General features: G+C 39.3%; 6 protein-coding genes and 1 pseudogene across 38 annotated transcripts; 5 read left to right on the plus strand and 2 right to left on the minus strand.

Annotated features, from left to right (window-relative positions):
- The first annotated feature begins 2,598 nt into the window (after positions 1-2,598).
- LOC111587649 (SPRY domain-containing protein 3-like) lies at positions 2,599-20,051 on the plus strand. 4 transcript variants are annotated; one of them, XM_023297694.3, is made up of 12 exons: positions 2,623-2,717; positions 3,555-3,718; positions 4,191-4,337; positions 4,473-4,548; positions 9,304-9,428; positions 10,332-10,464; positions 10,604-10,792; positions 13,834-13,983; positions 15,796-15,853; positions 16,935-17,054; positions 17,136-17,263; positions 17,342-20,051. In XM_023297694.3, exons 3-12 carry the CDS (start codon positions 4,210-4,212, stop codon positions 17,474-17,476), a joined length of 1,242 nt encoding a protein of 413 aa, XP_023153462.2. In that variant the 5' UTR covers positions 2,623-2,717; positions 3,555-3,718; positions 4,191-4,209; the 3' UTR covers positions 17,477-20,051. The 4 variants fall into 4 exon arrangements, with proteins under 4 accessions (XP_023153460.2, XP_035798561.2, XP_023153462.2 ...); XM_023297693.3 differs by having other exon boundaries at positions 2,624-2,717; positions 3,601-3,718; XM_023297692.3 differs by lacking the exon at positions 3,555-3,718 and having other exon boundaries at positions 2,599-2,717.
- Positions 20,052-20,865: 814 nt separating this feature from the next.
- On the minus strand, positions 20,866-36,749 carry LOC111587647 (LIM domain and actin-binding protein 1-like). Of its 2 annotated transcripts, XM_023297691.3 has the most exons (10): positions 36,647-36,749; positions 33,266-33,400; positions 32,717-32,762; positions 29,215-29,649; positions 24,898-24,952; positions 24,706-24,788; positions 23,846-23,924; positions 23,649-23,680; positions 23,420-23,553; positions 20,866-23,295 (listed from the first exon to the last, which is right to left on the minus strand). In XM_023297691.3, exons 2-10 carry the CDS (start codon positions 33,385-33,387, stop codon positions 22,197-22,199), a joined length of 2,085 nt encoding a protein of 694 aa, XP_023153459.2. In that variant the 5' UTR covers positions 33,388-33,400; positions 36,647-36,749; the 3' UTR covers positions 20,866-22,196. The 2 variants fall into 2 exon arrangements, with proteins under 2 accessions (XP_023153459.2, XP_054866626.1); XM_055010651.1 differs by lacking the exons at positions 32,717-32,762; positions 33,266-33,400; positions 36,647-36,749 and adding an exon at positions 32,180-32,292.
- A 2,780-nt stretch (positions 36,750-39,529) lies between these two features.
- Positions 39,530-63,017, plus strand: znf740a (zinc finger protein 740a). Of its 27 annotated transcripts, none has more exons than XM_023297661.3 (21): positions 39,535-39,894; positions 42,600-42,762; positions 42,966-43,148; positions 43,774-43,920; positions 44,618-44,738; positions 44,982-45,065; positions 47,015-47,098; positions 48,749-48,832; positions 49,320-49,403; positions 49,895-49,978; positions 50,361-50,444; positions 51,161-51,244; positions 53,098-53,181; positions 53,564-53,647; positions 54,012-54,095; positions 54,525-54,608; positions 55,345-55,428; positions 55,881-55,964; positions 57,960-58,043; positions 58,447-58,565; positions 59,653-63,017. In XM_023297661.3, the coding sequence occupies exons 2-21, from the start codon at positions 42,718-42,720 to the stop codon at positions 59,824-59,826; spliced, it is 1,965 nt and encodes a 654-aa protein (XP_023153429.2). In that variant the 5' UTR covers positions 39,535-39,894; positions 42,600-42,717; the 3' UTR covers positions 59,827-63,017. The 27 variants fall into 27 exon arrangements, with proteins under 27 accessions (XP_054866465.1, XP_035798551.2, XP_023153436.2 ...); XM_023297662.3 differs by lacking the exon at positions 39,535-39,894 and adding an exon at positions 39,925-40,238; XM_035942658.2 differs by lacking the exon at positions 49,895-49,978 and having other exon boundaries at positions 39,531-39,894.
- Positions 63,018-65,053: 2,036 nt separating this feature from the next.
- On the plus strand, positions 65,054-69,698 carry smug1 (single-strand-selective monofunctional uracil-DNA glycosylase 1). The gene is made up of 2 exons (XM_023297688.3): positions 65,054-65,509; positions 67,799-69,698. The coding sequence occupies exons 1-2, from the start codon at positions 65,192-65,194 to the stop codon at positions 68,327-68,329; spliced, it is 849 nt and encodes a 282-aa protein (XP_023153456.1). The 5' UTR covers positions 65,054-65,191; the 3' UTR covers positions 68,330-69,698.
- A 5,830-nt stretch (positions 69,699-75,528) lies between these two features.
- On the plus strand, positions 75,529-82,678 carry calcoco1b (calcium binding and coiled-coil domain 1b). Its single transcript, XM_023297658.3, has 14 exons — positions 75,529-75,767; positions 76,433-76,581; positions 76,730-76,832; positions 77,914-78,113; positions 78,270-78,482; positions 78,640-78,788; positions 78,864-78,933; positions 79,242-79,496; positions 79,588-79,713; positions 80,005-80,088; positions 80,566-80,653; positions 80,746-80,819; positions 81,534-81,616; positions 81,994-82,678. Exons 2-14 carry the CDS (start codon positions 76,450-76,452, stop codon positions 82,019-82,021), a joined length of 1,605 nt encoding a protein of 534 aa, XP_023153426.2. The 5' UTR covers positions 75,529-75,767; positions 76,433-76,449; the 3' UTR covers positions 82,022-82,678.
- A 148-nt stretch (positions 82,679-82,826) lies between these two features.
- On the minus strand, positions 82,827-121,281 carry LOC111587630 (retinoic acid receptor gamma-A-like). 3 transcript variants are annotated; one of them, XM_035942667.2, is made up of 10 exons: positions 121,098-121,281; positions 119,639-119,691; positions 107,797-108,188; positions 89,123-89,271; positions 87,812-87,953; positions 87,558-87,721; positions 87,241-87,417; positions 86,830-87,034; positions 86,466-86,624; positions 82,827-85,852 (listed from the first exon to the last, which is right to left on the minus strand). In XM_035942667.2, the coding sequence occupies exons 2-10, from the start codon at positions 119,686-119,688 to the stop codon at positions 85,545-85,547; spliced, it is 1,746 nt and encodes a 581-aa protein (XP_035798560.1). In that variant the 5' UTR covers positions 119,689-119,691; positions 121,098-121,281; the 3' UTR covers positions 82,827-85,544. The 3 variants fall into 3 exon arrangements, with proteins under 3 accessions (XP_035798560.1, XP_023153427.1, XP_023153428.1); XM_023297659.3 differs by lacking the exon at positions 119,639-119,691 and having other exon boundaries at positions 121,098-121,277; XM_023297660.3 differs by lacking the exons at positions 107,797-108,188; positions 119,639-119,691; positions 121,098-121,281 and adding an exon at positions 99,865-100,338.
- On the plus strand, positions 88,289-88,394 carry LOC111587650 (U5 spliceosomal RNA; annotated as a pseudogene).
- Positions 121,282-128,866: the final 7,585 nt, after the last annotated feature.

Below are 128,866 nucleotides of genomic sequence, written 5' to 3' on the forward strand. Positions count from 1 at the left end.
GTGTGTGTGTGTGTGTGTGTGTGTGTGTGTGTGTGTGTGTGTGTGTGTGTGTGTGTGTGTGTGTGTGTGTGTGTGTGTGTGTGTGTGTGTGTGTGTGTGTGTGTGTTTACTGAGTCTCTGGCTAAAGATTGAGAGGAGATGGTGGACAGTGAGAAGCTGAAGGAGTGCCACTCAAGGCTACATGACTAAGACATTAATAGCAAAAAGTCCCACCCTGAAAATTCCACATCGCGTGAGTCACAAACACTTTAAATTAGAAGACAGGATCACAAAACCCTGACAGTGTTGTTTTACAGTGATATATCATTAATATACAGTCAGTGACCACCCAATGTCAGATAATGCCAACGAGAATAGAGTCTGGAAAACATGATCTAATTATCAGGGTAAGAGAGAATATGAGATTATGATATGCAGTAAAGCAAAAAAAAAGAATTCAGACCTTTCATATCTCAGCTTCCTGGAACTTGCTGTGTAATTCTGATTTCATGGAGGTGTTTTTTGCATCAGTCTGACAGGGGATCTTTATTTTTCACCAGAACCAAACCCTCCCACCTCTTTTGTTAGTCAGAGCACATTTTCTTATGTTACTTCCTCACAAAAATGTGTTTTATAATAATACAGTATTTGGTAAATTGGCTTGTAAATTGAGTTTTAGGCTGTTGCTTGGAAAAAATGTCAGCTTTTACGGTTCAGGATTTGCTCTGTTGTGCCAGATCAATTTCAGTTCACTTCCCTTGAATTCTACTTTATTTAAACAGAATCCATTCACAGCAAGAAGTCATCTTAAGGCACTTCACATAGTGAAGTGAAGACCTTATGTTATTGTGTTCTAGAGAGAAACTCAACAAATTTTAAGATTCTCTTTGAGCTGCTCTTTGGTGATAGTACAAAGAAAAAAAATCCCTTTTAACAGGAAGAAACCTCCAATAGAACCAGGTTCAGGCAGGGCAGTCATCTGCCTTGACCGGTTTGGGTGAGGGTGAAGTTGAGAGAGACCAAAAAAAAGCAGATAGAAAACAGAGAAAGCCTGATTTAAGCCTGATTTAAAACTAACAAGGGTTTCTGCCTTCCAAACATAATCTGGGAGTCGAGTCCACAGCAGAGCAGCCTGATAGCTGAAGGATCCGACTCTGAGCAAACCAAATAAACCGGCACCACTGGGAGAAATTCGTCCTGTAGCAAGAGGTCACATGTAACTAAATAAAAAGTGAAAACAACAACTGAAACAACACTAAATAACAAATTAATGTAGGAAATGAAAATCTATACCAACAGTTGAGTTTCCTTAAATTTTAGATGCAGCAATGGAAACGGTTTTGCCAGATAGTTTTGTTGTTCTCGTTGTTGATTTAAAAATGTTCTAAGAAAATTCTATAAATTTTTAGAAATGTCTTTAGTAGGAAGTTTGCTCTTCTGAAAGACAGGATAAATGTCTCAAAAACTATTCTTCCTAAAAGATTTTTTGAATTTTGCATCATGCTTCCTTTGCTGTCATGTAACACTGTGAGAAGGTTTTATAATATGTCCCCTCAACCACATAATCAAAGCATCCTCCAGATATTGCAGGCAAAATGTTCTACCTTTGGCAATATACACTGCAATAACATTTTATAAATAAAACATTATGTCATCTGAAGCCTTGATAATATTTTTAAAAAAAACACATTTTTTTGATTGCTGGTTTAAGAACGTTCTTTTTTTGTTATCATGTAACATAGTCTGACAAGATCCTCAAGTCAGTGTCTGAAAGTTGCAACTAAAAAACAATGTGTGAGATAACTTACCTGAAATGAGGTCTTTTAATATTAGTTAAAAAATGTTTTTCATTAAAACATTATTAGAACTTGTAGGTAATGTTAGGCAATGTTGAAGGAACATTTCCTGCTTGCTGGTTTAAGCATGTCTAAGCTAAACAAGTGGCATTAGGATTACTTGTTAAATTAATTTGGTTAAACTGAATTCAGTTGGGGCTGCACCGTGGCTTGGTGGTTAGCACTGTCTCCTTGCAACTAGAACAACACCGGTTTGTGTCCCAGCCTGGGATCTTTCTTTCTTGCTTGGGTTTTCTCAAGGTTCTCCAGCTTCCTCCCACCATATAAAAACATGCTAAGGTTAAGTGGTAACTCTAAATTGTCCTTAGGTGTGAATGTGAGTGTGATTGTCTCTAAGTGTAGCCCTATGACAGACTGGTGACCTGTCCTGGGTGTCCCCTGCCTTCACTCAGCTGGGATAGACTCGAGCCCCCCGTGACCCCTAATGAGGATTAAATGGTGTATAGATAATGGATGGATAGATGGATGGATGGATGGATGGATGGGTGGATGGATTCAATTGCATGTTGTCAATTCAAGCAATTAATTTAAGTTGGTTCAACAAGTTTCTTTTTTCATTGTAGGAAAATGCACATTTTTCATTTTTGTGTACAAAATAAATAAATAAATACAAATTATATTAAGATGGCTCCGATTCTTAACTCCATCTACTACTCCGGAAGAACATTTGAAACAGCGACTGTAAAACCAAAATTTGAAACTCAACAGCGGACAACATGCAGCACTGCAGAGGTTAAAGACTTCACCCTGCATTCATCCTCACCTCTGATTGGTGGAGGAGGCGGGACTTCCGACAGCTCAGGTTGGACGTAAAGTGACAGACTTCACCTCCTTAAAATTGGAAGAAAACCCGAAGGACGACGCGTTACAAGTTGTAAAACAGTAAGGAACCCGTGTAAGACAGAGGGGCTCTGAAATGTGTGTGTATAACCTGAGGAATAATTGTGTTTAGGGCATATAACGAGCCACACAGCGCAGTAGTGTTGTAACGCTGAAAACAGCTAGCCGGCCAACCGAGTCCTGCTGTAGTTTGGGAAATGCGATGCTGCGTTTAGGGACGGCTCGTATGTTTTTTTTTTCCACATTATTTAAACACAGTTAGATCCTGGTATTTTATTCAGTCGTATGTAACTCAAGTGTGGCCGCATTATAAGAAAAGTCGCCTTTAATGTCCGTTCATAGCTCGATTTTACTAGAAGCACACGACACTTTCAGTTTTGTTTTTCAGTTTTTTAAATGAGACAGTTTTACTCCTACTCGTGGCTGTGTAATAATCCACCAGTAGTATTGTGAAAATACAAAATCCACACAGTGAGATACTTTTGTTCTGAATAAACAACAGGCAGAGCAGACTGTTTAAAGGTGCTTTTACCTGAGTCATCCTAGCTGTGATTGCATAACTAAAAAAAAGAATAATGGATTCAGAACTGAGACTATTACCTGATTAGTTGATTGACAGGGGGGTAAAAAAAAAAAAACAGTAATAGTAATTTATGCAGCAAAAAATGTCAAATTTCCTGTAGTTGCTGCATTGTCAAATTTCCAGACTTTCAGTTTAGGTATCGTTCTCTAGTAAAATAGTTTTAGGATTGAAGTGTCGTTTGAGAATAGTAAGCAGTTTGTTATCGCCCTGAGTGCTTTTAGCTATTTTGTCACATTTTTAAGACTATATGGTTACTTGAGTAAATAATATGCTAATTATATTACATTAAATATTAGTATTGAGTGTTTAAGGAATAGATTTCTGGAACCTGGGTGTCTCCAGTACACGGGAATTACCAGAAGAGCCAGACTGTGCATGAGTTCGCACCCAGAGGAGACACCTGACCATCACAGTGCTAACACAGCTGGGGACTCCCGTTCATGCCTGCTGGCAGTACAAGGTCTGTGTCCAGGCCTTTGCTTGTCTTTGGAATGTGGGATTAAAAGTGAATGGAAAAAACAGCTCACAGGAAGGGTTTGGCCTGAGGATCAAGCCCAGGTCCTGCGTGTTGTCAGGCAACCGTGGAAATCATGTTATGATCAAAGTTGTTTGCTGTTTTATGATAAAGACCTGTGCTGCCACTGCATCGCCCCACCTTTCTGCTTATGGCTTTTATGACTGAACAAAATAGTTAATCATCCTACAGTTGTCTGTTATGATTATGGTGATTGAAACTAAAATGTGCGCCAATGAAAGAACACCTGAAGATCAGATTCAGCAGTGTTTGAGTTTACCTGATGTTTTCCCCTTTGCTTTAAATGGAGATGCACCTGTTGTTCACAAAACTGCTTAAGCAACTTCAGATCAATTCAAAGGAACGCTATTATATTGAAACATGTTCTTTTGTCCCAAATGTGCTTTTTGTGTCGTAGATTGTAATGATTTTCAGACATGGACGACATAAACCTTCATTATCGCTTTCGGAACTGGAGGAGACGAATTCGAGAGATCCGTGAGGTGCGAGCAGTGCGTTACCGGGAGCGACTGAAAAGGATGCTGAGAGACGGAGACATACTCAGGTAACAAGTGATGAGCAATTCCACCTTGAGAACTGGAGGTGACGAAACTGATTTAACACATGGTCCTTTGTACTAAGTGTACACTTAGATATAAGTCCATAGTAATATTTCTCTTCCTTTTGCATCTCTTTGTAGGTATCATGGGAACTCAGATGAAGTCGGCTGTTTTGTGGCGTCCAGGCCGTTGTCGAAAAGAAACCGCTATTTTGAAGTAAGAACTAATTATTTCCTCTGAATCCTGCTCATTTAGCTCCAGAGTGATTGTTTTCACAGCCTCGCTTGTTATTTAATGACTTGTTTTTTCATGATTTTAGATCCCTGATTCACAGAAACTGTAGTTTGTGTCCTGACTGATCACACTGCTGTTCATCGTAGTCTATGCATCCGTGAGCATGATGTCTTGGATTGAGTTCCTCTTGAAAATAACATAAAAACTAATATATGATCCGCTTGATGTTTTGATTTGCTAAAGTGACAACTGCTACATTGTTGATTAACTGATACTGCGATGCTCTTTTGTGCACAATGAAGCGTTAGCAGCAAAGTTATCAAATTATCTGCCTCTCACCAATTATAAGCTGGACTGTTCAATTTTCCAGCTGACAAGTTTGACAGCGCAGCACTTTTCCAATCACTTTTAGTTCTTTCAGTTATGAACTATCTGAAACATATGTTTTAATGAAACAGTGTGATATGAGTCCATTCAGGACATGTTTTCTCATCATCCACTTTAGAGCAAAAGGATAAAGAAGTGAAAAGCACTGGGATTTACTGAACTAATTTATACTGTGGTGTGTTTTTACTGTGCACTACTAATAAACAAGCCCATATTTCCACACTACATGTTAATTTTATCTGATTTGATTATGTAAACTGCTTACACTGGAATCTAGATAAGATTTTGTTTAATTAAGGATGCCGATGCACATAAGGAATTTTGAACTGCTACACTGCTCAGATATATTCCCTTAAATATTATATGGTTTATTTAAAACTGTCAATAGTGATTCAAAGTCACTGTGTAACTGGTGAAAAATATGAAGCGCTTTCATTTTTTGTATCTGAACTGTAAAATAATTTACTGTGAAGTTAGTATGTAGTGTTGAAGATGCCCACCAGTGAAAATCAAGTCTTTTTTTTAACTTTGTTAACATGCCCATATAGTGTTTTTTATTTGCTAGAAGACAGATCATGAGTGAAATAGGGCGCTGACACCATTGGTGATCATTTTACACCATGAAATTGCAGTGCATAAATGACAGTCTGAAAAACGAAGAAAAGGGGCTTTGTGTGTCATTTGTTTTCAGATATATTATGTATGGTTGAAGTACTCCAGTATTAAAAGTTGCCATTGTGTAGTGCAGATTAGTTTACCAGTGTTTGAGCAGAGTCATATGTGAGCTGGTGTGCTTGAGTTGTAGCGAGTGGCAGAGGATTGGATGTAGATAGATGCTGGACGTTCATAGATCTGCACATTCCTAAGTGAGCAATGGTGTAGAGTTACATCTGAGCCGTTTCCAGGCAGGAAGAGATTATTTTCATGGAAAAACACATCTAAACATGTAGTTTTAATACACAAAGATGAGTTTGTATTGTTTTAGTCAATAACCAGAGACACATTTTAAGGTAATTGTGTACGTCTATATTATGGATGATGTGATGCGAGGAGACTTGGCAGGCCACTGTGTCTGACTGCTTGGGTTTATGTTCTTGAGTCATAATGAGAAAGAAATCATGAACCCTCCTGGGAGTAGCATGCATTTGAAAAACAAAGATGTTTCAGCTTGAAAACAGATTTTTAGAATTACTTGGCGGGTCATTTTACAATGTGTGCTGGAACTGAGCATACAATAAATGTTCAAGCCAAAGCAGATTCTTCAAGTCATATATGCCAAAATCACAATACAACTTTTCATCTGTATGTCAATCAGGCTTGTCAAACCCACTGTACCCCTTTTCCGGAATGACTTTGATATGTATTGTTTAGTCAATTTGCCAGATTTCACTTCAAGATTAAGAAAATACATCTTGAAATCTTTATATTCACATCTCTTTTTATTACTGTGAAGCATTTGTAATTATAAGGAGGCAAGAATATATTTTCAGAGAGGATCAGAAGAGAATCTTAAGAAGTTTCAAGATATTTAGTCTCAGAAACAGCCTCAGTAAAGTCAGTCTTTGGGATCTCACACATTTTTCTGCAGAGTATTCATGCTACAAACAAAAAGATTCCCTTTATACAGAAGATTTGCAAGACCCACCCTCCGTAGTTACTGTTGCTATGGCTGGTGGGGATATCAGGGCACTATATATAGACGGACGAAGAATTAAAGGAAAAGCCAACAGAACTAGTCGTTGTAAGATGTTGGACATCAGTGCACTTTGACATTGTTTTTTTTAATCAGCTGTGAGCGCTGTATCTTGCAAATCTCTGAACGCAAACATGTTGTTGGGAGTCATCTTCTGTAAGTGAAATAAATAGCTGCGCTTCTTTGGGTGATCACTCAGAACAACTTTGGATTGATTTGTAGTGACCCTTATTCCCCACAGCATAACAGCCACCAGATCTCCTCACTGTAGAGGTCAAGGGTTCAGGTTTTACCTCTGATTTGTTGTCTGTCTTTATATACCATCTACTAAATTACCATTTTCTAAATTAAAAAGCGTGGTAATTCGAAGCAGCCAATTATTGGTTTTGGACAAAGGCTAAGCTTGTGTTTCCAGCTGCTTGCTTCAAAATGTAAATTCTATCAAATGTAGTCTTCAATATGCACTTCGTTCCTACATAAGAACCAGAAGCAGTTCTTAGCTGTTGCCCTGGGGCTAAAATGTACCAGACTTTACTGTTAACACCAGTGTCCTCAGAATCTGACCCTTTATTTGAAAACTGCCTTGAGTAACATCCAGTAAAGCTCATAAGCTGAGTTAGAAGCAACACTGTATTTACAGCTTCTGCACACACAGTTACTGTACAACAGAGTTTCTATGGTGCTTTTGACCTGATGAGTCTGATGACTCAGTTATCTCAGCCCTGACCAATTGATTTCATGTACTCAAATAAGTCTCAGGTCATTTCAGACCATGCACTGTTTGTTTATTTCACTGTTGTCAGTATTGTAGATGCTGTACTGCAGAAACATCCCGAGCCAGGGACTGTTTCAGACTAAACCATGTTCAGACTTGCCTACCACACACATCCTGTTGCCTCTGACGTGTAGTGAAATTCTAACTAACCCTCTCAACCTTTGCACTTACGTGTGCTTTGTCCTTGTGACTCACTTTATGGGAGTCATGTAGGAGGAGGGAGGAGACCATTTGCGTAAACGGGCATATGAGCATGGTAATAAACAATTGTTAAGTGGATGCTGATTGTAGATCTGATCGAAGATTTTAGAGTTTATCTCCACGTTTTACACTGAGACAGAACAAAAGAGAAATATTACTTCTGACTCTCAGGAGACCGGTGCTGAGGTCATGGGAAAGAACTTAAAAGTTTCCTCTCCTCCTTGCCCTGGATTTGCCAGCAGTGCTCCGATTGCATTGCGTCCGCGTATGGCTCCCTGGGGATGATGTCATATGGTCAGTATTCAGTTATGATAACAATGGTGCCGGCCAGCTTTTTACTTAAGGGTTTTCACTTTGAACCATCATGTCAGGTTGTACAAAGAGATACTATATGGTTTCAAGCTGGACTGGAAATTTTCATGAAGTGAAAAGAGAAGCGGTGCCAACATAAAACATATGAAAATCAGAGGTAGATTCTGAAGAAGCAGCTTCTCTTGAAAACAAACCTGCAGCACTGAAGTGAGCTGTTTGAAACATTTCTGTTTGTCTTGTAAGATGTTGCTACCATAAAGTCCATTAAAGTTTTTAACTAGGCACCACAGTCAGGCTAACACTTCGAACAAAATATTCAATATTATTATTATTATTATTATTATTATTATTATTATTATTATTATTATTATTATTATTATTATTATTATTATTATTATTATTAATAAAATGTTTTTATGTGTATATATATATATATATATATATATATATTTCATTATTAATATCTTAAAAACTACTAGATAGATTCCTATGGTCTACTGAGAAGGAATCTTTCTAACTTTGCTGATCTGCTGACTATGCTACCGTTAGCATTCGCATTTTGATACAATTCTTTTATTTATGACTAAATTCCTGTAAAACTAGTGACATTTGCATGAACTTTAGGCTATGTTTTGAGCTAATAAGAGAATATTAGCATGCTGTCATGCTAAACTAAGATGTCACCATCATGGTAGTATATGGTGAGCACATCGCCATGCGAGCATTAGCATTTACCCTAAAGCACTTAATCAAAGCTTGTAGACTTTTCATCTTGTTCATTGAAATATAAAATAGTCCTGGTTGTGCAAACAAGACTGCTTCTCTTGTTTATATTCTGTTTATTTATGAGCATACAAGTACTGTGAATATTTTCAATTTATCGCTATTATTGATTCACTCTTGTCTGGCAACATCCCCCCACAAGACAAGATATATATCTGTGTCTTTCACCCTCACAACTACTCCTACTCTTCTTCTACTGTCTCAACAGTGCTTATACAGTTTCACAACAGTAAAGACTGCCATGTGTGATATGTAATGACTACTTCATGAGCTGTTGTTTCATTGCTGTCTTTTAAATTTTAGGTCAGCGTCATGGATAACAAAAATGACACCTCATGTTAGAAAGAATATTCATCTCTTCAGCTTCTATGTTTTGATGCTCATGTCTTCGTAATATCATGTTGTTAGAACTTTATGTTAATACTGTTTCAATTCAAACACAAATTTGGTCAGATTACTGTTGTAAATTTGAGGAAAAACATTATCTTTAAAAACAAAAAGCTCTAACAAAGTCAAGGAGATTTTTGATTAGAGGGATGTTTTGCATTGTTTTTCTCGATGATAATGGTGCTTGCGGTCTTTTCAGGTGACCATCGTCGATACAGGAGTGAGGGGGATGATTGCTGTTGGTTTGGTGCCTCAGTTGTACAAACTGGACCATCAGCCAGGCTGGCTCCCAGACTCGGTGGCTTTTCATGCTGATGATGGCAAGTATGTGTTGATGATTTTCATATACATACATCACATGAAGATTAATGCACTTCATTATTGCACAATTGCACAGAAAGCTTTTGTCTTTTTACAAAGAGTTCAGTGGAATTAACTTTGGCAGGGCCTGACTGAGCACCCTCATATTGATTGTCTGGCTATTTGAAACGGATACTACTTTTAATGACTAGCTTGGTAGTATGTTTAAGGAACTGGACGAATGTTAGAGGAGCTTCACCTTTGCAGTAGGTCGGACTAGTCCTTCAGATGACCTTGTAGTGATGCAACAAACACCAGGATTTATTGTGCAACTTTGGACATCTACCCAGTGACAGTTTACTCTATGTTTCCTGGTGTTTATGGGAATGTAATGCAAATTGGTGTGAAATCATTTCAACACTATAGCACTTTCCCTAAAAACGGCACACAGTGCTGGGAACTGAAAGGCACCAACAGTACACAAGCACTGGTGACATCATCACAGGGAAGTCAGCAAATTAAAAGTAACTAAACTAAATTATACCAGTTATTTTTAACATACTCAACTCATTGTTTTTGTCTTTAGTAGAGCTTTGACTGTAGAGAGATGAGTAAACTATTGGACTGAGTTGGACATAGTGTTAGACAATCAGCAAAGGTCTCTGGCTGAAACTGAACTGAGGATGTTTCAGTTCATGATACAACAACTTAAATCCCTCGTCACGAGGGTGCTTTATAATTTTATTTACAAAATAGAGACTTACTTGCATACAAGCTATTGACTGTAAATTTTTATTTCTGTTACTCAATGCATTTCCTGAGTATCTTCTTCTGTTTTTCTTAATGAACATCTTCCCAGTGTGATTGAAGGAAGGTATAACACCTGCTGCATTGGGTCACCAACCTCTCTTTCTTTTCTTCTTGCAGGCTGTATAATGGCAACACTGTAGGACAGCAGTTTGGTTCAAAATGCTGCAGAGGTGACAGAATTGGTTGTGGAATATCTCTGGACTCTGAAGATGGACAGTTAACAGTGTTTTTCACCAAAAATGGCAGTGAAGTATGTACCAATTTACTACTGTATTGAGCAAAATGTATTCAACCAATACAAATTTACAGTTGAATTTGTCTTGTTTTATGTAAATCGTAGATCCCTCCTACATTTCCCCAAACAGAACTGTCTCTGAATGTGTTTTCAGGTTGGCAGTGTGGACATCGCAGCGTCTCCTGATACCCTCTACCCTGCCGTTGGGATGCACTCCTTAGGGGAAGAAGTTCTGCTGGACCTGAACGCTGAATGGGGGATGGAGGAGGATGATGGACAGATGATAGTTGACAGCCACGAGGAGGACTGGGCCCGTCTCCATGACGTCAAAGTGACTGGCACGGTGAGCAGTTTCTGTGAGTCCAGATGGAGCCGAGTGAACCCTGATAAATTGCCTAAAGCGAGTTGCTTTACTCAAGGTCAGCTGTGGGTGCAGAATAAAAGTTTGACTATGGAAAAAATTTGGTGGTGTGGAATTTGAAAGAAGTGAGCTCACCAGGCCTCTTAGCTGTTTCTTATCTCTGACTGAGGATAGCAGTTTGAGGCTATGTTTGCCACTACCAGCATAATGTATCCAAATCTTCAACCAAACTTTCAAAGTTTTATTGTGAGTAAAGTAGGCACCAGGTTTTGACAAGGAAAAAAAAAGTATTGAATAAAAAAATCCTGTGTGGCTCTACTGCATCAGTTTTGCCTTTTTAACCAGCTTCTCATAAGTCAGATAGAGTTACTAGAGTGAAATGTTAAGTCAGTGGATTGTGATGAACCCTAAACTATAAATATACATACATACAACATATACAGACACTTACAAATTCTTGGCATAACTCAAATTATGATTAGCTGACAGAACAATTTATCTAAACACCTTATGAGGCAACACTTTCAAGTTCCATATTCAGCATTTATAAGAGTTATTTCTTATCATTTGTCACTCCTTCTTTGGCCACCCATGAGCAGAGACACACAAGATGGTGCAGGAAAATATAGTGATGTTTGACAAATTATCTCTATGTTAGAAGTGATAATTGCTGACAAATTATTACTGCATGGTAATAATTGCTTAAAGTGTCCATTTAGCTGCATACGGCTACATTATAGTGTGTTATAAACCATATAATAAATGTTTTGTCTTCTTTTAAATGCTAAACAGAGGAATCCAAAGTAATGTGTTGCCATATAAGAAATCTGTCCACAATCATCAAACCTTTATGGAATTCGTTGATCTATTTCCACACTGACGTCAGTACAGAAATTGTGATGGTAGTTTTGAATTGATATTAAGAGAAAGATAATTATTATAAAAAATATTTCCCAGAGGGAATTGGCCTCTCTGTCTTTCTCTGTTTGGGTCCCCACCCCTCTCCATGACGGCAGAGCTGCAGTGTTTGTGTCTGACTCAGCCGTTGATACACTGTTACAGAGCAGCTTGTTTGCCACCCGCGCACTTATCTGTCTATTATTTCTATACAAACCTGGCCGTGCCCTGTGCAAGTGGCTTATAGGCTGCTGCATTAACTGCAGCTCAGTAGCACGTGTGCATGTCCTAACGCTACATGTGAGCAGCCAGGATGGAAAAAACAAGACATATCTTTAACGGAAGAGTTCTTATGGCTGAAAGTATTATTTTCAGGTTTATAATAATGCAAACTGGTTGTAGGGATTAGATTTGCGTCAGAATAAATCACCAAAATCTCCCAATAATGAAAAAAATGTGCTTGATAGTGAATAAAATAATTTGAAAAATGGCCTCAAAGACAAAATTTAAATAGTACTACAGAAGTGAGTTGTATTTATTCATAATAATCTTTCACTGATCACTTTGGTCCATTTATTACTTTCATTGTTTTGTCTTTGAGGTTACTTTGGTTTCAAATTATTTTCACTTTCAACTTGTTGATTTATTATTTTGTATGATTTCTCTTTAATTAAAAAAAACATAGATGTTCAGGTTTCTTTTTCTACTTCAACCTCATTTTAACAACATCATGTCATCAAATTCAATATTGTCAACAAATAAACAGAAACTGATGGCTGTTTATAGATTTGTGAGTGATTTACTATCAGCTTTTATCTGAATGAGGTCAGCCGCAGTTACAACATCGGAGAGGCTGTTTACCGCTTGAGGTGATTTTAATATAATGCCAAAAAATAGGAGAAGGAAAACACAACTTCACCAGAAATGAATGAGGCTGTGAATGTGGATGAATCAGGTAAATTAGACACCATGCTGGTATTTAATGCTGAAGGGGCAGTTGTTGAATTTCATGAGAAATCTCATTGAAAAGTCATGCAACCTTTTTCTTAAGAAAAAAGAGGTTAACTGGACAAATTGACATTTTAGTAATGCAATGTTTTGCAGAACTGCTCTGTCTATTTCTTTAACTAGTGTAGTTATCTTCAGATGGTCATATTATAAGTACATGTGTTCATCTACGGCTCTGATGACATTTAGGAAGGTCACTCTGGAAATGGTTTTAGTTTGGTGGTGGTGATTTCCTCCGCTCCAATCATGACCTATTTTTCCCAAAAAAGGAAGAATAGCATGACTTTACAGCCTATTTTTTTGCACATTTTCATCTAACATTGTGGTATTGTGTGAATAAAACATCATCTCCTGTCTGTACCAAACTCAGATGGAGGCAGCAGCCATGCCGGTGCAAAATCAGACTTGTTTTCTCTAGCAGTGAAATGCTTTGCAGTTATCATTTGTTTAAAATCTTCCTCTAGTTTTGTACTATCTAGCTGACACACCTCAGCATACCGTAGATCTAACCAGCTGCTTGGGTAAAAGCAAAGTGTTTCAGGTAATCAGAAAGAAAGTACATTGAATGCCTCATTTAACCTGTGTAAACTGCTTGAGCTTTTCAGAATAAGCTGTAAAAGTGGTGCATTATGGAGGTTAGTAGAACAGAAGCAACCTTGGATATGCAGCAGGACATTAGTTTTTATGTGGCACATGCTGCCACTGTGGGCACAATTGAAATTATAAGACAGGGCCAAATGTAACAGAAGTAAAGAAGGGTCATAAAGTCAGCTCACTGACTCTGTAAATGTTGGGCAAAGCGCTATATATGTAAAGTTAAATAATATAAGTAGCGTAACATTAAAAGCAACACCACTGAGTTTAGCAAGCGGAGAAAGGATGGCAAGTCTTGTTTAAGACTACAGCTGTTTTAATATATAAAGTTACCCTTAAGTTCACAAATATTTGTGAAATAATAATGATTTTTCTCGACTCACATTTGTAAAGGTATAAAATAAAGGCATTGTGCAATAGTTTGACCCCGTTTAAACAAACTGCTTCAGTATTTATTCTATGTTTTACTCTCCTTCTAGGTGTTTTAAATGATCTTAACCAGTATGTATTTTTTGCATCCACAGCTGCTGGAGTATGTAGGAAAAGGGAAAAGCATTGTGGACGTGGGTTTGGCTCAGGCCCGTCGGCCTCTCAACACACGCTTCCACTACTACGAACTGGAGATCACAGATGCTGGAGAGAAGTGTTACATCGCCCTGGGGCTGGCACGCAGGGTGAGAGCCTCCTCCTTTTAGTCATCACCATAATGATCACATGTCACTGACATTGATAGACGCTGAAAATTTCTCTACACACTCTGTGGTTAACTGACAGTAAAGAAAACTTCTCTTTCCGCCTCTCACACCTCGTCATCGGTCTCCCTCATATGCACCGCTGCTCTCACTGTTTCCAGTCTAAGTGATGGATGACCGAAAGAGGAAAAGCTAACAACAGGATAAATATTGTCTCATTTTACCCCCACATCTGGTTTTCCGTAGAAAGCAGGTTGTTCCATTTACATGCTAATCTACTCTGTGAAGTATAGGACGGCAGTCAAGAATGGGAAAATTAGTTATGAGATAAGATGAGAACATCTGAATCTTATATTTGTTTCAATTTCTTCATGCTTCTTCTACGATTTACTTCTTCTTTCCACATAGTCAGTCACTGTACATGTAAATAAATTAAGAGGCAAAGAATGTAGGAGTTCCTCAGGCTAAGTGGTTAAAGGTTTATATCCAGATTAATCTGGCTCAGTTTGGTGGTATTTAATCGTAAATAACGGCAGCAATTGATGGTCCATATTTTGGAAATAAGTTGGGCCTGAGAGGAGACTTGTTGAATGTTTACACATCAGAAATTCAATCAACTGCTTTTGGGTTCAAATGAAATCATCATGAACTCTGTGCACATCCTGTTTAATATAAATAAAACACCATAATAATTGCTGAGGGTGCAGCCAGTGTGCCATTTAAATGACAGATATGAAATGAAGCGTGGCTCAGATATTGTTGTTCTCTGCTGGCATGCTCAAGCTCATCGCTGTCAGTTATTGGATACTAATTGATTGAGCGTCACTCTTCCGAATCACACCGCTACTTTGCCAGCTGGGATAGCGGTCACAGCCTGGGAGGTGATGGATTATTGCTGCAGACACCCTCGACGTTAAGCTCCCCCTGACTCGCCTGCTGTTAGATACTGTGTGTGGGCACGTCGTTGCCTTGGGGTCAGACGGCGTGGAGAATAGAACTCTGTCATTTTGCTGATTGTTTTCCAGGAATTGTTTTTCTCAATGTGTCTGCGGTTTTGGTGGAGTATTATAAATCCATCAAAGGGTCATTCCTGAGGTTTTACTTCCATTCACCGTCATCTCCTGCAAGACGCATCAGTCTGCTGATGGGAAGCATTTCTGCTTGCTACAAAAATCAAAACAAAGGTGTCTCTCTCTCTCTCTCTCTCTCCCTCTCTCGGGGTAATATATGTGTAATAGTTAGTAGTTGCTCAATGGTTGCTCATACTGGATAAAGGAGCAATTGTTATGGTGCATTCCTTTTCTATCGTTGCTTCAGGGAAAAGTCTTATTGTCTCTGTTTTTCACGAACCAGACTCTTTAATTCTGTGGTTTTCCTCCAGCTGAACCTTCTCATGCATTTAGTTTTGCTACCTGTTGCTATACGCAACATGACTTCAGTGTTTAATGGGTTTTGTATTGATAATTCAACCAAAAACTAAACACCTTACTGTAAAATAAACTTTAGATTTGTTTTACTACAGAGTATAGAATCTAATAGTCTCTCACTGCATGCTACAAAAATAAAAAATAGTTTTTCCATCTTCTGAAAAGGTCCATCTCACATCCAGACCTTGATACAGAAAGGAATATTTCTAAGTAATATGTCTACTTAACTTCATAAATCAGAATAATCTTTTCATCTTAGATTATTAAGCACATGAATTGAATGATATGGATGCATGTAGTAGTTTGTTCCATCCCCTGCAGTTTGGTCAAGTGGATGTCATCAATTAATTTCTCTTTCGATTTGCAGGACTATCCAAAAGATAGGCATCCGGGTTGGAGCAGAGGGTCCATAGCTTACCATGCAGGTAAATCATGTCTGACCAGTCTGATCATGATGATACATAAAAATCTGTAGGAGTGTTCAGCCCATATTACAGCATGAATGCAGTAATGCTGCCTCAGTGGGAAGTGTGTGTTTTGTAGCAGATACAGTTATTGTGTCATCAACAATCACACCAGTAACTCTCACCAAATTTGGACACATTTCTAGAATTAGTTAAAATGACCAAATAGCTAGTATTCTATTATCACTGTATGTAACAATGATGTAATATTTAAAAGCATTCTGTTTTCTGCGTAGCTTTCTTCAATTTCCACCAGCTATAAACATCCATAGACTAAGAGTATTATTGTTGTAACTTGAAGGTATAATATATAACATGTTTGCATTCATATGTCTACAAACAGCTAGAAAAATGTTTTGTATTTTGTTGACTTGTGTACTGTCATTATCCCAAATGTTTGCAACGATGTTCGACCCAAGAGAAAAACTTTAATTTTTAAAATTTTATTCAATGGAACAGTGGGTTTAATTTTTCGACACCAGTCAGTTGCGTCATACTCGCTGGCTGGGGAATAATGGGAAACACCAGATGATGTGTCGGACAGTGAGCTAGATAGCTACCCACTTTGTTGTTTTATTTATCGTGTTGTTTGTATTGCTCACTCGTGATTAGTTTGACCCAGGATGACACTGTTGGGCTGCCTCATCTGTGAACTTGATTTCTGCCTGAGTCATGTCAGATAGATTTATTTTGCCGGCAGTGAAGACAACAACTCACATGATCCCATGACTGAGACTGACAGACCCCTAGCGGCAGAAGTTGCACACTGTGTGTTTAATATTTGATGCATGTTCTCCCTTGAGTCTACGTGAGTTTCCTCTGGTTGCTCCCACAGTCTAAATCGTGCTGGAAACTTGTCTGTCTGTATGAGTAAGTGGGAATGTGTCGTAATAGTATCAATGCGTCAGAAAATGGATGAATGAATGTTACTGTTTCTGACAGATGTCTTGTGTTTTGATTGCTGCATCTGTGTCTTGATTGTATCACACTCTCATGCATGTGGCATGAAAAAACTAATCAGCTTCCTTATTGTTCTTCGTAGATGATGGGAAGTTGTTCCACGGCAGCGGCGTCGGGGACCCGTTTGGACCACGCTGCTTCGAAGGGGATGTTATGGGCTGTGGGATCCTGTTTCCACGTGACTTCAACCTTGATGGTGGAGGTGAATGTCTTTAAATTGTTTTCAAATGTTTCAAAGCACCATGCCTCAACATGTGCAGCGTTAAAATTTTTGTTCTTTCAGATGATGCGGATGACTGGGACGTCGACATGGTTCCTAAGCCTAGTGCGGTTCAGAATGATTTGTACGCAAACAATGAAGATGAGGAAGAAGAAGAAGAGGGAGAAGAAGTAGATGGGAGCAAGGTCATGGTGAGTGCAGGATTATAAAACCAGGAATTCTACAACCTTCAGTGATGATAATAATAATATCTCTTTGTGTTTGAACAGGTGTTCTTCACCCGCAATGGAAAGGTGGTGGGTCGGAGGGAAGTGGCTTTACCAGTAGGTGGCTTCTACCCCACCATCGGCATGATGAGCACCGGGGAGAAGGTCAGAGTGGACCTGCACCCCCTCAGCGGCTGAGTTTTGAGGATGAAATATGAGCTGAGTGGTGAGATCAGAGCAAGGACAAATAATGGAGCTCTGGTACATTTTGGAGATTGGACATAAAATAACAACCTCCATGTTAACAAGCTCCAAAATGTTCCTTGAAGGGTCACCCCAGTGTTAGGGTTGACTGTGGCTCCCTCATGCTGTAAGAATGACTTAACATGCTGGCAAAAAGTTTTATCAAAAATTATCAGACTGTATGTGAATATGACATTTGTGCCTAAAAAACAAGCTTTAAAATGAAATCATTTTATACTGTAAGAAACCAATCAGAGGTGTTTAGGGCTACAAACTATTGTTTGACAATTTAATCACACAGTGTTAATAAAATAACATAAACGGCCAAAAAGGGTCTCACCAGAATAATGATGAATGTAAAATCCAGATAGAGAAGGCCTCAGCCAACAAATGGGCCTTATTTGTTATCGGCAGTAATATATGTCAACAAATTCCTAGTTTCACTCCGACAGCCTGCAGCCCTTCTGTGCTCATTAGAAGAGCTCTGCTGTACTTCCTCCTACTGGTGGTGTGTTACTGACACTCAGTGGTGAGACTGATAGTCTGTAAAAAAACATCCTCAGAAAGTCTTCCAAAGACACAGCGGTGCAATGAATCATCAGTGAGTTCATTCTGTGAAGCTAAGTCAGTAAAACCAACTGTTTTATTGCTGTGTGATGGCGGGCGCTCGTTCTGACACTGAGTCATTCCAAAGAGTTATTACAGCATATTTTGTTAAACACTTCAAACCACATGCATAAGGAGTAATGGGGTAATTAAGTGTAATAACAATTTGTTGAAATTGAATTAAAACAATTTTATGGCCTTTAATTGTTTATATTGGAGTAAACACTTTTAAAAAGCAAAAATTCAATTTGGTATGATTTGAACCTAACTTTAAATGCTTTACTGTCATTAAATGCACAGGTTAGAATAACACCAACATTTGGGATGAACATCTGCATCTAAAAGATGTGACACTAAAACCCTGTCAGAGGAAGGAACATTTACTGAGATGACGGTATGAGTCTGTCTTTATGTTTTTTGTTTACTCTCAATATTTCTTTGTCTAAGTGTTTTCCAGGATACAGATGTTTGGTGTCCATGTGTAACTTCATGTTTTCTGAGCTTGTAGTCTACAATTTGCCTTACATCCAAACAAACCAAGAAAATGACTGATATCTGTGTTAGAATTAATGAAAGAAATGCCAAACTCAGCGGAATCTTCTGATGATGAATTGAGATTTCCAGACAAAAAGACGTCATGATGAAGTCATGATAATGAATGTATTTTCTGTGGATCTTGAGGTTTTTTGGGAGTGAATATCAAATCTCTCAAAAGGAAAACTGATTATTAGACCCTGACAGGGCAAACAATTAAAGACTAAACACTGCATAGCAGAGCATTTTTTACTCGTTCAACGTTTGAGTATTTGGCTGAAGATCTGAATGTTGTGAATGTTGAAAACGTAGCCATACTGTAACTATTGCTGCTCTCAGGTATATTTGAAAATCCAAAATAATTGCGTTGTCTCTTTTCTGCAGTGAGGTCATTTTGTGATTTTTGCTGTATGTTGAATTCAGTTATTTGCCACAAGCAGTTCTACATGTCAAGCTTTTTTCCTTATTTTCCACCATAATCTATTACTACTTTGTTTTGATAGTTGTTCCCTCAAATTATTGTGTCAATTGTTAAATTGCGGTAAATAGTAAAAGTTTGCTTTTATTGTGCTGCCAAATTTGACTCACACCTACTGATTAGAGATTTTTGGCGAAGCCGCTGCTTCACTTCTAACAGGCCTATTTTGTGTAAGAGATTGTAAGTTATTCCTAAAAATATGGCACTAGGCTGTAATCACTGGCGACAGCTGCAACATTTAAAGGGTTTTAACTTTTATTCCCTAAGCTACGTACTGATGTTTGTTTTTTATCAGGCACAAAGGCACACTCCACTAATGTAGTAAATACACCTTACAATAAGGACTGGACAGCTTTAAAAACATAGGATCTAATGAGCAAAGTCTGTGTGAAAGCTCCAGTCTGGACCCTTTATAAAATAATGCACTTGCTAATTGGATCCATGTAGGTGTTGGAAATGTTCTACCTGTATGTTGGTTGACGCTGACTGTGGAAGAGATCTAAGAACACTTTATCAAATCCCTGCTGGACCCCAAACTTTGCTGGAATATTCATTTAAATAAGGCTTACTTCTGTGCATAAACTGGTGTAAAGATAAGCCAATATTTTTTAAAACTTTCAGTCATTTGATGCTCAGTTGCTGCTATTTGTGTGTTGAGAAGATGTTTAACATACTGTCACAACAGCCTGTACTATAGGCAAGGCGTGTTCACGTTTTTTTTTTTTCAATTTTCCGTGTCATCATCTAGTTTACAGGAGCTGCTGATGGTCTCCTGCTGTCCTCGGATACACTCTTTCTTGTATATTTTTCTTTAATTTTGACTTTTCTCTGATTCTTTCTGCCTCTTTACACTAAGAGCAATCAGAAAATCATACCAAAAATGTTAATAAAAGCTTATTTAAATTCACTGCACCACTGACTCCACTCGTGTTTTTTTCCTCTTCCCTTCAAGTTTATATGAATAACATTTTGTGCTTAGTAATGACATAAGTGAGATTATAATATAGGTTTTCTTAATACAGAGCACAAATGATGTATTATAAATATTATGTGTTGTTGTACCAGGGAATGTTCATTAGATACAGCAAGACTTTAAGTCAGCATTATTTCAAAGCAATGGTAATCTTAAGAAGTTGTTCAGAGAATCATGACCCGTAGCATCATTTGGGCCTTTTGGTGTTAAATTTTCTGTCAATATCTTGGATGTATTGAAATATTTAGCTATTAAAGTACTATGAAGGTACCTATAGATTAACAGGAGGCACTAGGCATTATTCATTGGTAGGAGTACAGTTCGTGGTGTCCTCAAAAGAGAATAGGAGTCAGTTTGATTAATTTAGAAAGCCGGACAAACCAAAAGGATGTGATGGAGATTAAATGTTGCATCCAGTTTATGATCTTTTTCTTTGGCTCAGTGTGACTCATGGCTTGTTACAAGATAAAATGAGAAAGATAATGTATTCTGACTACAGTCTATAACTGAATAAATCAATTAGACAACGACCTACTGTGAAACATGAGCACAGACCAGGAAACTGGCAGCTTTTTGGTTACAGTTTATTTGATGAATTTGGGTATTCAAGTAAAGATCTGAATGCACTATGATGCTTGTGTTTATGTCACAGAAGCTTAAAAATTGAAAAAGAAGTAAAGGGCACAGTGAGTCTATCAGACTCCAGAAGAGGAAAGATGTTTCAATAAAAAAGTATAAGCTTCGTTCAAACTCTGAATTTCCTTAATGGTATATTTTAATTATGTTTCAACAACAGCACAGACAGTAATGCCCAATGCATCATACAAATTCTTAAAAATTTTTGTGCAAACATATATTCCAGGGCATATAAAATACAAAGTGTTTTACATACAATATAAACTGGATTACATTTGAAAATGTTAAACAAAAAATCAGAAGGCCCCTAGAGATTATATACTTTGAGATATTACACTGAAAAGGTGGCTACCAGCAGAAACTTCGGTCAATGATATTCTCATCCATTGTGGTAATGGCAACGAGACCATAGATCAATTCACACAGGCTCTCTGATATTCTCTGACTCCCACCGGATAACATATAAAGGCTACATTACAAAGTGACACTTATGACTGGGATAATCCCTTTGCAGTTTTCCCTTTTAGTGCAGGATGCTCTTATTGTTCCCTCAATTGTACATTTTCAGAGGCTAAGTTACTTGTAATTGTGCTTAAACTGGTGTTTGACAAAGCTAAAGTCTCAATAAACATCAAAAAGCAGGTGGCTTCCATAATTCTTTCAGTTTTGTGACACCACATGAACTCTCATAACTTTGCTTGAGGATGGGAATGTTAAGTAATCTCAACAGCTCCGACAGTGGCATGGTAGTCCAATGAGATGAGATACAGTACAAATGCATGGATATGAGGAAGCACCGACACTGACAGACAGCATTTCCATCCCTGAGAGAGGACAAGACTTGTCCATTGTTGTTTTGAGGTTAGCTAAACCTGATCCAGAGCATTCTCATTTGGGTTCTGTTTCTACTCTTCTCTCTATTTAACTATTAATTAAACCAATATGTGGAAATCTGAACTACAATATCTACATACATTGTGTTCTGCATTCTATGAAGGGCACAGAATGACTGTTTTGCTTTATGCAGTGTGACACTGCCTGCGATTAAAAGGTACAATTAAGTGCCACAATAGGTATAATGGTTTTTGGACCCACTAGCTGTAAAGAAAAAAAAATGCTACTGATGATGCAGATAATCATCAGAAGATGAGGTGCAGAGACACATTTATCAGGGCCCCTTCCAGTATAATCAACAGCCATATAATGCATGTATGGGATATTTGTACAATATATAATTAAAATGTAAAAGAAAAGAATCAAACGCTTGCACTTTAACAGTTAAAGGCAGTTATTGCAATATATATACGCACATACCTATTACTCATTTTTGTATCTCTCCAATAACTATAAAATCTGACAAAGCTAAATTTATGATCTTCCTATAAACTGAGACAATAAAACTGGCAAAGTGTTTTATGGTGGCTGGACGTGACAGTAAGATTGTGTTCCTATGACTCACAGTCCTCCTCCTCATCCTCATAATAGCGGTTCCTCTTGATTATATCCTCTGCACTCAGCTCGTCAGCATCACTTCCTTCTTTGTCATCCTCCCAGAAGCCCACATCCTGGGAGGCGCGGTTCTGTTTTGGCTGTAAAGGGGGAGAAGGGGAAGGTGAGACATCAGGAGAAAGGCTTCTCAAAGAACACTCTTCCACTGCCATCTTGTCAGCTGCTGAGTTTCCTTTTTGCACTTGTTTGTCTCCTCCTTCCTTTTTCTCAGGCGGACTCTTCATGTTGTTCTCTGAGATGGTCTCACTTGCCACTGTTGTAGCTTCACTTGGTGTTTGAGGCATCTTCTGTTCTTTCTTTTCCTTTTGTTTTACTTCCTGGACTTCTGGCTTCTTTTCTTTGGGAGGCCCTTCAGATGATGTTTTTTCTTCAAATGATGCTCTCCATTCCAGCAGGGATTTGAGTGGGCGACGAGGCTCTCTGGGACCCACACTGGTTGTGGGATTGGGTTTAGCAGCGACTGTAAACGGTCGGCTACGCTCCTTCAGAGAAGAGCTCCTCCTCAGGCTCTTCAGTTCAGCCCGCTCTGAGCTCTGGAAAGACGACGGTGCTTCATCCTCTGGCGGCCACTTTGCTCTCCAGGATCGGCTTGAAGCGACACCCTCTGTGAGCGGACTGAGTGGCGCTGCCCCAGACTGACCGTCACCAGCCGGAGGAGGCCAAGCGACCTTCAGCCTGCGCGTCTCAGCTGGCTTTTCTGCAGACTGATATTTCTCACCAGAGCTTGCCTTTGTTTGCACGCGAGTCTCCAATAAGGCAGTAAGGTCTGTAACCTTAACCTGTGGGGATGTTTCCTCAGTCGTGGCTGGCTCTATGTCTGAGATACTCTCAGCTCGACGTGTCACCTTCGCTGGCTCCTCTTGTTCTTTCGGCTTGTTCACAGTTTCCTGATTTTCATCTCCATCAGCTCGCGGTTCCCACAGCTCCTTATGGGGCCGGTGGCCAAAGCCTTCATCATAGTTGCCTTTGGATTTGAACAGCTGACTGAAATGGGGCTTGCAGTAGATGTTACCATGCAGAGAGGCAAAGCTCCCCAGACTAGAAAAAGAGAGTAGTGAGGACATTATTTTATTATTATACTTGACTAAAAATCATAAATACTTCAGTAGAAAGCAACAACAGAAACACTAAGAGAAGCTGCACAGACAATACAGATTCTTACCTGAGCTTTGTGCTGCAGTGAACACAGCGGAAACAGCTTTTGTGGTAGACCTGCTTATGAGCCTCCAGTCTCTCCAGTGGGTACACAGTCTGCAGACAAGCAATGCAGGTCTCTCTCACTGGAGGGCAGAACTTCTAAAAAGAAAAATAAAGTCAAATTTAATAATAATTAGCAAGAGCTGAAATTCTTCATTAATGGTTCATGTCTGCTGTTTGTTGTCATGACTCACTCTGACTGCTTTGGGTTGCTCGGTGCTCTCTCCTGAAACACAAAATACAAAATGAGTTCTGTTATTGCTTAGCCATTGAAAAGGGCATACAAACCGAACTAGATCTTGTTCTGGCTGCCAAAGTTGTAAAATAAAAATTACAGTGTACAAATGAAATGTACACAGAACTATGTGCTCAAGTATCCTGTAAGACTAACCATTACACTCTGGGGCAGTCGTGTGTTTCTCATTTACAGGTGCAGATGTTTTTGGAGCAGACACCTCTGAGGCCAGACCCTGGAAGAAGCACACAGAGACAGAAAAGATATTCACAGTTGTGAATAGTTGTTGTCACATAATAAATCATTGTGTATTTCCCTATTTCCTATACAGAAAAGAAGACAAAAACTAAAGACGGAAAAGTGCAAACAATACGGTAACTTCAGTAGGCGGAAAGAAGCATGAATCATCAGTACAAATGGTGATTCCATTACTATGTAAACTTTACTTTTAGCTTGTTAACAACTTTAATCAAAATTCATTCATTTTAACTTTTAATAATTTTGTGAAGGATTGCTGTTGTTTCACTTGTATTTAAACTTTTTAAAATATTTTTTGAATTAGCTATTTCTGAAAATACAGAGGTGTGAAACATTATTGTGTAACATCTGGCAATAGTTATTGTCAATGACCCATTATGAAATCTAAATAACACCTGAAGTAAATGTTGTTATTCCTCTGTTTTATGGTTGTTCTAGCTATAATATGGGATATATATATATATATATATATATATATATATATATATATATATATATATATATACATGTCCATATATATATATATATATATATATATATATATATATATATATATATATATATATATATATATATATATATATATATATATATATATATATATATATATATATATATATATATATATATATGAAAGCATAGAAGGTAAGGCTCTGGCAAAGTTCTGTTCAGCAGGTTTAAAATTTTCTCCACAACAAAAGCAAGAATATATTTTTCTTCCTTATGCATTTTAAACAGCCTCTACTACATGAACTCACAGAGCGTGTCCCTTGTTTAGAAACAGCAGCCTGGTATTTGGTCATCTTGTCTCTCAGGGACCCTCTGTCTGACACAGACAGACCTAAAGCAGAAGAGAGGTTCAGTGAATGCTTTTCCTGTGGTTGTTTTGCATAAACTTCATATAGGAAATGTTTAATGGCATTAAACTAAATCAGATGAACTTTGCTTACGGCTGTGGTGGTCCATGTCCTCTGATGAAGTACTGCGTATTGTTGTCCTGCCACCCTACAAGAGTAAAAGGATTGATAAAATCAGAGGGCCAGTTGATAGCTTAAATCAGTCCCTACATTTATTCATCCATAATATTTTACAGCCAGTAGGTGTAGATCAAATTCAGGCAGCTTCTGTCAGTGTACATGAGGTGCTGTCATTTCCCCTGTCTGCATAACAAATGGATATTAGAAAACTTTAGAACTGATACAAAGGGTCACACACAAGCCAGCACCGTGTTGAGGACCAGAACCTGATCCTCACATAAAACAGGTAGAATAAGAAAGAAGTAGCATGCTTACACAAAGCAACAAACAAAAGGAAAGTTTAAAATTACCTACATCCATCCCATATGCTTGATCAGATTTTTAACCCAGTGTCCTAAAAACATCTTTGGAACATCATTTCTGAGCACAAAAACTACATCTATCTCAGAAACACTGCATTGAAGATAAATCAAACAGGAGTGATGTTTTTTTCTGTTAAAATTTGGAAGCAAAGTAAAATGTATATATAATAAAGCAGTGCTAGCCAACACGGTGCCCGCGGGCGCCTGGTTGCCCGCAGAGACCACGTGAGTTGCCCCCAGCACCTCCTAAAAATAACACTCGTCATCATGAAATTCCCTATAAAAAAATTATAAAAAATTATAGTTGCTGTTATTTTTAAATCGGAAATACTTACATTAATGCAGATTTTAAATTACAACATTTATTTTATTTATATATGTATATATATATATATATATATTTTTTTTTTTTTTTTTTTTGTTTGTTTTGGGTTTTTTTGTTTTTAAAAACAACAACGTCTTCGGTGTAAATGAACTTTGACCTTGTCCGAGTCAAAGTTCACTGCGCATGTCCAACTACCACGTCACTCTGCTGAAGCGTCCTGACGCAGACACTTCGGGAAGCTAGGTGTGGTTTTTACACCCAAAACATGACAGAGAAGTGAAAGAGAAAACACTATTTTCACGATGACTGGGAGGAAGAGTTCTTTTTCACGACAGTGAAAGATATGCATCCTATTTGCGGGGCGACTATTGCGTCGGCAAAGCGGCACAATGTGGAGAGACGCTACTTTAGCTTCCATGCTAACTAGCCACCTGGTAGCGCACATAGACTGTATGCGCACGATGGACAGGAAAAGCCCCGGACTTAAAGGCAGCTTTGACATCTGCTACGCGGCGAAAAGTTTCTTCGTGGAGAAAAATTGTACCATTAGAAATGCTTGTTTCAGTGACGACGGAGGGGCTCCTCCATGACGGGTCGGCATGCAGGCTTCATTGTGATGCAGAGGTGATCCAGACTTCCCAACATTCCTACATTACCACTGCATCATTCACCAGCAGGACATATGTATGTACAAAAGTGGCCGGATTTGATCATGTGATGACTCGTGTCATAAAGATCATAAATGGCTCCAAAGCCAAACAACCAGGACATTGAAGGTGCTGCTGGAGGAGCTGTCAGCTGAACATGGTAACCTGTTACTACACACAGAAACCCCATGGATCAGCAGGAGACCAGTTTTGCAGCGTTTTTTGTCACTGTTGGCCGAAATCAAAGCATTCATGCAGTCCAAAGGGGAAGACACCTTGCTGCTAGAGGACACTGAGTGGATTCTTGCCCTTGCATTTTTAGCGGACATCACTGGGAAACTGCACCATCTGAACTGTGAGCTGCAAGGTAAAGGTAAGACATGATAAGCTCTGCAATGCCAGGCTTCCCACTAACACACATTTACAGACAAAGAAAGAGGTAACATGTTGTCATTCAGAGCACCGTGTCGTTACACAAAAATGTGAAAAATAATTTGCTGAAAACGTAATGATTTGTTGTTATGATCTGTTAAAAATGTTGCAATGCTGGTGAAAAATGCTGGTGATTAGTACTAATGTGATAGGATTCATTTCAAAATGTGAAAGAGTTGATTTTTTTTCTTAAATAACTGATAATTTGTACAAACATGGGACAGAGTTCATGAATTGTTCAAAAATGTTACAAAGGTAGGGGTTTGCACAAATGAAACATGATTTGATAACAGTTAATGATTTCCTAAAAATGTTAGAAGTGATAATCTGCACAGAAATGTAACTGGTGTGATTTTGAACAAAATGCTGCAAATATGCTGATTCATACAAAACTGCCAAGAAAGATCCTTACCAAAATTTCAGAGATTGGATACCTCTGACTTTTAAATATTGAAACAGATTTCCATATATGTGTGTGTGTGTGTGTGTGTTTCCTACCGTCATTGTTGTGGAAATCGTTGTTAATAATTATTTTAAGGAATAATTAACATAAATGTGATCAGAAAGTCTTTTTACATATTATTTTCATTATTTTTATTATTGTTTAAAGATGATGGTGCAAGTTTGCTATTGAGGAAGTTTGTATCAAACAAGGTGCCCTTCGTACTACTCAGTACCCTTGAAGTTGCTCTCAGGTTCAAAAAGGTTGGTGACCCCTGTATTAAAGACACCACTTTAAAACCTTGCAATAACCAGAGTACCTGTTATCTACAGGAACAGACATCTACATGTGTTTGACCTGCAGTCAAAAGAACCCAAACTGTGCCAATGCACTTAACTAAAAGAATGAGCTCTGTGGGTTGTGTGCCTGCATGCCCACGTGTCACCAAGACTAATGAGTAAACCAGACAGTTCCTCTCAGCAGTTATCCAGTACACACATGAATGGAAAAGAGCTTGGCCAATTAAAACACTCCTTTTCTTCAGGCTGATTCACACAGGAACTGTGGAGTGCTGTTGTGTCACCATCTTCCCCTGCCATGCAAATCCAAACAGTGACTGAACTGCAACATACCAAAAGCTGCGGCTAAACAAGGGCAAGGATGCAATAAACCATTGTACTTGATTAGAAGGGCATTCAACCTTTTCAGACACGGTATTATAAAGCCCTGAGTCTTGCCTGTATATCTTAGAAATGTGAACTGTCGGCTTTCCTAGTGGTGATGTATTGGTGTGAAAACACTACAACTTGCAAAACTGGAGAACCGTAACACAATAGCAAGAGTAAAATGACATGACAGGAGGGTTGTGTTCCTTTCATTTGACTGAAAATGTGAATTCACAACTGCAGTACATAGATTAAGGTGCACAATGGGACACATAAAAACTAAAACAGAGTCCCAAGACTGCGAAAATCCTGGGGAAAACCAGAATATACACTGTAGCTAATGAAAAGTGAGATAAAGACAATTGCTCCTCAGAGGTGATCCTGTGAAGAATGAGACAGCCCTAGGTCAGGAATGTTCCTGCATTCCTCTGCTGCAGAAGGTGAAGAGTGGAGCACTTGTTGTTTTCGGACAAAAGAGTGAAAGACAGAGAAAGTATGAAAGGGAGAGATGAAGATGGGTGGGGGAGAGACTAGGGTAGATCCAGGTGGAAGGAAAGACAAGAAACACAGTAAAACTAGGCAAATATGTTTTGAAAAAAATAGTATGAGAAGGGATGTGAAAATCTTCACACAGCACTGAATATTTCTGCACAAACAACAGTGTCATGGACAGGGAAGTTTGGCTTTAACTGAAAGGTTCGTGTCAGTCAGTAACGTGACTTAGATCCTCTTCAATGTCTCTTATAATGTAATTGCTTTCAAATTATTTATAAAATTCACACTAGAATTAATACTGCTATTTGTTGTTTTGTATGTAGTTTAATGTTAGTTACATTTGAGTGACTTTTTTCCAGTTGGTCAATTCTTGCAAGTCAGGATGTGAGTTTTTCCTCAAAATGCTAAAGTAATTGTGGTTGCAATTTCAGGTTATGCAACATAGAGTTAGCCACATGTGAGAAACACTGCACTTCTTTCTCAAGAGGGGTTCAGAAAATATGTTGATGTCTTACAAGACTGACCAACATCAGAACTGTAAATCCCACCATAAACGCTGCGGATACAGTTAATCTGGGAGAAACAAAAATGCACAGCTGTCAAAGATTAGATAAAGACGAAGCTTAGAACCTCTTTCATGAATTACTCATCCAAACAAACATGATCTCTATCAATGTTGAAAGTATACACAAATTAAGAAGTTGTGTGGCAGTTTTGTAGTACTATAATGTTTGTATTTAAATAATGTAATTATTAACATATAAAGGGGATGTCCGTATACATGTGCTCTTCGTACTGTCACCAAAATGTACAAGAAGACAATGCTGACTTTCTGCAGTAAATTTGTTTGTAACTGCCTTTTGATGTTACTTATTTTTGATGACAACAGATACAGAAGCAGGATTAGTATTAGGTATTTTACCTTGGCACTGGTGTCTTCTCCCCTCTCAAACTTCATCTTCAGGTTGTTCAGTGGCACTCTGGGTTTTTCGTAAGAGGCACGGGGGCTAGTTGGACCTTGATGTTCAAGCTTGTCAGGCCTGCTGCTGTGTGTCAGCTCATCCTTGTCCATCCCTGTCTGTTCTTCACCTTCTGGAGCTGCTGAGGGCTGCTGGACACGACTGGCTGTGTGTTGACCTCCCTGATGGGTCACTGGGCCAGGGCTCTTTACTGGAGGACGTTGCTCAGTAATATTAGCGGGTCTGGTCAGGGCAGGAGGCCTGCGGCGAATGCTGGACTTGTTTGCAGGTGCAACTGAAGAAGGCTTGTCCTGAACAACGTTTCCTGCTTGTTCCCAGCGCTCCTTCAGAGCACTCAGGTTGCCTGACCGCAGGGAGGAATTCGCATTTTCAAGAGACTATGAGGAAGATGAGAAGAAAATAAAGCCAAAAAAATGAGTATGCCATGCTGACTGGAAAAAATATTCACAAATACTGAGTATTACAAGCAATAGTTAATTCACTATATAGTCTACATTACAAAAACATTTCCATTTGGGAGAAAGGGATATACTGTGCTAGACATGCACCTTTAAAGCTTAGTTAAATACAATGGAATAAAGGAAATGTCTGAATCTAAACTTGGCTTCACTGATAGATTAGGAGAACAGCTGTTCAAAGTTGGTTCAGGAAATAGATGTTATGCTGTGACTGCTGAAGTCCTAAAGGCCAGCTCAAGATGGAGATAACAGGGCAGAGCATGCAGGCAGATTTTTCAGCTGCATTCCTTTCCACATGACAATTTCACCTTCCCCAGAAACACTCAGACTGGCTCTGTTCACCACTCATTTGCTGCCTTTAATGACAGTGACACAGCAGCAAACAGCATGACAGAACAACAGGAGGCACACTACTGCCTGCAGGAACTTCCTTAATTATAAAAGAGGAATGACACATTGAAGAAAGCGGATCTGCACATAAATCACCCGTATTTAAGTAAACTAATCAACTAATAAATCATTAAGAACAATGAGTGCTTTTGTTTAAGAACTTCCTGTCTGAAGTCTCGTTTGTAGTGACCATTTAAACACCATTATGCTATTATTAAAACCACAAATCACCCCAAAAAAACAAACTTAAAACATATTTCAAACTTAATTCAGAGATTATTGGAGATGACAAACAAAAACAAAGAACTGCTAACCAAAAGTCATGACTATCGCAGCATTAGTAAAGTAAATCTGGTACATTACAAACAAGTTATATTAACATGCAGTCGGATGATAAAAAGAAAGAAGAAATAAGAATGTAAGAAAAAGGGACTAAACAAAAGGGACAAACCCCCAACAAGGGACAAAAAACAAGAAGCACAAATACTGTCTTTGTGAGGCAAGTCCAGAGTGAATGGAAAGAACTGGACAGTGAAGAGATTGTTCCCCTTTTCTCCAGCACAAAGAAAAAAACAAAGAAGAAACCTTTGTGAATGCGATGAAGTGGCCAAGCTAGATGTAACCACAACAAGACAGCAAGGAAAGTGAGCGTCCTTTGGTTGGTCCTTCTTTGCAGGTCAGCGTGTTGAGAGGCAGCGAGAGGTAGAGCTCTCCCAGATGTTAGCAGCTACACAAAATCTACTTGTGAGAGCTAGTCCAACCCCTTTAACACCAGGAAAGTGAAAGAGAGAGAGTCTGAATAGCCAGGAAACCAGAGCAGGAAATGATACATTCAGGGAAAAGTTAACTCTTTGTTCACTGTGTTGGCTTAGATTTTTGTCCACTCTTACATGATTTTCGAGGATGATACTATTAAAAACTGACAGACGTTACAAATGTTTTATAAAAATTAAAAAAGGCACAAAAAAAACAGAACGTATAACAGGACAGAATAAAAAACAGACAATTACAAAACAAAACTATTCAAATAAATTATCACATGAAAACAGGAATAAGTTTAAAACAGCACTATTTAGCTAAGCTCTTTCACAAAATAGCTTAACATAACTTAAGACTATATCAAAATGGTGTCAGAGGAGCCACATCACACAGTATCAAAGAAAATGCCCCTGATTATTAGAAACCAAAAGCATTTGCTAAAAATATATCACATCAATGATAAATACAGCTGTCACTAACAATTATTTTCATTGTTGTTTAATCAGTCAATTATCTTGGTGAAAAATGGTGAAAAGTGTCAGTGTTTAACAGAGCCCAAAATCATATCTTCACATGTGTTGTTTTTGTCCACAGCCCAAAGACATTCAGTGTACTGTCATAAGGGAGTAAGATGACCAGAGAATATTCACATTTAAGAAGCTGGAATTACAGGATTAAAACCCTCTTTTGTAGTAGTAATCACACACACACACACACACACACACACACACACACACACACACACACACACACACACACACACACACACACACACACACACACACACACACACACACACACACACACACACACACACACACACACACACACACACAAAGACAGATGGTCTTTTACGCTGCTCATTCACATTTGGCTCAGACACATTAGAATAAGTGGTGTAATCCACAAATATTTTAACCAGACTTCTGTATCCAAGTAGTTATGGCGCCAGTTCATGTACTCAGATATTACTGCTTGCAGAAACTTGAAGATATCAACAAGTTAGCTAAAATGAATCCAGTTAAAATGTAAATTAGTACAAGTAGTGGTTATCCCTAAAATTTGAACTGGCAATGCTTGTCAGAAATGAAGTTCATTACAAACACATTACATCTAAGTAGTACAAGACAGCTGTCTCAAAATATACTGATATTACATTTCTAGAGGAGTGACAAAAGATAAATGCCATTATCACTACCAGGCAGGTCATTAAACAAAGGCTAAAAAACTTTTCAGGCAGCTGGCTCACACACATATTGGTAAACTATTACAATATTATACACAACCGTAGCAACATTACCTTATATTTCTTCATGGTTTTAGCTGATCAGTTGCTCATTTAATCTTAGTCCAGATCTTGCTCATCAGTCTTTCACACTGACAAAGCAGCTAACCTACAGTTGGAACTACAGAGCATTGTAGGGGATTACACTGAAGTAGGATTATGGGTTTGATAGCCTGCCCATTGCAACAAGTGGCCAATGAGGGGTCAGCCAGGACAAGACATTTGGCCCAGACCGAGTGTTGGCATGGAGAGTATGTGTGTGTGTGTGTTTATGTGTGCGCTCCTCATCTCTACACGCTTTAATTAGTTTAGCGCCTTCAGCAGCTACTGAGCAAATGAAGCAAGACATGCAGCACACAAGCATACACTAACAATTTATCCACTTAATCGTTTAATCTTTGCATGACAAATCTCAGTCTCCATTAATTCTTCACATATCAAATTCAAGAACAGCTGTTTCCTATAAGTCAGAGATATCTCTAAACTGATGTCACTGGGAAAGAAGATGTTTCTACCATCCATCTAGTCAACCAGCCAAACAGAATCACTTACTGCTTTTCTCCTCTCTGCACTTGCCTCCTCAGCAGCTCTCTGGTACCTGAGCAGAGAAAAGAACACAACACTGACCTCTGGTGACTCAAAACAAAACGGAGCATGAAGAGTGTACTTTTCTAAAAATAAATTCATTAATTAATTACAGAAAAGGTTGAACTTTAGTTTCAGTTATTTTTTGTTTTTACATTTTCAGTAGGAAATATTTTTATGTACTTTAGATAATCAATGCAAAACACAAAAAATAAACGCTAAAATACCAGTGAACTTAAGTATATCATCATCACCTGATTTCTGGTTGCAGAAAACAACATGTACTAACAAGCAATTTGAATTAATAATGTATAGAAAATGTAATAAAATGCATTTAAAACATGGTGAAACAGAAAATGTAATTGAAATCAAGAGACCATATAGGGGAAACTGGTAGGTATGCAGGATAATGTCATCTAGCAATGTTTTTAGTATTCAATAAATATTAGTATTTGATATAAAATTGCACAAGTAGAAATTAACAACCAACATTTCTGAAAACAAGGCGTTACTCACTTGGAGAAGCGCTCTGCAATTGCAGTGGATTTCCCTCGGCCACTGACCAGCGACAGCTCCTTCGCAGTGATGCGCAAGGACTGTGTCGCCCAGGACCTTCGACTGAATGGACCACTTTCCATCTCTGCCAGTTACCTGAAACATAAACACACCCAAAGTAAGCAACGTGCATTACAACACCCGTTGCAATCTCCCACTACTAAAAGAAGACGGGGGTGGTGCAATGTTCAATCAAGTTTAGGCATCGCTGTGCTACCACTGGCCACTCTGCTCATTGCAATAAAATCATCACCCTCATTGCATCAGACTGAAAAAACACTGACTATGTGAAAATCTTTAATGAGTAACTGTGAGCACTGACTGGCGATGTTTCACCCCAAAGATTCTACCGGTTGTCACTTTGTTCTGAGCCAACATAAGCAACATGTAGTAACGCTCCATCACGTTTTAAATATATTACAGAATATATAATTAAACTGAGACTTGTGTTTAAAAAACTCATGCATATCAAATTACAATATCTGTTAGAAAAATTGTTCAGGCCTACTTCTTACAGTAATAATGTAATAGACATCTCCTTCCTCTTGTCTGCATTTTTTAGCAATCAGTGCACCTTTCATTAGTCCATAGTGACTTCACATCCATCGGTTGCGTGTTTCAGGCAGTAGAGATCATTCTGACACAACAGCTTGGAAAGATCAGACAAGACTTACACAAACAAAAACGTCTTTGTTCGACAGAAAAAACAAGTCTGAAATCTATCCTGACACATACAGACGTGTGAGGAGGTTGATGTCAGTGTCAGGGTTTATGCCTGCAGAGGAACTGTCTTCTGCCTGTGATCTCTGCCACTTTACGTCCCGTCACACCCCCAGTACCGGACATACATACCAAAAAGTGCCTGCACGTTGGTTTATGTGCACATGCAGTTATGTATGCAAACACACGAGTCAACATGTTCACACTTGTGCTCGAGCTCGTGCCGCTTGACTGCAAGATGGAAACGCAAGCTGTAAACAGCTAAGCCAAGTGTGAGCACGTTATCATTATGAGAGGATAACTCACCAAGGGCAACATACGCAGAGAACCAGTGTAAGGCAAAGTGCCACAACCACAATGCGTAGCGCACACATACGCACGCACGGTTCTTGGTGAATTACACCCTGCCAAACCCATACTTTACTAAGTGATGAACCGCTGATATAGTTTTCTATGTCTGGACAGACAGACTGATGAATGTCATGCAGGAGTCCCTTCTTTAGTGCTCAGGCACTACGTTAGCTGTGTTCGAACCATAAAGAGAAATCACAGCTGTCTACAGATGATAGACTCAGTAATGATTTATTTTACTAACTGGGCCATTTCACCAGGCACACACATTACATCATCACTTAATGGTGACAGTAGTGTGAGGACTTTGGACAGAACTTCAACACAGCCTCAACTCTTAACACTCAAAAGCAGTCAAATGCAACTAGTCTTCTTAAATTTTACCCTCGGATTAGCAATTTGGATAAATACTACATTTAATTTTGCATACTACATATTAGCAAGGTGTATATTTATTTAATTATATGTAATTACTGATGCTTATTCTGAGCCTACTATCTGCTCTGGATAAACAGAAACAAAGAATAAGAAAAGAAAAACTCAAGCTTAACACAATTCAGTGTTATGAAGAACAAACCACAGCTCAAGCACTTCCATTAAATTTTCTGATAACTGAATAGCTTGAGGCTATTTATTGTTGCTACAAATTTTCAGGCCTGACAGGCAAGTTAGTTTACTTTGTCAATTGACTACTGAGCTGAAAATTGATGGCTGTGCTGAAATGGCATTTTATATTAGTCAACATATCCTCTTTAAACTGTTTGTCTTTTTGCATGATGTCAGGGAGCTGGAACTTATTCCTGCATGCACTGAAGGAAAGGTACGGGCACACCCTGAGCAGGTCACCAGTCCGCTGCAGGGACAATACAGGTCGACTGAGTTTAGAGTTGCCTACCCAACTCTTTTGCATATCCTTAAACATTAGGTGGCTGAAGGAACCCAGAGCAACTGAAGAAAAAATAGAACAAATGAATTCCCTGCAAAGACAACAAAGCTTGAGAATTAAACCTGTCCTTCTTGCTGTAAGTGCACAAACTGAATAGTACAGGCTGGCTGTAATGTGCACATTAATAGACAACAGCAAATTACTGATTTAAATACGGATTAGGGTGGGGTCACGGTTTTGTTTTTTTCTCTATGTAAAATCAATCTGAGTGCAAATTTCTGTTCCAGGATTTGGTTTGGAAACCAGGAAGTAAAATATACAAAACTGATTTATAGTACTGTATGTTTAAGAAGCTAGTATTGTTATTGTTTTAAATGAATCACCTTTAGTGACTGCGACATGTATTGTACAACAGATAAACTTGTAGCAGCCATCGCAGATCCTGTTTTCACGAAGGATTCTTTGCTTTCATTTTCAATAACTCCACATCTCCTTACATCACGTCTCTTAATTAAAACTTCCAATAAGAATATTGACTCAGTCTGAGGTAACATAGGTGGAAAAATGTATACAAAAACTCAACAAAGGTGGCCCTGTTTCATCAGGGGGCTGAAACACACTACAAGAGGAACACTGAAACCATAACAGGCTATTTGATATATGAGCTTTTGAAATCTGATAATCTTAAATCCAGAATTAAGATCCTCCACCCCTTGTTATCAGTGAGACATGGATATACAGACCTTTAACCCTCACTTTAAGTAAACTGCTTAGTAACAACAAGTAACCACAACGCAGTAGGATATAATATGAGTCATGAGTAAGGAGGGGTTGATATGTTGCATTGACACATAAATGGCCTGTGAGGCAATTATTCTTTGAAACAAAAGCACAAAAATCAGCTGTTAATACAAAAACAACAGGCTGAACTGAAGAGTCAGTAGTCAGGCATGCAATAAAGAGACATGACTTGAAGACTAGCAGCTCTGCTCTGAGGCCAACATGTCATTTGAAGAACTTTAATTACAGGCGTATCAGTAAGCGCCTGGTAAAGACCGTTTATGACTGGAGTCGAAAAAAGAAGACAAACTACGACAGTGATGCGCTTTATAACACGGATTTAAACACTCACGTATAACTGTGTTTAATGTAAGTTTGTGACTGAGAGAGCAGAGACTCAGCAGCTGGACTGGTTTGGCATTGATCAGCTCGAGGACAGAAACTAGACTGGGTGTGCGCACGTGCGATATTTGTTCAAAAAACCCCAACAAGTAAACGTAAACAAACACAGGCTCGTTGAAATGTTAAAAATAGACAGTTTTATATTAATTATTAGAGTTATTTACGAATGTTTTCATGCCCTTGTCCTTTGAGTTTCGTCTTACCTGTAGGAAGTTCCCGTTGAGCCACTCTTTTTTTTAGTGAAACCTATGAGACACCTGACACTCTGTACTGCCGCTGCGTCACCGCCCGGTGTGCACCGACGGGGGCGGGACTCAGCAGGAAGGTGTCCTGGGAGTGGAAGACCAGGTCATGTGACTTTATGCGCCAATGACCCCTAGGTATTACATTACCTCTACCTGGGAGAATGCTGTGTGTGGGGGTGCACGCTGCACTTACATGCCGCCCACCAAAATTCCTAAGAACAGCAGGCATTTTACAGGTGAAGAGATAACAAAAAAGAAACCAGACATACTGAGCAACCTAGGTTTTCAGAGTTACTGGCATAATGCTAACAACAACAGCAATAATAATCGCTATCATTATAATAGTCTGCAAATATGGATTATGCTAACTAAAAGTTTAGCTGCCAATATTTCCAGTTCTTCTATTCTACTCTTTAATTCACCTACTTTTAAGTCTTTTTTCTAGTGTATTGTATATTATTTTATGTTTTAACTTTTCTTATGTTTAGCTACTCCTGCTGTTTTAGTCAATCAGCTTAAATTATTCTCTGAAATCTATGTACAATTTATTCAACTTGTCTGTACATTTTTAAATCTAACCTATTGTTACACTGCTGTATTTTGTATTTTGTCTTTTACATGTTTTTAATTTTTACCTTTGCCTGTAAAGCACTTTCATTAAGCTTTGTTGCATGATGAGGTGCTATGCTTGCTTGATAGTATGATAATCATCATCTTAATAGAGAGTCTTTCACTCACAAAATTACTTTACATTTTTAAAAACAGAAATGTGCAGAAATACAGTCAATGCACTTTAAATGTTCATAAGTCAAAAGTGGCAATGCAAAGACATATAAACATCAGCTTTTACCTGCAAAGCAAAAGAAATGCATACCTTTGTGGGAAACTGCAGCATTAATAGTAACAGGAATAAAGCCGGTTGTGGCAGTGCATGTGCACACCGTGTTTGCATGATATTTGCCTTTTAAATAAGGCCAGCTGCATGGTTTACACTGCAAGTCATTTTTAGTTCACTCAGCTGAGAAATCGAAATTCCCCTGTTGCCTTCACAATGTGAATCAGTTACTCTTAAGCTAATTGATTTGTTCAAAGTAGTTTGTTTGGTTTGTGAAAGTACAAAAATAAGTTGAGTTAAATGTACTTAAGCACATGCGCTGGATTATCAAGTCACATAGACAGACAGATTTGCTTTCCTTTTACCTTTTCTAAGTTTAAAGAGTTTCTTGCTTAGATTATGAACCTACTGTTATAGGGACTGAATTCCATACTTGTCATAGTTGGAACATGTATTGAAGACACACAAAAAGTTTGCACCATGTCTGTTTTCTCAAATTCCAAAAAAGGAGTTCTAAATGGCTAACAATGCTTCCTGGGAAGTGTACTTTCATGCTAGTTTTGTTTCTTATAAACTTGATTTTTTAACTTAAGTGAACTTTCATCTTTTTATTCATTCAGCACATCATTTAAGTAAAACTGCTTCAAGTTGTAAAAAGTCTTGTTTATAACTTTCAAAGTGGTCTGATTTTTTAAAAATTATATTTTAAGTTTAGCTACGTAAAAATGAGCAGCACACATATATATAAGGTAAAATAGAAAAGATAAGTTGATTTGACCAAATTCTTTCATAATGCTTTACGATGTGGAAAGAAGACAAATCGTGGCTTTAATTTGAAGCTCTTTCATTCTTTGGCAGTGGCAAGCATCCATTATGCTCAAGTTTTTGAGCAAGGCAGTGTCTCTTTTCCACCCCGAGGCTGTTACAGTGAAGTGAACTAATCAGACTGAACCCCTCAAGAGAAGTGTTTCAGTCGGGACAATGACCGAGTGGCTTTCAGGTTCACTTTAAGGTGAAACTGACTCACTGTCATCCTCTAGCTAATGAAAGGATTGCACATCTGTTAACTTAAACTTAAAATGGAACAAGTTTGTCAATTATAATAATGCACTATCATCACTATGTAGGGTTTACTATTACACTGGGTGTTTATAATGGCTGAAATGTCTTGCACATGTAGACTTATCAGCTAATATTTGCATTGCTTGTCATAAAATATAGATTATATGTACATTATTTTCTCTGATTGCCAAGCAATCGTTTTGTTTTCACTTCTTTTTCTTCCTAAAAGTGATGTTTAAAACACAGAATCACTTTAATCAATTTAAAAGCCAATGACCAAACTTATTTCTGTTTTTAGCAGCTATGCTCTGAAAATTAATTATCTTTAAAGTTCCATTACAACAGCAAAAACATCAGTTTACTTCTGACAAGACAGACAAATTCAGATTCTATTAAACATTTCATAGGTAGAGGGAGTTTTCCTGCATGGCTAAATTTTATTCTTGCATAATTCCTAAAAATACATTAAATAGTGGAGTCAGTTTTACTCTAGTATGACATTTCCATGAAAATGAGCTCAGTGAGTAAATATGCAACAAGAGTTAAAAAAAAAATTAAAAAACTCCCATAAACTGTTTGGGGTTGAGAGAGTCATGTAAGTTTTAAACTATCCACAGCCAACAGTGAACAAAACCAACATTACACCCTTTGCTTATTGCCAGATTAATGAGAATGAGGCTGTTTTTCAGGTCAGCATGCAAACCAAATGTGATGCACAAAAAGGTGCAAAGTGCAGAATGAAAAGCCACTAAAGAAATCAATACTGATACAATTAAAAATGACGTCATTGCTCGTGCACGGTTATTTAATACAATTAATTAAGTATCCAAGGAATAAAAGAGGCAGCGACCAGAATAATGATTGCAGCCATACAATAGAAAAAATTAATATAATAGCCAGGGAGGCACTTTAGTCAGACGAGGCAGAGGGACAGCGGAGTGATCCATTTTAATCACCACTGTTTGTCTGCACGTCCCTGTTTTCTGTCATTTTCACTGCTTCCTTTTCATCTGCGTCTGTTCAGCCTGAATCTGCTGCAAACTGAGGGAGGCCAGCAGCAGCCCAACAACACACAGCGTTAGATGGGCGTCTCATCTTCACGACGGTTGTAAAAATGGACTAAAGACGGTTTCTTCGCTCTCTCAAGCTACACTCTGTTCCCGGGGAGCAGAAGGAAGAAGATGACCCTTTTCTCTTCGCTTGAGGAGGCTCTGCTGCTGCTGTGTGGGGGAGTGGGTTACATCCTGTGGCGTTTCCTGTGTTTGTAAACTAGACGGCACTGAAAACGACGGGCGAGTCGAGCTGAAAGGTAGCTAAATATCTTTTCTCTTTTCTTAGATGATCGGTGAATTTCGACCGTGCATTGAACTGGCTACTATTTCGTTTCTAAACGAATCGTGCTCGGGCGGAGGCGGCAAAGGGATTTAGACAATATTACAGCGTCAGTGTTAGCCGCGGCTAACAAATGTTAGCTTAATCGTCGGGAGGGGGAGGCACTCGCAACGACGGCCATCACGAATGTCTCTATCGCTCAGTCTTGTCTTGGATCACTTGAGCTTGTGTCTTGTTTGTAGTAATGTGTCGAGAACATCATTCAATCCATCGTGCAGGATAAATATCCTCGTTAGACTGCTGCACACAACAGATGGCCAGGTGGGCGAAGAATTTGTTCGGTTACTAGCGTTAACATTACAGTGGGCGAGGGCGCCAGCGAGCCGCTAGCTGCTGGCTAGCTGATGTTAGCCAGCTTGTTCAACATCAGCAAATCTAACGTTAGGTTGGGTGGTAGTGCGAAGGCCAGCTTATACCGAACTGAAAAATGACATTTATTTTCAGTGCAAGATGATATCAACTTATTTGCATTTGCTCTGCTGTCATATAGAAAAATGTCAAAAAACAATAACTATTTGACGCAGCCCCGTAGTCTTTAAACGAGCGTTAGCCGATGCTAGCCGTCCGCTAGCTGTCTGTTTTCCTAGCAGCGCTAGCTTATGTTAGTTAACCAAAACTAATCGCGAAAGCGCGTTAAAGTGTGTCTCTGTCTTCATCTGGCCACTGGTAACTTTTATGATGGTACACAAGCGTAACAGTTGACTTGTAGCCTAGTTGAACTAATGCACAAATTAAGCTAAAACCTAACGTTAAACCCGCAAAAAGCCTTCACAGCGTTGGGGGCTGTGTCTTTCGGTAAAATAATGGCCTCCTCTCAGCATTCCAGTTAACAAACCTCATGTCAAGATGTTAAAGCCACGTTTTAATGTACACCATTAGTAAGGGTGAAAGTCGAGAGCTTTTCATGCTTTAGTGTATTTATAGTTTACAACATAAGAAATGATATTTTTTGCATTGCCTTCAGCAGTACACGTAGAATCACTCAGATATTCTACAGAGGCACACGTTTTCTCTAAGATTTGTGTACTTGGCTAGGCGAACCATATGATGTACAAATATATATTTGTATTTATCAGAGATGGAGGCTTTTCGCTATGTAGCCACGAAGACAACAGAAATGCACTCAAGCAGCTGATAATAAATGCAAACAACTTTTTTGTGCCTTAAAATGTCATTGTGTTTTGTGGTTTAGGAATTTTTCTGTTTTTGTTTTAGAAATTATACTTGATATGTTTTAAAATGCTTATGTGTCAGTGTTGTGATGTGCTGAAAGGACTTTGATTTAAATATGCTTGTAAAAATAGTAATTGTCTCTTACGTCATACTCATTTTCAAAACAAATTAATGTGTAGTTTGTCCATCTGTGCTTTGGTGTTTGATTTTTTTCCCCCATGAGATTAATCTTTTTTTCTAAATTCTTCTGCCCTGGTTTGCATTATGTTATATAAAGGCTGGTATAAAACATCAAGTTTTGCACAACTTGGAAGGTGTTTTAGATCACAAATGAAATAAAAGCTATGTGTGAATCTTTGTGAATACAGAGAACATTAAGGTGTGCTTTGTTGTTGGATTGCCAGCATACAGATTAATGGCTTGTAAACTAATGGCAAATTTGGATTAGATGTGGTGAGGTAACTAATGGGATATGAAATAGTAATAATCTAATGTAGGAGAGTGTGTGGGGGTTGGTATCTCCAAATGGTTGTGCTCTTGTGTTGGATCCAGGTGTATAAGGAAAATGTTTGACTTGACTTACCAATTTCTGAAAGTTAAATTTAACTGTGCTTCCATGTGATTGTAATGTTCTGTTTCCCAGGTGTATAGGTTTTGCAATAGGGGAGCATAGGTAGTACTAATGACAATGATCTTGGCATTCCGTAAGGCTCAAATGTTTGTTTGTTTTTTGTTTCTTTAACTTGAAAATTTGAAGTAAAAAGTGTAGCCAAATGTAGGATGGTACTGTTTTAGATATCCCCAATAGTAGTCAGAATGCACCTGAATCACTCAGCATGCTATTGATTAATTCATTGTATGAAATATTACTTGTTTATCAGTTATACTAGCTGAAATGGCCAAAAAATGAATTGTGATTCAAGACCATCTTCAAATGCAGAATTGGAAATTTATTTGATTGAAATTGTAAACATGCTTAAAGAAATTAATAGTCTGTTGTAATCATAATCTATGAGTCTTTTCAATATTGGGTCGGTTGCAAGTGAAATTTGTATAATTTAACTAATATATCAGTTGATTATTTTTTTCTGAGATTCTTTTTTGTGTATCACCCAGTAGTTACATTCGTAGGATATCTGGTTGTAGTCCCAGTCACTAATTTGTAATAAGCAGATTTTTTTCATGAGTAGGAGTTACTCTGAAGCACGTAATTTTTGGAGTCGGCCCCTTGCTTACCATGGTTAACGGTTGTATCTCTGAAAGAGGAAAGTTATTCAGTATAATTAATTTAGTATTTGCCAAAATCACTAAACACCTTGTGATGTCCGTTTTTTAATCTGTGAGCATATTTGTGTTATATCTTTTTGAAATATGTAACAAAGAAGACAGCCAGTGATGCTGTTGTAATTTAATGTTTGTCTGTTTCATTCACATCCTCCTCTTCCTCAGTTTTAATGCTAGATGAGTGAGGTGGGTGTGGCTTCCCACCAGCCCGACCATCCTGACTGACGGATCTCTGGATGACCTTGTCCCCACCCCTGTCCCTGCGCTCACACATACCACAGCAATGTCACATCTGCCCAGCAGCTCAGTCCGCGACCATATGAAATGGGTTTGTTTTGAGAACACCAAAGTGGTTACAATTAACTTTACTTGCAAGTCTTGTGTCACTCAGGATGTTGTCGTTGATGACTACCTTGGCAAATGCCATGTGACTGGAAATATTGTATTAGATGCAGATCATTTCAAATTGAAGACTTTTTAAATGTTGGATACATTTGGTAAAGTGCTGCTCTTCATTCTTTTTCTTTGCAGGCGGGACTGCTGGGCTGCGAGGCTGTCCTTTCCAGTATGGCCCTGATGCAGGCCAGCTCCATGGCCGCTCCACCCAAAAAAATGATGGCTCCACTTGGCCATGCACCACCGCAGAGAGAGAGACCTGACCGTGCTCCCCAGAGCCATATGATCCTCCCATCTGGAATGAGCTGTCCACCCCTGGTTAGGACCCACATGGGAAATGTGGAGTAGAAATGGGCCTTATATGGGGGTTGTATTGTGTGCTTTTAATATTGAAGGGTGTAAAACCCCTTTGCTTTTATGAAATTGAAAATATCATTATGGATATGCAGTTGTTATAATTTATCCTACTTTAAAACCACCTATGCTTTGTATTTCAGTAGCATTTTAGCTTATAATCTGGAATGAGACACATATGCTTTTAAGGATATTAAAATGTCCTGACATAATCACTACCAGGTTATACTTAACGGAAAATGGTCATTGTCTTAGAGGCTGCTTTGGCCCATTGTTTTTTTTCCCCTCCACAAACAATATTTTCCTTTTTTCATTAAATTTAGATTTGATTCAGATGGACATGCCATAACCAGAAAATCAAAGATCGGATATACACCATAGAAAACATGTCAGTTTTATTAACATTAGCAACTGTTATAATCTCACACTGCCACACACAGCCGCCTTCTGAGACCAGCAGTGACAACAATTCATATAATAGACGTTCACATGTAGCACTTCATTTTCATCACATTTAGACATTCTGTTTTTAGTGTTAAAGGGAGCAGTTCTGAAAATAGGAAATAATTAACTTTTTCTGGCTCTGTAGCTTATCCGGAAGGAAGGTGAATTCCAAGCTCCCCGCCTGCTGGATGAGAAAGAGATGAGGGCCAACGAGGACATGCAGCAGAAAAAAAAGAACAGGAAATCAGTAACGCCCTGTAAAGTGCGAGAACAAGAAGGAAGGGGAGGGAAGGTCAGTGGCTCTGACTGCTAAATAGGGGATGGTCTTTTCTATGCTTGTTATTTTTTTTGTTAATGCTTAGAATGTGTCTTTAGCTGCCTGTACCTATGTTTTTTCCCCTTTTTTTTTTGTTAGGGCCTTTAACTTTATTCAAGTGAGCCTGACGTGGAGCTTTCCTGTGTGCACATTTTGTTTGTGTGGGGGTGGGGGGAGGAGCTCAGGGAAGATGTGGAGGGGGTGGAGGATCTCCAGAGAGGAAAGAGGGGGAGGGGAGCAGAGTGAAGTCGAGCACAATAACTGCAGTTGTGTGCATAACAGGGGGAGCAGTAACACGAGGGCATTAGGCCATTGTGGGGTATTTCTCAATTCAAATGTAAATTCCATTTAGTTAAAATACAAAACAAACTTTCCTGTTGTGTTTATTCACACCAAGGACAATTCAGGATTTAGAAAAAAATTATACATTAAGAAATATACATAACGATCTTTGATTTTGTGTCTTTGGAGTGTAATAGCAATCATAAGCCTATATTTAAAGACAGGAATTTTATGTTTTCATCAAACTCAGATCTGTTAGCAGTTGGTATTCTTTAGAAAATTCTGCCATGGTCTTTGGTGTAAAATGTGCCATATCTTCATATTCATTATTATTGCACTCTTGAGGCAACATTTAAATGGTTTATCTTCTGTTATTTACTGTTCTCCTTAGGGAACAGGTGGAGATGAAAATGGTCCATCGTCCAAAGTGCAGAAAAACTTTATTTGTGATCACTGTTACGGAGCATTTAGGAGTGGATACCACCTGAAGAGACATATCCTCATTCATACAGGTATGGTTCACGCTTGGAACAGCTCAGATTCACAGTTACGCCAGAACAGCTTTTATTGCCTAAATACTTGAATGATTTGCTGAAAGAGGCTATGAAAGCTTGAGTTGGACTGAATCTAGGAGTGTGCAGCAACTGTGAGGTTTTGCAATGGCCTGCTTAAAACCTTGTTTGGTAATAGCTTTTTCCTCACAGCTAATTGGTATCTGTGGGGACTTTGACTAAAACTGGTGCTCTTCGGTTTAGGGGAGAAGCCGTATGCTTGTGCCGTATGTGACATGAGGTTTATTCAGCGTTACCACCTGGAGAGACACAGCCTCATTCACACGGGTATGCGTCCTTTAACCGTACCCATATTACATAAATCTAGTCTGTCACTTGAATCAATGGACAGATGTTCAGGGTTCATTTTGTCTGTGGACAGTAATTTCCAACAAAGCCATTCCCCAAATCTGTTCAGCCCAAAATATAATGCACAGTCTTTTAAATATTTGTCCCCAACACCAGGAAAAAATTACAGAAGGTAGTGTAATTCTGTGCGGTCCAGTAGTCCAAAGTCCACTATTAAAAACTCTTTTTTTGTCAGCATCTAAAATGTTTACCTTTTTGAATGTCTATTTACCTTAATCATAGGTTACATTTTCACTGGCAGCCATAGAAATGTTGCTGAATTTGAGATGATACACAATTTTAGAGGATCACAGAGACGATGGAGGCACTTTTTTCATTTTCTTTAGATGGGGGCAATTTTCTCATTTTCTTTAGATGATTGTTGTGGAGTAGAATTTAGCTCTTGTGCCTTTGCAGGCAAAAATAAGCCTCTGTTGTGACTTTAAAACAAAGCTACTGTAAATGAAAAGTTTGAACTGTCTGTAAAAACAGCTGTCCTTGTTTTCATCTGTACTTTGCTTTTTGTTTTGCCTCATTCTGTTTTATTAAGAAAGGTTTCATTTTCTGTTTAACATGTAACACAGGAGTTTCTTTATTTATCTGGACTTAGGCTGTTAATGTAAATGTGAATCTTGTTTAGTCTAGCAAAGATGCCTCCTTGATACACTGGTCTTCAAATGGTGTGGTCACATAAAAGCATCTACACTCAGGCTAATAATCCTACATTTTCTTCCATCTAGCAGTTGCTGCATGCTCTGGTAACACCTTGTGCAGGACAACACTTCACAGTGCACTACAATGTTGCATCACACCCGGTTTTGGTCACAAGTACAGCAGACAACATCTGACCACCCTACAAGCAATTTTCTTAAAGCGTACTGGCTGCTTTTTTCCTCTGAAGTGTTCCATGCACATTGCATTTTGACTTTAGAAAGTATTTCTAATATGCAGCCACCTGTCCAACTTTCAATTTAGAAGCAAAACCGTGCTGGGAAACTTTCTACCTGAGAACAGTTTGACAGTAAGAGGTCAGTTTAGACTATGTTAGATTTCCAACCCAACATTCAAACACCAGCAGTAGTCACACATCCATGTTAATTCTGTCAGTGTGTGGTATTCTAAGTTGAAACAGAAATAATTTTCACTCTGTATGACGACGATCACTTTTGTTAATTGAATGTTCCGATTTCCATGTCTTTCTGTATGCATTCGTCAGATCTGAAAATATTAACTTGTTTTAGTAAAACTAAATACACAAATTAAATTGCTAAATGATAAGACTTTTTGATAGTGGACTTGAAGGTGGACTCAGACTTGCGGACCCAGTGTGAGAATGTGAAAGCCTCCAAGCACAGGCCGCAAAAACATACAATTCATACATTTATTTGTGTATTTTTAAATATTATTTGTATGGAATCATGATTTTGTCAGTGAAAATAACTGCATGGACATCAAAGGACTATGTTTTTAATTTTAATTAGACAAAATGAAAATTGAGGGCTTTAATGAAAAACATTTGCCTAGTGTAAATATTTGCGTTGCACCCATTCACAAATTCTTTGTTTTTCATTGTTTAAGAAGTATGCACTGTGGGTAAGTCAACCTCCAACCTAAATGTTCTTCCATGTCAGTGACTACTGCCCCAGTATTCACAACAAGAAATATATCAATGCCAAACTAATATTGAGTAAATCTACCCAACTAAGTTGGCATGGCTTATATGCACATATGTTTATATCTAATATTTTATTAGTAGTTTGAGTAAGCACTTGCTCTTTGTTGCAGCACCGCATCTGTTCTGTTTTCCACATTATACATCTTGTGCTTTTTTTTCACATCGCTTATTTAATAGACTGAATAGCTAATAATTGTATGCTCTGTGTGTGTAGGAGTGAAGCCGTACGCTTGTTCCATGTGTGACATGAGGTTTTTCCAGCGTTACCACCTGGAGAGACACAGACTCACTCATACGGGTATGCGTCCATTTACCGTACCCAGTTTAAGCTGAGAAACTTTTTAAAGAGGTAGTCTCTGAAACAAATATTTATTATTCAAGAAGACTTGACAACAAAAACATTTACATTCTGAACAACCTAACAACCAAACAAATGATGTATAAGCAACCATGCAGACTGGAAACAACACTTTAAGAGTCAATCAGAAACAAAACAAAAATGGGGAGCTTATGTTTAACTGGCCCTGAACAGATTTTTAAATAGATCATGACCATATCATTCATTGTCTTGTTGAAGGGAGTCCTATACTTATGATGATTGAGGAGTGCATAAAGCTACATCAGCAGTTGATGTAGGGTTAAGTTGATTTAAAATTAAAATAGTTCTTTTCTCCACATTGATTTTTGTCTAAACATGTTTGATTTCAACCAATATAAATGTAGAGTTTGAAAAATAAATATAATTTTAGGAGAAATACCACACAAATAGCAATACTCATGAGATGCAAACAGCACAAAGCCATATTAAGTCAAATTGCTTCTGTGGACCCCTCAAAGTACATTATCCCTCTTGTACCATTGCTGTGCACCTAAATGTCTCTTTATTTTACTTTTTTGGCAGAAATATGGGACTCAAGTAAAGCAAAAGCATTAAAGCTAGCTTTACACATTTTATATACCCGTTAACTGAGATATAGTTTTCATCAAGATATTTTGTGTTTGACAGATTTACCCATTGTGATTAAAGACCTCAGCAGAATTTTCAAAAAAAATGTGATGTTCTAACCGTTGTAATAAGATACAGTGTGAGTAGTTGCAATATATATAAATATATATATAATGTACAGGATTTTTTTGCCAGACTATGTCATTTTGGTGTTTAGAAAATATTGGGGTGCATAAATTGAAATGATTTTAAGTAAACTGGGCAGCGGTCCTATTGAAATAACCCATTAACTTAGGCCATGGTATATTATGGGAATAGTCCTTTGATGTCCACACTTACTTTACATATAGACTAATGATGCTTAAGCTCATGTTTCTAAGCTGTAACTTTTTAAATGAAGATTTTTATGAAATAGTTGCTCAAACGAATGCTTCAGCTGTGATTTTATGATCATATTGGAAGCTTTTGAAAGTTGAAGCAGATCATTACTTCGGTGTGCTAGGCCGTAATCACTCTACCCTTAAAATAACGCACATCTTAATGCCGCCGTAAATTCATATGCACCATACACGAGACGTCAATTTCTACTTGCAGTAAGATAAAACCAGTAAACTCACCATCGGGCAAAATACCCCCAACATATTAGCAAATGGGGGCGGGATGCGCTAATGCACCTGCTTCAGCTGGCCAGTGTGATCACTGTCTCAGGTGTTTCTAAGCTCTCTTGCTGCTCACATGTATGTCTTGTTTCAAACACACTTGGCTTAAATCCTGTTGCTGCTTTTGTTTCATGATGTACTCCAGTTTATTTGAAAATGAACGGCTCCCCATGACGAAAGACAATTTTACTAATTAGAGGTATAACAAATCACCCATTCGCATGAAGCTTTATTACTAAATGAAATGCCTGCCAGATCCCAGTGATCTGATACCTCTGAATGTTGCTTCCTTGTGACGCTAAGGGAACGTCTTAGCTAATATGTTGATACTTTGTGTATGTAGGGGTGAAGCCGTACGCTTGCTCCATGTGTGACATGAGGTTCTTCCAACGTTACCATCTCGCAAGACACAGCCTCACTCATACTGGTATGCGTCTGCTTACCTTAGTTCATTAGGTAGAAGTGTGTTAACTTAAAAGAATGTAAACAGAATTAGGATGACTAGCATGATAAGCAGCTTCAAAAATTCACATTTAAAAACAGAGGTATCGAGACATGTATTAGGATCGTAAACTTATCATTTTTAGTGCTTAGTGTGAATACATAAAGGGGCATAGCAGTGTAAACAACTTCAGCTTTTCCCCTGCTGAATACTCTACTTTGTTCTGTGCCATTATTGCTTTGTTACTATATTTTTATTTGACTGAAATTACTCACTAGTAGTCCCAATATACATAACTACAGCAAAAAGACAAAACTATTGCCCCCCCCCCCCCCCCCCCCCCCCCCCCACAGGCTTAAGATATAATGCACAGTACCAAAAGAAGAGCTATTCTAAGGGAAGAGTTGATGGTTATGTGTTAAAGCTTTTTTTTCTGTTTCTAGCTAATATTCATATACTTTTATGTGTGTAGGGGTGAAGCCATACGCTTGCTCCATGTGTGATATGAGATTTTTCCAACGCTACCACTTGGCAAGACACAGCCTCACTCACACGGGTACGGGTTCAGCCTTTTTTGCAACATCAGTGCCCAAATACCCAAGTTTAAGTTTATCGGTCCATTGTCTATAGAATGAATCATTCATAAGCATCAAGCTGTTTTAACTGTTGTGGCATATGGAAAATGCCTTTCAGTTGTATCCTTAACCTTTTAACGCACCATTTTGGACAGCAGTTCCCATTTTACCTCTATTAATACTTATCCACAGTGCCTTTAAATTACACCTTGATTTGGGTCTAAAGACCTTTTCGGCTTACGCAAAACAGATTGGCTTTAAAACAGTTGCATTAAGTTGAGGAAACAATATCTTGATTGAAGTCCTTTTTTGTCAAGCATGTTGACAGATTAGAAGATGTTAGCTGAATGTATATTGTGACACCATACCGTTGCCACTGCTTTTGGCATGTCTGGATACATAAGTTAAGTGAGTGTGTCCTGTTAAGCACTTTGTGTTGTTTTTTACAAAATATTTTGCTCTGTGTGTGCAGGGGTGAAGCCATATGCTTGCTCCATGTGTGACATGAGATTTTTCCAGAGATACCACCTGGCAAGACACACTCTCACCCACACGGGTATAAGTTTTACTTATTCCTCTCACCTGTCAGTATCAGGGTTGTAGATATTTGCACTTGTGTGTATGCATCATCTACCTGTGAGAATACTTAGACTCAAAGCAAATTGAAATTTGTTGTACTCCATCTGTATTATTGATTATGAAACTTTAAGAGCTAGAAGATTTGCTTTCCTTTCCTCTCTGGTGTATGTATTATATTTGTTTGAGTTGACGTGACCCATATTATGACTTGTATCTTTAAGAATTAGTTGGTTTTGAAAATACATGACATTGTAATGTAATAACAGTGACCAGTGTAAGTGAAGTTACACATTTTGTGCACATAGTTGATGAGAACCTTTTTTTTTTTTTTTTTTTTTTTTGGTACTGTATGCGTTTAGGGGTGAAGCCATACGCTTGCTCCATGTGTGACATGAGGTTCTTCCAGCGTTACCATTTGGCAAGACACAGCCTCACTCATACTGGTATGCTTGAATTCATTGTTCCCTTTCACTATTTAAACCTTTCATATGAGCAATTTATACATGATTTTTAAAAAATATTAATAAGCCCATTTATATACACAATACTATAACCATCCCACTGTTGGCAAATTAATTTCCCCTTCTAAAAGATGTTTAATCAAATTTTTAGGCTTTGTTGGAAAACTGTCCACTGAAAAAGTGACACACTGTCAGTTTCCTTGTTTTGTGATTAACACTGTAATGGTACTTCTGCATGTGCATTGTTGAGTCCAGTATAGCCAATGTGATGAAAGAGACATTACCCTAAAAATACAGGCGTCACTGGTCTAAAATGGCAGTTAAGAAAGGCTGCCTTTTCTTAGATTTTATCAGGCTGAAATACAAATGGTTGGCCTGACTATAAAGTGAAGTGGTGCATCTCGAACAGGCTTCAACATGAAATTTAAATGGTGTTTTCAGACCATCTGAATGTTACTCAAGCAAAACCAAACTGCAGTGTGTAAGCTCTGTTCCTTAACTGATGATGTACCTAAGATTCAGCAGATAACTGCAAGTTGGACTCTTTTTTTGTGTAATGTCTTTTATAAGAATTTTGTCAGTGTAAAAGCATGCAAAAGTCAACTATCTTAAACTATTGCTTTATGTTTGTACATCCTGGTGTTTATGAACTTCAGCAGTGTGTTGAAATCTGTCTAACGTTGTTGCGTTGTGTTTAGGGGTGAAGCCATATGCTTGTACCATGTGTGACATGAGGTTTATACAACGTTATCAATTGGAGAGACACAGTCTTACTCATACAGGTATGTCCTCATTTTTTTTCAACCTTGAACCTCTCTCTCCCTGACTGTGGTCATGCATGTGGCCCACATTAATGCTTACATGGCTGCTTCAAACTCGAGTTTGTATTACTTTCTGTCACTACTGACAAGTGCTAATTTGTCATGTAGCATTATGTATAATCTTCATTGCTGCTTATGTAATAATACTTTCTCCATACTTTGTATATGAAATGACATGATGACCATGACACTCTGCGTTTTGTAGTTTTAGTTTTGGTGTCTTGTTTAAACTGTTAAATGATTAACTGTTATCCAAGTGAAAAATAAGAATTACAATACTAGCAGCCTGGAATATACAGTTGGCCGAGTAGCTTGATGTAATGAAAAGTCTTCATTGTGAAAACAGAACAGCTTTGAGTACTGCAAAAGAAAAAGTTTTGTGTGAATATTTCCAACAAACAGCAAGACTTCAAAAATGGTTTAGAAAAGTTGATAGTCTTGTACTATTTTTGTGATCAAAGTGTAGTACAGTTATTATAATACAATACTAGTACAATATAATATAGGTTAATAATAGTCCACTCTTCTGTCTGAAAATGTGACAGTCACATTATTAAAACATGTTAAAACCGTGTGAGAACTTCAGTCACTGTTCATAAAGCTTTTTTTTTAGAATTTAAAAAATTCAGGAACTGGACAGATAAGGTCAACAAAGGTGTTGACTGTGTTGAAGGTGTGTTACTATGTAGACTGCAGTTGGAATTCTAGGTTTGTGTATTTCGATATCTAAAAATAAGTCAGTACTATATTGGCTGTGACTCTTTTTGTTCGCGTATTGATATGCAGTTTGAATCATGTTTAATTTGGAACAGTTGCGGTTTAAGTCTAAATTTAGAGGTGTGTATTGGTAATGTGATCTTGTCGAGCTGCCTAGACCTATAAGGGAAATGCTGCATAAGGTCTCATGTGATAGGAATGGGATTTAGAATGGGACTAGTTAATATTTAGGTAAAATTTTTAAAAAGAGGATGTAAATTTAGATTTGATTTCCTACTCAGCTTAGTCATTTTGTCATTTCACATTCAAAGAAATGGTCATAATCTTCTGGTATGAATCATTTATTATGTTTGTAAACACATTTTGTATTAGGATGTTCTCCATTTTGGAGTCAGTTTTTACATAGCAGTTAATTTGAAGACCGAGCAGTTTATTTTTGCTTATATGACAAACTAGATTCTGTATTACGATTTTCAGAACAGTTTTTATCAGTGTATGTCAGTTTTAAGGTTAATTGCAACAGTGGCTCTGCAAAATGAATGTTCAAACTTAATGTCTTGTGCATAGCTGTTTGCCAACTGCCTAAAATTGTCTTAACTTCTGCGATCAGCGTGACAGAAATTCAAGTATTAATGTGCACAAATCTATTCTCCGAAATCTGTATGCGGTATGTTGAAATTATATGATCCCAAGTATCTATTGGCATAGTGTGAAAAACTCTGTTGTGCTAGTTGGAACGTGCCCATTGGGGACTTTGATTTTTGTTTGAATTATTTGGCTTGTCATCTGGTAGGTTGTTTTGGTTGTTGAAAAAAACATCAATTTTGCTTTCTACACAGGATGTTTTCATTATCCCTCAATTTTTCAAATTTTCACTTTGGCCCAAGACATTCAGCAGTTAGTTTATCATCAATGGGATGTGAAAACGCCGATTCCAATTGGAGTACCGGATTTTAGAAGCATGCTGGAGTTTCCAGTTTAAAAAAGGCGCTGATAAGTGCAACCAAACTTTACTAAGCAATTAGTAAAGTTTAATGTCGATCATTTTTGGCAGTTGAATTTTTTTTAATGCTAAAGTTGGTACTTTGTGTGTATAGGGGTGAAGCCGTACGCTTGCACCATGTGTGACAAGAGGTTTTTTCAGCGCTACCACCTGGCGAGACACAGCCTCACTCATATGGGTATGCGTCTGCCAATCTTAACCCAGTCACAAGATTAGGATGCTGCAACATCTGTATGCTTGATCTAGTTTTAAGTATCTGTATTCATACACAATTTCTGATGGATCAGATTTTTTTAAGTGTAATTATTCATTAGATGACATCATCAGCTCATGTGTTGTGTAAGTGGATTTTAGAGCCCCTCTTTTTGTAATTTGAAACAAGCATCATATTATATCATATTATAGCCCTGTAAGTTACCTTAAGGTATGACATTGGTTATTAACCACAGATATCAATTTAGCTTAGACTGGCACTTTTGATTTCTGAAATAGGATTATAGATTTATTCTTTTCTTTGTTGCAGAAGCATAAAAATAATTTTCTCGGTGCTCTGCGTTTAGGTGTGAAACCTTATGCTTGCACCATGTGTGACATGAAGTTTTTTCAGCGTTACCACCTGGCAAGACACAGCCTCACTCATACGGGTATGGGTCCGTGCACCGTGCCCATGACATTCAGTGTTAGCATTAAGTGTGCACATTTTACTTTGTTAGTTCACTTTAGACATCTACCTGTTTGTATTTAAGGACCAAGTATTTTAACAAGGTTTCCTAGGTGTTGATGTTCGCCATTACCAATTAAGATCAGCAGGATAACCAGAAATCAGTTTTTTCATGGTTGTATTTACTACAACACTACCAAATCGATAAAGGAATTGTGAAAAAAAAGTTGTATGTTAGTGCATGAATTGGCAATTGTGTGGTTAATAACCAATAGTGTAAATATAAATTCCTAAATTAAAAATGGAAAGTGAGGCAAAGTGATATAATACTGCTACTTTGCATTTAGGTGTGAAACCTTATGCTTGCACCATGTGTGACAAGAGGTTTTTTCAGCGCTACCACCTGGCAAGACACAGCCTCACTCATATGGGTATGCGTTCGCCCACCTTACCCATGTCACTGAGATCAGACTGTATTTACATTTTGTTAGATACAGACTCAGCCAATTATGGTAGTTATCCACATTCTCTTAAACTGACCTGAAGAATGATCTTGATCAAACCTACCCCACTAGTATGTGCGTAAATGTAACGTAAAAACAAATCTCAGTGTGTAATGAAATAACAGGACTGCAACATCATCAGCTCATGTGATGTGTTAAGTTGTGGATTTGAGAATTGGTTCAGAGTTTGATGTTTTCTTTATCAGAAGTGGAAGAAAAAATATAACTAAAACAAATTTATTGGTAATAGTGGTTAACAACCCATCAATTCCGAATAAATATTTTAAATGTATTGCTTATTGATGGATTGTGAACACAAATAAGACTGAAAATAATACATTAATGCTCTGCGTTTAGGTGTGAAACCTTTTGCGTGTACCATGTGTGACATGAGGTTTGTTCAGCGTTACCACCTGGCAAGACACAGCCTCACTCATACGGGTATGCGTCAGTGCACCTGCCCTTCTCACTCTATATTGGTCCCTCGTATATAAACTTAATTGTGCCAATATCAGAAGTGTCACCAATTTCAAAGCGTATTTCGTTTTTAGTTTTTAAACACTGGTCATTTACGTGAAATGAATCATCATGTCCAGAACATCTAGCACCTTGAAACTTTTTTTGAATTGGGTAAATAACTATTAAAAACCAGCATCACAGAAGAAATTGGCCTCTGCATTTAAAACTCTTCCGTTCCTGCATTTTCGATGACCACAACTGTTGGAACTAGCAATTAGAACTGGGATATGATTTCATCAGCCCACTTTTACCAGGCAAGATCACTGTTGGTTAAATTCTCAGTTACTTGAAGAGCATTTTACACTGAATGAGAAAAATGCCTAGTTGAATTTTGGCATGATTAAATTTCTATTTAGCCAATAAGCTGTTAACAAGAGGTACACAAATGTGAAAGTCTTGATTACAGTGTTCCAAGACTGTAATTATAATATTTTAGAAAACTAATGGCAAAAACATTCTGATTGGTGATATAGGTAAAATGGTCAGTTGTGTAGTTGTTATTGTTGGTAAATAGTGTTACCTAAAGGAAACATTTGACATATCTTTTATATTTTTGCATGAGTTGGCAAGTGTGTGGTTAATAACCAATAGTTTAGGTCTTTTTGGTAAAGAATGGAAACTGAGGTAAAGTAATAAAATATTGCTACTTTGCATTTAGGTGTGAAACCTTATGCTTGCACCATGTGTGACAAGAGGTTTTTTCAGCGCTACCACCTGGCAAGACACAGCCTCACTCATATGGGTAGGCGCCCGCCCACCTTACCCATGTCACTGAGATCAGCCTGTACTTGTATAATGTCAGATATAGTTTCAGTTGTCTGAGGCGATTATTATTATTCTGTAAATAGTAAATGTTTCTCGGATTGAGGCTACCCTGCAGTACGTGTGTGAAGGCAACTTTAAAGCAGGTGTTAGCGTGTAAATGAACATAGGACTGTGATATCATCAGCTCATGAGATGTGTTTAGTTGTGGATCTGAAATTTGATCAACACAGTTTGATGTATTTTTAATTGGATTTATAGAAAAAAGAAAACAAAACCTCAATATGCATTCTTTTAGAACAATACTGAAAGTTTTAAGAAGTGAAAAGTGGTTAACAACCCATCAATTGTTATTTGATGTTTGACTGATTGATGGACTGAGAAACAGGAACTAAACGTCCTGAAAATAACACATTCATGCTCTGCGTTTAGGTGTGAAACCTTTTGCTTGCACCATGTGTGACATGAGGTTTGTTCAGCGTTACCACCTGGCAAGACACAGCCTCACTCATACGGGTATGGGTCCGTGCACCTGCCCTTCTCACATTAGATACAGTACTGTGCTAAGGTTTTAGGCACTAAAAGTACGGCGAGGATGTTTCCAAAAATAATTCCATGAATAATCTTTATTTATTGATTAGCTTCATACAAAGTTCAGTATGTAGAAGTACACTAAATCAAATCATTTCATGGCGTGACCATGCTTTTCCTTTTAAACAGAACCAATTCTCCCAGTTAGACTTGGGCTCAATTTTTTAGGATGCTTGGCAGATAGGTTGTTCTATCTCATTGAACTTGCCTTGGTTCTCCTGTGAGTTTAGAGTTTCTCAATGTCTTGTGTCTCTTTGTGCAATCCCTGACTGACTCCATGATGTTCAGATCAGGGCTGTGTGGGGGCCGTGCCATCTTCTGCTGGAACCACATACTTTTGTCCCTGCCATAGCTTTTTTAGAACTTTGTATGTTTAGGCGTGTTGTCATGCTGCAGAATAAATTTGGGACCAATCAGAGACCTTTATGGTGGTATTGTGTTGCATCTAAAATGCCTAAAACTTTTTCACAGTACTGTCGATCATCTTTTAGTCTTTACTGAGCAATATGAGGAATACCTTTGTGTAGTTACAAAATAGTCACAATATATAGAACACCAATTACTTAACACCAATTAATATTATTTATGCCAATATGAGGGATTCTTTTGGTGGTCAAAACATATACACATGCTTAGGTGAGTTACTTTTAAGTAAGATGCTTGATGAGGATCTAATCTTCTTTTCGTATTCCTGTAACCTAAACTAAAATCAGTTGTTTATAGTTACTGAACAGCAAAATGTATGCGTCTCCCTCTGCATTGTTTGCGTTGTCTATTACACACTTCTGGTAAAGCTAATCTGACTAGCAAAAAATTTAGCAATATTGTTACTCCATTTACCCATAAGTGATTTGTACCTTCATACATTATCTGGAAAAGGTAAAAGGCATTGGATTGGGATTTGATGTTAGCCAGGTATAAATGAAATATGCATCATGTATTACCTTTCAAGCCATAAAGATGAAAGGCTCTTCTAAGAGCTCCAAGTGGTCCAAGAGGCAAATAGTCTTCCATCAACAAAAGTGATTTAGAAATGAATGACATCTGTCCGTGGCATTGCTTCCCTTGACGCACCACATGCTAATTGCCAAGTTGACCAGGTAAATAATTTACGTATGGAGGTCCTGTTACAATGTGGGGACAATTGAGATAAGGAGCAAACTCTTTTTAATACCAAAAGTAAATGATGCACAGGTCAAATGTCATTGCCCAGATGATGTATCCAGATAGAGATGCTACTATATGTTAACATTGTTTGTAAATGTAGATTCAGGCTTAAAGTTTTGCACAGTAGGCCTCCTTTCAGCGTGGGATTGGACTTAAGCCTTTCGAATCCAGTTCCATCCATTAAAATTGTCATGAACACAAATGTATTCGCTCTAAACTTTATTCCCAGAAATCAGTGCATTTAACAACACACAATTCTCAATTCTACAAAACTACCTTTAGTTAGAATTTGCATTTGGTAGCATCTGATGCCAATTGGACTTAATAACCAGGGATAACGCCTCAATTTATTATTTACTACTGTGCTATTTGTGGTGTAACTATAGGTGCAAAAGATTAAAAGCTGAGAGAATGCTGAGAACTTCTTTTTTTTTTGTACTGACAATCGAGAAGGTGACTGAAAACACAATAATTGACATGTTGATCTCATACAGCAGATTTTGGTGTTTTTGCTTTAAAATCTGACATATTTAGCTCCATATTGTGTCAAAATATAACTATTCACAGTTAAACTGATAGTCTTACTTGCATGACTGAACATTTCAACATTATTTCTAAAAAAGGAAATACACACTACATACATGTGTAGGATAAGTTATTATCTGTGCAGATATTTTAGCCGAAAGCTAGCTTGAAATTTGTATTCCTTGCACTTGTGGGTGGTAGGGCTAATATATTGCTCTGTGTGTGTAGGGGTGAAGCCGTATGCTTGTTCCATGTGTGACATGAGGTTTATTCAGCGTAACCACCTGGAGAGACACAGCCTCACTCATACGGGTATGCGTTCCTCTACCGTACCCTTGTTACTGAGAAAGGCACTGGCGCTGTTGGTCACAACAAACTCGAGTTTGGATTGTCAAGTCATTTGATGGGATGTTGAACCAGTCTCAAAAACTTTGCCCCAATTTGTGGGGCCACTATGTAACGTAGATCTGGGCCACGAAAACAAATTCCACTCTGATCTACACATAATGAGTTGATGACGAGGCCTTTAAGAATATCAGTTTCAGATGCTGAAAGTACACTGTTGAACTTTACTGGTAGGGCACTTTTTCCAACTTCTTTTAAGTGTTGGAAATTTAGTCTGCAAAGAAAGATTAGTAAGTAAAAATTGCACACAGTTTGTTGGTACAACACGCTAAAATTGATGCATTGACTGTGTATTTGTGTGCTCTTTTAGGAGAGAAGCCATTTGCTTGTGACATGTGTGATATGAGGTTTATTCAGCGCTACCACCTTGAGAGACACAAGCGTGTCCATAGTGGGGAGAAGCCTTACCAGTGCGAACGGTGCCAGCAGGTATGTATGAGTGAACACAACAGATTGACCCTATTGTAACGCTTTGCCTTCTCATTTATTGCATCTTTGTGTCACTTTATGTGGCATTTGAATATCTGAAATGTGCCATATCAATATTCAGAATATTTAACAAATCTCCTCTCATGAAAATCATGTTATTTGCCTTGTTATCGTCAAAAATATGGATTCAAACTTCAAGAAGTTCACATGTAACAAGCCTAATGAACCAATCCGGTCAACTTGCAGAGTGGGGCTTTCTGTGTCATTATTCTTCTTCAGAATCAGTTTGTAGTTCAAACGTGTATGACTGAGTTAGTCTCAATATCACAAGTTGCCCCATTGTGTAGCAAAGAGTAGTTTTACAGTGTTTAAGCCGCATTGTAAGTGAGCTGGTGTGCTTGAGCTGCAGAAAAAGTGGTAAAGGTGAGCAAACAGTCACATTTTAAAGAAGGCAAATGTGTAGAGTTGCATCTAAGCCATTTGAAGGCAGAAAGGGTTAATTTTTATCGAATAACTTCAAAATATGTCAATTTTATACACCGATGAGTTTTTGGGGTTTAATCAATGAACAGAGAAGAACTTTAAAACAGACCTGTTTCTTGTTGTAAAAATTCTGGCAGTCAAGTCTCAATGCCACCATAAGGCAGCTACTTTGGGCTAACAAGATCAGCTACCCATCTGAAGGAAAGAGGAGGGAGCAATAACTGCAATTTCAATGATCACTGGAGCATAAAAACTGCATGTATAGAGTCCCCTGTCAAATCTGATGAATCCCACTGAAACTGATGGTGATTCAGTCTTGTTTTTCCCTCAAATCATATTTCTACCACACATGCACAGTTTCACGACCACACCCATATCTGTGCGACAACATGAATGCTTGATTTCCATCAATTTGGCTGGAAAGGGTTGAGCATGTCACACAAATACAATCTTTGGCATTCTCCCATAGATTGTTTGTTTTTTTCTGGGTTCTTTAAGTGACAACTCTCTCCTTTAAAACATTTCTGTTGTCATTTTTTTTTTTTTAAATCTTAATTACTGTTTAAACAGATTATTAACCTTGTCTAATGTCTATCTTTTGAAGAACTTTTCACGCACAGACCGGCTGTTGCGGCATCGACGGTTGTGCCAGGGTCGCAGCGTAGCCAAAGTAGAGAACCAGCCGTGCTGCGAACCCCGCCCATATCCCCAAGAACCCCCACCTGCACCCCCAACCTGGAGTCCCCTGCATCCGCCTCCGGGTCGGCTGGCGGTCTGACATTCCACCTTCCCTGCATCCACAACAGCGCCAGAGACGGGACAAGCCACAGGGTTTCTTCTTCTCAGCTCTGTGCAGAGTGGCACCACATTCTAGCACAGACTGATCTTGCAGCTCCAGTCTTGGGATTAATAATGACAGCGGGACATTTGTGTTTTTGTTGACTTTTTACTGTGTTTCCTTTTCTTCCCTGTTTTTTTAAAAGATGAGACTTTTCTGTGATGAACAGTGGTCCTGTTTTGTACTTAATCTATTTGATTTTTGCAAAAGAGAAAAACTTTTTATTGTTGTTCAAAAAATATCGGCATTTAGTGGTACTCGGGAAGGGCACTGGGTATTGTTTATCCTGATGTGTTAGCAACAAATGGGATAAAGTGGTAAAGAAGCGTGTTTGAGCTTCTTTCTAATTTTTCTTACATGGCCCATTTTGACTTGAAAGGAATATCACTGAAGCTAACAGAACTGACCTTTCCTTCCAGGTAAAGCAGGAAACTAGTCTGTTGACATTCTATGTTTGGACCAGAGTTGCTTGCTATTGCAGCTAATATAGTGTTGAGCATTGAAACATTTCACTGAAGGCATGGTCTGGTATAAATGTGATTCAGTACACAGGGCTTCCCGACTTTATCATAATGGAAGGTCCAGTATAAATGATTACTTTGTGTAAATAATTCAAAATGTTTACTATTATTTCACTTTAGGCTTAAATGATGGTTCTTTTCATGCACAAAATGGGCCAAAAAGAAACTGAAAATTAGGATTTTGTTCAAAAACCGTCTATTACTCCTGTTGCAGTCGGGTCCTGAGGAAACCTGAGTAATTTTGTGAGTGTGTCAAAAAAAGTAATATCAATAACTGTCAACCAGGACTTCCGAGAACTGTCCAATGAGAGGGCGACCTGCGCTTGACCAGGTGTGTGTCAGACATGAACAGTCGGGTCTCAGGAGTGTCACATGTTTATTTCTTGTTGTGTCGTGTGTGTGACATGCTGGTGACTCAGGAAATGGATCAGGATGGCAGCCTAAGCGAGTCCTCCTTCTACATGTACTGAGAGTATGTGCTATTGTACGCACCGCTGTATATATACACGGTATATATACAGACATCTCCAGCACTATAGCAGAAAAAAGTCTCTCCTAGCTCTCCATAGACCCTGGTGTAAAATGGTGCAGGTTGACCATTTGAAGTCCCATCATGTTGTTTTTACAGATTGTCACATTGTGAGATTAGCGGGGGTATACAAAATCTTGTGGCCTTAGTATGTTACTCTTTTTTTTTTTTTTTTTTTTTTAACATTTTTATTTTGTTTGCCTTTTTCTCGACTGTTTTACTATTGTGGATCAGATGTATTTACTAGCCTTTCATCATCTTTTTTTTTTTTAAATCCTAAAGCTGTCATGTTACTGAATGTTGATGGCTTAAGTGGCGCTAAAACGGACTAACGTGTTGTTCTGTTGAGAGGTCGTCTTTATGATGATAACATTTTGGGTCATTGTTACTGATAACGATGTAACACAGTATATAATCCTAAAGGAGCCCCCTGGGAGTTTGACAGTCATTGTGAGAAGTCGGTAGTGCTAAATTGTTTCCCACTGCAGTGCTTTGGCTGGTCGTGGGCCATAGCAGAATCAACACTTCCTTGACTCTGCTACACACTAACAATTGCCTTTTCATCCAGATATTATGTGGTTGGTGTGTAATAATGGATGTCTGTCATGTTATTGGGTTTAGCCTTAAGTAAGTTGCAGATACACAAATAATCATATTGTAACAAACTATTTCTTTTACCTTTTGATGAACTTCGATCGTACTCTGTGCAAGTGTTTGACAGTCAAACGGCAAAGAGAGGGCCGACGAAGGGCCGCTTTGCTGCTTGTTTTGGAGAATTTCTCAAACTTGATCCTTTCTGTGGCTGGTAAGCTAGTGATCACATTGTCCTGTGTTGTTTGACCCAGAAATGTCAGTGCTGAGTGGGAGGAATAATCTGCTGGCAACTATGATCCTGTTTGGATCAGACCTAGCTGAAAGAATAGTTTTTTAATGGCCTGGGTAAGCCTGAGACTAAATGTACAGATTGGAGTCTCACAGTGCTTCAGCTGGCCTCTGAATTGTGGGATGAACAGTTCTGTTAAAAAAAAAAAACAAAAACAAAGCAGATTACTGAGTTGAGTGATATTGTACCAAAAGTATTAATGGCAAGCTTTCTTCAAGTGGTCCAGTGATATAAAGGCAAAGTTGTGTGTCGGTTAAAGTGTGCACAAAGATGGGATTCAGTTTCAAGTGACTTCAAAGATAAAGTAAAACCCTGTGGCAGCAAAGGGGCCAAGTTTGAGAAACAAAATAATTTGCTCTGGAAACACTATTCCGAATCTGTGGAAGGGACACTGCTGGTGCGAGCACATACTGAAAACGGCTAAAGGGCAATACAGTATATAGTTGACATCACTTGTTAATACCTTTTTGTCATTTATTGTTTTTAGTATTATCATTCTCATGGTTAAAATGCAATAGAATCCTTGAGTCTTGGATCATTTCTTATAAGGTTATGGTTTTTATTTTTTTTTCGGACAGATGAAAGGATTTATTTGTCTGAGAGTTTCTCATCACATTTTGATGATTGTTTCAAGGACCTTTTTTATTCTGACGAAATTGTAAACACTGGAGTGAAAGGAAAAAAGACAAAAAAGAGATATGGATATTTTTTTCCTTCAATCTGTACTAGATTTTAGGTTTTAGACAAAGCCTGTTTCTCCTCAGCTCGACACAGAAGGTGGACAGAACAATTTGGATCAGTACAGTTGAGAGCCCAGAATGCTTGGTAATTTTGACATTAGAGGCAGTAGTACCACAAGAAAATGTTTTCTTTCTTATACAAAGTCCCTGGTATTTGTAGTAAATTATATTGATAATGGTATTAGATGAACAACAGCATAACAGTAGCTATCACAGATTAGTTGTTTTCTTTATTAGTCTTGCATGCAGAGTTATGGTCCTCAGTTAAGATAGGATCTTGATATTGATTATTTTGTGTAGGAAAATGAGTGCATAAGAATAACTTCCTAAAAAAATGATTATTGTAAAATGGGCTAACTAATATGTACCCTTGTGATCCAATTAGTTTCAACTGTATGAAAATCAGAGGAGAGGCTTCTTACTATTATGCTGAAATAATAAAAAGAATTTGTAAAGGACTTTTGTATTTATGTATGTTTTTCTTTTTTAAACTGTTGAGTTAAAAAGTAGACGGCATCATCAACGTGATGAAAATACTACTGTTAAAAACCTGTTTTGGCCATAACTTAAAACTTCTGTCACTCTTGTTTATTTTAGCACTTGCATGTGTGAAGTTGTATTTTCAATAGATTGTTCATGCAATCAGGTGCTCTCATGTTTTTGTTTTCGAAAAAAGCACACCCCAGTCACTTTTACACATCAGTGTCAATCTATATTTCACAATATTACCCCACTGATGGATTGTGTAATTTTCTCAGGTGTCAGAACTTTTGTGGACTTGGTTTTGGTAAATTGGCACCAACTAAAGTTAAGGATGTTGGGACAAGCCCAGAAAGCTGAATGAAAATGGAAATTTACATAAACTGAAAGATACGTGTAAATACAGAATTTTTTGGTTTGTGTCAAAATGAGGTTTAAAGAGCATTTTTCATTACAAAGTAAATAAAGTCATAGTAACCTCCATAGTTTCTTGGTGAGGAATGTTCTCTAGACTTTCTGGACTCTGTGATAAAACGGACTACAGTTCCCTTTAAATAATATTCCTCAATCAGCACCAACACAGCTGGAGAGCGTATACTTCTCCCTAACCTCAATGTTACACTCAAATCTGTCCCACTAAAGGCAATGGCAGAGAGGAACCAAAATTACTCTCAGGCAAGTGGATTCAAAATATGGTTTGTAAAAGCTATGTAAATGTTATACATACACATTTAAAAAAAATAAATTGATGTAACTGATAATGAAAATATATTCATTTAATCAACTCAATTGTGCAAAATTACCAAATGATACCATACAACTATATATGGAACATGAATCTTTTCTTTATAGGTGCCATCTTATATAGAACACTTCTCACAGTGCAGGTTTACTTGTGGTTTCTGGAGTTTCCAAATGCAGAGTTGGAGGTAGAACCTTCAGTTATCAGACTCCTCTGCTGTGGAACCACTTCCTGGTTTGGGTTCAGGAGTGTGACACCTTCTATATCCTCAAGATCAGGCTAAAAATGTTCCTTTTTGATAAAGTTTATAGTTAGAGCTGTTTACGTGAACCTGAAACATCTTCACTGCTACTAAGAGACTTCCCATGATGCACAGTGCACCTCTCCTCTCTTTCTCCATGCCTTCATATGCCATCATTGCATGCTACTAATTTTGTCTTCTCTCGCCAGTTGTTTGTATTTTGTTCTATCTGCAGATATTTCTAGATGTTTCTGATCCCACCATCCTCCCCTGTATTAACATGTTTTCTTATACATTTTGTCTGTTTTCTATCTGCTGTCTAATTTTCTTCGCCCTCGCCCCGCCGGGTTGAGTTAGACGACCACCCTTCCTGAACCTGGTTCTGCAGGAGGTTTCTTCCTGGTAAAGGTGTGAAGGCTTTGACTGAGGCCAAAGTGCTGCTCAAAGGAAATATTTGGATTTGCTGGGGTTCTCTCTAGAATATAATGTTTTAAAGCCTTTGTTCAATTTTGTGAAGTGCCATGACATGAATTATGTGTTAAATCGGTGCTCTATAAATGAAGGTAAGTGTGTTAAAACTTCATTGTTAAAATAACCACAAAAAATAAATAAGAAGATCCCTGGTTCACATGCCGGCCTGGACCTGAGATCTTTCTGCATGGAGTTTCCATGTTCTCCCTGTGCATGTGTGGGTTTTCTCCAGGTTCTCAGGTTTCCTCCTACAGTCCAAAAACATGCTGAGGTTAATTGGTAATTCTAAATTGCCTGTAGGTATGAATATGAGTGTGGTTGTTTGTCTCTATGTGTAGCCCTGTGATAGGCAGGCGACCTGTCCAGGATGTCCCCTGCTTTTACCCTAAGTCAGCTGGGATAGACTCCAGCAACCTGCGATGAGGATTAAGCGGTGTATAGATGATGGATGCATGGATGTAATCTGGCCCTTTGGTGCCCACAGAAGTCTATATTCTTTGCTGCAATTACACCAATATTGCTGTAGAGGGCAGCAACCATCTTTAATGAGCAAAGAAGAAGAACTAACAGGAAGGTGCAGAGGAAGAAAACACAACAAAACCCTCCGTTACATTGCATTGTTTCAGTCAAAGACCCAACGTTAATGCTACATTTTTATTTGACAAATCGGAGCTTTTTAAATACTTTTTCGCTCCAAAATGTCAGATGAAAACTCAACTGTAGGTGAAACGCTTCACCGTGGAGATGGAGAGACAAACCAGGGTCAGGGTAAACCAAAGCAGCAGGACAGTGGAGCTCTGGACGGGACTCCCTCCTCCAGGTTCCTGCGGGCTGAGCTGGAGCTCAACGCCCACCTCCGGCGGCTCTCCTTCAGCGAGCCGGTCCGGTACATCTACAACCCGCTGGAGTACGCCTGGGAGACCCACCGCTGTTATGTGGAGAAGTACTGTCAGCCCGGACAGAGGTTCCTGTTCCTGGGGATGAATCCTGGACCCTTCGGCATGGCGCAGACTGGAGTGAGCACAGCTTTACATACATGTGTAGTTTATAAATGACCACAGTTGCATTTTATAGAAAATAGCATGGTAATGCAGCATTGTTTGCGTCTGCACTGAGCGGTTTTCATTGGTTCTCAATGCGGAAGTAAACCGTAACAACAACATGTCCTAAGTTGTCATAACATCAGGAAGAGTTCAAAGCATGTACTGTATACAAAAGTGTAATACTTTTTAATAGTTTATCCGTAGTTTGAGCTTTTTAAAATAAATTTCCCCATTTTACATCAACAATTTCAACTATTTATTCATGCTCTTAGGTGGCTGTTTCACCCGTTCGTTAATTCTGTCATCATTACTTCTCTATTTTCAGCATTAATGCTTTCCTTTAGCCCTGTCTATTTCTGCTGGGTATTAAATTATTTTTAGGTAACTGCAGGTTCTCTCAGTTCTTTATTTAAAGAGCTTCAGTAGAAGAAACTGCACTTCTTTTTTGGTTCTTGAAGACATTTCACTTCTCATCTAAGGCCTTGTCCACACGTAGCCGGGTATCTCACAAAAACGAAGATATTTTTCTACGATTCGGCCTATCATCCACACGAAAACGCAGATTTACGTCATCAAAAACGATTCTTTTTAAAAACTCCGACCAAAGTGAAGATTTGCGAATTCTCCGTTTTATGCGTCTGCATGTGGACATCAGTAACCGGGGTTTTGCGTTTCGAAACGTCACCGCCTGCGACAAAATATGTTCTTACGTCACATATGCGACCTGTGTTTACATTCGGTAACAGTATGGATGCTCTCACAAGGTTTTGGGCGCTGTTTCTTGTACAGGCGCTTTTTACTTGCTTGTTTTTACAAGCCCAGATACTGCTCCACATTCAACAACACAGGCGAAGGACGACGTTAAGGACGGTTATTCTCCACCACCTTGCTAGGATTTGGGGAACTACTGCCACCTAAAGGTCCGGCATGCTTATGAATGTGCTGAAAAACGCACTTATGCGGTTAGGTATGGATGAAGTTTTTTTCTAAAAACGAGGTGGTGTGTACGTAAGTTTTTTTCTAGACGGAGGGGGAAGGATATTCGGTTTTACAAAAACCCTGCTACGTGTGGACTAGGCCTAAGAGTTCTCACTGATATTAAGTCCCAGAAAGTTGTTCTTATCCCCAGATCAAATGTTTGATGGTTAACAAATCAAACTCAGATGCTACCTGCAAAAGCCAATAGAAATACAGTTTAGTACTAGAACAACCCTCAAGAGAACAATAGATCACAGAGATACCTCATTATTGTTTATCTAACTGAATCTGCAGGTATTATTTACCTTGTGGTTTGATTTTATGTACCAGTAGTTAGCTGATCAGTATCCACACTGATCTCCATCACTGAGAAACTGCAAACACACACTAATGTTCAGAGAATCACAGAATTTAGGAATTCTTGCTTAAAGATCTTCTTTAAAATGACAAAATCAATAATATCTCCTACAAGTGTCAATAAATAGATTTTTGTGATATTTAAAGTACACTATTATAATCATTCATTTTATAGACACAGTTTAGGGCTCAGCGGCAGCCACAGTACATGTTTGAAATCAAGGTGCCTCAAACCACTTTTGGGCCTCAAAAGCTCCACGATATACATTGTGTATAAAACTTTATGGGCCTTATTTTGAGCCTTCGCAACTTGATGCATTTCACTAACTAGCTTTGGGCTTAACACAGTCTCCACAACCAGGGCTCCCAGTGAGGTAATCGCTGCATGTTAAAAACGAGGCAATAAGCACAGTCATGTTTTATTTTGCTGGTTTTATTAGTTCAGATTTATTGGTTACATGTGACATTTTTTATTATACTGTCAATTACTTTTACTAATAACTGACTATTCATTGAGTGAAAGGATAGTGAAAAATTTTCTAAATCTATCAGTAAATGAAAATAATGATATCGACTGGAAAAGCAGAGAATCCTTGCATTGAGAGACAGAAAACAGTGAATATATAGCTTTTTTTTTGCTTTTTGTTTTTTAATGACTCGCAAACAATTATTTGATTATTGCAAAATAGTTCTAATTGATTCATTTGTCGGTCGGTTCAACAACTAATTCTTGAACAAAAATAAATGTATTCAGATGTACCATCTTGATTTCAACACCACTTGTGTTTAGATCCTCACAGTTTTCACTTCTAAATATTTGTGTACTGGTCAGCTTTTGGAAACTTCAATTCCCGACTTGTTTAGATAAATTGCCATTCTTTTGTGCTTAAACACAATAACTCGAATAATCTAGTCCTCTTTGCTCAGGTCCCATTCGGTGAAGTGAGGTCAGTTGTTGACTGGCTGAAGATCACAGGGGAGGTTGGTCATCCTGATGACGAGCATCCGAAGCGACGGATCACGGGGCTCGCCTGCACTCAGAGCGAAGTGAGCGGTGCACGTTTTTGGGGCTTCTTCAAGAAATTGTGTGGTGAACCGGAGCTGTTCTTCCAACACTGCTTTGTGCACAATCTGTGCCCACTAATCTTCATGAGTGCCAGTGGGAAGAATTTAACGCCCCCTGAGCTGCCTGCAGCTGAACGGGAGGCTCTGCTGGCCCTGTGTGACATCGCACTGTGCCAGGTGGTGGAGGCACTCAACGTCTCCATGGTGATTGGCGTAGGAAAGGTGGCCGAGCAGCGGGCGCGGCGAGCTCTGTCTGCTGCAAGTATCAACGTGCGAGTCGAGGGCATCATGCATCCGTCGCCCAGGAACCCACAAGCCAACAAGGGCTGGGAGGATGTAGCTAAAGCCAAACTGGCAGAACTTGGTGTTCTATCTCTGCTGAACAACTCTTGAGCTAATCAGCTTCCTCTGACACTCATCAGTAGAAGTGTGCAGTTCACTCGCTCTGACAATAGATCAGGATGTGTGGAGTTCCAGCAACAGACTCAGAGTATCTTTAATTTGACGGGTGGTTTGCTGAACTATGGAAAAGTGCATGCTCACATTTTTCTTCACTGCTCAGTCTGTGTGTCTAAGCAAACGTTGCTTCCCTCAGTGACAATAGCAGCAAATAGCTCCAAGGAGAGTTTGTAATACATTAATGCCTTAACAACTCTTACCACAAATGCTGGAAACACACCTGTTCTACAAATGCATGTTTACTTTTACTGCAAAGATCTGTTTGTTCATTTCAGGATGGTGTTTTCTGTACAGATCCAGCATGGCACTGGATTATGAACCTAAAAATATTTCTACACTAATGTAGCTATAAGATGCTGTGGATGTGTGTGTAAGTCTTTATCCCAAATGTAAGCTCAGGGTCTAAGTGAGTGTTCAGTTTTGTGTTGTGTTTCAGTAAGCCCACTAATCCAGTATATTGGAAACAAAAAACTACTGTTATTGTTACTATGTCCAGCCTGGCCCGGTACTTATCAGTGAATTAATATGTGAAAATGAAACCAAAATTTAAATGTATTAACACAACAAATATTCACAATATTAAATAGGTATAGAAAATACTTTGATAAAGATGGCCTCCAAATATGGCAGAATTTCATGGGAAGCAATCATTACCCTTTGATAGGGTACTTTTAGAAAATTAAGGAATTAATTTGCCAATCCAATGTCTTTGGCACAAGTTAAATTACAATTCTGTGAATAAAATGACAACAGGTAAAACAGGTTGATTTTAAAACTCAGTTCAACTTAGTTTGTAGCATAAACTTTACAGACATGCTGCAACTTGTGACTGGTGACATTACAGAGTTCAGAAATAATACAGGAAAATACAGCACTGTAAAAATAGTAATCTGGTCCATGTGTTGTATGTGCCAGATTAGTACACAAGACTATTCTTTTATATGGTTTCTTTTTTTAAACGGTCTTCTTTGTCATTTATTTGGTCATGTATTTTATGAGTTTACATGCTGATTATGCCATGCTATTTAGTTTTTTTTTTTTTTTTTTTTTTTACTAGTTTTATGGATGTATAAACTCAATGCCCTTTAAACTAGAAGTTACTTGTTTAAATAAACTTTGAATTCTGAAATCTGGACAAATATGCTTCCTCTGGTGTTCCAAAAATGAAGGTTGACTGACAACTAAGGCTAATACTTTGCATGTGTTTAAAGCCTGCTAAATATTACCATATTAATATGTTTAGAAAGTCTTAACCCTCGTGTCGTCCTGCGGGTCAAAATTGACCCGTTTAAAAGTTTAAAAATGTGGGGAAAAAAAGTCAATTTTCACAGTGAAATTTCTGATGTCCACATTTTCAACATTTTTGGGAAATCTTTGAACATTTTTTGGTGGAAAAAAAGAAATGTTAAAAATGTTTCTTAAGAACATTGTGACGACCCTCCTCTTGGACACCAGGTGAGCCTGTTCAGAAGCTGAGGGTCATCAGCTGATTGAGCCACACCTGGGATCAAGTGACTCAAACTGCATCAAACCTCCCTCACTTCTAGTGTGTCTCTCTGACAGGAGCTGTTTCCTTCTGGACCTCCAGAAGCCTGGTTTTGGTTTGGTTTATAGTCTTTCGTGCACCTTGTTGGCTTGGTTTTGCATTACAATAAAACCTTTTTTTTTTTTTAGTCACCACCCTGTTGTTGTCTCACTGTTTTGTTGCAGCTTCAGAGCCGAGATGTAACAAATGGGGGCTCGTCTACACATTAGGGGAACCAGTGTAAGTGTTTGTAGCTTTGCTGGGTGATTGCCATCGTGGGCAGAGACTGGTAATTTTTGTGAATGAAGACAGGTGCTGTCTGGAGTGACTCTAGGTGTGGCCTGGCTGTTCAGCGTTTTATGGAAGTCTGCGCGTTCTGGTTGTTGGGAGACATGTGGTGAGTGTTTTCTGGAAGAAAAAAAAAGCAGCTCTTTGTAAGTTAAAGTAATTTTGTATATTTACTCAGAGGAAGTTTGTCACCAGGGAGTGATGCTGGTGTTTGTGTCTCTGTTCTATGGATTCTGTAACTGTACAGCGGTGTTAAGTCGCTGTGGTTCTGTCCCTGTTAGGCTTCAGAGCGAACTCCCTTGGAGTCCGTTGGGGGGTCGGTAGTGTGGGGGGATAGATACACAAGCTGGATTCTGGTTGAGGCAGTTAGAGGGACGGAACCACGGTGACGAGTCAGCTGTTTCAGCTGCAGAGGTTTACCTGTTGGAGAGCAGTTCTCTGAATCAGGACTGTATTAGTTTATCGAGTCATGACTTCTGTTGAGACTAGTTTAGACTCTGGTGAGGCTGTTCCTGGTGAAGCTGCTTTGAGCAGCTCGACTTTAACATTTAAGCAGCGTGAAAGATTACTGTTGTTAGAGGTTGAGCTTAAAAGGCTTGAGCTAGAGGAGCGCAGACTGAGCCTGAGTTCTGCTGGTGTCCTTGGTCAGACTCCTGGGGGTTCGTCTGGTCCTACACATTGGGTTGATGTGTCCATGAATCTGCGTTTGGTTCCCCAGTTTAGTGAACGAGATCCTGATACATTTTTTTTTCTCTGTTTCAGCGAGTGGCTGAGACCAGAGGCTGGTCTGATGCTGAGAGGACGTTACTCCTGCAGTGTGTTCTAACAGGTAAGGCTCAGGAGGCGTACTGTGCCCTCAGTGTAGCAGACAGTAAGGTCTATACTTCTGTCAAAGCTGCTGTGCTAAAAACATATGAGTTGGTACCTGAGGCCTACAGGCAGAGATTCAGATCCTGGGAAAAGTCTGGTCGCCAGACTCACACGGAGTTTGCCAGAGAGCTGACGACTCATTTCCATCGGTGGTGTTCTTCACTGAATGTTCATGCATATGTGACCGGCTGATTAGCCATCACGCCATACAGCTGTGGGGGAACTAATGATTGGTTTGGCCGTTGCAGCAGGGGGTTCAAATTGATTGACGGACGTAGTTCCAGTATACACCTGAACACTCCTGGACAGGTACGCGCTGTGCAGCACGTGAAACACTGGTAAGCTTTAGATTTTGTATTAATATTGTTTCTTCTTTTAAGACCAGTGTTCTGTGGCTGCAGTGCAGAGTCTGCTGACGGTGTCTCTGCTTATCGGCGGCGTCAGGGTCGGACATCCGAGGTAAACAAAATGTTTGTTTATGCTAATTGTTATCGTTCTGTTGCTTGATTGTTTTTAAACATTTCTTTGTTTCATTACCGTTTTGCCTCTGTTGCCTTGTCTTTTTGTTTGTTTATTTTGTTGTTTCTTTCTTTTAGTTTGTAGTTGTTTTGCCTAGTTCTGTATTAGTTTGCTTGGTTCGAGTTTAGTTTCGTTTCTCCCCATGTGTGCGTTTATCTTTAGGTTGTCGTGGTTGTGTTCTCTGGCTCAGTAATCAGGTTTCTCCCCTCCATAGCTGCGTAGGGCCTGTGTGACTGTCACTTTTAATAACTGCATTTATAGTAACGTGTGTGTGTGTGTGTGTGTGTGTGTGTGCGCGCGTGTGTGCGTGCGCGCGCTGAACATATTTTTGTACCAGAATAAAAATTGTATTTATATTTTTCTATACACGCCTCTGTATTCATTTGTGCACGTACTTGTGTTTATTAGGGGAAATCCTCTGTTGAGAGGCAGGATTGTTAACATTCTTAGGGTGAAAGTCCCTAGGTGGTGTTGTCGGTTCTGTGTTAAAAGAAACCAGAAGACCTTCACCAGTCCTAACTTGGTTACACATATGATGTTCTGTGTGATTTAATTATTCTGGAGCAGTTTAAGAACTCAGTTCCTCCTCACATTGCTGTCTATATAGGTGAACATAAGGTGAAGACAGCAGAGGAAGCAGCAACTTTGGCTGATGACTATGTGCTGACACATCTTGGTGACTACAGAGCTCAGGACAGTGGTAAAAATAAATATCAGTCAGCAGGTAAGACTGGAACAGACAGATTTGTGTGGAGTCAGGCACAGGGAAACTCCTGTAACTACTGAAGAGGCAGAGGCCACTGGAAAGCTGAATGTCCAGTAAAAGGTAGTTGTGAAGGTGGGCAGGTGGAGCCTGTTGTGCTCGCTGCTACTGGCAGGAGGTTTACTGGTGTCCTCTGTCCTGGTGTCTGTTCTCACAGATTTAAGGGGGAATCTGCAGTGGACTATGGTAGGTTACAGTCTGATTTCTCAGCCTTTCTGTCTAATGGTTATGTGCCCTGGTAGGTAGTAATGGTAAGGTACCAGTAAGAATTCTGAGAGATAGTGGAGCAAGCTGCACATTGATTGTGAGTTCTGTGCTGCCGTTCTCTCAGTTCACGGCTACTGGTGAAAAGGTTCAGATGAAGGGAATGGGTTTGGGGGTGCTGCCTGTTCCAGCCCATAAACTGTGGCTAAACTGTGGTCTAGTTCAGGGGGAGGTGACCATGGCAGTGCATTCGGCTCTACCAGTCCCAGGGGTGCAGGTTATTCTGGGGAATGACCTGGCTGGTAGCCATGTGTGGGCTGATGGTCCACCTCAACCTGTAGTAACTTTTTCTCCTTCTGTTGCAGAGAGGTTTCCTGTTTGCACAGCTACCCAGTCAGTGTTTGGTGGAGAGGCAGAATCAGGCTTCAAGCCGAGTGGTCCAGAGAGTATCCTTCACTGTGGTGATACCTGATTCTTTCCCTTCAGTTTCTCACAGTGACCTGGCAGCAGAACAACAAGCTGATCCTTCCCTCAGTGCAATGTTTGATTCTTCGCTTTTGGATGGGGAGAGTTCTGCACAGGGTTATCTGGCGAAAAACAATCTGTTGGTAAGGAAATGGGTGCCAACTGGGAAAGGTTTCATTTGTGATCCTGTTTTTCAGGTTGTTGTGCCTTCGGTGTGCCGTGGGGAGATACTGAGGACATCTTATGACCAGTATGGACATCTGGGGGTGCGTAAGATGTATTGTCACCTCCGAAAGTACATCTTTTGGCCTGGTTTGAAGAGAGATGTCTCTCTATATGTTAGGTCGAAGAGGAGTCAGTCTTCCCCTCCGCAGAGTAAAAAGAAGGGCTCATATGACCGTAAAGCTGAGGTTCATCAGTTTGTTAGTCTGCTTAAACCTAGGCCCAGCAGCATCAGTCCCATAAAGGGGTGGAAAAGGGTGCAGACTACACAAACTGGTAAGTGAGTGCTGGCCAAGGTCATGTCTTTAGGCTGCCCAAGGTCTTTCAGCTGTCCAGAGCCCTGGCTGGTGAAATGTGCTTGGAGGATCCAGTGCTTAGACCTCCTAGGCCCTGTCTGTTTCTTCCAACCCTACCACTCTTAAAGCGCTTCGCCCATCACCGGGGGGTTGCTGGGTGTAGGATTGGAAAGGTGGGTTGCCTGGAGGGAGGGTCTGCGCAGGGTGGTCTGGACATTGTGTACCAACAGTTATGGGATCTGCAGAAAGTATTTTGGTGACCATTTATCACAGCAAGCGATTGTATTGTGTACTGTTGATGTGTGCTGTCTCAGACTCCCAGGGGAAGCCTCATCTTAAGGGGGAGTGTGTGACGACCCTCCTCTTGGACACCAGGTGAGCCTGTTCAGAAGCTGAGGGTCATCAGCTGATTGAGCCACACCTGGGATCAAGTGGCTCAAACTGCATCAAACCTCCCTCACTTCCAGTGTCTCTCTCTGACAGGAGCTGTTTCCTTCTGGACCTCCAGAAGCCTGGTTTTGTTTATAGTCTTTCGTGTACCTTGTTGGCTTGGTTTTGCATTACAATAAAACCTTTTTTTTAGTCACCACCCTGTTGTTGTCTCACTGTTTTGTTGTAGCTTCAGAGCTGAGTTGTAACAACATTCACCAAAAAAATCAAAATCTAGCAAATTTTGCTGATGATTTGATTTTTTTTTTGTGAATGTTCTGAAAGAAAATATTGGAAGTTTTACTGATATATATGTAATACTTCATATATTTTTAGGATTTTTTTGGAAGATTCTTACTAATTTTTGGGAAATATTTACAAAAATTTTCTTGCAAAATTTTTTTTTTTTTTTTAAATGAAACTTTCAAGGGAAACTTTTAAGAAATTATTGGAATTTTCTTCCTGAAAGTTTTGCAAATTTTCAGAAATTTGGGGAATTTTTTTTCTGAATTTCTGGATTTTTTTAAATTTTTTTTCAGACAAGGAAATAATATTTTTTGGTGCCTGTAAATGAGGACAACGGGAGGGTTAAGCCCCTGTCCTGTAGTTTGTGTTTTGCCGTCTGCAGGTTCCTCTAGTTGTGGAGCTACATGTTTCTGATCTGCAGTTTAGTGGCCTAACCAACCTCCTCAGTGCTTTATCAGTGTTGTCTTACGCATTGTCTGTTTTCAGTCTGCTATCCTGTTGTCTTTACCTTCATCCTAACTGGTTGAGGCAGATGACTGCCCTGACTGACCCTGGTTCTGCCTGAGGCTTCATCCTGGTAAGTAGGAGGGTTTTTTCATCTGTGTTGTCAAATGTGTGTTTTAATGGGATCTAAATGAATCTTTGGATCTGTTCTGTTTCTCTATGATTTTGCAAGGTCTTCACTTTACCATGTGATGCACTTTGAGATGACATATGTTGTGAATCATATCAATCAACCTGAACTCAACTGAGCAATCTCCAGAGTGAAATTCTAGATTTAAATTTGAAATTGTGAGCCCTTAAATGCCCCCAAATCCTTCTTGTGTTTCATGTGGGTTTGTGCTACAGCTACACTGCCATCAAGTGTTTAAAGTGGGAACAGGATTCTTTCGCAATCACAGGATATAATCAAAGGTTGGCTATTGAATTTTACAATATATTTCAAGTCTTTGTCCAAATTACTGTAAATTGGAAAATGTTGGATGAGCCGTCACATTTTACACAAAACACTCGGCTTTGTGTTCATTTCTGCTTCACAGGAGTCTGAAGCAAACATTTTATTTCCAGACTTTTTGCATTCTAAATTCATCTAAATGAAACACATTGCAGAGATAAGCTTGCATGGATTCTGTTGTTTGTATACTTTTTGACTGAATCCATGTTGGATGCATTTAGATTGTTATTAAAAGACATGCTAGACCTTGAGGAAAGTGCCCCCCTCCTTTCCTAACCCCTGCTCGTGCCACTACCAAGAATTGCAGTGAGGAGGAACCAGCAGCAGCAGATCCTGTGTCCTATAATCGTATCCTGCAATGGGAGTTGAAGTCTGCAGAGCTACTTTGCCATCTGACAAGCTGTGTACTCATGAACTGCATCTCCCATGAGTCACCCAGCATCACCAATTCTATTTGGGGTTCACATGGTTCAGGGGTGGTTGTGAAACTCTTGCACCTGACAGGACTGCTCATCATCTACAGACTGATGCAAAGCTATTCCTCATGAGGTAGCAGAAAAGACACGGCATTCGTTTCTCTACAGAATAAGGTAAGATTAACACTACCAACACCAACATTAACTCCGCAGAGCTCATTAAGTTATTAAACCCAGCAATTTATCTCAGAAAGCTACAAACAGAACACTAACAATGGGCACGCGTCATGTGTTCTCATGAATAGTATGTACATAGGAGGAACTGATTTGTTTGCTGAATGCATTGATTAGACATATTAAATTTTTAACTGAAAATGTCAAGTTTTTAAAAAAAAAAATTGTTTCTGGATGCAGTCATCTTTTCATGATTGTGGTTTTTAGGAATGAAATGTCAAAAAAAAAAAGTGTTGGAATGTCAATTAAAGCTATTAGTCTGCTAATAACCTTTAATTAATGAAGTCTAATCCTAAAAATTGTGCCATTATTATTTTGAGAGTCAATTGATGTATTTGTTTTATTTTTGGAGTATAAAATGCCACATGCCCAGAGCTACAACTAATTCACTCACAATGTCTGATTTTTGTGAACTATATGCTAGAATCTAAGCACTCGTATATAAGCTTCTTGTTTATAAACATATTGTTGAGCCATAGGCGGCCGGTGTTTTGACCATGCTGCATTCCTAAACTGACTCTGCTATCACGTTTCATCAGCTGTTCTCATCCAGACTGAAACTGGAGCACATTTCACTGGACCCATGTGTGTTTCTTCCTAAACAGCAAAGCTTCCTATTACCATGGATAAACAGTCCACAGTGGTGTTTCGAAATGTGGGACAGCTCTACTTCCCCCAGACCAGAGTGGAGTGTCACTACAGCCTGAGCTCAGACCATCAGTGGAGCAGCAGTGACTGGATTGGCATTTTTGAGGTAGATTCACCCAATTTACCACCACCATCCCCGACAAATAAAACAGAAAATATCACAACTCTTTGTTACTGTGTTACATGAGCGGTGAAGAAGATGCACATTTCTATGCTTCGTGGAACAAAAAATGTGTTTTTCTGTCCTGTCACAGATGGGCTGGTCTTCAGTTAAACAGTATTACACGTACACATGGGTTCTAGTTCCTGAAGGTTACACTGAGGGAACCACTGTCGACTTCTGTGCACTTTTCCAGGGTAAGATCAGCAAAACATCTTTTAAAAGGACAGTTAATGATTCAATCTTCTTCAAATTTGAACCTTAACAAGTAACTATGTGATCACAGCAGCCACAACACCCATCAACATGTTGAGGTTACGACCAGTTTCTGCCCAGTGTTCATTTCTACATGAATGCGTGATTAGGGGTCGGACCAACCCCATCTTCCAACTTCGTTTTTTATCTCAGCTACACGCCTGTGATGTTTTGAGTGCATCTTGTACAGTTGTGACACTATTGTGTCTACAGACAGACATAGAAACACCTAGCAGTATTTCAAAGATAGCTTTGTGGTGGTTCCTTCTACAGTTGGTGTCTCCAGAACATATTTTGCTATGATCACACAAACACTTACAGATAAACAGACTGACAAGATGAAAACAATGTGACAGAATCGACTGCAATGCCTTTTCAAGGGGTCATGGCGTGAAATTTGAGGGGTCTAAAATATAAAAGTGCTCAAAATGACATGACACCAAAAATGACATATCCATCAACATGCTGACATTCCAGCTCATGAGTACTCAGTAGTCATTACTGCATTATTACACAATTATGGGTCAGACCAAAACCTATTTTCCAAATTTGACCCTCATATTCATCTCAACTATACACCAATAAAGTTTTGTGACCGCATCTTGCTCTGTTGTAACACTATTGTGTTGACAAAATCCTTTCCCAGACAAATAAACAGACTTTAAAACGCCTGCTTCAATACTCAAAGCCTGGTATTTTATGGTAGTCTGGGCTACATTAGGTGTCTGCAGGCCTTTCTCATTGCAAGTTTCAAACTTCTTATCATCACTAATGGTCTGATCTACTTGTAATACACACAGTAGTGGACAGAGTGTACAGACGGCAAGGTGAAATGTTAAACCACTGCAGATCAGCAAGAATAAGACTTTGCTGATGTAATGCAGTGCAGGTTCTTGGAACAACTCCTGCAAATGTTGCTCTTAGATTAGAGCTTGCTGTGCTTCTATTCAAGTCTTATTTTCTTCTGAAATATTTGGTGAACCAACAACATTAGGCTTAATTAGAAATGTCTACCCAATGCAGCATCCTACCTGCCCCGGCCCAGTACTGTGGAGTACCAGTTTGTATATGTGGATAAGATGGGGGAGGTTCGTGCATGCAGTCATCCCTTCACTTTCTGTGCTCCCAAACCGCTGGATGAGCTGGAGACTCTGAAAGAAGAGCAAGAAGAGGAGGGAGAGGAAGAGCTGCTCCTGGTCATCCCCAGGGCTCAGCTGCTGCAGGTGGGAAGAAAAAGTTCACTGAGATTTCAAGAACTGAGTAGAAGCATCAGTGTGAAGGCATTACAAAGATCTTAGTAGTTACTGTGGAAGTATTTAAATATGTTTGCATTTTTCAATGCAGCTGTGCAGTCATCTGTCATCCTGTGTTGTCCACAGAGTCGACTAGAGGAGTGCTTGAAAAAGCAGGCGGATTTACAGCGAGCTCTGGATGCAGCAAAAAAAGAGGCAGACAACGAGAAAGAAGACTGCAAAAAAGCAAGAATGGACTGGGAGTGTGAAAGAGAAGCAATGAAGGCGGAGATCACTGAGCTCAGAGACAACCTGAGACACGACCGCGAGATGCTGAAGAACATGGAGGGAAAACACAAGGTACAGACGGCTCACATCACCTGTTCAACAACGCTGCAACACAACTGCTTTGGTGCTTGATAAAAAGGTTTCTAATTAATGGAACAAACACAATAAAAGATATGACATAAAAAGTTATGTATAATATTTTTTTTCCTTCTCTATACAACACTGAAAGGATGTAAAATACGATCAGGAAAATCTAAACTCTGAACTGAGTAAACTTATGACTGAAAAGGCTGAGAGTCAGCAGCAAATCAAAGACCTGGAGGATGACATCAGAGTTCTGACTGACAGAGAGAAAGAAGGAAACAATGAACTGGAAAGGCAAGTGTCTGAGACATATGCAAACTTAAATATCATTTTCTAGTCTGCAACTAACCTAATTTATTTTTACCACAGACTGAAAGAGCGAGTGAAGAGAATGTCCAGTCAAATGAAGCACGACGAGGAAAAGAGAAAGTCTCTGCAGGTAACTAGTTGATGCCGACGATTAAGAAATATGGTGACCGAGGTTGACAGAGGACAGACGACTCTGTAACATAAGAAAACCTCTGATCTCATGACAAACTGCGACCAGGCCAGATATAGGTGGTCAGATCTTTCTACAAATAGGATAAGAAGAAGGGTCATTCCACCTCAGTTCATCAAATTTTTTCAAAAAATTCATGCCTGACCAACTCATATTTGTCAGTTTTTTCTGTGCATGCGTATGGTTGTAAGTAAAATGTTTAAAAGTCCTTCAAGAGAGTGGGGTCGTACCTCTTCGTCTCTTTGCAGGTGGAGAACGAGGCTGCTCTGGCGGAGCTGCGAGGGCTGCAGGACCGTGTGGAGACCAGCGAACATATAGCTGAGAACCTCCGTCGGGAGCTGAGGGAGCTGGGCACCCGACAGGGCAACACCCATGCTGAGCTGCACCAAGCCCGGCTGCAGGTGGCCCAGCTGACCCTGCTGCTGTCTGAGGAGAACCTGGTCCTCAGGGAGGAGAGGGCCAACTGGGCTTTAGAGAGAGAGGCATACAAACATGCAGCAGAAGTGAGGATGCAGCAGGACCTGATGCTGCACAAGCATGACCTATATATAGATCTGACTTCATTAGTAAACCTGTTTTCTTGTTTTTGTGCAGAGTGAGAAGAAGAAATTACAAGATCTGAGCTGTGAGGTGCAGAGAAAAGAAGAGTGGCTCCAGGAGGAGAGGACAGAGAGAGAGAAACTAGAAGTAGAGCTCGGGGAAGAGAAAGATTACAATAAAGTAAGTAAATCATGATCAATATTATTTAATTCACAAACACATCCAGCTCTAAATATAACTGCTGCGGTTCTGCATCGTCAGTTGCTCGGGTTGCACTTTGGAAACTGGAGATTCATGCCAGAGTTCAGCGCAGCTCTTTTATTACTCACATACTGGCGCAAATAGAAAAGCTTCCATGAACAGTGAGTAAACATTTCTTCACACCGTCATGTGATGAACTGCAGGAAAAGAGGACACATCAGCTGTGTGGGTGTTGAGGTGATGTGAGTTAAATGCTGCTGCCCCCTGTAGGTGCTGCTGAGAGAGCTGCAGGAGCTGAAGGCCAGTCTGAGAAAAATCCAGAAGGAAAGAGACGAGGAGCAACTAAACAAACAGGCAAGAATTCCTCACAGGATCACCAATACACCTTATATTTCCTTATGATTTGCCATTCTTCAGGAGTTGAGTCAAGAGTTCTAGATAACAATTCACAGTGCATGATAGAATAGCAAAGAATTGTGCTGTTATAGATACTGCCAGTTTTGCTCTTGTTTGTGGCAAATATTTTGAACTAAAGTCAATCTGTGAATATGAGACTTTCTTGTTTGAATTTCTACATTATTGGTATTGCCATTTTATTCAATTAAAAGATGGGAATACGTCTTTCCCCACATTTTACACTCATTCTGTAGCTTAAAACATTATTGATGTCAGCGGTATCTTCAATTATTCACAAAGAAAGCACTTAATAAACTCAAGTAATTAAAGGACAATACCATCATGACAGTTTACATTGAAATACTTTAATTTACTTCCCTCTTTTCTCTACCTGTTCTTCTTCTTATCTGTGGGTTTATATTTGGAAACTTGCAGGACCTGGTGAGCTACATTCATCAGTTAGAGCAGATGTTGGAGACTGTGCCAGAAACTAGATCAAATATCGTAGTTTCTACATGCATCTGTAAGTTTAAAAAGTCTCTCTGTGCACCAGACTAATGCTTAACAGCATTATAATGAGGAGCAAAGTAAAGAATTATTCCCATTTTTGAACAGCTTCTGACTCGTCCTCTGAGGATGACAACGATGAATCTTCAGCCTGTGAGGACTCACCAGCCTCAGACACAAAGGTTTGCCATCCAACTAAACTAATCAAGGATTAACACCACCTGCATTGGCTTCCAACAGACCTGAGTGGTCAAATATTTGACTAGTTTCCCAGCTGAGTCGTCCAGCTCTGCTGTTTGTTCCAGCTCCACCGTTGGACACCTGGGTTTAGTGCTGTCACAGAAACAATGATGCATTTTATCAAACCAGATCAAGTGAAAAAGAAAACACGGAACAATGACATTTGAGAGAAATATCTCACTTGTATTTTCACAAAGAACTTACACATCATCAACTCATTCATTTATGATTTGCTTCAGGATATCCTCTGCCAACACAGAATATAATTAGCTAACTTTATAACCAACAGCCTTGTTGCAAGCTCAGACACTTTTATATGGTTGATTTTGCGAAAATTAGATCAGTTATAAGCTTTTTGTGTAAAAGCATGACTTATTTATAAATACAGAGCAGTAAAAATATTTTAAAATGAGCATTAGACACAGGGTTTTAATGTTGAGGCAGATCAGTGCATGTTAAAATACTATTTTAGGAGACACACAAAATAGCCACTGCATCTTGACCCTTGTTTTCCAGTATTGATACATCATAGACATTAGAGTGGAAACACTGCTCAGTGTTACTGGTTCTTAAATAAACACTAGGTTTAAGTATATTAGGAAACGACAGCAAGATTTACATTCTACATCCATCTTTGTTTCTGTCTGTTGAATCAGGACGAGAAGAGGCAGGACTGTGAAACAAGAGCTGATGAACGGAAGGAACTGATCTTAAAAGACCTCGTCAACCCCGTCCTGAGGTGACAAATCTGGCTTTTTACCAACTGCAACAAAGACACCATTTCCTCCATCATGATTAGAATCATTACTCTCCTCACTGCCAGCATGTTTTATAAAGTCTGTCATCGACTTATAGTTCACTTTCTTCTGATAGTCAGCTCTAGAGAGTAAAAATAATAAATAATGTAACAACGCAATAAGAGGGGAAAAAAATGCAAATATCTAACACATTCATATCAGGCAAGCAGCAGATTATTAGGAATAGATCTAAGAGTTTTAGTATCATCTTTATTGACAGTAGAATGTGTTTTGTTTTTTGTTTTTTTTTTACCCTTGGCACCTTTTGTAAATCTTTCTTTGTCTTTTCTTTTCTGTAAATCTCTCCTATCCTCTCCAGTGATCTGGCTGACGCCCCCATGTGGTAACACAAGGAAGAACTGATAGTCAGGTTGATGTGTATCACTGCAAAAATAATTGTCTTTAGGAACCTGTAACATTTTGGGATAATTCTCCCGTTTTGTTAATGTTAAAATTAGATGCCTGTTTTCAGAGAAAATGTGGCAAAGTTTGTAAGTGTCCAGATTTGTGTTTATTAGTGTGTTTAATGGTTTCACTACTGATTCAGAATTATTCAGTAAGTTTAACCTAAAGATGTAAGTGCTAATTACAAAGTTTACAGTTTTGTCCTCTTTATATTTTTCGATGCAGACACCAGCTATCCCACAACATCTTGCAGTTTGTTTTAGAACATGTGCTTCCTTTGCTATTATCTTTTTAGTTCATTACAATGTGGATTTGTTGCAACTGCTGTGGTGAATGTGGAACTTGATGTTATGATACCTTGAACTGAATCCGCTGCATCGTATTTTGGTGGCATACCAGCCCATAAACTCTGTGTGACTCCTGAGATCGTGGTGAATGTGTGGGTGTGCGTCACGGTGCAGTGTGAAATGTTTGGTTTCAGTTTGTTGAGAGCAACGCCAGGTTGGATGAACATGAACGTGTATTTCTGATATTTTTCCTTATTGATACGACCCCCTGTCAGAAAGACGGGGCTGTAAAATAAAAGATGAAAACACACACATGCTGATTTTGGTGAAGGTATGTGTGTTTATCGTCTTTTAGATTGTATAAGACAGCAGAAATACTGCGTTGAAAGAGTAGCAGTTGTTTCCATCATATGATTCATCATGTGAAGATGTGATGGCAAAGAAGATGACAAGTTAAAAGTCTGAGAACAAAAAGCGCCTTTATCAAAATACAAGAAACAACAAACAGCAAATAATAGGCAACAAAAAAAGCAAAAATAGTATTAACTTCTCATAAAAATACATAAAAACAAGAACATATCAGCCCAGTTGTTGTATTATTCTGTGTGTCCATCAAAACTATTTTGCTACAAGTCAGATTGAAATAAAACTCGTGAGGAGTCTGAATCATCCCTGAACATGAAGACAATACATACATTTCTTACAGAAACTGTTTATAAAAAGTAAGACATCAGTTAAAATTCAACAACACAATGTAACAGAGATGAGTCAAGATTTAAAGGTCATTTGAGATCTTGAAATATCCTGCCGCAAAAAAAAACAAGTGAATACATATAGAACCCTATTAGAGTTTATATTGTTTTGTTTCTATCCAAATGTAATGTCATACCTTTCTTTGGTCTTTTTTCTGAAATCACATGCTTTTGTATTTATCATTATGAGTTTAGGCCTCAGTGATCTTTTCCATGGCTTATTTATTGCACCGGCTCAAATTCAGGAAAAGAAATAAGTTTAAGGAACAGATAAAAGGAACAGAAAAGAGTTTTTTTCTGACATGTCATGGTTATATGATTCAGAAACATCTTTAAATAATAAACAACATTTATGTAGACTTGGCTGATGATATGCAACATATTGTGAAGAAGAGCAGAGTGAAGGAAAACATTAAAGATATGTTTTGTCTTTTATCTCAGTCATATGGTTGTGATGTTCTCATCCTTGGTGACAAAATCACAACTTATCAGTCTAAAAAACATAATTATGGCCTCACTCTTTGATTTTTGATAAACTTCTGTGTCTTTGATGGCTTTAAATCTGGTGCTACAGCTGGTGTGTTGCCACAATGGTCATATAAGAGCTGATTTCTGCTTATCACGTGTCTTTTTCAGATTTCTCACTTGAGCTTTGTTTTTGAAACTACATCAACAATTTGTTGCAGCCACGTTGCTGCAATGTTTCACACCACTAAGGTCAGTGTGCTGATGGAGAATCCTCTAACTTTTAGGGAGTTCATGAAGAGTCACATTGTCTTTCATTACGCAAATAATGTCAGTTTCATACATCTTCTGTAAAAAAGTTGTATAGTCTTGATGAAAAACAGATTATAAGTATTTTTTACAAAATCCATGTCTTGCATCACTCATTAAATACAACACACATGAACACACATCATTGGAAACTGTTGCCCTGCGATTCAGCCGACAGGAAGCGTTTGTTTTGCTTATGTTGCGACCTCAGAGAAGTGCGATATTTATCAATGGAAGTAGCAACTGATGATATGATTCTTGGTCAGCTCGCATCAGTGACCTGCTGTCCACCAGAAGTCATGAGTCTTTTAAAATTTTTAGATTGTTTTTCTTTAGTTTTGTAAATCAGTTTACAGATGCTAGTAAGTGGACTAAACACTAACTGTGGAAGATGCAGTAATGACAGTAACATCTCTATAACATCACTGTGTTTTGGTTCATGCTCTCACTTGCACACACACACACACACACCTGAGGTTTCTGTAAAGTAAACTGATTTTTGGGGTTTTGTCTGTTGGGAGGATTCTTTGCTCGCTCTTTAGGAAATTAAAATGTTATGGCTTACCTGCACTTGGCTGCTGCACCAAGGACATGATTGTATTGTGAGATTTTTAACCAACTGTGGTGTAAGAAGAAGCTCTGATGGGGGAGTCTTGTTGGGAGAAAACACTCTAGAAACAAGTGGCCCTGAAAGAATCAACCTGAGACTGTGTGATGACATTAAATCTACCCTGCAGATTCAGCTGTTAGATTATTGTACATGTGTATTGTTGAGAGGTGGAGATATGTTCCTGAATTTGTTTTGCTTTTCTTTTTATTTGGCCCACAAGCACCAGAGGTGAAATTAAAGTTTCTCTTGTTCTCTATCAGGTTACATTATACTCATCAGAGGTTTTTATGAATCAGAAGGATAACGTACATAACCATGTGCTTGTCACTCTGCGAGTTTGAGTCCTGCTCATGACTCCCTCTCTCTTTGCTATTGCTCTTTTTCCTTTTTTTTTTTTTGCTATTGCTTTTCACTGTGTCCGATAAAGCAGAAACGCGTACAATTAAAGCTTATAAAACACACGTCCAGTCCCATGAGAGCAGGACTGAGTGAAAAATATACAAAAAAAAAAAAAAAACCAGAACAACACAAGGTCTCACAAACAGGCATAAACACAGAACAGAAATGTGTACATGCTTAGAAAAAAAATACATTGAAAAAATAAGTAGCATATTTCCAAATAGTAATAAAGGTAATTCTGAGAAGACATTTGCGTCGTACGGACACCATGTAGAGTTCTGTTGTTGCAATGTATTTTCACCATCAATTTTATACAAAGCATAGCCCTTAACAGATAGCGGAGGAGTGCATTTACTTCTGTCCAACAATTCCTCTCTTTGTGTGGACAAAACACTTTTTCAAATATCTTTAACACAGTCTGGCACAGTGATTTGTTTTAATAGTGCCCTCACCAATCCACTGAAATGTAGTGCTTTTACTTCCTATTCTGAATTGAACACATTTTTTCCTTTCAGTCTGTATGTACAGTTTAAGTAGATATGTGCTGTATGAAAACACCGTTTAGGATGTTTAAGAGCCTAAATGTGTGAGGTTCCTGGGAGGTGATATTGCTCTGTGAGGCTCAGCGATCTGCGTCTTCTTCTCACTGCGTCACGCTTTTCTTTTGAGCAGCCGCCGCCCCTGCTGATGTCTCCCCCCACGGCTCTCCATCACTGTCCGCCCCTCGCTCTTTCTCCTCGTCCCAGTAGTCGTCCTCTTCCTCCTCCTCCTCCGACTCGTACGTGGACTTCTCTTCTTGCTTGATGGCTTGAATGGCAGGGGGAGCAGCCGCAGCGCTGTCACCGGAGTCGCTGCTGTCCTCGAAGGCCTCGGGGTTCTCCAGCATCTCCCGGATCAGCGGAGGCATAGGGCCTGGGATCTCCGTCTTTAATGTGATGGCTCTTTCTGCACCTACAGGCACATGAATGTATATTTAACTGTTAGCGCGTAAACCTCCAACCAAACCACATCTATCTGCACATCTATGTTTAAAAGCGCTGGCAGCCCGTCATTTGGTAGCAGCTTGTGTGTATTGTGCAGCTCGTGCATGTGTCTCTCAGTGCTGACAACTGTGGATTTGAGACACTAGTTTCATAACAGGAAATTGGGTAAGAGTAGGGACTCTCATTTGGACACCATGACCTCCTCGTTTAAAAAAAACAAAACCAAACTGCAAGCCACTAGATAGGGTGTTACACCTTTTGCACTTTTGTTTTGGATAAAGTCTGCTAACTAGATCAGGTTTTCATTTTAAAGCTTTTATTTTGTTAAAACTGAATAGGTGAGTGTGATAACTTTGTTGTATTATTTCCTTTTTTTAGTATAGCAACCTCCATCCTCATTATTTGTTAACTGTGTTTGTGCTGATGAAGGTATATGCAATTAACAAACAGTACTAACTTTGGTTAAACAACACTTGGTTGTTCTTTGTTGCTTCTCTTTTCCCAGTGAGTTGGGCTGTAACACAAGAACTGCGGTCTGATACTGAGACCTACTCCGAAATTGTGGAAAAAAATCCGCTGACCTTTAGTGCTGATTCCTCGAAGGTCTGTGACTTTCATCAGCATGCGGGGAAACATGTGAGGCTTGTTTGGGCGTCTGCGGCGAGTGTAGATCTTCAGCGCCTCTAGCAGCGGTTCCTGCAGCTTGTCTACTTTCTCCGGCTCTTCCAAGTCCATTCGATCTGGGTGAGCAAAGCAGATGTACCAATATAGAGAGGAAATTAACAAACAGCTGACAAGATGATAGAGAGAGAATTGCAAAACCATGAAGCAAAATAAAAATTTTACAGGCTTCATACTAGTGGCTGGTTACTAAACTATGAACATATTTTGTCCCCTTGACTACAGGTGGAGATGAACAGGTGCAGAACAGTCAGCCAGACTCACCTCCACAGATGAGACAAATGGCACTGAGGAGCCCCGTCTCTGTATCGTCCATCTCCAAAGGCAGCAGCTGACCGGCGAAGGCAAACACCAGGTCTGTGAGGGGGCCAAAGCCAGCATTGTGCATCTGGGTCCTGTTAAGAGTCAGGCCATCTGAGAAGGTCATTGTGTCCTGTTCTGGCGTGTAGCGGGTGCATATCCTCAGCATCTACTCAGGGGAAAGAAAATGAGAAAGTCGAGACAAAAGAGAAATTGAACAGCTCGTAAATTTTCAGATAAAGTTCCGAAGAAAATGGCAGCTGTTCGGTAGCACAGTTTCGTATTGTATGAAGCAGCGTGACAGATGAACAGGCGTTAGGGAGGTGAGGAGCTGCAGGTTAAAGAAGAGAAGTAACAGGAGCATGAAGCTAGTACCAGGATGTCCAGACATGCAGATTTGAGGAGGGTGATCTGGTCAGCGATGGTGAGCGTAGTGAAGCCTGGTAGCCGCTTGGCAAACTCCACAATCTTTATAATGCACTTAGTGGAGAGCTCACTGAACTTATCCCACAGGCCCAAGTCCAGCTGTACTCTGTGGTCAGCACTTGAATTCTGGGAGAGAGAAAGAGGGACACTTTGGTGTGTGTGTGACTGTGCAGGGTTTATACTGTGATTGTCCTTCCTGCAAAGCGTGAGCTTCAGTGGAGTGTGAGTAATTGGAAGTGGACGCAAGTTTACGAAGAAAAACTCACTGTGGTGTATTTTCCTAGTTGGCACAGAGACGGGAAGGTCTCTTGGTGCGCTTTGCTGACTTTGTTAACCAGCTCCTCCAGTTCTCCACTAAGCTCATAGTTCTCTGGCAGCACCACCTCCTCCTTCACATCCTTCTTCTTTTTGTTCCTGTCATTGCGCACCGCTACAGATGAAACACAGGATCAACATTTAATTCCACTTTCAAATTTAAAAAAAACAACTCTCCATGTGCTACTAACTTGAAGACACTGACCTTCTTTGGACATTCCAACCTCAAAGCACTTCTGCAGCCGACAGTACTGGCAGCGGTTGCGGGTCACTTTGTTGATCTGGCAGTTCTTGTCTCGGTGGCAGGTGTACACCATATTCTTTTGGATGCTGCGCCGGAAAAATCCCTGAGGCAGATAACAGAAAATGCCTTGTACACTGCTACAGAGAAAGAAATACGACACTCTAAAAGTTTTTCTTAAGCTCTCTGATAATATTATCATTTTCAGATATCACACTAATCCATTTTTTTAGCTCAACAAAAGGACTGGAAAGAGTGAAAGAGCTAATCTGGTCCAGCTTTAGAGATGCAGACAGCTGTGTTATGTTAGCAAAAAACAACCTGTTTCCACTCTCTGTGCTGAGATTCTAAAGCAACAAAGAAATATGATGGTGGTCAGAGCTCTCCATATGTAACTCGGAGTAAGTAAGTGAAAAGGCATCAATAATTACCAAAATATCGACTCTTGTTTATCTTCAGATCGTATAAATCTTTTGCTTTTTATCAAAAATTTCCACGGAGAGGAACAACAAGACATCATTTTTCCAAGAGTTTTCTTTGGGATTGTTAAAGATTTATCTTGTCGTATTTCAATGTTCCTTTAACAGAGTAGAATAGATCTTTATTTTCATAGTTGAAAAACAACAAAAGGCAGTTTAGCAGCTCTTTGGAAGTCCATGAAAAAAATAAAGTCATTACAAAAAATAAAATGTAGCAGAAATAAAAGAAAACAATAAGAATGCACTGTGTAAAAACATGAATAAAAATAAAATTCCACTGCGAGAGCTTGCGCTGTATATAGTAAAATACAAAATCAGCTATTAAACACGAGGTAGTGTGTGCAAATAGTGCAGGGTGGGGGGTATTGTACTTTAGCTGCAAGGGTCCTCAGTCCTTTGTGGGGTTTTTGGGAAAGAGGAGATGCATTTAACAGTCAACAATAACGTATTAGTGTCTGTATGAAGCCGGAACAGAAAGGATTTGTATGCTGGGTTCTTTTCCATTTCATTTTAAGCGCTAATTCTACTTTTAGAACAGTCTTATTTGACTTCTACAGTCCAATTCGTTGGTCACATTCACATGGATTTAGTTGCTATATTTATAATATGCAGTAGACGCAGTGATGCACTAGAGGGCAGCTAAACAACATCACATTGCAGCTATGCTTCCATGCACATCTGCCAGACTCTGGGTGAACATAAGGTTCTCACTTATCTGACTTTCTTCTCAGTGGACCTCAACTGTTCCCTTTATACATGTCCTGTAAACTGTGCGTGTACCTCTGGCTCCACTCACCTTGCAGCCCTCACAGGAGCTCACTCCATAGTGATAACCAGATGACTTGTCCTGGCACACAAAGCACGGCTTGTAGACCCGAGGGGGTGGAGGAGGAGAAGGAGAGCTGGGCACCATCTCCTCTGAGCTGGTGCTCTGGGTCTCCACCGCTGCAGAAGGAGAAGGAAAAACGCATTTAAGTTTTGTATTCGAGCATTGAAACTATGCTGAAAGCTAATACAACTACTGATTAAGAGATGGTGGTCAACAAACAACCCCCCAGACCCATGCAGGCCACCCCTTGGAGCCAGAAGGCAAGCTCAAAGGCAGACATTTTTAAGAGAAAAAGGAGGGGAGGGGGGATGCTGCTGATTGACAGGGACTTAAAAGAGACACAATTAGCTGATGGCCAGATGGCTCTGCTGATAAAATGCTGATTGGCAGCTGAGATTTGATTGGCTTCTCCATTTACTGGTGAGTGGGGGGAGCGAGATACCTCTGTTGACTTTTTGACTGACATCTGAATTTTTGTGTGTGTGCCTGCCTGCACACATGCTCACATTTTTATTTGAAAGGCCGTCCAACCAGACCTGCCCATATAGCTCGAGCCCCATGTGAACAAACAGAGGTGGGATGTTTATGAGACTCGTCTGTCTCCCCTCTGCTCCTTCTCACTGTCTCGCTAAAGAAAATGGCACACTGTATAACGCCATATGCTGGCCACAGGCAAAGTCATTTGACTGCCTGCTAATGAAAACGGCTAAAAACAAACAATGTAAAAAAACAAAAAACTCACAAGTTCATCCAGCTGTTTAAAACTGCAGCTCCTCAGAATAGAGAGTAAAACTACAACACGCCTGGTACACATTTAAAGGTGATGACTAAAGAACAACCAGATTCCTTCGAACGTGCCTTTCAACTTTCACCTTCAGTCACCCCAACTTCACCTCCCTTTGCCCATTCCCACCCCCACTCCCTTGTTTCCTGGCCCTAAATTCCTCAGTGCAGGCTGGACAGGGTTTAATAGTTGCCCAGGCTCATAAGCAGCCCTATAAAGGTTGTGTCTCGGATGGGAAGGAGGCCCCCGGCCAGGGTGACGGACTCTTTATTGGGATCCAGTCACCTTGGGCAGCTATTCACATCAACAGCTCCATCCTTGGATCCCTTCCTAGTAAAAATAAAGAATCTGGGGTCAAAAACCCAAAGTCACAGCCCCTCCTGTCACCTTCAATGGATAGCACAGGACTGAACCAAATGTGGCCCTCACCCCACCACATCAACCCCAACCTGAACCCGCAGCTTGTCATTAACAAGACTGGTAAGGTTTCAAAAAACAGAGAGGCAAAGGCACAAAGGAATAATCTAATAAAAACAGAGAGGGGAAAAATAAAAAGAGAAAGAAAGGGCAAGAAGGAGGTGAGTCCGAGGACAAAAACTTCCCAGTGGCCGAGAGGTTAAATAAAATCCTGACTATTTAACTTTGACCTTGACTGAAGAAGGCCATTGCTAACTACAAGACCAGCAGCCTGCTTTAAGATTCAGAGATGTGGTCACATGATGCAACACTACGTTCATCTAATCATGGCTGCACAAACTAATCGGCTGGTTGGCTAATCAATCAATAGAGAGCACCACTAATTTTGGACTGATTAATTAAACCCAATTTGAAGCAAATAAATTCAAATAAATGATGTTTTTTTATCAGCTGACAAAGAGTGATGTAACATTAAAACCTCTACTTGACTTACTTTGACATATTTTGCATGAAGCTAACTGGTTTTGACACATTTTAATAGAAGTGTGAGTCAGTGGGGGAACTGTTATTGAGCATAATCTGAAGTGGAAACACAAAACACAGCAATTGGGATCGCTACACTCCCACCCATTACTCCTCTCGTGACATATGTGCATAAATTCAAACATTTCTGTTGCTTTTCAGTCCCAGGGTGCACTTTAACAATATTCTTGTAATTTTTAATGTGCTCGCAGCGAATTTAGATTTCAAGCCTTCTTCAAACAATATAACTCAGACCTGTTGTGCTGACAGAACATTAAAAAGTTCCTTTCTGTTCCCCACATTTAAACAATGACTAACAAGCGGTGAAGCCGGTATTCAGTTGACTCATGTGTTGTTTAACTGGAATTATTTAGTGGTGTGGACTGCTTTGTTTTGACTTGAAATAAATAAATGAATGTAGCGGTAAGTTATGTGTGCACTGTGTGACAGAAAGCCAGAACAAAGGAGGGTTTCTCATAAATTACTCAATGTTTTTTTGGTCTTACTGCATTATTTACCACAAAGGATTTTAGAAAACATGTTTACAACAGTATAAGTAGTGTCAGTCAGCTCACTTGTGAAAATGGAAAATACTTGGATTTTGATATGGAAGAAGTAATTAGTTGATCAGCAGCTATATTGATAACTGATCACTTGTTTAGCTCTCTGAATCCCAATAATCTTCTAGTCTTTTTTGCTCCTGTCACATTTTTATACACTGTGGACTAATTTTATAAAATCCAGTTATAATGCTATAAATCAGAAATTTTACACAAAAAATGTATAAAATATATGTATTTTTTCTTTTTCATCTTTCCATACATTTTTAACTGTTTACATTTTTTGTTTGTTTTCTTTCAGACATGCTCCTGTTTGCTCTGTGTAAATGCAACCTGCACTTCAGTTTAGCTGAAAAGTCCCTGAATTTTTCTTACATGACTGTTAGTTGTAGCTGAGTCACTAATGACTTTATAATCACACAAAAGGCTTCAGGTTTTTTTTTTTTTTTTTACAGAATCAAGTTATTTGAAACCTATTTTTTTGTTAATAAGACGTAGAAAAAGATGATTTTGATGCATGGAGATTAAGTTATGTTTTTTAAATTGGAGTCCTAGAGTTAAGGATCTTCTCGAAGTTGGAAATCCTATGATTATTTCTGTATTTGCTGTTTCTGGCTTTGAGAAATGATAGAGTTTTTGGCATTTTTTTAAAGCAGGCTTTGAGATTCAGAGGGTTATGTTTTTCTAGGGAAGTGCCAAACATTCCCCGATTCCACATCATTTATGACCAAACATTTGTTATATTTTGAATAAAATGCAAGATTTCCTCTATACTGGGACACCATTATTATCCAACAACAAATGAAAGGAAAGAATGAAACAACCACTGCTGCATAACATTGAAAGAGCATTGAGAGTGATGAAGTTTATGTGTTGCGTGACTGAACAACGTACCAACATACAAGCTTCCAGCATCTTGCTTGTGTGGATATGGTGCTTTTCATTGTCTTGTGTGATATTAAATCTCATATCAGTGTGTTTTGGAAATTAAATATGATATTAAAAGAGAGCAGCTTGGCCTACAGGAAATTCTGACAGGCATATTTCCCTGTTTTCTCACACTTTATGACAAATTAATCATGGATTAAGAAAGTAATCTGCAGATTAATCAAAATGGAAAAAAGATGGTAAACTATGATGTCTCTGGTCAAACGGATCAAACAACCTGATTATGAGATTTTCATTTCTGCCTGTTTGTTCTACTCTTATCAGAAAATGCTGCAAATATTATGCAATCTTCAGAAACAGTAGGTGTGATGACAGATGTTGGAAAATGTATCATGTTTCATGCACGAGTTTATGAATAAACAAAGAGCTGCTGGGTGAGCAGTAAATAGTGTGATGCATTCAGTTTTGGGGCATTAGGAGCTGAAGTGTGGGAGGTGGAGGTGAAGGAGTTTGGAGCTGAATGAGTGGCACTGTAACCTGATCACTGTTTTCTGTTTATATAGTAACACTGACAATGTAAAAGTGTCCCTGAGAGAACAAATGGAAAAATAGCTCCCATTGAAACGGAGAAGCTGCATCTGGCGCCAGGAGAGAGGTAGTGACTGACAGTGTCTGAGGGTGGTGAGAGCTGGTGAGGAGGGACGTGACTCAGAGGAACCTGACGGAGGGAGACAGGGCGAGAGACGCTGGGCTTGAAGGCAGGAGAGAGAGCGAGGAGGATGGAGGAGGGGACTTTACCTGGTGTGGAGAAAGAGGGAGAGGAGCCAAAAACTGTCAGCAGCTGTCATCACCCTGAACTGAGCTCAGCCTCAGAGCCTGGGCTTGAAAAAAATACCTCTCTCTTCTTAACCTACATCTCACCCCTCAGTGTGTCACAACATCAATCAGCGCGCCGCTATTGGACGCCGAACAGACGACATGGACTCGTGTGAATCAGCCAACCTGATGCAGCTCCTCTGCACAAGCGCTTCACATGCAATCAAAACTATAAATATAACCTGTCATCCGACTCATTTCATCATCTACTTGCAGGGCTTTAAATAATACTAAACTCCATCTACTTAGAGTTTAACTCCAAAATAAAATTCTCTTCCTATCAACTGCGTCACCACATAGCAATATTCCTGTGTGCTACTTCACTTCATATACCCATCTTGCTTCCATGTGTCTTTTTCATCTTCCTCCTCTCACATTTCCTCAGCGTTTGTTGTCAGATCAGCACATCCCTGTTTAGACAACAGATGCCCCTCCGAAAGCAGACACCTTCCTTATCAGCTCTGATGCCTGAGAGTCAAAGCTCTGCAGGAGCTGAGATACTGCTCCCGAGAAGAGTGAAAATCTTTTCTAACGGCAACAAATATTGCAAATACACCAACGACAAAGCTGAAAAGGTGTTTTAGCTGTTTCACTGAACTGATTTTATAATAACAGATAAGAGATACAAAAAATCTAGTGTTTTTACTCTGAATTCTCTGTGTTTTTTAGGAGATACTGCAAAATGCTTAGAATTAATTTGTGGTATAGATTTAGGACACAGCTTCCCTTTCTGCCAGAGCAGATGCCCAGCTGTCCATTTGGCATCCAGCACAGATATTTTACTGTGACAAAGCTGATGTTTCAGCTGCACAGAACTGATCTGCCATTTGGTATTAACAAGTATATGAGAATGAAAACACAGTGGCTGATAATTCCTGCCTTCACGCTTGCAGCAGTATCTGTTTTACAGCCTGAATGTGCACACAGTCCAGAAACACACACAAAGACTGGTTGAAGGTGTTCCTCCATTCCTCACGGAGCGTCTGTGTGGACTAAACAGTGTGACACATGGCCTATAGGACCGGCAGCCTGGCTCAACCTGCCAACATCGCACATCTTATTGAACTAGACTTTGGCCTGGAGGCTCCTCTGAGTCTCACAGTGAGGAGAAGTAGTGGAAGATACAGCTAAAGACTGTAACAAAGAGCCTAATAAACTGTATCTGTGACACATCCTCACTTATTGCTTCTTTTGGAGCCCAATCAGAATTCTGTGAAATACAATCAAATAGCACTGACACATACGATTGTATTAAAATACATAAAGATTAGCCAGACAAAAGAAATGCCTGTTAGATTCACATTTTTTTCGAATATAGATTAATTTTGACGGCAAATTCAGCTTTTGCAGAACGTCTCGCCTCATGAAATGTTCGGCAGCATGCTGTGGAATGTGCGTGCACATGTGAATATGTGTGTGTGGGCCGCTGTACTGGCCAGTTGGACAGTGTGTGATGGGTTTCTGTGTGATTCTGAGTGCAACAACACTCAGAAACATGGAGCGAGGGGCAGGAAACGCTGGGGTAAATGTGCTTCATTATTATATGGCTGTAACACAAGGAAGCCTTGTTTAAGTCCATTTCAAAGGGGCAACTGAAATATATTTTGACTCAGATTTACATCATAATATGTATGTGTCACCCTCAAAGTTCCTGTATTACGAGAAAATAAACAGCGGGGCAGAGTTTCAACCTCAAATATGCTGAGCAAGTAATTACCACGACAGCAGGGAGGAGATGGGGGAGATCTGAGTGACAATCCCTTTCATCAGCTGTTTTAAGTTCAATACCAGTGTTCCCTCCACCCTCCCCATCCCTCCCCCAAACTCAACCCTGGCTAATAACCCTCTTCCCCCCTCTGTCCTCTCCTGCCTTCCTGCCCTGGCAGAAGGAGGAGCCCTTCCTGTCATTGGCAGCGCCTTTTAAAGGAAAGGCTGTGAAAACCAGGCTACTGTCCAGGAGATGGCTCCATAAAAACAGCACCAAACACTTAAAAAGGAGGCAGGGACACACAAACACAGCAGTGCACAAAGGCACACACACACACACATTTGCACAAGCTTGGTTACAAAAACAGAAAACCTGGAAAAAAGCCCCAGACACCAAACCCCTTCACAGTTGAGTTTTGCAATGTGGGATGCACAGTGGAAATATGCGGCAAAAGAGCAGAATTCATGATAATGTGACCGTAATGCCAAACAAAGTTTAAAAACCTGGAAAATCACTGTCATGGAATATTGTTTTTCATGGTCAAGGAGTTGGTCTTTGTCTGCAGTGTGTGGGGGAGGCTGCATTTATGGGACAGGTTGTTAAATTTAGGTTTGTCCCTTTTGTCCCTTTCTTTTTTTTTTATAACTCCCAATAAACCCAGCTTTATATTTTTCCCCCTATTTTGATATTACAGAGTCCATATAGCCAATACTGGGGTTCAACATAACATCACAAACACATCTTCTGCCAAACTCAGTGTTTTTTTGGCAGAAAATCCTGGGTGTGTAAAGGTCAAGAGCAGACATGACCAGACATCAGGCACTGTGGTAATATGTGGTAAGATTTTAAATACTTTAAAAATGCACTTTGTCATGAGAAAATAAAGATATCACTGCTGCATGGCTTGATGACAGTGTGAACCAATCTTGTACCTTGTTTGAAAGATTACATTTTGAAAGCGACTTAAAGCAGCTCTTTATTAAATTATTGCTAAAAGTGATTCACATTTGGCAGTGGCAATGCAAGGGATTAGAGAAAACTGTAGGGCGCATCAATAAATCAGAATCATCAAAAGAACAAACTCTGTGAAAGTTAATGTGGCGAAAACTGGGCTTTGAGCTGTGACGCCAAAATCAGAGACAAGCTGGAACACGACTCACAAGATGTTGGTTTGAATCACTTTCACTCGAGAACAATCACTAATCAGGGGCATCTGCCCCTGCAGATTTTATAGAACAGCTTCAATTGCAAAAATATGCTCTTCCTGTCATATTAAAAAGGTTAATTTAACTAAATTAGATCTATTGTGCAACCACAGATAATGTATTTGCCATGTGTGCGTTCTGACCAGTCTATAGGTGTCACAGTCAAAGAGAAATGCAGGATGATTACATGGAACTATAGCATAAATACTGTGAATAACCAGATACGAGTTATAATTTGGTCTGCATGATTCAAGATAACTAAATAGTCGGTCGTGGTATTTTCTCTGATAATTTTATTTGACCAGAGAGAGGGATGTCTGGCTGTAAACAAAAGGAAAATGAAAACACTTCATGTTGTTCATTTTTGTGTTTTGATGAATCCAGAAAGATTTTAATGCAAATTGGTTTACCAACAAAATAATGTGAAACCTTTATTTTTGTTCTACCACCGCCACTGCTGAAAGTACCTGAATATATCAAAACAGTGTTTAGCTTGTTTGTTCAAGTCATAAAATTTTCAGCAGCACCCAATAACTTAACATGCCTTCATATTCACATGTTCTGGTTGTTATTAAATACTTTGAGCATGCAGTGATGGAAAAGCTGTTTCATTAAATAATACTCTGCCTTCACACACAAACACATGCGTACACCCTGAACCTTAAAAAAGAGCCTGTTGGCATCAAGAGGACAAGCACACACCTTTACCCAGTGACACACATTACTAAACTGTATTAAAGACGCCGCTGTGTATACAATCAAAACAATGATGTAAACCTTTTTTGTCCAACAAATGCAATACCGACCAGTTTTTAAAAATCTCATATATCCTTCATAAAACCTTCTGTCTTTGTCAGTTACTGCCTATGAAAGCATCTCCCAGCTAGCTGTGCTCTTCCTGTGTGATGATATGATGCTCCATTGTTAAAGTAGCTTTGAAGAGCCCATTTTAAAGAGAGGGTTCCCAAAAAAAGGAGATTATCACTGAATGAAGACAAGAGTGTTTCCCCTCAAGGCCTGAAACATCGAGACACAAAGGGCAACAGTGGGCTTAATCCCAAATTCCAACCTCATCCTGCCACTCTCCTTTCAGGCCTCGTCTCTTTAAACTGCCCCTACACACTCCTTAATGTCTTAATTGAGCCTTTGTAATTGTAATTGAATCATTAGAAGCTCTTGGTTACACAACACGAGGCATGTAAACGTATCCATGTGTGAGCAAAGAATAAACACACATTATTGCTGGGGGGGAAAAACACATACTGTTGGAAGAAAGAGGGGAGATCTTCAAAAGAAGAGAAAAACAAATGTCACGGCGCACAAGAGGCAGTGACAGAGAGACAGACGGACTTCAGCACGTAACCGCTGCCTTTAATACCTCCTGACGTTGAAACAAAGGAAGGCAAAGAGGTGCTGAACTGCCTCACACAAAAAAGACCAGGAAGAGATGACCCCCCCCCCTTACACACACACACACACACACACACACACACACACACACACACACACACACACACACACACACACACACACACACTGGAGAGGCAGTGTGTGTGTGTGTGTGTGTGTCAGGCCAAAATGCTCTCAGGAATTTAGAGCCACAACGTCCAACACAACATGTTCTCAGAAAGTAGATTCATCAGTTGTTCACTTTCTGATTAGGAGATAAAAGTCTGCAGCAGGTAATGGGGTTCCCTGCAATAAATACAAGATTACACACAAGAAATAAAGAAAACAATCCTGTCAGGGTCACAACTAGTCACATATTAGTGACAAGGGCCATTATCTAATTTTTCATTGTCAAACAGGAGGCAGTGTCTCGATTTTGTTCTCAATGATTGTACTTTAATTGCAATTGTTAGACTCCATTGCTTAAACATAATGTGCATTTTTCAACTACAGTGACAGAAAATGTAACATCTTAAATAAATGAGCTTAATGGTTTTGATTTGAACTCGGTCTTTAAAAAAATAAGCAAAGTGGCCCAGAAAAACACACAATTTGTTACATTTTGAATAATCAGATCATAGAAAGGGTGATTTTCTCTATAAATACACCTGAAAGTAATTATTTTCTTAGTAAATCAAAAAAAAAAAAAAAAGCAAATTGACAGAAAATGTGAAAACAGCCTGAGGTGATGTCTTTGAACATCTCCTCCAAAATATTCATTTCACTGTGACTTAGAACTGAAGAAAGCAGCAAATCCTTCACATTGGAGAAGCTCAAAAGGCAAAAGGTTTTGCTTGAAAAAAAAACACTAATCTGATCATTCCCTTTAATTAATCAATAAGTTAATCAGTGAATCACTTAATGTCCATTTCTCAGCAGAGGAATTTAAAACTGATCACCTTCATGTTGAAGAATGCTGATGTCCTTGACAAAGAAATAAAGCTGCAGAATGAAAGGTGTTACTCACCTCATGACTAACACCTTTTTGCACGTTGCTGGACATTAATGGTAACGGGTTATTTGGATAAAAGGCTCTTGTTTAGTTTTTTTGCTACCATGTTTGAATAAAATCTGTGCACGTACAGTTTCTTGGCTGACACTAAGACCTGCAACCTGCATGGCTTAGAAAAAAGGCAAGGAAGAAAGAGCCAAATTTCATATAAAGAGAGCATGATTAATGAACATTTGTGGACATTTGTCTTTCAGGCTGGCATCTGGCAAAGCTCCACAGCGAGTTGAAACAGGCCCTGCTGTGGTGTTTGTCATCCTGACTGCTCATCTATCATCATTAGTGAGCACTGTGGTCCTGACAGGCTATGATGCACTGGTATCTAAATAATTACTGAAGACAAATAGACTTAAGGTGCTCAGCGGGGACGTCCCAAATCACTGGAGAAAAGTAGGAGAAGACGTATTTTATCTGACACACATGAACACACTTTCTGCAGGTCGTTTCTATAGACAGATAAAGTCAATGTTTGATTTTCCAAGTCACTGAGCCAAGTGTAATCAAAGAGTGTGAAAACAGACTCCATGACAATAACAAAAGGTCTGCTTATTATTTTTAGTAGATAGAGGGACTTTTTCCTCATTTATCGCTGTAGTGTTTGTCTGAGTAACGGTTCCTGTGTGGATGATTAGATTTTCTTGTATGTCTGAATACCTGATGCAATCTGTGCCTTTCTTACTCAGGTCTTTTGAGGCTAAAGAATGTCTCGAGTTGGGAAACAGGGAGTGTTTTTATGTCAAATGATTGATACCTCATCTTTCATTCATCTTTAAATAATAGCGTCTCGGTTTAATATAACTTCTTGGCATCAGTGCAAACACAAATCAATGCAAAGTAAAAGATTGCTCATATGGTGAACTTCGTTTATCTTTTGTAAGTGGCCAGTTTTCTAACTAACTGTGGCTTTTTTGTGTGTCAGAATTGTAACCGTGTGATTTCAAGGCCCGTTTGCCTTCAATCTGTCAGTGCTGTTTCTGTTGAGCGCTTGTTGTTTTCTGGACACATCACCGGGTTAAGTCCCTGCATTGTTTGGGAGGACTGTCAATCATGTGAAGTCATTCATAAAGAAAACAAACGGCGTGATGTATAAATACACTCCCCGACTCACTCACTCACAATCACAAAAGCACACTGAGCACATAAACAAACAAACTGCAGGGCGAGAACTGGCACATATGATCGAAAAGGAATCCGACTCTTCCTGCTGCGTGATAACACAACTGGGGCTTTGATAAGGACACACATTAACACACACACATAGCCGGGTGGACGGTATATGTTGTATACTCACACTGGACGCTGCTGGTCCCGGCCCAGGCAAAGGGGTCCAAGCCAGAGAAGTAAGGGGTGGCCTTACCCAGCATGCAGGAGCCTTGTCTGGACACATCAAAGAGGGGCCGAGGGGCCAGACCCAGAGCCTCCATGCAGTCAAACATGCTCCTCTCAAAGCTATTGTTCTCAGATATTCTCAGAAAAAGCTCCCTGGGACTGAAAGTAACTTAATGCCCTGCTCGGTCCAGGTGTCCTCTGTCTGTCTGTCTGTATTCGCCCCTGCCCTCTGGCTGCCTCTTCTGTCTCTCCCAGACTCAGTCCTCCACAAGGCCTGGATCACTTCTTTCTGACTCTCTTTTCTCACCTTATTTCTGTTCTACAACACCAACTGCTTCCCCGCTCTGTGCACCACTGGCCTGCTCTGCCCTGTCTGCTGTAACTGATCTCAGCTCCCCTCTCTGGCTCTCTGGGCCTCTCACACTCCACCACAGTCACAGCCAGCGATCTGCACGCTCTCCCACTCCTGGAAAAAAGGGGGTGGGGTTGAAGAAGCAGAAAGAGGAGGGTCATCCAGCCTGAGGAGGTGTGCTCCTGCCTTCCGACTGGCCTCACACCAAACTGCTCTCCCTCCCTCCCTCTTTTCGCCTTCAAGTTTTCAAACTCACCTCTTCATGTTTCATATTCGGCAAATGAAAACAAACACTCCTCGCCTCCCCTATTCTCATCTTCAACTTGTTCTTTTTGTTCCATCACAGCAGGGAACAAATAGTCTCTCTCACAAACGGCACAGCTTTGCCCACCTCAAGGCAGAAAAGAAGCATCTCCCTCCTCACAGAGTCTGTTTGGAGCAGAACGAAACCTAGTGAGAGGGAATTTAGTGAAGGTGTCATTCGCTAATTTTCTCAGCTTTCACTGTAATTGGCTGCTCTTCTTTGCAGGAACTCACCTGCTCACATACACCCAAAATAAAACCCAGAGTTGGTTTAATTGGATATTTACGATTACCTATTATTATTATTCCTAAAAGTTTTTATAAAAATGCAAAGAGAAGACAACATGAAATCCATTAAATCAAACAATAAAGACATAATTCTCCATCATCCCCTGATAATTTTTGAATTTGATAATAAAAGTAAAGTTTGAAGTAATTCATCAGATTTTAATTGGTCGGATTTAGTTTTACAACCATTTTGTTTTGCTCGAGGAATTAAAAAAGAACTGCCAAACTCATTTATCTGTTTACAAGTAGGAAACCTTTTTCTTCATATGTCGAACTGTATCATACAGTGTAGACTAATTTCACATTTGCACAGATGATCTGCTGGGCACAAAATAAAACACTCAGGCCTAAACCAGCAACTAAGTGATCAATTGGAATTTTTCTAGGGAAACATCTCTTTCTAATTGATGTTAAATTACATTGTTCATTACACTGTTCTTTCAAGAAGACCTCCAAGGAAATTATCAAGAAATTATTCCAAATATGTATAGATTTCTAAAAAAAAATAAAAATAAAAAATAAAAATGAAGCTTTAAAGAAGACAAGAAAGCAAAAAAAAAGGAGGCGGAACTAAAAGAAAAATATATAATTGTTTTTTTCAAAGACATATATTCAAATGAGTTTATTAAAAATCTATCAGCTGTCTGCAACTTGATCGGCTCTTATTGGTTCGCCCTAATTAGGTCAATTAATAAATAATTCACATTTTTTCATTTGGTTTCAGTCCGCGCATCATTCTGTGTTTCTCAGCAGAAAATCCCGTCCTGCTGCACAAAGTTTTATGTGTCTCCTCAAGCTCTTCTTTATCTCTTTCCATTTGGTCTTGGCATGTGCGGCTATCTAATTGAATTCTTTCAGTTCAGTTCAAATGGATTCAGTTATCCTCCCTCCCGGAGCGTATTGGAAACTTCAGTCACACTGAAGTGCGACTCCGCTGCAGGCGAACCACATTGGCCCGAAGTCTGGATAGTTTGTATACGAGACAAACTCGCCCTCCTCCCTCTCCTCCTCCCTTTCCTTCCCTCGTTCAAGAGGGATGAACTCTGGAAGAAACCCCCACTGGGGCTCTAACACCCCCTTCACACACACACACACACACACACACACACACACACACACACACACACTGACTTCCCAACTTGTCCTGCCTGTGGCTTCATATGCTTCATATTCCTCTTGTATGTTACAATTCTCTGTTTTCTTTGTTTTTCTCCTGCCTTTTGTTTATATATCTCCCAACACCCTGAATCCATTTTTAAAATATTTTTTTCATGATTATTTGGAGGATGGCAGCAAACACCATTTCGGCAGTTGGTTTTATTCGAAAAATAACTCTTTTTTTTGCAGCGCTCTCTTACTTACCCCTGTTTTTACCTGCTTTTCACTTACACAGCCACACGCTCATATAAGCACACACTCGCACACTACAATGACGCACTGCAGGGAGCAGAGCTACACAATATCAGCCTGCTGAGCTCTCTCCACACCTTGAGACAATTACCCTCCCTGCCTAGCAGCACCCTGCCCCCTGTTGCTGCTTTGAGGAAAGAAGCACACAAATGCAAGGCGGAGGGGGGATGCCAAAAAAAAAGAAAAAAAGTTGTCTCATTTTCCTTCACTCTTAAGGAAATATAGGCTTCACTCCCACTCCTTTAGTTGGGCAAATTGCAGCTCTCCGTCTTTGAAACTTAAAACACGGGGCTCCTCAGCCAGCCGGCTTTTCTCCTTCTTTCACACACACACACACACACACACACACACACACACACACACACACACACACACACACACACACACACACACAACTTGTAAGAGGAGCGAGTCGCATTACAACTATTCACAATCAGGTTCTTCAGCTATTCATCCTGTCGTCATGTCTGACACAAACACACAGAAGTGAACAATGGCCTCTCTCTCTCTGTCTGTCTGTCTGTCTGTCTGTCTGTCTGTCTGTCTGTCTGTCTGTCTGTCTGTTTCTCCTCTGGCAGCTCCTCCTGCTCAGGCGCAGTTATTTGCACAAAGTCTCTCTGCGGTCATCAGTGAGTGCACCAATATAGTCACAAATGCGAGGCGAAACTGCAGTTTGTGATATTCATGGGTGTTGGAATGTGCAGCCTACGGAGTGGCAGTGGAGATGTGTGTGATTCTGTGTGCGCTCAGACACACGGAAAATTATATGTGTATGCGCTTCAGCAGAGTGCTTGTGATGACAGACACAAAGAAAAACACACAAGCCTCACTCTGTGCCTTTAGGTTCAAGTTACTAATATCGCACACACACATGCACACACACACACATGCACGCACACACATGCACGCACACACATGCACGCACACTCACTCAAAACATTACAAAGAACAAGATGTTACTAGTAGAGAAATTACCAAAGGACACTGTGTTCACTCTGGAAAAACACACTTCTTTTCCCTGTGATATCACTGCAGCAGAACTTCTACATTTTCATGACTGCGAACAATCTAGATTTATACTGAACATTAATGCAGAGGTCATGAAAATAGACGGAATTTATCGCTTCCAAAAACACTTGAGAAATATTTTCTTATTCTCGTGAAAATCCAAAGATTGTATCGTATGTTTACTCCAGTTCCAGGAAGCCTTTGGGCAGAGAAGACTCAGCCAAAGAGCATTACTTGGATGCTTTGCCTGATCCCCTCCACTATTAGAGAAAAGAAGAGAGAACTTAATGTATGAGTGAATACACAGCAGGGAGCTTTTGATGTGGATTTCCGCTAATTTCAAGTCCAGGGATGTTTTCAGTTTCATCTCATTAGGGCACAAAGTCCAGTCATGCGCTCCTGCTGATTAGGACCTGGTTTGAATTAATTTGGAAATCCCTTTTAAACTGTAATTTTGTATACTTTGGTTCACTTTGCTCTAATGAGAGACAAGTCATTTCCTTGATAGCAAAGATCTTTGGATAGATATGTCAGCTCCTCTCTTGTGTTGTGTTGTGAGGATAGTGATGAACAAAATAAGATGTGAAAGGCCTTAAATGACTCCCATTATATTTAAAGCTAGTGTATGTTAGTTGTCTGCTCTATGTTTGCTGGAAATCTGGTGTTTGCACAAAGCCCTGGCTCTGGTAGTAGAAACCAATCAAAATGGTTCAGACTAATTCACATAGCTTTAATCCACTATGTCCTCAGAACAGTAGATCAATCCTGCAGGCAGTTTGAAAGGCAAGTTATCATTAAGTAGCTGCAAAATTGACACCATTTGACACCATAGCAAGAAACAGTTAAAATAGTGAGAATCATCATGTTTTCAGTCTTCTGATTGTCCTTGAACTAATCATTCGTGTGTGCAATTGTCGGAAAACTTAGCCAAATGGACGCTTAAAATTGGGATCCTTGACCAAAATCGCTTGATTTTACCTTTGCAAAAAAAGTCAGTAAAAACACAGGCGTACAACTGTGAAGTCATTTATGTCCTACCTGTGACCAGCAGTCATATGACAAAAATTTGGGGGCTTTTCGCCTCAACTAGGTTTAACTGCAGGCTGTGTTTGCACAGATCAGATAGGAGACGAATGTGGTGATAAATTATAACTGTAAGTCATAAAAGATCTATTAAACCTGGAGCCAATATTTTCTACAGCGCTGACAACACACATATGTAAATGTTGTGCATGTTGATCCCTTTGTTGTTGTGTTTTTTTTTGTAAAATGCTTTTTTCCTCTTTTATGATTGATGGCAATATAACTGGATCATACTGCACAGAATAGATTTTTGAATTCTTTCTACTTCTAGTCTTGACTGTGTTGTTTCCATTGAGGTGCAGGACTTTATATTGCAGTGAAGAATGAGTCCACTATGAGCAGAACTGGAGGAGCAAAAAACGCAGAAAAACTGTTTTGGGTTCAGAGGATTAAGGTCCAGTTTCACCAGCACAGTATCAAATGTTTACAGCAAAACTGATTCGCTTCAACAGAAGCTAATTATATGCCAGTTCAAATCTGGTGTACTCTTTGTAACTTCACTTTCTCACTTTGTGATAAAACCTTGTGTTCTACAGTATTGGAATTTTTCTGTCTATTTCTTTGCGTAACCTTTTCATTTACATTTCAACACCTTTATGTCTCTGAGTTCAAGACATTGATTTGTTTGTAACACAAACAAATATTTAGAGGACACAATGCTGGAGTAAAATCTTCTCAAGCTCTCTCTCTGTCCTCACAAAATCAGCAACATTTGGAACAACCTTTTGTACTTTTTGTGGTCCTACAAAATAAACTTTGCATCACAAAGGAAGAGAATGTTTTTCTTTCAGTAATTTCCTCGAAATGTTGAAGGTCAACAATGACAAGATGGTTTTCTGTCTTGCTGACCTTGAGTACAGCAAACCAAAAATGAAATGTTAGATGTGTTGTTTCACTCTTATTTAACCCTCTGTCCCAGCATTAACTGCTCCACAAAAGTTAAATAGTTTGCATACAGTGGGAAATGAGATTAGATGGTACAAATAAGTCCTTTGAATAAACTGTAATGAACAAACAGGCAAGCTAACTTCCCATTAACTAGAGCTACCATTCTGGTGTTTACAGTCAATTAGAAAACTAGCTTCAGATTTTTCTCTATTTATTCAGACTCATTCTGTTTGGAAGGAAATCATGTGCAACATTTTCCATCAAAGAATATTTTCTTTTGATTGGATTTAGATCTTAGGATTGCAGTAACACAATTTTGCTTTTTAATCATATTGGGATAAATGTATTAAAGCCAGCAATTTCACATCTGGAGCAGTAATTGCTGAATCACTGGTGCTGACCCAAACCTACAGAATAGCATAATGTGTTTCGTCAACCACTATGGCAAAAAGGAAAAAAGGCAACATTTAGAACATAAATGTTTAACTGGGGTTACATTTTTGACTATTTAAACTAATGTCTTCTTACTTTAAGCCAAGAAATCACATGCTGTGTCCTGTTTTTACTATGTAACTGTAGACCTTCATTTGATTCCAGAGCTTTATCACAGTCTACAAATTGTAATCTTGCTGTCTTCTGTCACAACTAGCAAATAAAATTGAAATACCATAAACTTTACAAAAGTGACAGATGTAGATATAGTGTACATACCTGACAGTCAGTTTTGGCTTCAAGTGCTGCTTATCATCCCCTATCTGATTAAATGCTGTCTCTCATATCATTCTATCTCTGGCTGTATATCTATAAACGTCCCAGAGGCGACATTTTAAAGATGTAATCACATGCTGAGTGCTACTAGCCTGCTCAAATCCCTGCTGTGGGCAGAGACTCCAGAAAACGACTGGAGATCAGCAGATAACAGCTCAGTGAGCACATCATGTGTGTGCACACAGTGACACACACATACTCGCTGTGATTGACAGGTGTGTTCAGCAGGTATTTCTAAGCCTGATGTCAGTCTGACAGGGTCTGTGAGACTCCACGAACACGTCTCAGTGTAAAGTGTTGGAGACAGACAACGTGGATACCGGCTAGTTTGGGAGATAACGTCACCATATGTACAGCAGAGTGCTTGATTAACCTGAGGTAGCGTCCTGTCTAAAGAGGAAATATCAACAATAACGTATCTTTAAAAACACAAAATTCCACCTTTGTTCCTCTTGTTGTCGCTCTTTCTCGTCAATACTGATGTTGAATGTTTCCAATGTTGCTTTGGAGAATAATGAAGAGTAAACAAGCCAGACTGACTGTAATACGATTTGTTGTTCATCCTAGTTAAATATAAATATGATTTTAGCAGAATACATATGTGTGTATTGTTCCATATTTTTGAACTACAGAAAATGTATTAAACTGTACAAAAATGTACTGTGAATTTAGATGGATGATGTAAATTGACATTAAAAACAAGAAATTGTAAATAAAAAAGACTGGTATGAACTGGTAAAGTATAAAGCCAAACATAGAAAGTAGGGCAATAAAATGTATAGGATTTATAGAAAATTACTGTATGAGATGAGATGAGATGAGATGGTATGTTCAGTTATTTTTCGGTATTTTTTCTGTATATTTTAGCGCCTTTGTTAGCTTTTTTTAAAATTATTTTTACAGTGCATACACTTTGGCTTGAACAGAAAAACCTCTGAAGCCAAGAGCAGAAGATTTAACAGAAAATTATGCAAGGATAAAGGTAAAGGACTTTTTCAAAGAATGACATATTATAGCAGAGGAGATGTGCTCTTCAACCTTCAAATCAAGTTTTTTTTTTCAAAATGTCACCAAGTCTTTTGTCATTGTATAAACTCTAGAAATGAATCTCACTACAGTTCAGTTCTGTCGGTCTGTGAAGTACAACAGCGCCCCCTGTGACTCAAAAAGGGAAATCTGCTTTTGCAACATAAAATGAGAAAGTGTTTCATCTGCCAAAACTCCCATCCTTTTTGAGGGAAATTTCTGTTTCCATTTGTTCTAATGTAAAGATTTGTTCCCCCTCCATGGACAGCAGCAAATTACAAAGAAGGACCATGTTGTGTTTGCTGGTTTTTCCAGGCTGCTACTGCTGCCATCTGCCTGGTTTACCACATGGAAAAAAAGAAAGAAAAAAAACTTCTTCTCTTCTCAGAAGATGTTTTAAAGCCTAATTATAACCTCATACTGACCCTGAAAACTCTCCCAAAACTGAGTCTTCAGTGATCAAAAAGGGCAGATGAGGGAACGATTGGGATTTCTTGCCTCCCCACTGAACCTCCCAGTACTATGAACTATTTACACTAGAATCTGATTTAGGCTGAATGCGACATTGTAGTTTTGACATGGTTAAAGATAATGACATGAGGTTACCCAGGTTCCTGTTACACAACTAACTTGCAAAGAATGCAAAGAGAATTTATTTGACTGGTCCATGAAATGCAACAAATTGAAAATAATATTATCAACACACATTTTCATAATAGTAATGTGCGTGTGATGTGACAGATTAATAGGTCAGTTTAGGTTACTCACACAGGGCAGCCATCTCTTTGGGAAGATCTGCTCCAAATCGGCCAAAAAGGTGACTACTGGCCAGCAGGTCGAAGGGGGAGTGGCTCCGCATGGAGTTAAAGGTGAACGGGTACATGGCACGAGGGAAGCCTGTCATGTGACGCACTTGGTGCTCTCTGTTGGTTGCCATTGTGAAAAGTGCAGCTGGTGGTTCAGGCGACTTGTCTCTGACACTCTTACTGTTTCCTCTTCTTCCTTCTTGGTCAGAGGACGATGGTGAGGTTGAAATAAACTGATGCCATTCAGCCCCTCTCAGCTGCTTCTTCTCTGCTGACCGGCAATGAGGTAAGAGGGGTACTGATGATGGAGAACAAGACCAGAATCCACGTGACCAAGATCCAGCCAGGTTCAGACTGTAGCAAAGAAGGGAAGACAAGGAGAAAGGTTTAAGTACTGTAAACAAAATCTGTTCTATACCTCGAGAAGTCACCTAAAACCTTCAGTTAGTTCAAAAACCTGCATCTAAGGAGGAAACTCCAAACGTATGAGACAACGAGGATGAAGAACAAAACAGCAGTATTAAAGAGTTTGCAGAGAAGAAGCAGAGGGGGGTACAGCAATTTTCTCCAGCTTTTTGTGTGTCAAGGAAAGCAAATTTTTTTAGGCAACACCATATGATTTCAATCAGCAGAACTGTACTATAAAGGGTCTCTCTGTTCCTGCTGCCAGCCTGACTGCAGCGGCTGCCTGACAACCACCAGCCATGACCTGGGTACAATTAACACTTATAGACCAGCACACATTCATTCATCTCACTGTACTCCACAGCACAAAAATCCACTTTCCTTCCTCTTTGCTGAAGGTTTTTGACAACTTTTCTCAACTTCTCTGTCACTCAGGAGTCACAGTGTAGCTACGTGACTCTGTCCAAAAGTTAAATGAGGGCTCCCCTCCCTTGATCTTCCTCCATGACTCCCATCCCCTTCATTGATTTCATGAGTGGGTGGAGCTTAACTGTCTGTGGTGGAGCTGCGGTAAATAGAGCTCGGCCAAAGAATGTCTTGTTGTTTCGGGCCTGCTTCAGCATGGGAATCAAACACCCGGGGTGGGTAAGAGAGACAGTGACTGAATAATGAAGTTACAAATGTCCTACGTTGAACTAATCCTCCGAATCAGCAGATACACATGCTGAGTAACAACAGAGGATGTACCAGCAACTTGTTTGTTATGCACAAGCTGATCTCATTTCCTTTTATTTACACATTTGTAAAGACTAGCACACAAATACTGGTACAGTATACACACTCTGTAATGACATGCTTTATCAAAAACAGTAGAGGCTGCTGTTTAAAAAAATAAATAAAAAGACAGTTTGAACCAGACCTTGTATCTCGAGAGCTTCAATGAAATGTGTTTGTTTAAAAAAAGTGGACTAAAATTCACAATTCAGTCACAACATAATTTGGTATTATTATGTTTAAATAGCTTAAGACACACACCTATGCATATAAGGTCTCATAATTCATTGGATAAAACCTAAGCCTTGGAGTCCAAGGAACTCTGTGTATGTGACAGGTTAAAAAAATCGATTTAAAATAAATAAATAATCAAAAGTGTATTACACACAGGTTAAAAAGCAGAACTATACAAAGGTTTAAAAGCTGATAGAAGAATTCATGAGTAGTTTAAAAACGAGTTAAAAGGGATTTGTAATTCATAATTAACTTGTGGACATGATTGTTACATTAAAAACATTAAGAGTTTACAAAGCTTACAATATTTACAGATTATTGCGAGTTTGATGATGCATGATCGATTGCTTTTGTCTGGCACTGTGTTCCCGCTTGCACTGTCGAGCTCCGTGTTCTTTTGAATAAAGCCAAATGGAGGAAAGACGTGTGTCTCGTCTCTCTCCGGGTTTTTATCATAAAAGTTCCACAAACCTCTCCCAAACTCGTGGAGCAGAGGGCACAACATGTAGACCTTTGTGAAACTTTGTAATGAGGTTTTGAAAAAGTATAGATCACAGCAAGGGTCTCGTTAATGTCACTTTTTAGTCTCACATTAGTTCCTAAATTTATTGAGGTGATGTGAATCTTGTGCTTTATGAATTCATGCCTAATCATATTCTAATTAATCACTTTGGAAGTTATTAGCGGTGTGTAGAGCAGAGTGTATAGAGAAGAAAGAGATGGGACTGAGTCTTGAAAAGTGTGAAATGATGCATCGGTAAAGTGTTTGACTTCACGATAGACTTCTGTTATTTTGTTTAAAGTGACCAGAAATCAGCCAAATAAAGGCCACAGAATCAGTGACGTCACTGTTGTAATCTGGACTGTTTAAAGCATGAGTCAAAAATAAGAGTCCTGTGAAGGTGGCACAAGTTAAAAGAACAGCCCATGACACATTTTAACCCATATCTAACATTCAGAGTTTTCCCAGGAGCACAGTGGAATCATGACTGATGAAACAGGAGAAACCTGTAACCACAAGGATTCCACCCAGAGTCCTAAGCCAAAAGAGCTTTGGTCACTGTTAAGGCCAATGCATGGTTTTACGCATTCGTGTCCGAATCCGTGAGGGTGAAGAGAACATGAATTTAGTCATTCACCCATCCGTGTACGGCCAAAAAACGTGTAACTGTGCTCACTGTCTGCACTACAAGCGACTGTGCTTGTGCCAGGAAAACAAATGGTGTTTGAAACAAATGTTTGTTTTTAGGAGAGAATGTATGAAGATATTCTCCAGCATTCACACCTTTATAATTCATCATTAACAGGGTTGTAATTGAAGTAGTAACTGTAGGATGTCGGAGCAGCTTTGATTACTACATGATTTCCACTGACAGAGCCAAAACACAGCGGTAAGTTCTAAATTTTCCTGAAATCCTGTGCTATGTCCGCCCACTATGCTCGACACACTTGAAGAATATTCACTGACACGGTGCTACAGCCCAAACCAGGCAGCCGCTAGGTCCTGTAAAAACTGTAAAAAGAGACCGACTGCAGACTAGCACAGCTGTACTGTAGTGTCAACGGAGCTTACATGGACACAGAAAGCCACTGTGGATCAGAGGCATATGACATCCCATTCCGAAATCACCAAAGAGTAATTAAAAGACTGTGAGCGCAGACAAAATTTATTGGTCTGATGAGACAACACAGAACTCTTTGGGTAGAACTCCAAACAATTTTACGAGCTGCTCAAGACGGAACTGTTTAGTCTTTATTTTGCCTTTGCTATTTGAAAGCACATTCTGAGATGGCATTATGCTGGTTTTGATTGGGTCAATGTGAAAAAGCAAAGGTGACATAATGAGGGTTCTTTTCAGTGGTTTTATTGCACAGTCTGTGTGTGAGGGGGTTTATGTTTGGTGAACCCCAAGCACTGTTCATTAGCTGTCCGATGCCATCCATACAGTGGAACATGGTGGTGGAAGCATCATGAGGTTTCTTAGGGAGACAGAAACCGTTGACTTTTTAGCACAATACTGACCCAAAGGATGCAGAAAAGGCAATGCTGGAGTCACTTTGAGATAAGTCTGAGTGCCCTTGAGTGGTCCAGACAAATTCCAGACTAAATCCTGAATGACAATACACTGGTGCTTCAATCAAAAGATTTGCCAATAATAAAACTGTCCAAATCCAGGTGTGCAAAATTTCTGGAGACCAACTGAACTAAAAGCTGTAAGTGCTGCCAAGGGGGCCTCTACAAAGTACTGAATTAGGCAGTTCTGAGGACTTTTGTAAATGACTGTGTTTTTTTTATTTGTATAAATGTGCACAATTTCTAACAAAGTTATTTTAACTTTGTCATTTTAAATGTAGATTGATACAAATAGAATGAAAATACAAAAAGTGAAGGGATCTAAATATATGATAGGCAGACAAAAAAGTTTTCGAGAATGTCAACACAATAAAGGTAAAAACTTTCCATCCTGGTCGTCAGTGCAGTCTGTTTGAATTGTATTGCATTACAGTCAGAGGTGTTTCTCAGCCTCATTGACATAAATGGGGTGGACATGAAATTCAGTTAATCTACAAGCATCTGTGCTACTACTATTAGAGTAAAATTCCTCTACAACCTTCCTTCCCAGACGCACATGCACAAACAGTACACATTACACATTCACACACAAAGTCAGCGCAGTCAGTGTTGTTTTTAAAGTCATATTTCCCATACTGACATATTTGCTGTAACTTCTTGGCTCCGCTGCGGTTTTTCTTCTCTGTCAGGGCCAGCGAGGGAGAGTCCCAGCAACTATTTTCACAAAGAACTTTTGTGTTTGACGATTAAAGAATGTCAAACACAGGTTGGACAAAGTGTGTAGCGATTATAAAAAGGGATTACATGCACGGTGTGGAATGGCTGCATTTTGTAAAACATATGCATACACGTGACTCTCTAAAAGCAGAGCACAGAAACATACAAGAGTAGACATGTAGGCCGCGGCGGTGAGCGTACACAGATGTTCTGCGACTTTAATCATGTTCATGGGCAAGTAATCAGTGGAAAACACATAACGTTCACACATCCTCAAGCCCCACTGAAAGAGGCAATTGACCTTGAAGAATGAAATACAGGATGGAGGATCCTACCACAGATGCAGCGGGTTCCTCTTTAACCAATCAAATACAACGACCAAAATCACTAGTATGAAAGCCAGATGTACAAAAGGACTGGGACGAAGAAAAAATAAAGTGTCGAAAGCTGCAAAAAAAAAATATGGAAAAAGTCAGAAGGAAACAAAAGAAAAGAAAGAAAGAGAGGAAGAACATAGGAGGGAGTTTCGAGCATCTGGCAGACCATGTGTAAGAAGGGAACAGAGTCCTATTAATTAGAGCCATACTGGAAACTGGATTAAAAAGAGAGAGAACAGACTGTGGTAAAACAGCATGGGAGGAGGGAGAAAAAGTGGGCAGAGAGGTTGTTGAAAACGTACTTCAAAATAAAGAAACAATTTTATTTCCACTAATAAACTATGAAATAACGTGTGCCCAGGCCAAGGAATGGTTTCTTTCTCTCTAATGAGTAACACCCCCGCCCCCTCGTGCTCCCTCCAGGGGGAATACACCTTGGGTAGGGCAACAAAAGCAGTGCTGTGTCTCTGGGCCTCCAGGCCTCAATGCTGCTTTTATGAGACCTGGCTGGGTCAGGTCAAACTGGGTCACCTGGTGCTGGTCCTGCTGACACACACACACACACACACACACACACACACACACACACACACACACACACACACACACACACACACACACACACACACACACACACACACACACACACACACACACACACACACACACACACAAACTGATGCGCCCCTTTTCCCAGACTATGGGGATTAAAAACAGATTTGGTGCTAAAAGAATGGGGGTTTCCACCTCTTTTCCAGCAACTCACTACATACAGTATTATTCATTTGTTTTTACATAACTTTTCAGAGCTGCTTCATTGTGTCCAATGCATTGCTGCAACAGTTTTAAACATCTTTCAGCTGTACACAGCTGAAATTCCAAAACAACTTTTTGGATACCATGTTTTAGGCTCTTATTAGGAGCATTATCTGGATCTAGTTATCCAGGGTGTAAATGTGACTGAACTTCATGGTTTTTCCAGCCCAAGATCATAGTTATGAAACGGCACACACAAAGAGAGACAGAGTCGTTACCGAGCATATACCGGTTTACTTTGAAAATGTCATTTGTACTTTTTGTAGAAACAACATGCATCCAGACTAGCATTTTCATGAGTCCATGTCTCCAAATCTGTTGTAAGTTTGCCAGGACTACACTTGCACAACCCTTACATGAGTATACAAGAGAAATCCATGACTTGCCAGTTCACCTGCAATTTATGAGGAACAATCGTTCATGAAATGGGCCTGTGGCACCATTTGTGCTTTTCTTTGATAAACAGCATTTCAAAACTTAATGAACTCATAAAAATCTATGATCATGAGTAAAATGTAAAAAGACAATGGCCAGCTTTCTCCTTTTTTGTCCTATTCTTTTCAACAAACAACGCAATTGCATGTTACAGAAAACATCTGGTGAAGAGAAAGTCTGTTAGTCTGCACCTGCAGTGCATTTTACAACGGATGAGTTCATGATTTTGTTTCCTCATTTGCATACGTTTCTTTTTTCTGTGGTCAAAGCGAAATGCACAAAATTGCGATTTAACTATGATTCATAAATGCTACCAGCTAATTAGGCCTTCTTACCTCTCTTTTATGGTTGTAAAGTCATCAAACAAAATTCACATTCAGATTAACGGTAAAGTTTAAGGGTGACTCCTGTATTTTTTGATATAACATTTTGACCACAGAAAGGGTTAAAAGTGGCAGAAAGTTATCTACACAACTGACTGCCAACACAAGTCCGTCCATCTACTTAAAAACAGGGAGTCATCTAAGATTTATTGTCTCTGGAGCCGGTTTTTGATGAACCGTGTTGCCATGTGATAAATAGCTGGTATAAAGAATCCCCTAACACACACAAAAAGATAAGTCACCTTAGCGTGGACATGTTCTGAGCTGGGCTTCCACCAATAACTCAAATAAATGTATCCAGACAATGTTTCTTTGACTTTGACAGGTTGGCTGTGTAATTCATTGCACAGTAATTTCTCCTCCCTGTCGCAGACACTTTTCTAGCTCACTTCTATGTAAGTATGTAGTGTTCACAGTGAAGAGCTTACATAACATTACATTAGTCACCGCAGTAAATGGCTTTGCTTGTTTCTTACATCCAGCAGTCTTTGGTATATTGAGATATTTTGGTCACATTTTCAGCAGTTTTTTTCTTTCCTGCAGATAACAAAAAATGTCTTGTTGGTGGAGATAATATGTTGCAGGGAAATAGATGACCAGAGAATTACAGTTAATCCTCAGTTTTATAGTATAATGAGTCCACTTTAAGGGTTGAGAAATGAGTGGCAGTAGAAAATCTTTGTGTCATTCGGAGTCAGTCAGTGAAAGTTTAAATGTTCAGAAACTTGAGCTTTGCCCATGTGCATAGTTTAAATTTTTAAAAATGTATTTAGAAATGACTGATTGAAAACACTGATGCATCATGCAAATATAACCTTAGATGGTCTTAAAGTAGGCCAGACTACAAATATGAACAAATAGACAGTCACAAAATTCTATGCAGATTTGAGTTAGTATGTCTTGACAATTTTATCATAAGAGTAATAAAACTCTAAGTAATCTCAATATAAGTCAAAAGTTTTAAAAAAAACTTTCACTGTGTACATTTTCATAGTTCTGTTCCTGTGAAATCTAAAAATCTGGTCATCAGCAGCAGGCTTAACACATAGAAAAATCCTACTGAAGCAGCACCACATAAAAGTTAGATGCAGAACCAGTTCCAGGTTGACTGACTCACGTGAGCGTGATGATTACACAAGTCTATTTCAGGTCACAGTGTTCTTCAGAAGGGAAAAACCACCTCAGACTTCCTGTTCTGTTCTTACTGTTGCATTAGTATTACACATTATGCTTTGCAATATAAATAAAAAGTTTCTTTCTTTCTGAATCTTTGCATGATTCAGGGCTTATCCCCATTTTCCACGGTCATTAAAAGAACCCTGTTGTTGGGAAAGGGAACGGGTTTATTTTTAAGTTCCCATCAAAACCTCAATTTAAAATGAGGTTTCTGTTTGAATGGGGTTGTACTGTTTTGTACTGCTTCTTCGTGTCCTCCCTCTCTAGAATGTCAACCACTGCAAGCATCTTCATATGGTAGGAGAGAAGTTGGTTCAAGTCTTTTTCACATCTTTTCACATTAATAAAACGGGGATGCTTTAGACTGTGTGAGGTCAACACTGGTGTTTTCATGGCAAAGCTTCACAGATGTTGCACAACGGGGAAGTTTGAAATTGTCTGAGGTCTGGGGAATTTAATGGGAAACATTCTTGATACATAAATGCATTAAATTATGGGAAAAAAATAATAGCTTTAGAAGGTAGATGCTAACATTTTCCATCAACAGTGAAACTGTGTCAGTCCGGGGTGGGACGTAGAGGTGACACAGAGCTCATGCTTGGAAGAACTCCAGCTACTATAAACTGGAACCAGACGCTATGAGCACAATGCTCCACATCAGTGATGCTGTTATTGTGTTTGATCGTGTGGTTGATTTGTCTCCAGTGCTGGCATATCTGGTGGATTATAGTATTGTGTTTTGTGTTTTTTCATTATGTAAAGTGTGTTCACCCCGGTTAAAGTGTGAACACTTGCCCAAGACAAAAAGCCCTGTTTGTACAATGATAAACACACTTTGATCTTTTGGATGGAGAACAGGCAGCACGAACCAAAACATCTGCTTTTTCACTCTGCGCTTAATATTCCACACTTTTTCTCCTGCCAGTAAATAGAAAATTTAAAAAATGCTTTTTTTGTTTCCTTCTTGCAACTCTTTAGTCATCTTTGCATTTCTTTATTGTAAGTTCAATCCAGGGTGATGTGCAGGCTGTAAATTAGGTGGTTATTCCATGGCAAAGTGCAGCAGGATTTTGTTGATTTGCTAATCTTGTGAGGTCCTTTTGTGAACATGAGCTGTACTGATCTGTCGTTCTTTACTTTACTGAATTCTATTTCAGTCAGTATTCCATGTACTCAACTTCTTTTGACTTGCTCAATAAAGTTGTAGGCTCTCTGTGTGACGGACTCAGGAACAAAAAATGTGTATAGTTTTGTTGAACATGTAGTCCAGATGTATCTATGGAAACAAAGTGGTCAGAAAATATAGAGTACAAACTAAGTTCTGAGTCTGAGTGGATGCGAAAGCTAAAAACTCCCTCCCGAAACAGCCAGATTCAGGGAAAAACATGACTTCAACGAGGACAATCAGCTGTAAACCATAAACCACAATCAACTCTGGCATATTCTGAGAGAATGCAACCCGAGATGAGCTGTGCTGAAAATACCAAGTAGAAAATGCACATACTAACACACAAACACCATTACAGAGGAGAAAAAACACCGGCACCATCACCCACAAAACAACATAATTAGATTTTCCAACAAATGACCGTGCTATATTTTATGTCAAACTGACATGTAAAAATGTCTTTTGAGGAATACAAATACTGCTTGGCCGTAAACCATCTGAATTTGACAGCCATCTTTAAACCGCAAAATGTTTCTGGCTGACAGGAACACATATTTTCATTTTATGCACACAATTATGTTGTTAGCTGAGTGAAGAGTGTACACACCAGATGTATGTATTAGGCCTCAAAACAATGTTTGATGTCTATTTTCCAAACATTATTTCACAGAAATATGTTTCGGAAATGATCTACAGTAAACAGAATGAGATCTTTAAGCTTTTAGAGGCGTCTCAGAGGTTTGAGGAAGACGGTGTTGAAAATTAATTTGATCACTGTGACTCAAACTGAAGGCAATAATTTTTTCCCACATTTCAGGAAATATATTTCCTTGTTCTTATATATACTAGTCTAAATACTGAGCTACAGCCATGGGTATTTACTACGTAAAATTAATAGTTTGGGTTTACTATTTTAAAAATACAGGGGCTACCATAGGAACTAAATGTCTCTGAAGTTAGTATGCCTTTAATTACTGAGATTCGAGTCTTCTATATTTTTCAGTATTTTGGAAGTGCACCTTTTTTTCTTTGTTCTGACAAAATTTCTTTTTTTTTTTCAGAAAATTTCTGACTTTTTTTTTAAAATTCTTGTGTGATCTTGACAGTGTGCTTTGGATCGTCTTTGTGCTGGAATATTCGTCTTCTGTCAAGCTTCAGGAGACTGGGAGTCATCTTATCAGGCAGCATTTTGCTTTTTTTTTTACAGGCATTTCATAGGGCCGTCTGTAAATGCCATCTCCTGAACATCTTTTATATTCATGCAGCACCATATTATCATAGTTTCACCTCCGTGCTTCACTGTCAGAACTATGCATTTACTGTGGTAGTCCTGGTCAGGTTCATGTGAAACATGTTGGCATCCATCAGATCTAAAAAAAAAAAAAAAAAAAAAGAAGCATATTTGCCTCATCTGACCAAACGGTGTGCTCCCAATATTCACCTGGCTTCTTTTTATGTTCTTTAGCAAAGTTTCATCTTGCAGTTGCTGGATTGTGCAACTGGAGTGCTGCACTGGGGTAATTTAAGGAGGACGACGGCTCTGATTAGTGGTATTATGGCTCATTCTATACCCCCTGATTACGGCTGCAACTGTGTTTTCAATGGATTTTTAGTTGGTCTTCGATCTTCCAGTATCACTTTACGTCTTTGCATGGTCACACAATTCGATTTTCTGTTTATTTTTGCTATGCCAAAGCCATGATACAGACATGCAAATAGATGGATGCAAAACTGAGAACGGTTCTGATGTCCACTGTCTATTTTTTAACCATGTTCATGCTCTTAGGTGAATCTGATATCGCAGCTGTACTCAGTTTTGTTTCGGTCATCTCAGGTTTACTAGCTTGTGTGTCAGTGGTCACAGGTGTATTCACTTTTGTTGCATTTAGTTTTGACTTGTGGCCTGTATTTTCAATATAGTCTCTCTAAAATTTTTGTTTTTTGTTCATAAGATAAAGCACTCTATGTGTCAACTTATATATAATGAAGTGATTGTGAGTTCAGACACTAGAATCATTTGACATTCAAGTGATATTGCCCAGAGGTGCGCTCACTCTTGTTGTATACTGTATTTTATAGTCGACAGCCAATGATTTATTATAATAAAATGTTGTGTCCATGATTAATTACAACAAGTTCTTGTTCATTCTTTGTCAGAAAGCATCACTTGACCGTGGTGAAACTTAAAACTTTACTTTGGTGCACAAACTTAAACTATTCAATACTTGGAATAACAATGAATGGATTTTGTGTTAGCTGTGTTGATAGGGATTGTGTTGATGGTAGTTTCATGCAGCACACAATGTTGTCATTATATGGAAGCTACCGTGTGGGCTGCTGAGGGTCTCCAGGTCGGAGCTGGGGTCGGCCCCTGTTGCTCCAGGCTCAGCAGCTCAGCCACGGGTCAGGCCTCATTGAGGTGTTGGTAGGCAGCTTTTCATTTAGTATTAAAATCACAAGTGACACGCACACACACATGGTCAGCCTGTTCCTTGCTGTTCTTCCAAAGAGAGGATTAGAAGAGTGTTTAAAAGGACTTGTAGCCTGCACTGAAGAGCAGCCCCAGGCCATGATTAAAAACACTAAGATACACTGAGACACATTCAGCCTCAAGTTTTGAAAAAGTACAGCGAAAGCAACAATGGATGTTAAAAGTGACTTCCAAATCTCTGAAGCCAATTGGGCACGTCAAACCGAACCGCAGCCAGTGCATGGCTCTCACCAAAATCTCTCTAAATAACTCTGAGGACAATATGTAATTCTGCGGAACAAGAAAACATTTGTGTCCTCCGCACTCAAAAAAACGAGTAGCAAACGCTCGCTTCTTTGTTTTGGAAGTTTCCATTTATATGTTGTAACCAAGAGAGCAACCCCATACAAAATGAAACTCAGCTGACACGAACCAGCAAAGAAGATGGAGATTTTTTATTTAATTTTTTTTTTCATAGTGAGGAAATAAAGGGGAAAGAAATCAGTGAGGCAGAGGGAAAGAAAGGGGGAAAGGAGCCAGACATCCTTCTCAGCCTGAGGGCCTGTCATTCTTGAAAAGCGTAGAGAACAAAGATGAGATTGCAATGCAGTTAAAGAAGTTACATCCAACACACCCAAACACATGCACATGCAAGTGCGCACAAACTTTTAGAGCAGTTTCTCCTCTGCATGATGAAACCAAAAGAAAAACAAAAGACTTAACCAGCAGCAGATGCATCCTAAATGTTAGATTTGAAACACCGGAAAGGTCTGACCTGGAATCAGAGTGACAGAGTCCACTGAAGAGTCGGCACTCTGCAGACATCCACTGGCAGAGAAAATAAGCAATCAATGAAAAATGTGGAGAAGAGAAAGGAAGAGGAGAAACTGTTATGCACTGTTTGCAGCCAGTTGTTTATACACTGCTTGTAGCCTCCTCCACTATTCCTTTGCACATGCTGATGAACATTCCTCAGGACATTAAGGAAAATTAATCTGGAAATAGATTTGTCAAGAGTTTGCATAAATAGCTCCCTATAAATTGCAGTGCATAGCATGGAGTGGCATGGCGTGACCACTCGGCAGTGCAGAGTTAGTAGACAGATGCAGAAGGCTCGGCTCAGCTGGGAAGAAGCACTTGGTGTACAAATAACATCTTAATCACAATCATCAATCAAGCAATGGGTTTATATAGCGCATGTCGCACAAAGGATGCTATTTGAAATGATTCAGACTGTATAAAAAGAGCTTGTGTTTCAATACGAGAGGGTCACCAAGTTTATTCACACACACATACATTATCTGTAACACACACACACACATAATGCAAAACAGCAGCAGGAATCAGACACACAGCAGATTGTCTAGTGATATCCGGAGTAGCCAATTTCAATGTTTCCATCCAGCTTATGTAATGTTGTGGATGGGAACCTGTTTATATAACCTTCAGGGGGGATGAGTGACTGAGTGTGTACATACTCAGGTAGACTAGACCTACTTGGCCATTTGTGATGTTGATGGAGTGATCCATCAACTCTGACAGCCAGTCTGTTGGCCCAGAGCCTGCAGGTTATAGCAGCCACTTCGTCTGCCGCTGGAAAATGGTCTCAGATAGTTACAAAGCTCGTGTGTAGTGCTCTGGACGGGTGCACGGAACAGTAGAAAATACTATGTACAGTGTTGTATAAGAACTTGCTCTCATATTTATGTCATTCTTGAAAAATCTGGGGAATTTCAACATCCATTTTGACCGATTTCCTTTTCTTTCCCTGCGGCCAAGAACATAATAGTAATCAAACTCTTTCCACAACTGTGAATCAGAGTTTGTGAAGGCAGGAATAAACACAGAGATGTGTATTCATCAATGGGGCAAACAAATGAGGACACACATCTCCACAAGTATTCATCTTCTCACACGGAGCGGCTCCAGAGCGCATGCATGTGCTGATCAACTTTCATTCCCTTTCCTTAGCTGGTTTCTGTTGTTCTTCCTCCCTCTCTCGCTCTCAGAAATCTCTGTTCTCAATTAAAGCCGTCCTCAGGAAACTCTATCTCTGCGCTCATGCTGTCTCAGAAACACACACAGAAATACACACACTCAGAGAAAGAGAGAGACAAGAGAAACACGAACACATCTCACTCATGCTCTGACATGTCCTCTGTCTGTCTTCTTTTCTCGCAATCCACCAACAGAGTGAAGTTACGAGAAAAACAAGATTCAAAAAGCAGACTTACCAGCCCTGGGACTTGAACACCACAGAGTGCTGGTTGGTGAGGTTGGGTCAGTGGAGAAGTAAGCAGAAAAGGAGAGTAGTGGTGGAGTTTGTCAGTCAGAAGTCCCTCTCAGAGCGACGATAGAGCTCAGCCTGTTGCATTCCGCCTACCTCTCCTTTTCCCGACTTTCTCTCTCACTAACATACACCCTCTCTCTCTCTTCCCCCCCCCCCCCCTCTCTCCTGAAATCATTGTGTACTTTGATTCACAAACCCTGCCTTTGTCACGTGATCCAACACTTCAAATATACAGCACATTTTTTACCAGCCACAGAATGCCCGAAGGCAGGGAAAACAGGGTCCAGAAGGCTTAGGTTTCAACTTGCTGCCCACCCCTCCACCGCCCTCCCCTCCTTCTTTGTCTCACAGCCTCTCTCTCTCTTTACCTTCACTCCATCTACAGTGTGCTGTCAGTCAACACTCTTTTGTTAGATTTCGAGTGTGTGACTGTTTGTTTTCAATTTCTAAATTTGTTCCTCCTCTGCTCACCGTCCAAAGATAGGCCTATACACACAAAAACACACACACACACACACACACACACACACACACACAGAGGAGAGCAGCATGTACACTAATGAAACAGTGATTAACTCACAGAAATACACAAACACACATGCTGCACACCTTTGGGGATATCAGTATCAGTGCTTGGCTTTGGTTCCGTGTTTACAGTGCCTTGACTTTGGGAGTATTTCCAGCCGATGTAGGAGTCCGGGGCCTCGGGCCAATCAAGGGCCACTCACTGTGTTATTGTGACTAAAGATCCCTGATGGGAAAGAAATACACTCTAACACATCAGTGTCCTTATGACTCAGAATGATGGAAACAATAAGTTAAAAGTTGAAATTGCAACATTCAGGGTCAGTTTTGTGTTTTTTATTTAATATTTGCATTAAAACTACTGTATTAAATGAATATTGCAGATGTACAGACTGATCACAAGTGTACAAATTAAACTTGGCTGCACTAATGTAAATTGCAACTACTATGTATGTATGTATATATGTATGTATGTACAGTCACACAAAGCCTGGTATATATATTAGTTGACTTCATTAAATCTCCAAAATGCAAATGACGATGAGCTGTTTTCCATCTTGCCTCGCTTGAGAAGTACAAAGGGCCATTCTCCTCGCAGTTTCCGCACCTTTAAATCAGTTCAAGTGGACTCTTTTCCTCCTACAGGATTTTCCTAAGCAAATCAACCCGGTGGTTTTCTGGTAAGGAAGCATTTAATGGAGATACATTTGATCCGTGATGAGATCAAACCTGGCTAGTCAGCCCTTGAGGGGCAGAGCTAACTGCCTCTTCATGTCAGAGATAAAACTGTCTGCTACTGTCTGAGTGACTGTCCTCAGCGGAGAGTCAGTCCACTGCAGGCCGAACCACAACAGCAGCAGTCAATGGTAGCACAGGTTGTCTTCCAATACAAACACAGTTAATAAAAACTGTGTCTCTACTCTCAGCTTGACTGGCCAGTTTTTATTAACCATGTACACTTGTGTAATTTTTTTTAAAGGCTGAAGAAAATTTAAACCTGTCACTACTTTTGAATATGTCAAATCCTAACCTATACAAAATAGTGAATAACTGTCAAAGTAAATATTAACTAAATATAGTTAGACCTTCAATCAAAAAAAGCTTAAAAACTATAATTTCCATATCCATACATTCAATACTGTTTCATTTTTACTTTTGAAAGGACTACAGTATGTATATGACAATAAGATACAGTTATTACTTTTTGATACAACGTGTACTAAAGACTCTGACAAAACAGTGAAAATGATATTCAATAAGCAGTTCCACCAGCAAAATTAGGTGTTAAATGCTGATTCTCCTGTAGTTCACATATCATTCGAAATTCTACAGATGTTCCTGGTTTTCTTTCATATACATGTAGAAACCAAAGATCTAAAGCAATGGATGAGGAATTAATAAATGAACAAGAGAAGACTATATGTGTTTTAAAAGTAGAATTAAAGAAATTTCTTACTATACAAATGCTACATGGCACTTTATTTTGAACTTTTTGGAAAGAGAATAGAAGTCATCGATATGTTACTGAGTGATTACTGCAGCAGGGACCATCTGATCCCAGGTTCACTGCTGGAGCTTTCTGGGTTACTGCCACACTTCTCAGCAACAGTGTCAGCAAGGAAGGTGAAAGGTTAGTGCTGTTTGTGTTTCTGTGTCAGTGAAATGCGCAAAGAGGAGGGGAGTGTATAACGTCTGACTGAGTGTGAAAGAAGCGTTTGTGTATTCCTGAATGTAGATGTAAAAGGTGGCGAGCATCCATTCTTGCACATGCGTCCATGTGTTGAAACGCAAACAGACATTTTCATTCTCGGCCACTTTTATTCTTGTTTAGTGTAGATGACCATCAGTAAGAAGACTGGGAATGTGAGAAGGGTTTTAATGAGGCCCACAGGTAGGTTTTTGGGTGGTTCGCCCTCTGATGAAGATGCTCAGCAAAGAAGAAAGAACAAAGAAATGAAGCAAAGCTGAAGAGAAAAAAAAAGAGGGGAGCTTATAACTTTCTGCAGAGCTCGAAATGGGGCCCTTTTTGGCAGCCGGCAGTGGAGAAACCGCAGAATGGTGCGACTCTGGAGCCGAGGGGTGGAGGAAGCAGGAGGGTGGAGAGGCAAAGGACAAGGAAGCAGAAGAGTGTGGCGAGAGGTGGGGGGGAGAAGAAAAGAAAAGGGGTAAGGAGGAGGGTGCAGACGGCAGGTTTTAATCAGCAACAGGCTGTTGGTAATGAGATCACTATCCCACTGCTCTCAGATTGATGTCATGTGAAGCTCTGTGGTGCACAGAGAAGCATGCAGAGGATGACAGGCATGCATGACAAGCTCGCTCTGGGCGCACAAACATACAAGCACGTATGCAGAAAGACGGCAAAACGCTACGGCGGCCAAATGCCCACAAACCAATAAACTCTCACTGCAAATATGCATTCGCAAGACACAAAAAACCTTTAATGCACCACAGCACCCTGCTGTTAATTTTCTTCAAGCGAGAAAAAGAGCTGACACAAATATAATCACACCCACACATACGCTATAAACACATTTCGGGTCCCAGTGCTCCTTTATGTCTTTTCTGTCTCTCAAACTGCTAAACATGCCTACACACAAAGAACATACTGTACCAGTGGTGAGAGCTGGCTAGACTTGCAGGCAAAAAAAAAAAAAAAGGGAGCAAAGGAGGAGAGAAAACAAGGAGTCAGGAGGGGGGGGGGGAGAAAAGGAGGGAGAGAAAAAGGGGAAAGGAATGACACTCTGGGTAGCAGTTGTCAATTTGGGATTATAAAGTTTAGCTTAAGAATGAAGGTGCCTTTTCATTCAACGCCATATGTTTACGCAAAGATACAAAAATTCACTATACCGCACCCAGGGAAAAAAAATCATTTTAAATTGCCAAAGGAAATCTGCATATTTGGTGTTGTTTTGCAAGGCTTAGTGTTTGTGGCTGAGCTGAGGGAGAAAGAAAAAGCAGGTTGGGGGCTTCCATGTGCATCCAATGAATAGCAAATAGTTTTTCCTATATAAATGTTCTCCAAAATTCAACCATGATGTCACCATGAACCTGTCATGAACCCAGCTCTGTCAACTACCATTACCGTCTCATTCCCTTTCTGCTCCCCACTTTAACGCACTGCCTCTCCATCTCCTTCCTCTCTGTCCCCATCGCGCTCTCGGACTTTCACTCTTTACCTTTCGCCATCCACTGTTGTCTGGCTGCATTTTCTTTTCAACACAAACTCTGTCCCCCCTCCACCAAACACACAAACTGCTCACAGCCATTTGGAAAGTCTCTGGTATAACAAGGACAGTTTTAATCAGAACAAGCTGGCATATTTTGGCCAAGAACCGCACTTATGGTAATTCAATCAGAAAGCGAGGAGAAAGAGCGAGGAGGGGGGGGTAAGAAAAAGTGAAAAAGGGGCACACGGAGGGTAGTAGAGTGTGAGACGGGGAAATAAGAAAAACAGGGAGGAAAAAGGAGACAGTGGGCGGATGGGAGGGTGAGGTAGGGGTTGAGTGGTTTGAAGGAGTTTGATCCACATGTGGAAGTGATTGTCTAATTACAGCAGATATGTAAAAGTGTTACTGCCTGCAGGACAGATGGTGATTGGAGGCCGCAGCGCAGTGAAAATGAGACGATTGGACGAGGGGGATATTAAGACGGGTAATTGGACGAGGAGGAGGAGAGCAACACTGGGAGGAGTGTCATGGTGATTCCTGCATCTTCTCCTTTGTTTTCAACCCCAGACACAAGCTTTTCTCCACATCGGGTGCTGCCATTAGAATGACTCCTTCAGGGGTTCTGAAGGCAAAACGGTTCAGCCTGATCCTTGTCCTGAATATATATATATATATATATGTATGTTGAAACTATTTGGACTGTTTGCTTGCTGGAAGCTTCGTGAAAACTCCACTGATCGCCTGTTAACAAGCTGTAGTGAGATTTTATAAATAGGATTTACATTGTCAGTTGAATTTATGGTGGATCTATGTTACTGTTTTCCACTGTTTGCATTCTCTATGCTACAGTAAGCAAACAAACCACAGGCTGTTAATTTATATTTGCCATACAGACATGATAGTGGTGTCAGTTTTCTCATCTCTCTGCAAGAAAGTAAAACTCAGGCCTAAACTGAGGCAAGTTCAGTGATACTCAAAGTTTCCTTTACAAGCTGCGATATTTCACCTCAATAAATGATGGACAACCAGCAAACAGAGAGATGTGATTTCATAGTAACATATTCTTATGTTAACCCTGTGTGCCCCAGAATGGGTTATTGAAAGGCATATTGTCTATAAATAAAATCGCCAAAATGACACCATTTATCAGAGCCAGAAATTATTTTAAAATAATAAGAATAAGAATAAATCTATGGATTATCAACTTTCTAAAGGTTCTTGAGCTAATCATCTCAGACCTACTATTTTATTCTGGAAATTCCCCAAATTTAAGCTTAAGTTGTTCATCAAAATGGCTTATTCTGTATGTCTCATTTAAAAATTTGCAAAAACCAAATCTTTTGTACTAACCAGATTCTGTAATAATCAAAAAGTTTCTGCTAATTCTTACCATAACTGAAAAGCTATATCTGACTCAGCTGTGACAAACGATCATGTGACAAAAAAAATCTGTGACTTTTACGTTTGAACTGCAGGCTATTTTTATACAAAACAGAAGATAGAGAGAGATTGAGAGCAAAAGAAAATATACTTGATCAATAAAATTAATGCAGTATGGCTCAGAAAGTATATAGAAGTTGTTAGAAAATACATTCAGCATGGTGAAATATTTTTCTGAAGCTACTGGGTGGTTGAAATGTTTAGAGTGGTTGTTAAAACATAAGTCGCAAAATATCTATAACGTGAGGAGCCACCATTTTTGTTTCAGTATTAGTAACACTTGTCACAAATGTTGTATGGGTTGGTTATGTATAAAAGTTATATTTAAAGAAATTAAACTTTTGCTTTTTCTATTTCTATAATTTTAATATAACTGTTGTACTGCACAAAAGACATGTTTGAGTTCTCTCTGAATTGAGTCATGCTGTTTCTATATATGCAGAACTTTATTTTGCAGTGAAAAATTAGCCCACAGTGAACAAAAACACCTAGAAATTGTGTATTTTTTTAGATTTTCTGTGATAAATCTGATTATCATTTACACCTCAAAGTCACTTTTCATTGCTCTAATACATTTTATAATATGCATTAATCTGATGATCTTATGAGGTTAAATGCAACATGGTAAGAGTGCCATTAAAACTTAGAGCCACTAAAAATCACTACAGTGTTTGACAGTATTATTGTTGTTATTAGTTTCTAGATTGGTTTATCAAAATTAGGCCAAAGATGAACCAAAAACAGAAACTTTTCAACCCAAAGCTCGTCGCTGATCACTTTTCATTGACTGTGCGAAAACAAAAGTAAATATATTGAAGGGTTTGGAAACAGAGGGGATGGAGTTGTCCCCCTCAGGATAATCTGGCACCTCTTCACAAGAAGGCGCCTGTCAACAGATCTCAGCAGATCCTGGCGGCCAACTGCAATGTCTGTCTGCCTGTCAGAGAATGTAAGTGCCCTCTGGAGGGTAAACAGGGACAAATATCAGACATAGGCTCTTCCTCAACTGTGCTGTCCTTGTACTGTTTATCAGGAGATTAGTACAGTTTCTGAAACTTACTTAGTGTGTCCTAATGACCTCCAGGCCTTAGTGAAGCCAACAGCATTCAACAGTTTCCAAAGCATCGTAGCTGTTTATTGATATGTTTGCTCTCCCTGTTTTATTGTGAGCAGCTGTTCTCCATGTTCCCCTCAAATTTCCCCTTGGGCGATGCTACATGTTAAATCATTATAGTGCACTCCCTCATCTACAGACTAAACTTAACCTTGTCTGCTATTTAATTACTGATTTGGAACTGCCAGCATCTTCATTTTTTCCTACTCTACACACCAACTGTGCTGTCCCTGAACTCACATCCGCTGCTTTCTAATATTTAGTTATTGTACCTTTAATATTACAAGCAGTGACTTTGTGTTGAGGCTGAGGCTGATCCTTAAGATTGGGTAAAACAGAAAAAAGAGGTGTTGCTCTCTTGTCTGATGATAAAACACAGAGTATGTTTTTAATTGTGTGTGTTTTTATTGCGGACCCTTCGTCGTCATTTCATTCTGCAGTGCATCTCTTCTGTAATATGCCTGAATGACAACAAAGTAATCTGAATCTGAATAGGGCTAGACTTTTTTCAATTCCGACCTTTTTTCTTTTGTTTTACTACTAGATAAAATGCAATAAAAACGCAGACGAATTTCCCCAGGGTGTGAGTTCACCTGACAGTTCATGAGTGGAAACTTCAAAGATGAATTGTTACACTCCTATTAAAATAAAATTGGATATATATCTTTATATTTACTGTCCACTATGCTGTTGTAGTATTTTGTCATTTAAACTCACTTCTTCCTGCAGGAGGAACACTTCTCCATCCCTGATTGTTTTCTTCACCATGGTAACCATCACAATGAAAAGAGATGAAGTACCTCCTTAGCCATAACATTAGAGTCAGTGTTCCTGCTGGTGGTGCTCTTTCTCCATGTCAGCTGGTGAGGGACTGTAAAAGAAGGCTGAACACCACTGTTTGATGGCATGAATAGTATTATTGCTGTCCTATTTTGTTAATTCATGTTTATTTTTACTGATCCTGCCCCATCTGAGTCTGCTATATGGTGCATTATATCTTAGTCTGTCTGGTTGTCCTATTCTAGGGGAGTGGGGAAAAAATGTGCGTTGCATAGCAGGCATTGTTTACTACTAATATACTGATTTAAATTAACACAAAGACTCAAACAGTTTGCTGTTTTGCATTTGTAGCTGTTGCTATGACTATTCACATAAGAGTGAAGCTTAATTTATTCAGGGCGTTTCATTGAGATCACAATCTTTTCTGCAAGACAACAAATTAGATATGCACATGAATGCAATAATTAAAATGATGCAGTACAAACAACTATCACACACACAACCACACTAACTAAAAGATTCACAAACATTATTAGAAATGTGATCGAGTCACGCTTTAAGGTCTCCCAGAGGACTGATTATCTCCAGTGTCAAACAGTACCAGAATCTATGCAAAAACAAAATAAGAACCTGTGTGACATTCTGCCTTAAAATATGACAAAAAATATGACACTTGAAGAAACTGTA

This window comes from Amphiprion ocellaris, chromosome 5 (assembly GCF_022539595.1).
Source record: "Amphiprion ocellaris isolate individual 3 ecotype Okinawa chromosome 5, ASM2253959v1, whole genome shotgun sequence".
In the NCBI taxonomy this organism is placed as follows: domain Eukaryota; kingdom Metazoa; phylum Chordata; class Actinopteri; family Pomacentridae; genus Amphiprion; species Amphiprion ocellaris.

Excerpts from the sequence above, each read along its gene's own strand:
- smug1 (XM_023297688.3), top strand. The coding sequence starts at position 65,192 with ATGTCAGATGAAAACTCAACTGTAGGTGAAACGCTTCACCGTGGAGAT. Across the intron at positions 65,510-67,798 it reads TCGGCATGGCGCAGACTGGA|GTCCCATTCGGTGAAGTGAG; the intron begins GTGAGCACAGCT and ends CTCTTTGCTCAG.
- LOC111587649 (XM_023297692.3), top strand. The coding sequence starts at position 4,210 with ATGGACGACATAAACCTTCATTATCGCTTTCGGAACTGGAGGAGACGA. Across the intron at positions 10,465-10,603 it reads TCACCAAAAATGGCAGTGAA|GTTGGCAGTGTGGACATCGC; the intron begins GTATGTACCAAT and ends ATGTGTTTTCAG. Across the intron at positions 10,793-13,833 it reads ACGTCAAAGTGACTGGCACG|CTGCTGGAGTATGTAGGAAA; the intron begins GTGAGCAGTTTC and ends TTGCATCCACAG.
- calcoco1b (XM_023297658.3), top strand. The coding sequence starts at position 76,450 with ATGGATAAACAGTCCACAGTGGTGTTTCGAAATGTGGGACAGCTCTAC. Across the intron at positions 80,089-80,565 it reads AGGAGCAACTAAACAAACAG|GACCTGGTGAGCTACATTCA; the intron begins GCAAGAATTCCT and ends GGAAACTTGCAG. Across the intron at positions 80,654-80,745 it reads CGTAGTTTCTACATGCATCT|CTTCTGACTCGTCCTCTGAG; the intron begins GTAAGTTTAAAA and ends ATTTTTGAACAG.
- LOC111587647 (XM_023297691.3), bottom strand. The coding sequence starts at position 33,387 with ATGGAAAGTGGTCCATTCAGTCGAAGGTCCTGGGCGACACAGTCCTTG. Across the intron at positions 23,925-24,705 it reads CTAAACAAGGGACACGCTCT|GGTCTGGCCTCAGAGGTGTC; the intron begins GTGAGTTCATGT and ends TGCTTCTTCCAG. Across the intron at positions 23,554-23,648 it reads AGCAACCCAAAGCAGTCAGA|AAGTTCTGCCCTCCAGTGAG; the intron begins GTGAGTCATGAC and ends TTTTCTTTTTAG.
- znf740a (XM_023297661.3), top strand. The coding sequence starts at position 42,718 with ATGTCACATCTGCCCAGCAGCTCAGTCCGCGACCATATGAAATGG. Across the intron at positions 42,763-42,965 it reads TCCGCGACCATATGAAATGG|GCGGGACTGCTGGGCTGCGA; the intron begins GTTTGTTTTGAG and ends TTTTCTTTGCAG. Across the intron at positions 51,245-53,097 it reads ACACAGTCTTACTCATACAG|GGGTGAAGCCGTACGCTTGC; the intron begins GTATGTCCTCAT and ends TTGTGTGTATAG.
- LOC111587630 (XM_035942667.2), bottom strand. The coding sequence starts at position 119,688 with ATGTCTGCAGAGTGCCGACTCTTCAGTGGACTCTGTCACTCTGATTCC. Across the intron at positions 87,035-87,240 it reads CTGCATGTCTGGACATCCTG|ATGCTGAGGATATGCACCCG; the intron begins GTACTAGCTTCA and ends TCCCCTGAGTAG. Across the intron at positions 85,853-86,465 it reads TCGAGGAATCAGCACTAAAG|GTGCAGAAAGAGCCATCACA; the intron begins GTCAGCGGATTT and ends ATGTGCCTGTAG.